The 144,179-nt window shown below is 48.7% G+C and overlaps 2 protein-coding genes across 5 annotated transcripts; one reads left to right on the top strand and one right to left on the bottom strand.

Moving 5' to 3' along the window:
* Positions 1-19,015: 19,015 nt before the first annotated feature.
* LOC138681428 (uncharacterized) lies at positions 19,016-21,456 on the bottom strand. The gene is made up of 2 exons (XM_069768935.1): positions 20,298-21,456; positions 19,016-19,816 (listed from the first exon to the last, which is right to left on the bottom strand). Exons 1-2 carry the CDS (start codon positions 20,739-20,741, stop codon positions 19,016-19,018), a joined length of 1,245 nt encoding a protein of 414 aa, XP_069625036.1. The 5' UTR covers positions 20,742-21,456.
* A 34,310-nt stretch (positions 21,457-55,766) lies between these two features.
* On the top strand, positions 55,767-133,808 carry TRIM46 (tripartite motif containing 46). 4 transcript variants are annotated; one of them, XM_069768924.1, is made up of 10 exons: positions 55,767-55,882; positions 88,390-88,633; positions 88,767-89,110; positions 110,960-111,103; positions 112,568-112,663; positions 113,348-113,601; positions 114,537-114,658; positions 115,229-115,528; positions 120,668-120,965; positions 132,379-133,808. In XM_069768924.1, the coding sequence occupies exons 1-10, from the start codon at positions 55,775-55,777 to the stop codon at positions 132,752-132,754; spliced, it is 2,286 nt and encodes a 761-aa protein (XP_069625025.1). In that variant the 5' UTR covers positions 55,767-55,774; the 3' UTR covers positions 132,755-133,808. The 4 variants fall into 4 exon arrangements, with proteins under 4 accessions (XP_069625025.1, XP_069625006.1, XP_069625016.1 ...); XM_069768905.1 differs by having other exon boundaries at positions 132,376-133,808; XM_069768915.1 differs by having other exon boundaries at positions 88,764-89,110.
* The last annotated feature ends 10,371 nt before the right edge of the window (positions 133,809-144,179 follow it).

The following is a 144,179-nucleotide window of genomic DNA, read 5'->3' as shown; positions in this document are numbered from 1 at the left end:
TGCCGATGTGCCCGACTCAATGAACGTCTAAGGGTGCAGAACCGCTGCAGTTCGGCACAAAAGAAGTGACATGCTGCGGGAAAAAAAAGCTGCGTTTAGGTGCGGCCTTTTCCGCAGCATGTGCACAACAAGTCTACGGCTCCCAAAGACTTACATTGGTTGTGCACTACACTGCGGATTTGATGCAATTCTGTGCAGCAAAAAACCCTGTGGATCTGCAACCAAATACGCAACGTGTGCACACAGTCTTAGCATTTAGTGAACCTAGCAAAAAATCCAAGCAAAGAACAAGTGTCGGATTGCACTTTTTTTGCAATTTCATCGCACTTTTTCTATTACACGACATGGGAAAACCAATGGTGTCGTTCAAAAGTAGAACTTGTCCCGCAAAATATAAGCCCCCACATGACCATATTGACGGAAAAATTATCTATCTATCCCATATCTATCTATCTATCTATCCCACATCTATCTATCTATCTATCTATCCCACATCTATCTATCTATCTATCTATCTATCTATCTATCTATCTATCTCACATCTATCTATCTATCTATCTATCCCACATCTATCTATCTATCTATCTATCTATCTATCTATCTATCCCACATCTATCTATCTATCTATCTCATATCTATCTATCTATCTATCTATCTATCTATCTATCTATCTATGTGTAATGGAGTGTGCGTTGGACAAATGTAAAAGAGGAGTTGGACAGAAATGACATCACAGATTGAAGATAGAGGAGGGAGGGGTTTGGGTGTGTTTTGGAGTGGGTGTGGTAAGTTCGGGCTTGTGGCAGTGCAAAGCATCATGGAACTTGTAGTATTAGAGCACAATAACTCAGGAAAGAGGAAGTTGTCAATTAACCCCATGAGAGCTGGATCCAGCACTGAAGATGTGCTGCTGCAGCATGATAAAAGGTAATATTGCTAAAATAAACACAGTGGATGTTTTCAGTGGCACATAATAGCAAGATTTATGAAAAAAAAAATTATTGTAGTGGACAACTTCTTTAAATCCTTTTTTCCTTTCAGGTCGGGCTTAAGACTCAAGAGTTGTCTAGACCCATAACTATAATTACTATTGATTCTGCACCTTTGAGCCAGTGGTCAGCTGGGATCAGTCGTATACAGGGGCGGATTATCAGAGGGTCAATATGGGCGGTAGCCCAGGGCCCATAGGTCTGGGGGGGGCCCTGGGCTACCGCACAGATTAACCCTCTGAAAATCATCTGTGAATGCCCGCCGGGCGGCGTTTATGTGCCACCGGACCCGGTGGGCAGAGAGAGGGGGCCTTCTCATCTGCTCACCGGGCCCCTTCCGGCGCTGCGGCGGTTTCCTATTGATGTGCGGGCGCGCGCCCGCACGTCAATAGTTAACAACAACAGCCGCCAGTCGGCGGCTGAAGTCGGCCGCGCGCACACGTCGCCGGCGTCTGACACCATTGTCAGTCGCCGGCGAGTGTGCGCTGCAGAAGGGAGCTCGTCGCCGGGAGCGTGGACAGGTGAGGAGACTGTTTTTTTTTTTTTTGATCAGTTAAACGGTGGACTGTGGACACACTGGGGGGCAATGCTGGAGGGAGGACACACTGGGGGGCAATGCTGGAGGACACACTGGGGGGCAATGCTGGAGGACACACTGGGGGGCAATGCTGGACACACTGGGGCAGGTTGGAGGACACACTGATGGCAATGCTGGAGGACACACTGGGGCAGATTGCTGGAGGACACACTGGGGGCAATGCTGGAGACAGTGGGGCAGATTGCTGGAGACAGTGGGGCAGATTGCTGGAGACAGTGGGGCAATGCTGGAGACAGTGGGGCAATGCTGGAGACAGTGGGGCAATGCTGGAGACAGTGGGGCAGATTGCTGGAGGACACACTGGGGGCAATGCTGGAGACAGTGGGGCAGATTGCTGGGGGGCAATGCTGGAGGACACACTGGGGGGAAATGCTGGAGACACTGGGGCAGATTGGAGGACACACTGGGGGCAGATTGCTGGAGACAGTGGGGCAGATTGCTGGAGACAGTGGGGCAATGCTGGAGACAGTGGGGCAATGCTGGAGACAGTGGGGCAATGCTGGAGGACACACTGGGGGGAAATGCTGGAGACACTAGGGCAGATTGGAGGACACACTGGGGGCAGATTGCTGGAGACAGTGGGGCAGATTGCTGGAGACAGTGGGGCAATGCTGGAGACAGTGGGGCAATGCTGGAGACAGTGGGGCAATGCTGGAGACAGTGGGGCAATGCTGGAGACTGGGGCAATGCTGGAGACTGTGGGGCAATGCTGGAGACTGTGGGGCAGATTGCTGGAGACAGTGGGGCAGATTGCTGGACACACTGGGGGCAGGACTGGAGGCATGGGCAGAATGTAGACACGGGGCATGATTGGAGACATGGGGTAGAATGAAAGACATGGGGCAGGATTGGATCATGGGGCAGGATGGATACGATGGAGACAGATGGGGCAGGATGGGGAGAGCATATGGGGCAGGATGGATACTCATGAGTGCAGGATGGGAGAACATATGGCTGGAGCGAGGAATGAGATACATGGGGTGGGGAATAGTATTACCATAGGGGCTAATTAAGGGATATTATTACTGCAGTGATGTATTTATTTTATTTTTTGAGTATACTGTTTTAAATGGGGGGGGCGGTCCTGTTACTGTGCAGAGTGACACTATATTGCCTTTTTCTCTTCATGTGGTGTAATGTAGAAGTTGTGAAAAATTAAGTAATGTGTTCTACAAGTGGAGCTCGAGATAACTGTATTATTTCCTGCAGAAACGAGTCCTGGCTGGAAGAAATGATGGCGGTCTGTGCTGGATGAAAGATGAAGGACTTCACCTAGAGACGTCACTGGTGAGTCAGTGTTACCTATACACTGACACTATACACTGTATACTATATACAGAGGTCCTGTGTACAATGTCACCAATGATCTCTGTATTACCTCTACACAGACACTGCATACTAAGTACAGATCTCCTGTGAATACTGGCACTTATAGTGATAGTATTGTGTTTTTTTTTTGTTTTTTTTTTACTGATCAGTATTGTAGTATTCAGTCACTATGTGGTGGTAATATGTGGTCTGGAAATGGTGTTGTGGTATTTGTCCCTTGTATGTGCTATTTGGTCACCAAGTGGTAATATGTGGTCTTGACATGGTGCGGTGGTATTTGTTCCTTGTATGTGATATTATTCGATCACTGTGGTTGTAATTTGTAGTCTGGTCATGGTACGGTGGTATTTGTTCCTTGTATGTGATATTATTGGTCAAGATATACCTAAATTGTATTGCAGATTTTAACAAATATTGAATAGGTTACAGTAGAGTGGTGCTCGGCCATTTTTCTGGAATAATCTGGTTCGGGTATATCATGACCCCCGTCACATGACCCCCGTCACATGACCCCCGTCACATGACCCCCGTCACATGACCCCCGTCACATGACCCCCGTCACATGACCGGGGGGGCCCACAGTGTGTGAACAGCCCGGGGCCCTGGCTACCCTTAATCCACCCCTGGTCGTATAGCTGGAGTGAGTTTTGTCAGGAACATTGCCTGGGCACTCGGTTGGCCGGGTTGAGTTGCGCTCTGGGCCTCGTTCACACACAGTGAACAGAAGCTCTTCTCCTATATTCTGACCTGGCTGCTTTGCTGGTTGTACTCCCTTGGTTGAGTTCTCAGGTTCTGCCAGAGTTCTCTCTGACCGCAAACATACATTAAGCTGAGAGAACTCTGGCAGAACGAAAAAACACAACCCGGTCATAGATTGGCGGTCAAGGGAAGTGGGACTTAGGGCTCGAAAAAACTCCTCCACAGTCCGTAACGGCAAAGCGTCAGCGGGAAGTGAAAATGCCCTAAGAGTGAGAGCAATAATCCTGTTCAGGAGAAGAGAGATTGTGATGAGTAGTCCTGTTCAGTAGGAGGAAGAATGAGAGCAGTAGTCCTGTGCAGGAGGAGAAAGAATGAGAGCAGTAATCATGTGCAGGAGGAGAAGAGTGAGAGCAGTAGTCTTGTGCAGGAGGAGGGAGAGTGAGAGCAGTTGTCCTGTGCAGGAGGAGAAGAGTGTGAGCAGTAATCCTGTGCAAGAGGTGAGAGAGTGTGAGTAGTCCTGTGCAGGAGGAGAAAGAATGAGAGCAGTAGTCCTGTGTAAGAGGAGGAAGAATGAGAGCAGTAGTCCTGTGCAGGAGGAGAAGAGTGAGAGCAGTAGTCTTGTGCAGGAGGAGGAAGAATGAGAGCGGTAGTCCTGTGCAGGAGGAGAGGAGTTAGAGCGGTAATCCTGTGCAGGAGGAGAAGAGTGAGAGCAGTAGTCTTGTGCAGGAGGAGGAAGAATGAGAGCGGTAGTCCTGTGCAGGAGGAGAGGAGTTAGAGCGGTAATCCTGTGCAGGAGAAGAGTGAGTGCAGTAGGCCTGTGCAACAGGAGAATAGTGAGAGCATTAGTCCTGTGCAGGAGGAGGAAGAGTGTCATAGTAATGTAAAAATGCCATGATGTGAGTTTAGTTCTAGAAGGTACCATGGCACAGACACCTGCTGCAGATGCAACCTTCTTTTCTTTGCCTGTTAACAAGGCTGGAGTTCTAAGCCACCCATCCCTCCCCCAGTGCTATATAAAGTAATGTGAGCCCAATGTGCTAGCAAACCTCACTAGAATCACTGAAGAAGTTTTATGGCTTTTAGCTGCAGCAGATATGTCTTCCTACCCTATTCATTCCCCCCTGCCATCTGGTACTGGTTGAAGCTGGTATATAGAAACCATGAGCTTCTATTGTTCTATTAAAGCGATATATAGGGGCAATGATCTGGGCTAGAGATATAAGAATTATATACTCCGGATGTCCCTTGATATATCTATCACTCACTGAAACCGCTAGCAGCAAAATGCAACAAGTGCAAAGTGCGGGTTCCTCCGAAGCGGTTCAGGTAATTAATGGGGTGTGCTCATTCTTCCTCCTCCTGCACAAGACTACCGCTCTCACTCTTCTCCTCCTGCACAGGATTACCGCTCTAACTCCTCTCCTCCTGCACAGGACTACCGCTCTCATTCTTCCTCCTCCTGCACAAGACTACTGCTCTCACTCTTCTCCTCCTGCACAGGACTACTGCTCTCATTCTTCCTCCTCCTACACAGGACTACTGCTCTCATTCTTTCTCCTCCTGCACAGGACTACTCACACTCTCTCACCTCTTGCACAGGATTACTGCTCACACTCTTCTCCTCCTGCACAGGACAACTGCTCTCACTCTCCCTCCTCCTGCACAAGACTACTGCTCTCACTCTTCTCCTCCTGCACATGATTACTGCTCTCATTCTTTCTCCTCCTGCACAGGACTACTGCTCTCATTCTTCCTCCTACTGAACAGGACTACTCATCACAATCTCTCTTCTCCTGAACAGGATTATTGCTCTCACTCTTAGGGCATTTTCACTTCCCGCTGATGCTTTGCCGTTACGGATTGTGTATTTCGTATACGAGATTCATACAGCGAGCTAGGCATAAAAATAGTTTTCATAATGCTTAGTAAATGGGAGGTTTCAGCCTCTAATTAAGGTCACCACAGAGGAAGGCTTTGGTTTTAGGCTAGGAATAACTGTGTGAAGCAGGAGTCTTGAGTGTCTTTTTGTCCGTGGTCTAACTGCTATACAGAGGGGTGCTATGCATCTGGATATATGCTGCTCGCCCTTCCCCCTTTCACACGGCCAGCCATGATGATGCAATGATATAATGACCTGTAAGTGTTCTTTTCAATTTTAATCCCATTTTATTTGTAATTGTATTGTACATATGAGTTGTCTTTATAATATCTTTTATACTTTGTAAACACTGCCTACTTTTTTTTGAGTAAAATATATAATTACTAGCTTGTCTCCCGTGCTCTATAACGAATTATCGCATCCTCTGAGGTGAATTACGCTACTTATTTGGGTTGGCTCCGGACCTGTTAACAATTAAGAGAATCGGAGCTGGTGGCAGCATACTTTGTCCTGTGCAATTGGGTGTCTTTGCAGCGACCAGCTGCATTGATAATGATTGTTCCCGCCTGTGTGGGAGTAGTTATATCGCTCTCGCTGCAGCGTGCCTAATAATAATAATAATAATAATCTTTATTTTTATATAGCGCTAACATATTCCGCAGCGCTTTACAGTTTGCACACATTATCATGTACTGGCCTAATAGCCAGTACATAACAGGCAGCCTTTCTCTTTCTGGTGACTATTTACCCTAGGTGCAGTACCCTGACTGACCTGAGGGTAAGGGGACGCCAGAGAGCTGCAAGTTCCAAACCGAAACTGGGAAGTGGGATATAGATAAATCCCCTTCAGAAGGAACCAAAGGCAACCAAACCACCCCGGTTTGTGACAAATTGGTGTGATGTAGTCCTGTGCAGTAAGAAAGGAATGTGAGCAGTAGTCCTGTGCAGGAGGAGGGAGAGCAAGAGCAGTAGTCCTTTGCTGGAAGAGAAGATAGGGAGCAGTAGTCCTGTGCAGGAGGAGAAGAGTGAGAGCAGTAATCCTGTGTAGGAGGAGGAAGAATGAAAACAGTAGTCCTGTACAGGAGGAGGAAGTGTGGCGCCCCAGGGTCCTGGTCATCACAGTAACTTTGCTTTCCTCACGGGGAGAGTCATGTTACGTTTGGAAGCGATGAAGGATAACTCTTATCAGGTAACCACCATACACACAACATGTTCACACTCCAGGCCACAAGGGGGAGCTTGTGATCCTATTTGATAGGTGACTCCCCTATATATATTGTGGTTTGGAGGGAAGGGGAGATTATGGTCAGAGAGACAGAAGAGAGCAGTCTATAGGACTGGAGGGGCTGTTCAGCCAGAAAGTGCTGAAGCTCCTGGACAGAGATTATACCGACAGCAGAACATCGTTGAGTGAGCGTGCAGGAGAGTGAAGCACAGGAGAGTAACATTAGGGGAGACCAGCGAAGAGCAGGCTGCCTCCCTGTTATGACCTGGTAGTGAGGACAATAATGAACCTGGTGGTTAAGAGCACACGGAATGACCTGATAGTTACTAATAATACAGGACAAGCTCTGAGATGTGGGAACTCTGCTGACCGCAATCCCTAATCCTATCACACACACTAGAAATAGCCGTGGATTGCTCCTAACGCTCCCTATGCAACTCGTCACAGCCTAAGGAACTAGCTAGCCCTAAAGATAGAAAAATAAAGCCTACCTTGCCTCAGAGAAATTCCCCAAGGAACAGGCAGCCCCCCACATATAATGACTGTGAGTTAAGATGAAAATTACAAACACAGAGATGAAATAGATTTAGCAAAGTGAGGCCCGACTTACTGAACAGACAGAGGATAGGAAAGGTAACTTTGCGGTCAGCACAAAAAACTACAAAAAGACCACGCGGAGGGCGCAAAAAGACCCTCCGCACCGACTCACGGTGCGGAGGCGCTCCCTCTGCGTCCCAGAGCTTCCAGCAAGCAAGACAAAAATCAAAATAGCAAGCTGGAAAGAAAAAAATAGCAAACAGAGAAAAACAAGCAGGAACTTAGCTTCTGCTGGGAAGACAGGTCACAAGAACGATCCAGGAGCGAACTAGACCAATACTGGAACATTGACAGGTGGCATGGAGCAATGATCTAGGTGGAGTTAAATAGAGCAGCCAGCTAACGAATTAACCTTGTCACCTGTGGAAGGAACCTCAGAAGCCGCAGCCCCACTCACAACTACCAGAGGAAGCCCATGGACAGAACCAGCCGAAGTACCATTCATGACCACAGGAGGGAGCTTAACAACAGAATTCACAACAGAGCCCCCAGGCCGACCAGGACGAGCCAAATGAAAGGCACGAACCAGATCGGCAGCATGAACATCAGAGGCAAAGACCCAGGAATTATTTTCCTGACCATAACCCTTCCACTTGACCAGGTGCTGGAGTTTCCGTCTCGAAATACGAGAATCCAAAATCTTCTCCACCACATACTCCAACTCCCCCTCAACCAACACTGGGGCAGGAGGATCAACGGATGGAACCACAGGCGCCACGTATCTCCGCAACAACGACCTATGGAATACATTATGGATGGCAAAAGAAGCTGGAAGGGTCAAACGAAATGACACAGGATTGAGAACCTCAGAAATCTTATACGGACCAATGAAACGAGGCTTAAACTTAGGAGAGGAAACCTTCATAGGAACATAACGAGACAACAACCAAACCAAATCCCCAACACGAAGTCGGGGACCCACACAGCGCCGGCGGTTAGCGAAACGTTGAGCCTTCTCCTGGGACAATGTCAAATTGTCCACCACATGAGTCCAAATCTGCTGCAACCTATCCACCACAGTATCTACACCAGGACAGTCCGAAGACTCAACCTGCCCTGAAGAGAAACGAGGATGGAAACCAGAATTGCAGAAAAACGGCGAAACCAAAGTAGCCGAGCTGGCCCGATTATTAAGGGCGAACTCAACCAAAGGCAAAAAGGACACCCAATCATCCTGATCAGCAGAAACAAAGCATCTCAGATATGTTTCCAAAGTCTGATTAGTACGTTCGGTTTGGCCATTTGTCTGAGGATGGAAAGCCGAGGAAAAAGACAAATCAATGCCCATCCTAGCACAAAAGGATCGCCAAAACCTCGAAACAAACTGGGAACCTCTGTCCAAAACGATGTTCTCCGGAATGCCATGTAAACGAACCACATGCTGGAAAAACAACGGCACCAAATCAGAGGAGGAAGGCAATTTAGACAAGAGTACCAAATGGACCATCTTAGAGAAGCGATCACAAACCACCCGAATGACCGACATCTTTTGAGAGACAGGGAGATCCAAAATAAAATCCATAGAAATATGCGTCCAGGGCCTCTTCGGGAGCGGCAAGGGCAAAAGCAACCCACTGGCACGAGAACAGCAGGGCTTAGCCCGAGCACAAGTCCCACAGGACTGCACAAAAGAACGCACATCCCGCGACAAAGACGGCCACCAAAAGGATCTAGCCACCAAATCTCTGGTACCAAAGATTCCAGGATGACCAGCCAACACCGAACAATGAACCTCAGAGATAACTCTACTAGTCCATTTATCAGGGACAAACAGTTTCTCCGCTGGGCAACGGTCAGGTCTATCAGCCTGAAATTTTTGCAGCACCCGCCGCAAATCAGGGGAGATGGCAGACAAAATTACCCCCTCTTTGAGAATACCCGCCGGCTCAGAAACACCCGGAGAGTCGGGCACAAAACACCTTGACAGGGCATCAGCCTTCACATTCTTAGAGCCCGGAAGGTACGAAACCACAAAATCAAAATGGGAGAAAAATAGCGACCAACGAGCCTGTCTAGGATTCAACCGTTCGGCAGACTCGAGATAAGTCAAATTCTTGTGATCCGTCAAGACCACCACGCGATGCTTGGCTCCTTCAAGCCAATGACGCCACTCCTCGAATGCCCACTTCATGGCCAACAACTCTCGATTGCCAACATCATAATTGCGCTCAGCAGGCGAAAACTTTCTAGAAAAGAAGGCACATGGTTTCATCACCGAGCCATCAGAACTTCTTTGCGACAAAACAGCTCCTGCTCCAATCTCAGAAGCATCAACCTCGACCTGAAACGGGAGCGAAACATCTGGCTGGCACAACACAGGGGCAGAAGAAAAACGACGCTTCATCTCCTGAAAAGCTTCCACAGCCGCAGAAGACCAATTGACCACATCAGCACCCTTCTTGGTCAAATCAGTCAACGGTTTAGCAACACTAGAAAAATTACTGATGAAGCGACGATAAAAATTAGCAAAGCCCAGGAACTTTTGCAGAGTCTTCACAGATGTCGGCTGAGTCCAATCATAAATGGCCTGGACTTTAACAGGGTCCATTTCGATAGTAGAAGGGGAAAAAATGAAACACAAAAATGAAACCTTCTGAACTCCAAAGAGACACTTAGACCCCTTCACAAACAAAGAATTAGCACGAAGGACCTGGAACACCATTCTGACCTGCTTCACGTGAGACTCCCAATCATCCGAGAAGACCAAAATATCATCCAAATATACAATCAGGAATTTATCCAGGTACTCTCTGAAGATGTCATGCATAAAGGACTGAAATACTGATGGAGCATTGGAAAGCCCGAATGGCATAACCAGGTACTCAAAATGGCCCTCGGGCGTATTAAATGCTGTTTTCCATTCATCGCCCTGTTTAATACGCACAAGATTATACGCACCACGAAGATCTATCTTGGTGAACCAACTAGCCCCCTTAATCCGAGCAAATAAATCAGACAGCAGCGGCAAAGGGTACTGAAATTTGACTGTGATCTTATTAAGAAGGCGGTAATCAATACAAGGTCTCAAAGAACCATCCTTCTTGGCCACAAAAAGAACCCTGCTCCCAATGGTGACGACGATGGGCGAATATAACCCTTCTCCAAGGATTCCTTTATATAACTCCGCATAGCGGCGTGTTCTGGCACAGATAAATTGAACAGTCGGCCCTTAGGAAACTTACTACCAGGAATCAAATTGATAGCACAATTGCAATCCCTATGAGGAGGTAGGGCACTGGATTTGGGCTCATCAAATACATCCCGGTAATCCGACAAAAACTCCGGGACTTCAGAAGGGGTGGATGACGAAATAGACAAAAATGGAACATCACCATGTACCCCCTGACAACCCCAGCTGGACACAGACATAGATTTCCAATCCAGTACTGGATTATGGACCTGTAGCCATGGCAACCCCAAAACGACCACATCATGCAGATTATGCAACACCAAAAAGCGAATATCCTCCTGATGTGCAGGAGCCATGCACATGGTCAATTGGGTCCAGTACTGGGGCTTATTCTTGGCCAAAGGCGTAGCATCAATTCCTCTCAATGCAATAGGATACAGCAAGGGCTCCAAGAAAAAACCACAGCGCCTAGCAAACTCCAAGTCCATCAAATTCAGGGCAGCGCCTGAATCCACAAATGCCATAACAGAATAGGATGACAAAGAGCAAATCAGAGTAACGGACAAAAGAAATTTCGACTGTACCGTACCAATGGTGGCAGACCTATCGAAACGCTTAGTGCGCTTAGGACAATCGGAGATAGCATGAGTGGAATCACCACAGTAAAAACACAGCCCATTCCGACGTCTGTGTTCTTGCCGTTCAGCTCTGGTCAAAGTCCTATCACATTGCATAGGCTCAGGTCTATGCTCAGATAATACCGCCAAATGGTGCACAACTTTACGCTCACGCAATCGTCGATCGATCTGAATGGCCAAAGACATAGACTCATTCAGACCAGCAGGCATGGGAAATCCCACCATGACATCCTTAAGGGCTTCAGAGAGACCCTTTCTGAAAATTGCTGCCAGCGCACATTCATTCCACTGAGTGAGCACAGACCACTTCCTAAACTTCTGACAATATATCTCTACCTCATCCTGACCCTGACACAGAGCCAGCAAGATTTTCTCTGCCTGATCCACTGAATTTGGTTCATCATAAAGCAATCCAAGCGCCAGAAAAAACGCATCAACATCACGCAATGCCGGATCTCCTGGCGCAAGGGAAAATGCCCAGTCTTGAGGGTCGCCACGTAACAAAGAAATAATGATTTTCATTTGTTGAACAGGGTCACCTGAGGAGCGAGGTTTCAAAGCAAGAAACAATTTACAATTATTTTTGAAATTCAGAAACTTAGATCTATCCCCAAAAAACAAATCAGGAATTGGAATCCTAGGCTCTAACATTGGATTCTGAACCACAAAATCTTGAATGTTTTGTGCCCTTGCAGTGAGATTATCCATACAAGAGGACAGACCTTGAATGTCCATATCTACACCTGTATCCTGAACCACCCAGAGGTAAAGGGGAAAAGAAAGACAAAACACACTGCAAAGAAAAAAAAATGGTCTCAGAACTTCTCTTATCCCTCTATTGAGATGCATTAATACTTCTGGCCACCTGTACTGTTATGACCTGGTGGTGAGGACAATAATGGACCTGGTGGTTAAGAGCACACGGAATGACCTGATAGTTACTAATAATATAGGGCAAGTTCTGAGACGTGGGAACTCTGCTGACCGCAATCCCTAATCCTATCAGACACACTAGAAATAGCCGTGGATTGTTCCTAACGCTCCCTATGCAACTCGTCACAGCCTAAGGAACTAGCTAGCCCTAAAGATAGAAAAATAAAGCCTACCTTGCCTCAGAGAAATTCCCCAAGGAACAGGCAGCCCCCCACATATAATGACTGTGAGTTAAGATGAAAATTACAAACACAGAGATGAAATAGATTTAGCAAAGTGAGGCCCGACTTACTGAACAGACAGAGGATAGGAAAGGTAACTTTGCGGTCAGCACAAAAAACTACAAAAAGACCACGCAGATGGCGCAAAAAGACCCTCCGCACCGACTCACAGTGCGGAGGCGCTCCCTCTGCGTCCCAGAGCTTCCAGCAAGCAAGACAAAAATCAAAATAGCAAGCTGGACAGAAAAAATAGCAAACAGAGAAAAGTAAGCAGGAACTTAGCTTCTGCTGGGAAGACAGGTCACAAGAACGATCCAGGAGCGAACTAGACCAATACTGGAACATTGACAGGTGGCATGGAGCAATGATCTAAGTGGAGTTAAATAGAGCAGCCAGCTAACGAATTAACCTCGTCACCTGTGGAAGGAAACTCAGAAGCCGCAGCCCCACTCACAACCACCAGAGGAAGCCCATGGACAGAACCAGCCGAAGTACCATTCATGACCACAGGAGGGAGCTTATCAGCAGAATTCACAACACTCCATCTGAGGCACAGATAACCGGTTGCCGGACCACCGAGGTTGTAAGGACTCTACGACTTACTTCAGAAACCGGCAGGACAGCCGAACTGCAAGTTACCTGTCCGCCTTAATCCCCAGGAGCAGTAGCGAAGCTACTGGGGGGCAGAGGGGGTCATCGCCCCGGGCCCTGTCACTTGAAGGGGCCCACTGGGAGCCGGCACTGCCACTTCCGTGATGAGGCACAATACAGCACAGGAGGAGAGCAGTAAAATGCCTGCTTCCCTGTCTGACGGAGATTCTGCAGGCTGGGAGCACAGTGGACAGTTGCAGAATCTCTCTCCTGCACTGTATTGTGCTGACCTCAGGAGCTTCTCCCAGGCTGCAGGTTTCTTCCCTCTGTGCATGCTGGGATTGGCTCAGGGCAGCACGCTGGGTCCTAGTGCCCACCTACATTTCACTCAGATACTTCCTGGTCCTGCTGCACAAGTCATTGGTAAGTGGGGATAAAATGCATTAAATTGATAGGCATGTCATAGTCCCTGGGGGGTAAATGTGAGAGGATGGCGGTGTTGTGGGGGCTTAGGTGGGGGAGGGGGACAGGGCACTGGGGGGTGAATGTGAGAAGACAAGGGTATTGTGAGGTCTAAGGTGGGTGAGGGGCAACAACACTGAGGGGCTGATTATTATACGGTTTTGTTAAGAGACTATACGCACTCCATCACATGTAATAGTTGTTCTCTGGGAAGGGGAGGTAGGGGGCATATTATACTTACCAGCTGGGTAAGCCATTAGCTGCATTACATTTAAAGCATCACTGCAGCATTTTTTGTTATTTCACCGCAGGAGTGGCAATTTAAGGCACACGGTGCGGATTTTGCTGCAGATCCGCAGTAGTTTTCCATGAGTTTACAGTTCAATGTAAACCTATGGGAAACCGAAAAAGCTGTGCACATGCTGCGGAAAAAAACGCGCGGAAACGCAGCGGTTTACAATCCACAGCATGTCACTTCTTCGCGGCGATTCTGCACACATAGGAATGCATTGATCCGCTGTGCCCACCATGCGGGAAGTAAGCGGATCGGATCATGTGCGGATAGTACCCGGGGTGGAGGAGAGGAGACTCACCTCCAGGCCCTGGGAGCCGTATTTGTGTAAAAAAAAAAAGAATTAAAATAAAAAATAATGATAAACTCACCTCCCAGCGCTGCACGCGGCCGTCCGGTCACAGGGTTGCTGTGCGAGCAGGTCCTTCTCGCACAGCATCTTTGGAACCAGACCGCCGTGTGCAGCGCCGAGGAGATCGGGATGTCAGAGGGTAAGTATATAACCATTTTTTAATTATTTTTAACATTACTATTGATGCTGCATATTGCTGCATATTCAGCATCAATAGTAGGAGTTGTTGGCATATGCAACAGATTGGGACTTATTATAAGTGAAAGGAGGACTTTATACTAACCAGACAGCAGATGGCGATAGTGTGTAAAGTTATATACTTGCTGTAATGTGGGGAGGGAAGCTCTCAGTGGTTGGTTGTTTTCTTACTTTCGGTTTTGCTTTTCTTCATGAATGTGTTGTCTTCAGTGCACGGACTGTGTGACACTGAATTGTATCTCATGTTTATCCAGTATGAAGTAAATACTGTTTACTCAAGATATCTTGCTGATTGAAGCTTTCCTAAGTACAGCGGTGACTGCAAGAAGACGCACTCTGCAACAGGTTATGGGCCCAGGCACCCCAGATAACCCCAGATAATCCCAGGCACTCCAGATAACTCCAGGCACCCCAGACACTACAGGTCTGCACTACAAGCTCAGGCAGAAGGATCCTGATTTATAGCCCAGATAATGGAGCACACAGATAAGCTCTGTAAACAGAAGGAACTAAATCCAGATACAGAGTGACAGAGGAATTCAGCATCCCAGGAGCTGGATATAATTGCAGAGAATTCACAGGACATACAGGAGAATATCTTCAGTACAACTCTCTAAACAAGTAAGACTATATAAAGATGATGAGTAACACAGAACTGAAATTTACAGTAGCTAAACTGAATAGTGAAAATTATCAGTTATGGAAATTCAAAGTAGAGATGTTGTTATCTAAGGATGATCTATGGGAAGTAATTGTTACAGCAAGACCAGATCAAGATAATCAGACATGGGATAAGAAGGATATAAAAGCTAGAGCCACCATTAGCTTATTAGTGGATGATGCTCAATTAATACATATAAGAAATGAAGAAACAGCTAAGGGAATGTGGGAAGCATTAAGAAAACTGTATGAAAGACCTAGCTTGAATCACAAGTTGTTTTTATTAAGAAAGCTGTACAGTATGAGATTGAGTGCAAATGACGATATGCAGAAGCACATATTCTCAATGATGGAAGTGATATCACAGCTAAGATCTATTGGTGAAGATATTAAAGAAAGTCATGTAGCAGCTATATTGTTGTGCAGTTTACCAGATTCGTATACAGCCTTGATAAATGCCCTTGAGACGAGACCAGAAACTGACATTACATTAGATTTTGTGAAAACAAGACTAATAGATGAATATCAGAGAAGAAAAGAACAAAGAAATGATTCTTCTACTGAAAAGGACAGTGAAAACGCTCTTAAAGCTACAGAATTCAAAAAACCCTATAATAAAGAGACAAGAGAATGCTTCAGATGTAAGAAAAAAGGTCATTTAAAGAAAGACTGTACCATATGGAAAGCAGAACAACAAAAATTACAACATAAAAAGCATACAGAGAAAGTAAAAAACACAATTTCCGATTCATGTGAGAATAATTGGAATGGCACATTTAAAGTAACAGACAAGAAATCATCACTTGGTTGGTTTATTGATTCAGGAGCAACGAGTCATATGACAAGTGACAAGAATTTCTTTACTGATCTTGATTTAGATAAGAAAGAAGCCATTTATCTCGCAGATGGAAGCAAAATAACCGCAGAAGGTATCGGACAAGGTATGCTAAATTGTTCAAACAAGTTCGGACAAGATTCAAAGATACTTGTACAAGATGTGTTGTATGTTCCAAAATTGGAAGGCGGATTATTATCTGTGAAACGTTTAACAGCAAAAGGACTTAAAACGTTCATACTGCCCCATAGCTGTGGCACATAGTGGCTCTGCAACGTTCAAACTGTCCCATAGCTGTGCCTCATAGTGGCTCTGCAACGTTCATACTGCCCCATAGCTGTGCCACATAGTGGCTCTGCAACGTTCAAACTGTCCCATAGCTGTGCCACATAGTGGCTCTGCAACGTTCAAGCTGTGGCACATAGTGGCTCTGCAACGTTCATACTGCCCCATAGCTGTGGCACATAGTGGCTCTGCAACGTTCAAACTGTCCCATAGCTGTGCCTCATAGTGGCTCTGCAACGTTCATACTGCCCCATAGCTGTGGCACATAGTGGCTCTGCAACGTTCAAACTGTCCCATAGCTGTGCCACATAGTGGCTCTGCAACGTTCAAACTGTCCCATAGCTGTGCCACATAGTGGCTCTGCAACGTTCAAACTGTCCCATAGCTGTGCCACATAGTGGCTCTGCAACGTTCAAACTGCCCCATAGCTGTGCCACATACTTTTGGGTACCTGCGTACTGACCTCTGCGAATCTCCTTGCGAAGCTCCTGCAGGCGCTCTGGGCTTTTGGACTTGAGATCGCCCCATTTTTTCACAATCTGGGCCTTGCTGCGAGTTATCCCAAACCGCTTCCTGAGGCCCTCAGACACCACACGGACAACTTCATCCTTGTGCTGGTTGCGGTGCAGCACCAGCCCAGTTGTCTCGTACTGCATCCGATCCATTGTTCCAATAAGGAACTTGAGCTCTGGGATGCCCATAGGAGGATCACGGCGACTGGCAGCCATTATCAGGATGTCAGGGAACCAAAACAAGCTAGCGCAGGCACGCCGGAACGCTGTAACGTCATCACGCCGTCATAGACCACGAGCGTACATTACGTGACGCTCCGGCGTTAAATAACCATCCTTCGAACGGCATTTACTATGTGCGTTCATTCCGTACCGCTCAGCCGTCACAAATGTGACGCTGTCCATAAACGGCAACGCTATTGCGATGCCGATCTGGCGGCAGGACGGCGGAGTACAGCTCCTCCTCTGGGCGTTGCTGTTCAGGGTCATTCCATCTAAAATGGCGGCGAGAATGCGTTCTGCTCCTCTGGGGCAGCCAGAGCTCCTTTTTTTTATTAGACAGATGGATGCCCTGGATTATGAGGGTCTGGAGAGCCGCCCTGCCCACCCACACATCCACAAGCGGGAAGTGCTTGGCCACATAGCCAGAATGATGGAGAGGAGGTTTGGCGTCTGCCGCAGTCAGCTTCAGCTGCGTAAAAAATGGGCTGACCTCCGCTATAAAACGCCACAAATGTTTGCTGAGTTGCGTGCGGAGGCAAGGCGAGGCAAGTACTAGTATTGGGGGATTGGGAGATGCACGCTGTCAGGAGGGGGGGGGGGTTTGGGAGGGAGGCTTGCGCTCATGGTCGCCAACGTGACCTCAAATGCATTAAAACACATGCCCCGTTTTTGTAAAATTTAGTTATTTTCCAAGCAGAATATGCGTTGTCCGTGAGAAAACTTGTCGGGTTCCCTAATCTCAACCACCATCTTGAAATTATTATGATGTCCATTAGTTTTAGTTTCTCAATTTCCCAAAAATATTAACGGAGGAGGTTGGCCTACTGATGAAATAATACGTTTTCCAAAGACAGGAAGACCATTGAACACCAGAGCCCACATACATGTCTGAGTATCGCACCCCTGTAAAGTGTGATCTCTATTTTATGTTTGAGTATATTGTAAGCTTTGATCTGCAGCACTCAACATTTGTGTGTAAACATTGTGATTCTTTACTTTAGGTGTAGAGAGACAGCGGCGGCAAGTGAGACCCACCATTGCCACCAGTACCCCATCTTCACAAACCAGTGGGAGCCCACAGTCCGGGACATCACGTAAGTTCACAATCATTGATTGCATTTTTTTTAACATCACACGAGACATAACAGGGTAGCTGAAATATTTGAAGACATTACAGACGCAATAATGACCCAGCGGCCTACCACGCCTCCACCATCTGTTGCGACCATGCACCCTCGCACCCCTGTGAAGTGTGATATAAATTTTATGTTTCAGTATATTGTTAGCTTTGATCTGCAGCACTCTACATGTGTTTTTAAAGATTGCGTTTGTTAACTTTATGTGTAGAGAGACAGCGACGGCAACAGGTACCTGCCATTGCCAGCAGCACCACAGCATCCACCACCAGCGGGAGCCCACAGTCCATGACGTCACGTAAGTTAACAATCATAGATTACAGTTTTTCAACTGCATACGGGACATAAGAGGGTAGCGGAAATATTTGAATACATTACAGACGCAGTAATGACCCAGCGGCCTACCACGCCACCACCAGACAGCAGACGGCCTCGCACCCCTACACCACCCTCAACACCTCCCTTCCGACACTCCTCTTCCTCCCCCGGGTCGGCGGCATTCTCCCCAGAACATAACATACGTAAGTGACCAAAACAGCGAGCGCTTCCCAACGGCGTGTTCCATAGTTAACCAGATCTGTTATTATTTCCTTTAAGGTGCTGCAGCAGTGGCCAGATCGCTGGGGTGGGAAATTAGCAGCTCTGGTTCTGGCAATGAGGAACCGGCGTCCCTTCTCCGTAAGTATCAAGATAATACGAGTGGTTTTCTGCTGGATGTCACAATAGACAACTAAAACTGTAAAATTTAATAAAATTTACATCGCCCTGTGGTGCCAGACCAAATAGAAATTTACAACACACAAAATTTGGTCCTGCCCCAGAGGTCGAGATGTATTTTCAGCGGAATCAACGTTGGTTCTCCAACCTCTTCTATCCACAGAACCGCCCACCGTAAGAGAGCTCCTGGCGAGACAATTGCGCCTGGAGCGGACAGCAGCGCTCCTGCAGCAGACAGCAGCGCTCCTCCAGACTCAAGTAGAGCAGCAGGGCGTGACGCTGCGACACCTCTTGGGCCGTGGAAGGAGATAATTTTTTTTGGGGGGGGTTTATGTTATATTTTGTTGTTTAATAATTTAAAACCAAGAAATTGTTACAAAAAAAACCAAAAATCTTCGCATTCTTTCTTTAATGTTTACCAAGCTATAAGGGTTAACAGCACCATTTTATAGGCATCACATTTAAAGTTATTTAGAGAGGTTTATATGACAGCAAAGCAAAAAAAATATATTTTTTTATACGGCGCGATCCTGCCAGGGTACAGCTCCAGAACCATTAAAGTACTGACAGTATTTTTCGCGACAGTCCCTTGCATCGTCTGCCTGTCTGCCAGATCCAAGTGCTTGAAGAGCTGTAAAATTATCAGGTTGTGTACGCCATTCCCCGGGCACAATATCTCCGGTTCTTGCGTCCACTGCATCAATAAACGAAGGAGGAGAATAGGAGCTCGTATCATGACGTCTCAGGAAATTATGGAGCACACAGCATGCCAAAACCACAAAGTCTATAGACGGCAGCTTCAAGTTGATAGCTGTGTGGAACACTCTAAACCGATTTGCCATAATCCCAAAGGCATTTTCAACCACACGACGGGCCCTCGACAACCGGTAATTAAAGATTCTGCGCTCCGGTGTGAGTGTTCTCTGTGCAAATGGCTTCAGCAAATGTGGATGAAGAGGGAAAGCTTCATCAGCGATGAAGACAAAATTTAGGTTTGCTTTTGTGTCTTCATTTAGTGGCAACAGCAGTTCATTGTTCCTCAAGCTTTCCCCAAATGAAGTGTGTTCAAAAACACCACCGTCGGAGACTCGACCATTCATGCCAACATCCACATCGACAAACTCATAGTTCGCATTGACAAGGGCCATGAGGATCACACTGAAATATCCTTTGTAGTTGAAAAAAAAGGATCCAGAGTTGGCTGGTTGCGTGATGCGCACATACTTTCCATCTAATGCACCACCGCAGTTTGGAAACTGCCACAGCTCATCAAAATCGGAAGCAATCCTCTTCCAGTCATCCGCCGTCTTGGGAAACTGCAAGATGAGAAGGAAACATGTACAAATTAGGTCAAATATATTATGCACATACACTCTCATGTGGACATCCTACAGTGATTGAGGCGCAGTATGGATTAGTATAACAAAGTCAACAACCCTGAGTATGCAGGCAGCCATTTTTTCAGATGGCTTCGGTGACTCAGAGGGGGTGCTAAACAATATATCTAAATTATATAATCAATAAAATTACGTTGGGAGCAGCAAATAAAAGAAGGGTGGCGCAGGGTTGGAGCAGCACATATCAGAATGGAGACGCAAAATGGTAGCAGCACATGTCAGAATGGAGGCGCAGGATCACAGCAGCACATGTCTGAATGGGGGCGCAGGATGGGAGCAGCACATGATAGGATGTAGAACATATACCAATAGAAATGCTCGCCATCAGGGCGTAGAACGGGTTCAATAGCTAGTATAATATATCGACATAACACAGCAGCCAAAAAAAATATAGTAGTACCTCCATATAATGCCTTAAGCTCTGCACAATGGCCTCGCATGTCTCCGGAATCACAACGCTCAGGAAAGGTCTGGAAACAGCGGCGGAAAACTGCAAATCCTGAAGAGACCTTCCTGTTGCCAGGAACCGCAGTGTCACCGCCAACCTTTCCTCCATGGGCACGGCTGCACGCATCGGCGTATCACACCTTTGTATGAGTGGCGTAACAGCAGACAGTATTATTTTGAAGGATTCCTCGGACATCCGAAGGTAGTTTCGGAAATCATGAGGGTTATTGTCACGTAACTCTCTTATGAGACCCATGTGTGACAATGTGGATCTTTTCTGCAGCCAGCTCCGGGTCCACATGCGACGTTTTCGTTTAGGACGTCTCTCCTCTTGGAGACGTGCTGCCTCAAACACCAGGGCAGCAGCAACAACAGAACTCTCATCGGAAGTGAGCATAGTTCCTAAAAAGAAAACAAACGTACAATAAATACACGTGCTTAAAAAACAATGTTCTGACCATTGATCTAATAACTATATATGTTACTACTGGTATTAAATGGGGCAGTCAACCATCTCGATCTGTAAAAGGATTAATTAATTGGGCCACGCTACAGCTGTGTACCTGAGGTTCTCAGGCCTACCCTACTCAAAGGAACAATCGACCACACTCCAGCGTTTATCCCCGTTGAAGCGCAACATATGCTACGCTGTAGCGTTATACATACCTTTTGCGGTAAAAGTCTAGTAGTTAAAAGTCCAGGGAATCCAGCGAATTTAGGAGTTCTGTTTACAGCACGTGCTACAGAGAGAAATGAATAGCGCGCTCGAGAGCTCCGGTTTTATCCGCTGGGAACAATAGTCCTTTGTCGAATGAGCGCACAGTATTGTACCGCCCAATCAGCACACGGGAGGTGGAGAATTCAGCGCTCCTACGTAGCCAGCTCCTCCGCCCTTTACATCGTATACAATATCGTGCACACCTTTGTTACACCATGCGATCATGCCGCCACAGCGGGACACTAGACGACGAAAGAAAGTTTCAAACGATGTGCTACGACGTACGATTCACAGCGGGGTCCCTGATCGCAGGAGCGTGTCACACACTGCGATATCGTACCTATATCGCTCGAACGTCACAAATCGTGCCGTCGTAGCGATCAAAATTGCACTGTGTGACGGTACCCTTACAGTGAAATTCAAAGACAATGAGTGTGCAATTATTGCAGGAAAAAAGGTGATAACCAAAGTCAAGGCAGATGAACAATTATATCATTTTGACACACCAAAGGAACAGATGAAGGTATGTACACATGATCACAAAAACTGTATTCACATGTGGCATAGACGTCTAGGACATAGACACCCTGACAGTATAAGGGAACTACAGAGAAAAAAATTGACAAAAGATTTAACGATATCAGATTGCTCAATTACCATAAGATGTGATTGTTGTATAAAATCCAAAGCCACAAGGATATCTATTCCAAAAGAAAGTGAGATGAAAAGCGAAAGACCACTTGATTTGGTGCATACTGACGTATGTGGACCCATGAAAGTGACTACATCAGGAGGCAATAGATACATGTTGACTTTTATAGACGATTACTCAAGATACACAGTCACATACTTAATTAAAAACAAAAGTGAAGTTTTTGATAAACTTGTAGACTATGTAACAAGATCAAATAACAAATTTCAAAGGAAGCCAATTGTCATCAGAAGTGATAATGGAGGTGAATTTACAAGTCACAGAATAGAAGACTACTTAAGACAAAATGGGATAGAACACCAGAAAACTGTTCCATACACACCTGAACAAAATGGAGTAGCAGAAAGGAAAAACAGAACTCTAACAGAGATGATAAGATGTATGCTGACAGATTCCAAACTACCAGAGAAATATTGGGGTGAGGCAGCAATGACAACTACTTATCTACAGAACAGACTTTTTTCCAGAAAACTGACGAAAACTCCATATGAACTGTGGCAAGGTATGAAACCAAGTGTCAATCATTTAAAAGTTTTTGGATGTAAAGTTTTCATATTCATTCCAACAGAAAAACGTTCCAAACTTCAAAACAGATCCATGGAAGGAATATTTGTTGGATATAGTGAAAATTGCAAAGGATACAGAATCCTAGATCCCAAAACAGACAGAGTTACGGTGAGTAACAGTGTGACATTCATTGAAGATTTGAATGAAGACATTATGATTTCAGTTGAAACAAAAAATGAGAAAACCAATAATGACACAACTGAAGAAATATCTGATGAGAAAGAAGTAGAAGTTAATGAAGAACAAAATACTGAAAGTGAAGAATCACAACTACAAACAGACACAGAACCAAGACGTTCAATGAGAGAGAACAAAGGAAAACCACCAAAACGTCTCTCATACAAGACAAGCACAAGAAAAATCTATGAGCCTACTGTTATGAAAGGCAATTCAGTACTACAATGGACATAGCGGTCAGAGCACATACAGTGATCTGACAATAACCCAAAATCAGAACGAGCTCTGAGACGTGGGAACTCTGCAGACCGCAATCCCTAATCCTCTCCAAACAACACTAGAGGCAGCCGTGGATTGCGCCTAACTCTGCCTATGCAACTCGGCACAGCCTGAGAAACTAACTAGCCTGAAGATAGAAAATAAGCCTACCTTGCCTCAGAGAAATACCCCAAAGGAAAAGGCAGCCCTCCACATATAATGACTGTGAGTTAAGATGAAAAGACAAACGTATGTAGAGATGAAATAGATTCAGCAAAGTGAGGCCCGACTTTCTTAACAGATAGAGGATAGAAAAGGTAACTTTGCGGTCTACACAAAACCCTAAAGAACACCACGCAAAGGGGGCAAAAAGACCCTCCGTACCGAACTAACGGCACGGAGGTACACCCTTTGCGTCCCAGAGCTTCCAGCAACAAATTAGACAAGCTGGACAGAAAAAATAGCAAACAAATAGCAAAGAAGAACTTAGCTATGCAGAGCAGCAGGCCACAGGAATGATCCAGGGAAAAGCAAGTCCAACACTGGAACATTGACAGGAAGCCAGGATCAAAGCATTAGGTGGAGTTAAGTAGAGAAGCACCTAACGACCTCATCAGATCACCTGAGGGAGGAAACTCAGAAGCCGCAGTACCACTTCCCTCCACCAACAGAAGCTCACAGAGAGAATCAGCCGAAGTACCACTTGTGACCACAGGAGGGAGCTCTGCCACAGAATTCACAACAGTACCCCCCCCCCCTTGAGAAGGGGTCACCGAACCCTCACCAGAGCCCCCAGGCCGACCAGGATGAGCCACATGAAAGGCACGTACAAGATCGGGAGCATGGACATCAGAGGCAAAAACCCAGGAATTATCTTCCTGAGCATAACCCTTCCATTTAACCAGATACTGGAGTTTCCGTCTAGAAACACGAGAATCCAAAATCTTTTCCACAATATACTCCAATTCCCCCTCCACCAAAACCGGGGCAGGAGGATCAACAGATGGAACCATAGGTGCCACGTATCTCCGCAACAATGACCTATGGAATACGTTATGTATGGAAAAAGAATCTGGAAGGGTCAGACGAAAAGACACAGGATTAAGAACCTCAGAAATCCTATACGGACCAATGAAACGAGGTTTAAACTTAGGAGAGGAAACCTTCATAGGAATATGACGAGAAGATAACCAAACCAGATCCCCAACACGAAGTCGGGGACCCACACGGCGTCTGCGATTAGCGAAACGTTGAGCCTTCTCCTGGGACAAGGTCAAATTGTCCACTACATGAGTCCAAATCTGCTGCAACCTGTCCACCACAGTATCCACACCAGGACAGTCCGAAGACTCAACCTGTCCTGACGAGAAACGAGGATGGAACCCAGAATTGCAGAAAAATGGTGAAACCAAGGTAGCCGAGCTGGCCCGATTATTAAGGGCGAACTCAGCCAAAGGCAAAAAGGACACCCAGTCATCCTGATCGGCAGAAACAAAGCATCTCAGATATGTTTCCAAGGTCTGATTGGTTCGTTCGGTCTGGCCATTAGTCTGAGGATGGAAAGCCGAGGAAAAAGACAAGTCAATGCCCATCCTACCACAAAAGGCTCGCCAAAACCTTGAAACAAACTGGGAACCTCTGTCAGAAACGATATTCTCTGGAATGCCATGTAAACGAACCACATGCTGGAAGAACAATGGCACCAAATCAGAGGAGGAAGGCAATTTAGACAAGGGTACCAGATGGACCATCTTAGAAAAGCGATCACAGACCACCCAAATGACTGACATCTTTTGAGAAACGGGAAGATCAGAAATAAAATCCATAGAGATATGTGTCCAAGGCCTCTTCGGGACCGGCAAGGGCAAAAGCAACCCACTGGCACGAGAACAGCAGGGCTTAGCCCGAGCACAAATCCCACAGGACTGCACAAAAACACGCACATCCCGCGACAGAGATGGCCACCAAAAGGATCTAGCCACCAACTCTCTGGTACCAAAGATTCAAGGATGACCAGCCAACACCGAACAATGAACCTCAGAGATAACTTTATTGGTCCACCTATCAGGGACAAACAGTCTCTCCGCTGGACAACGATCAGGTTTATTAGCCTGAAATTTTTGCAGCACCCGCCGCAAATCAGGGGAGATGGCAGACACAATTACTCCTTCCTTGAGGATACCCGCCGGCTCAGACAAACCCGGAGAGTCGGGCACAAAACTCCTAGACAGAGCATCCGCCTTCACATTTTTAGAGCCCGGAAGGTACGAAATCACAAAGTCAAAACGGGCAAAAAACAGCGACCAACGAGCCTGTCTAGGATTCAACCGCTTAGCAGACTCAAGATAAGTCAAGTTCTTATGATCAGTCAATACCACCACGTGATGCTTAGCTCCTTCAAGCCAATGACGCCACTCCTCGAATGCCCACTTCATGGCCAGCAACTCTCGGTTGCCCACATCATAATTTCGCTCAGCAGGCGAAAACTTCCTGGAAAAAAAAGCGCATGGTTTCATCACTGAGCAATCAGAACCTCTCTGCGACAAAACAGCCCCTGCTCCAATCTCAGAAGCATCAACCTCGACCTGGAACGGAAGAGAAACATCTGGTTGACACAACACAGGGGCAGAAGAAAAACGACGCTTCAAGTCTTGAAAAGCTTCCACAGCAGCAGAAGACCAATTGACCAAATCAGCACCCTTCTTGGTCAAATCGGTCAATGGTTTGGCAATACTAGAAAAATTGCAGATGAAGCGACGATAAAAATTAGCAAAGCCCAGGAACTTTTGCAGACTTTTCAGAGATGTCGGCTGAGTCCAATCATTGATGGCTTGGACCTTAACAGGATCCATCTCGATAGTAGAAGGGGAAAAGATGAACCCCAAAAATGAAACCTTCTGCACACCAAAGAGACACTTTGATCCCTTCACAAACAAAGAATTAGCACGCAGGACCTGAAAAACTGTTCTGACCTGCTTCACATGAGACTCCCAATCATCCGAGAAGATCAAAATGTCATCCAAGTACACAATCAGGAATTTATCCAGGTACTCTCGGAAGATGTCATGCATAAAGGACTGAAACACTGATGGAGCATTGGCAAGTCCGAATGGCATCACTAGATACTCAAAATGACCCTCGGGCGTATTAAATGCAGTTTTCCATTCATCTCCTCGCCTGATTCGCACCAGATTATACGCACCACGAAGATCTATCTTGGTGAACCAACTAGCCCCCTTAATCCGAGCAAACAAATCAGATAACAATGGCAAGGGGTACTGAAATTTAACCGTGATCTTATTTAGAAGGCGGTAATCTATACAAGGTCTCAGCGAACCATCCTTCTTGGCTACAAAAAAGAACCCTGGTCCTAGGGATTCAAGCTTCAGGAGGCTAATTTGCATATTCCAGGTGCCTTCTGGGAGAAGCGAAGTCTCCCTAAGCTAGAAGATCGTTGGGTACAGCCAGACCAGCTGCTTCGAAAGCATCACCAAACCAGGGATTCAAGCTTCAGGAGGCTAATTTGCATATTCCAGGTGCCTTCTGGGAGAAGCGAAGTCTCCCTAAGCTAGAAGATCGTTGGGTACAGCCGGGACCAGCTGCTTCGAAAGCATCACCAAACCAGGGATTCAAGCTTCAGGAGGCTAATTTGCATATTCCAGGTGCCTTTTGGGAGAAGCGAAGTCTCCCTAAGCTAGAAGATCGTTGGGTACAGCCGGGACCAGCTGCTTCGAAAGCATCACCAAACCAGGGATTCAAGCTTCAGGAGGCTAATTTGCATATTCCAGGTGCCTTCTGGGAGAAGCGAAGTCTCCCTAAGCTAGAAGATCGTTGGGTACAGCCGGGACCAGCTGCTTCGAAAGCATCACCAAACCAGGGATTCAAGCTTCAGGAGGCTAATTTGCATATTCCAGGTGCCTTCTGGGAGAAGCGAAGTCTCCCTAAGCTAGAAGATCGTTGGGTACAGCCGGGACCAGCTGCTTCGAAAGCATCACCAAACCAGGGATTCAAGCTTCAGGAGGCTAATTTGCATATTCCAGGTGCCTTCTGGGAGAAGCGAAGTCTCCCTAAGCTAGAAGATCGTTGGGTACAGCCGGGACCAGCTGCTTCGAAAGCATCACCAAACCAGGGATTCAAGCTTCAGGAGGCTAATTTGCATATTCCAGGTGCCTTCTGGGAGAAGCGAAGTCTCCCTAAGCTAGAAGATCGTTGGGTACAGCCGGGACCAGCTGCTTCGAAAGCATCACCAAACCAGGGATTCAAGCTTCAGGAGGCTAATTTGCATATTCCAGGTGCCTTCCGGGAGAAGCGAAGTCTCCCTAAGCTAGAAGATCGTTGGGTACACCCGGGACCAGCTGCTTCGAAAGCATCACCAAACCGCGCGCCGTAAGAATTTTTGCCTGTAGGACATTATTGCAAGAGAGCTTGGCTGAGTAGATTACACAAGAAGGAAAACACACAGCAAGTCAGCAGGATCTAGGAGCAACATGGCAGATGTGACAACCTACATGGTGAGCTGCAGCATGTGCTACATGTTCACAGATCGACCAGAAGAAGAATCCAATTTCACCTGTCAGAAGTGTAGACTAGTGGCCCTTTTAGAAGAAAAGGTGCGGGGTCTGGAAGAAAGAATAGCAACTTTGAAACTCATCAAAGAGAATGAAGACTTTCTAGACAGAACAGAAGCATCTCTACTGGTCACAGAAGGTGCAAAAAGTGTCAGAGAACCTCCAAAAGCAGATGAGTGGAAGCATGTGACCAAAAGAAGCAAGAAGACCATGGAGAAATCACCAACCACACAACTGAAGAACCGATATCAAATCTTTGTAGAGGATGAAGATGGCACACCTAAGAATGAAGCAATACCAGCAAGCAAAAAAGAAAAGGGCACACAGCAACAAGTGACAGCAAAAAGTACAGCCAAGAAGCAACGAAGAGTGGTGGTGGTGGGAGACTCACTATTGAGAGTCACAGAAGCAGCCATCTGCAGACCGGACATAACTGCAAGAGAAGTATGCTGCCTTCCAGGTGCGATGATCAAGGATGTGACCGATAGGATACCAAAGCTCTTCAGCTCCAAGGACGTCCACCCATTTCTTCTGATACATGTTGGCACCAATGACACGGCAAGGAAGGACCTACCGACAATCTGCAAGGACTTTGAAGAGTTGGGGAAGAAAGTAAAGGAACTGGATGCACAGGTAGTTTTTTCTTCTATCCTTCCAGTAGATGGGCATGGCACCAGGAGATGGAACAGGATCCTTGATGCAAACAACTGGCTAAGACGATGGTGCAGACAACAAGGATTTGGATTCCTGGACCACGGTGTGAATTACTGGTATGATGGACTCCTCGCCAGAGACGGACTACACCTCAACAAACCTGGGAAACACACATTCGCCAGAAGACTCGCTACACTCATCAGGAGGGCGTTAAACTAGAAGAAGAGGGGACGGGAAGAAAAACATTAGACTCGAACAAAGACGACCCAGGAAAACATACTCAGAAGGGAGGTAAGAACATTTCTAAAACAATCCACAGTGAGGAGATTGGAACAAAACAAAATCCTCTAAACTGCATGCTCGCAAACGCCAGAAGCCTGACAAACAAGATGGAAGAACTAGAAGCAGAAATATCTACAGGTAACTTTGACATAGTGGGAATAACCGAGACATGGTTAGATGAAAGCTATGACTGGGCAGTCAACTTACAGGGTTACAGTCTGTTTAGAAAGGATCGTAAAAATCGGAGAGGAGGAGGGGTTTGTCTCTATGTAAAGTCTTGTCTAAAGTCCACTTTAAGGGAGGATATTAGCGAAGGAAATGAGGATGTCGAGTCCATATGGGTTGAAATTCATGGAGGGAAAAATGGTAACAAAATTCTCATTGGGGTCTGTTACAAACCCCCAAATATAACAGAAAGCATGGAAAGTCTACTTCTAAAGCAGATGGATGAAGCTGCAACCCATAATGAGGTCCTGGTTATGGGGGACTTTAACTACCCGGATATTAACTGGGAAACAGAAACCTGTGAAACCCATAAAGGCAACAGGTTTCTGCTAATAACCAAGAAAAATTATCTTTCACAATTGGTGCAGAATCCAACCAGAGGAGCAGCACTTTTAGACCTAATACTATCTAATAGACCTGACAGAATAACAAATCTGCAGGTGGTTGGGCATTTAGGAAATAGCGACCACAATATTGTGCAGTTTCACCTGTCTTTCACTAGGGGGACTTGTCAGGGAGTCACAAAAACATTGAACTTTAGGAAGGCAAAGTTTGAACAGCTTAGAGATGCCCTTAATCTGGTAGACTGGGACAATATCCTCAGAAATGAGAATACAGATAATAAATGGGAAATGTTTAAGAACATCCTAAATAGGCAGTGTAAGCGGTTTATACCTTGTGGGAATAAAAGGACTAGAAATAGGAAAAACCCAATGTGGCTAAACAAAGAAGTAAGACAGGCAATTAACAGTAAAAAGAAAGCATTTGCACTACTAAAGCAGGATGGCACCATTGAAGCTCTAAAAAACTATAGGGAGAAAAATACTTTATCTAAAAAACTAATTAAAGCTGCCAAAAAGGAAACAGAGAAGCACATTGCTAAGGAGAGTAAAACTAATCCCAAACTGTTCTTCAACTATATCAATAGTAAAAGAATAAAAACTGAAAATGTAGGCCCCTTAAAAAATAGTGAGGAAAGAATGGTTGTAGATGACGAGGAAAAAGCTAACATATTAAACACCTTCTTCTCCACGGTATTCACGGTGGAAAATGAAATGCTAGGTGAAATCCCAAGAAACAATGAAAACCCTATATTAAGAGTCACCAATCTAACCCAAGAAGAGGTGCGAAACCGGCTAAATAAGATTAAAATAGATAAATCTCCGGGTCCGGATGGCATACACCCACGAGTACTAAGAGAACTAAGTAATGTAATAGATAAACCATTATTTCTTATTTTTAGTGACTCTATAGCAACAGGGTCTGTTCCGCAGGACTGGCGCATAGCAAATGTGGTGCCAATATTCAAAAAGGGCTCTAAAAGTGAACCTGGAAATTATAGGCCAGTAAGTCTAACCTCTATTGTTGGTAAAATATTTGAAGGGTTTCTGAGGGATGTTATTCTGGATTATCTCAATGAGAATAACTGTTTAACTCCATATCAGCATGGGTTTATGAGAAATCGCTCCTGTCAAACCAATCTAATCAGTTTTTATGAAGAGGTAAGCTATAGACTGGACCACGGTGAGTCATTGGACGTGGTATATCTCGATTTTTCCAAAGCGTTTGATACCGTGCCGCACAAGAGGTTGGTACACAAAATGAGAATGCTTGGTCTGGGGGAAAATGTGTGTAAATGGGTTAGTAACTGGCTTAGTGATAGAAAGCAGAGGGTGGTTATAAATGGTATAGTCTCTAACTGGGTCGCTGTGACCAGTGGGGTACCGCAGGGGTCAGTATTGGGACCTGTTCTCTTCAACATATTCATTAATGATCTGGTAGAAGGTTTACACAGTAAAATATCGATATTTGCAGATGATACAAAACTATGTAAAGCAGTTAATACAAGAGAAGATAGTATTCTGCTACAGATGGATCTGGATAAGTTGGAAACTTGGGCTGAAAGGTGGCAGATGAGGTTTAACAATGATAAATGTAAGGTTATACACATGGGAAGAGGGAATCAATATCACCATTACACACTGAACGGGAAACCACTGGGTAAATCTGACAGGGAGAAGGACTTGGGGATCCTAGTTAATGATAAACTTACCTGGAGCAGCCAGTGCCAGGCAGCAGCTGCCAAGGCAAACAGGATCATGGGGTGCATTAAAAGAGGTCTGGATACACATGATGAGAGCATTATACTGCCTCTGTACAAATCCCTAGTTAGACCGCACATGGAGTACTGTGTCCAGTTTTGGGCACCGGTGCTCAGGAAGGATATAATGGAACTAGAGAGAGTACAAAGGAGGGCAACAAAATTAATAAAGGGGATGGGAGAACTACAATACCCAGATAGATTAGCGAAATTAGGATTATTTAGTCTAGAAAAAAGACGACTGAGGGGCGATCTAATAACCATGTATAAGTATATAAGGGGACAATACAAATATCTCGCTGAGGATCTGTTTATACCAAGGAAGGTGACGGGCACAAGGGGGCATTCTTTGCGTCTGGAGGAGAGAAGGTTTTTCCACCAACATAGAAGAGGATTCTTTACTGTTAGGGCAGTGAGAATCTGGAATTGCTTGCCTGAGGAGGTGGTGATGGCGAACTCAGTCGAGGGGTTCAAGAGAGGCCTGGATGTCTTCTTGGAGCAGAACAATATTGTATCATACAATTATTAGGTTCTGTAGAAGGACGTAGATCTGGGGATTTATTATGATGGAATATAGGCTGAACTGGATGGACAAATGTCTTTTTTCGGCCTTACTAACTATGTTACTATGTTACTATGTTAATGGTGACGATGACGGGCGAATATGCCCCTTCTCCAGGGATTCCTTCACATAACTGCGCATAGCGGCGTGCTCAGGCACGGATAAATTAAACAGTCGACCTTTTGGGAATTTACTACCAGGAATCAAATTGATAGCACAATCACAATCCCTATGCGGAGGTAGGGCATCGGACTTGGGCTCATCAAATACATCCCGGTAATCAGACAAGAACTCTGGAATCTCAGAAGGGGTGGATGACGAAATTGACAGAAATGGAACATCACCATGTACCCCCTGACAACCCCAGCTGGACACCGACATGGATTTCCAATCTAATACTGGATTATGGGCTTGTAGCCATGGCAACCCCAACACGACCACATCATGCAGATTATGCAACACCAGAAAGCGAATAACCTCCTGATGTGCAGGAGCCATGCACATGGTCAGCTGGGTCCAGTATTGAGGCTTATTCTTGGCCAAAGGCGTGGCATCAATTCCTCTCAATGGAATAGGACACTGCAAGGGCTCTAAGAGAAACCCACAACGCTTAGCATACTCCAAGTCCATCAAATTCAGGGCAGCGCCTGAATCCACAAATGCCATGACAGAATACGATGACAAAGAGCAGATCAAGGTAACGGACAGAAGAAATTTTGACTGTACCGTACCAATGGTGGCAGACCTAGCGAACCGCTTAGTGCGCTTAGGACAATCGGAGATAGCATGAGTGGAATCACCACAGTAGAAACACAGCCCATTCAGACGTCTGTGTTCTTGCCGTTCAACTCTGGTCAAAGTCCTATCGCACTGCATAGGCTCAGGTTTAAGCTCAGGTACCGCCAAATGGTGCACAGATTTACGCTCACGCAAGCGTCGACCGATCTAAATGGCCAAAGACATAGACTCATTCAAACCAGCAGGCATAGGAAATCCCACCAAGACATCCTTAAGGGCTTCAGAGAGACCCTTTCAGAACACAGCTGCCAGCGCACATTCATTCCATTGAGTGAGCACGGACCACTTTCTAAATTTCTGACAATATACCTCTATCTCATCCTGACCCTGACAAAGAGCCAGCAAATTTTTCTCTGCCTGATCCACTGAATTAGGTTCATCGTACAGCAATCCGAGCGCCAGGAAAAACGCATCGATATTGCTCAATGCAGGATCTCCTGGCGCAAGAGAAAATGCCCAGTCCTGAGGGTCGCCGCGCAAAAAAGAAATAACAATCAAAACCTGTTGAACTGGATCACCAGAGGAGCGAGGTTTCATGGCCAGAAATAATTTACAATTATTTTTGAAACTCAGAAACTTAGTTCTATCTCTAAAAAACAAATCAGGAATAGGAATTCTTGGTCCCAACATAGCTTTCTGATCAATAGTGTCTTGAATCTTTTGTACTCTTGCCGAGAGCTGATCCACAAATGAAGACAGACTTCTAATGTCCATCGCTACACCTGTGTACTGAACCACCCAAATGTCTAGGGGAAAAAAAAGGCAAAACACACTGCAAAGAAAAAAAAATGGTCTCAGAACTTCTTTTTTCCCTCTATTGAGAATCATTAGTACTTTTGGCTTCCTGTACTGTTATGAAAGGCAATTCAGTACTACAATGGACATAGCGGTCAGAGCACATACAGTGATCTGACAATAACCCAAAATCATAGAACGAGCTCTGAGACGTGGGAACTCTGCAGACCGCAATCCCTAATCCTCTCCAAACAACACTAGAGGCAGCCGTGGATTGCGCCTAACTCTGCCTATGCAACTCGGCACAGCCTGAGAAACTAACTAGCCTGAAGATAGAAAATAAGCCTACCTTGCCTCAGAGAAATACCCCAAAGGAAAAGGCAGCCCCCCACATATAATGACTGTGAGTTAAGATGAAAAGACAAACGTAGAGATGAAATAGATTCAGCAAAGTGAGGCCCGACTTTCTTAACAGATAGAGGATAGAAAAGGTAACTTTGCGGTCTACACAAAACCCTAAAGAACACCACGCAAAGGGGGCAAAAAGACCCTCCGTACCGAACTAACGGCACGGAGGTACACCCTTTGCATCCCAGAGCTTCCAGCAACAAATTAGACAAGCTGGACAGAAAAAATAGCAAACAAATAGCAAAGAAGAACTTAGCTATGCAGAGCAGCAGGCCACAGGAATGATCCAGGGAAAAGCAAGTCCAACACTGGAACATTGACAGGAAGCCAGGATCAAAGCATTAGGTGGAGTTAAGTAGAGAAGCACCTAACGACCTCACCAGATCACCTGAGGGAGGAAACTCAGAAGCCGCAGTACCACTTCCCTCCACCAACAGAAGCTCACAGAGAGAATCAGCCGAAGTACCACTTGTGACCACAGGAGGGAGCTCTGCCACAGAATTCACAACAGCCTACTTCTTGGGAAGAAATATCTAAACTGCCTGTTGGAGAAGGCTATGATGAAACATTTGCTCCAGTTGTCAAACACACTACAATAAGAACTTTACTTACAGTTGCAGCAAGGAAACACATGCAACTGAGACATCTGGATGTAAAGACAGCTTTTCTGAATGGAGATTTAACAGAAGACATTTATATGGAACAACCTCCAGGATTCAAAGATGAAAGAAATCCAAACAAAGTTTGTAAACTACAGAAAAGCATATATGGTTTAAAGCAAGCAGCTAAAGCGTGGAATGACAAAATCACGGAAGTACTTACAAATGAAAAATTTCAAAGAAGCAAAGCTGATCCATGCTTATACACAAAAAGGCTGATTAATAGATGGATTGACATACTCATATATGTAGACGACATTTTGATTTGTTTTCAACAAGAAAGGGATAACGAAAACATTCTAAAAATCTTGAAGCAACATTTCGAAATCAAAGACTTGGGAAATGTAAAACAATACCTAGGAATACAAGTAGAAAGAGAAGAAGATGGAAGTTTCCTACTGAATCAAAATCACATGATTCAAGACATAACAGAAAAATTTGGATTAAAAGATGCAAAAACAGTAAAGTCTCCAATGGAAACTAATTATCTCAAAGAGATGAACAGTGAACAAAATATGCTACCAAATAATGAAGAATACAGAACAGCAATAGGAAAACTACTGTATCTAGCAACCGTTAGGGTATGTGTCCACTTTCAGGATGGCCGGCGGTATCGTCGGAGCGGCTTAGCCGCTCTGCGCTAAGCCCCGCCCCTTTCTGGGACGCGATGATGCCGGATGTGTTCATAGCACACATCCGGGATCATCGCTCCCCACCATAGCGCCCTGTGTTATATCTTGCGGCGACGCTGCGTCGCCGCAAGATATACGGACATACTGCGATCTGAAAAGACGCGCAGCATGTCCGGAGTCGCAGGGCCGCCGCGTGCGTGTTACCACGCATAGTGGAGACGGGATTTCATTAAATCCCCTCCACTATGCTGTAACATCTGGACGCTGCGTGTCTGACGCTGCGACTCTATGCAGCGTCAGACACGCAGCGTTTCCTGCACGTGGACACATACCCTAACAAGACCAGACATCGCAGCAGCAGTAGGAATCCTGAGTAGAAAGGTATCAAAACCAAATAAAGCTGATTGGAATGCCGTGAAGAGAGTAATGCGTTATTTGAAAGGAACTAGCAATGTTAAGCTGAAATTACCCACAAGCAATGATTGCATTTTAACAGGATATGTTGATGCAGATTGGGCTGGAGATCCAACTGACAGAAGATCTACCAGTGGACATATTTTTTTCTTCTCAGGTGGACCAATAAGTTGGACAAGTAAGAAACAGTCAATTGTGACACTATCTTCAACAGAAGCAGAATATGTTGCAGCAGCACATGCGAGTCAAGAAGTACTGTGGTTAAGACAATTGTTGACAGAATTAGGACAACCACAGTTGGCACCAACAAAACTAAAAGAGGACAATCAAGGATGTCTTGTTCTTGCTCAGATGGAAAGAGTCAATCCAAGAACCAAGCATATTGATGTGAAATATCATTTCTTGAGAGATCATCAGGAACAAGGAGTCTTGAAGTTAGAGTACTGTCCTACTGAAGAAATGACAGCAGACATTTTCACGAAGGCGTTGAATGCTGATAAACATCAGAGACTAATAAAAAAGTTGGGTTTGATTGAATAAGTCCTTACTGTTGAGAAAGGGTGTTGGCATATGCAACAGATTGGGACTTATTATAAGTGAAAGGAGGACTTTATACTAACCAGACAGCAGATGGCGATAGTGTGTAAAGTTATATACTTGCTGTAATGTGGGGAGGGAAGCTCTCAGTGGTTGGTTGTTTTCTTACTTTCGGTTTTGCTTTTCTTCATGAATGTGTTGTCTTCAGTGCACGGACTGTGTGGCACTGAATTGTATCTCATGTTTATCCAGTATGAAGTAAATACTGTTTACTCAAGATATCTTGCTGATTGAAGCTTTCCTAAGTACAGCGGTGACTGCAAGAAGACGCACTCTGCAACAGGAGTAAACCCGCAGCGGAAACCGCAAGACAAACCACGATAAATCTGCAGGGATAACCGCAGCTGTTTTGCCCTGCAGATTTATCAAATCCGCTGCGGGAGAACCCGAAGGGACCCTTCCTACTTGTGCATCCACCAGGTTTACAGTACCATGTAAACCTATGGAAGACAAAATCCGCAGTGCACATGCTGCGGAAAATACAGCGCAGAAACGCTGCGTTGTATTTTTCGCAGCATATCAATTCCGCAGGTGTAAAAACACAGGCGAAATCTGCACAAAATCCGCAGTAAATCCGCTTGGAATCCGCAGGTAAAACGCAGGGTGTTTTTACCTGCGGATTTTGCAGAATCCGAACGGAAAAGTCCGCAATGTTATCCGCCACGTGTGCACATACCCTAAGAGGCGCAGTTACATCTGCTGTGACTGAAACCGTATCGGCGCCGCTCCCTAGGCTGCAGTGAGGAATGAAGTTAATTTCCTCCTGGCATCATGACTCTCAGTGCAGGCGACGCACGGTGTCAGAACACTATTAACTATTATGCTGTGTTTTGTATAAGGGAGCTGTGGGGGCATTATACTATGTATAGGGAAGCTGTGGGATCATAATATTGTCTATAGGGTAGCTGTGGGGGCATTATACTGTGTACAGGGAAGCTGTGGAATCGTCATACTGTGTAGAGGGGAGCTGTGTGCTCATTATACTGTGTATAGGGGAGCAGTGGGGACATCATACTGTGCATAGGGAAGCTGTGGAATCATCATATTGTGTATAGGGGAGCTTTAGGGGCATTATACTGTGTATAGGAAAGCTGTGGGCCCACCATACTGTGTATAGTCAAGCTGTACATGGAGGCTACTTAGGGGACATTATTAAATGTTAAGTTAAATGTTAAGTGGGCACTTAAACATTATTGTTATTGGGGCACTCAGAGCACTGAGACCATAAAATTTTCATATGTGGTATCATTACTTTTTAGGGACAAAATGTGGAGGGCACTAGCACAGGGCATTAATGTTTTATAGGGGTGAATTTTATCTATAGAGCACAAAGGAGTCATTATTACTATGTAAGGGGCTCAGTGGTGGCATTATTATGTGGGGCGGCACCATTGTACTACACAGCAGGTGCAGTGATAGGGACACATACGGCAGCAGTGGCTCAGTATTGGGGTATCAGGGGCAGTAATAGGGACACATACGGCAGCAGTGGCTCAGTATTGGGGTATCAGGGGCAGTAATAGGGACACATACAGCAGCAACTGATCAGTATTGGGGTATCAGGTGCAGTAATAGGGACACATACGGCAGCAGTGGCTCAGTATTGGGATATCAGGTGTAGTAATAGGGACACATACGGCAGCAGCGGCTCAGTATTGGGGTATCAGGTGCAGTAATAGGGACACATACAGCAGCAGCTGATCAGTATTGGGGTATCAGGTGCAGTAATAGGGACACATACGGCAGCAGTGGCTCAGTATTGGGGTATCAGAGGCAGTAATAGGGACACATACGGCAGCAGCGGCTCAGTATTGGAGTATCAGGTGCAGTAACAGGGACACATACAGCAGCAGAGGCTCAGTATTGGGGTATCAGGTGCAGTAATAGGGTCACGTACGGCAGCAGCGGCTCAGTATTGGGGTATCAGGTGCAGTAATAGGGACACATACAGCAGCAGAGGCTCAGTATTGGGGTATCAGGTGCAGTAATAGGGACACATACGGCAGCAGTGGCTCAGTATTGGGATATCAGTTGTAGTAATAGGGACACATACAGCAGCAGCTGATCAGTATTGGGGTATCAGGGGCAGTAATAGGGACACATACGGCAGCAGTGGCTCAGTATTGGGATATCAGGTCCAGTAATAGGGACACATACGGCAGCAGCGGCTCAGTATTGGGGTATCAGGTGCAGTAATATGGGCACATATGGCAGCAGTGGCTCAGTATTGGGATATCAGGTCCAGTAATAGGGACACATACGGCAGCAGCGGCTCCGTGTATTGCGGTATCAGCAGAATGATTAGCTTATGCAGGTTGGGAATAGATATGGATGGTGCTGGAAATGTGAGACGTATGATGTGTCTTTGTTGTAATCTCTGCAAACAAGTCCTGGCTGGAGAAGTTCTTAAGTTGCTCTGGGCCAGATGGAAAAGATGGGAAAAGTGAACAACTCCATAAGAAAGACCATCAGCTGTAAGTCACCATCTAAAACTGTCCAGTGATCTTTTATAAGGTCTGCAAGACTGGTATCTACCACTATATAGTCTCCATATAGTAATATCAGTGTTCGTTTTTGTCTATAGATGTTTTTTCAGTCAGAGTGCGGTCATCTGCTGATGTTCCTCTATGCTCACAATTAGGGTGCGCCACATAACTGTAGTCAGGGGTACCTTGTTAGGGGCCCAATCAGATTTTTTGCCCCCCCCCCTAAGCTAAAACCCTAGCTACGCCTCTGCGCAGGAGACATGGTGACATCTAGAGCCCGGGGCATGTTAGAGTCCCTGTAAAAAGGCTCAAGTCACCAGTCATATGGGTTATGTCCTATCCTATATGGGGGACAGAGAGAAGAACTGTGAGGACCTCATGTGAAGCCACAGGCAGTAAGGGACTACAACACCACCGCGCTTTGAGGAAGGCCTTTAACTCTCACCTGGTAAAGGGGACTCTGGATTCGTTTCCAAACCGGCCGGACCCTGCCTACCCTGTGTTCTGGTACCCTGGACTGTGAGTGCCTGAAGTCTTCAGTAAAAAAGGGAAAGAGACTGCAAACCTTTGTCCTTTTTCTTTACTGCACCATTCACCATCTTCCATCTACACACCAGGAGCCCTGGGGATATACTTCACCTGTGGGAAGGTATACCATCTAGCTGCCATAACATCACCCCAGAGGACCCATTAAAGCATCTTCGGTCCCCAGTGAACGAATACCACAGGTGGCATCACAAACATAAACTCTATTCACTAAATCCCTTTAAAGACTTTCCCCTTTTACATGGGCGCCCAGGGATACGGACCGGGTCGCCACCGTGACATCCCCCTGTGAACACCGGACCTGGTACCGAGTACCCCATGGCCCCGGCGGGCGACTCAGAAGAATGAGAGCAGTAGTCTTGTGCAGGAGGAGGAAGAGTGAGAGCAGTAATCGTGCTGGAGGAGGAAGTGTGAGAGGAGAAGTCCTGTGCAGGAGGAGTCAGAGGAATAGTCCTGTGCAGGAGGATGAGTAAGATGAGTAGTCCTGTGCAGGACGAGTGACAGGTGTCATGGTTCATGGGGAGGATACCTTTATCATCCCCACCACTCACATCAATTTGTCATGACCCTGGGTTGTTTGGTTGCCCCTGGCTCTTCCTGAAGGGGATTTATCTATATCCCACTTCCCAGTTCTGGTTTGGAACTTGCAGCTCTCTGGCCCCCCTTACTCTCAGGTCAGACACAGCACTGCACCTAGGATAATTAGTTGCCAGAAAGGCAGCCTTACTTTGTACTGGCTAATGGGCACACTGCTGTGAGGGCGATATAACTACTCCCACTCAGGCGGGAACAATAATTATCAATGCCGCCGGTCGCCACAAAGCCTCCCAAATGCACAGGACAAATTCTGCTGCCACCAGCTCTGATTTCTTAATTATTAACAGGTCCCGAACCAACCCAGATTAGTAGCGTAAATCACTTCAGAGGACGTGACAGTTCGTTATAGAGCAAGGAGAGACAAGCTAGTAATTTTATATTTTACTCCAAAAAAGGTAGGCAGTGTTTACAGAAGTATAAAAAGATATTATAAAGAAGACAAATATCATATTTACAGTACAATTACAAATAAAATGGGATTAAAGTTGAAAAGAACACTTACATTTTCGTTATGTCATCTTATTACATGGCTGACCGTATGCTGTGGGGGAAGGGTGAGCATATGTCCAGATGCATCATCCCTGTATAGCAGCTAGACCCCAGACAAAAGACACGTGAAGACTGCTACTTCACTCACTTATTTCCTAGCCTAAAACCAAGGCACTCCCCCGGTGGTGACCTCACTTAGAGGCTAAATCCTCCCCTTTTCTTAGAGTTATGGCACCCATTTTTATGCCTAGCTCACTGTGCGAACCTCATATATGAAAGACACAATGATCAGAAGGTGCACCACGTCGGGGCGATTCTTTTAAGTGTAAACATGTCGTAGTTACATGACCCGCTTACGGGGAAACCCACTCCTTGCACTCGGGTTTAGCTTCTAGCGATTTCAGGGGGTTATAGATCTCTCAATGGACATCCGGAATATATATATATATATATAATCCTTATAACTCTAGCCCTGATTGGTGCCAATATATATAATCTTAAAAGCACAATAGAAGCCCATGCTTTCTGAACCAGTTTTAACCAGTACCAGGTGGGAGGGGGAATGAGTAGGGTAGGGAGACTTGTCTGCTGCAGCACGTAGCCATATAAATTCTTGAGGGAGGGGGAAAATGAGGGGTTTAGGATTACACACACAGGTAGAAGGAGAAAGAGTGGCTCAGAATTCCAGCCTTGTGTTGGCAGGCAGAGGAAACTACAGCTGAGAGCTCTGTATGTGTAAGTAAAGTAATCAGAATTTTCCTATTTCCTGACAACAGGAATAGACCTATACAGGACAAGGAGGGATCCTGTCCATAAGTGAGAGTCATAGTCCTGTGCAGGATTAGGAGTGAGAGGAGCAGTCCTATGCAGGAGAAAGAGGAATGAGAGTAGTTCTGTGCAGGAAAAGGAGAGAGAGTAGTTCTCTGCAGAAGGAGGATTGGTGAGAGAAGTAGTCCTGTGTAGAAGGAGGAGGAAAACAGGAGTAGTTCTGTGCAGGAGGATGAATAAAAGGAGTAGTCCTGTGCAGAAGGAGGAGGAGTAAGAGGAGTAGTCCAGTGCAGGAAGAGGAGTAGTCCTGTGCAGGAGGAGAAGTGAGAGCAGTACTGTGCAGGAAGAGGAGTGAGATGAGTATTTTTTTTGCAGGAGGAGCTGTCAGGAAATAGGAAGAAGTTCTTATTACTTCAGTTACACATACAGAGCTCCCAGCTGCAGTTTCCTCTGCCTGCCAGCACAGGCTGGAATTCTAAGCCACTCTTCCTCCTTCCCCCCTGCTATATAGCTGTAATGTGAGACCAGCGTGCCAACAACATCCACTGAGGAATTTTTATGTCTTTGTGCTGGGAAAGCCAGTCATCTGTCTAAACCCCTCCTCCCGTCTGATACCAGCTATAACTGGTAAAGCAACTTTCAAACCGCATCGGTCTCTTTTGTTCTTGAAAAGCTATGTATAATGGCACCGATCAGGGATAGAGATATAAGGGTTACAGATTCCGAATGTCAACTGAGAAATCTATAACTCACTGAAATCGCTAGGATCTAAACCCAAAAAAGTGCAAGGAACGGGTTTCTCCGTAAGCGGGTCATATGTCTATGCCATGTGTTTACTTAAAAGAACCCCCATTACGGTGTAAGCATCATGATCATTGTGTTGTACTTCTACGAGGTCCATACAGCAAGTTATGTATAGAAATGGCTTGTCATAACTCTAAGAAAGGGGAGTATTCAGCCTCTGAGTGAGGTCACCACAGGGGGAGTGCCTTGGTTTTGGGCGTTGAGATAAGTGAGTGAGACATCAGTCTTCATGTGTCTTTTGTCTAAGGAATGAGCTGAGAGTCACATCTGCGATGCACTGGGATATATGCCCATTCCCCACAGCACTGGGGAAGTGGGATATAGATAAATCTCCTTCAGAAAGAACTGTGCAACCAAGCAACCCCGGGTCATGACATATTAGTGTGAGCGGTGGGGATGATAAAGCTATCCTCCCTGGGATCCGTGACAGGAGCATTGTGAGGAGTAGTCCTGTGCAGGAGGAGGGGTGAGAATAGTTTTCCTGTGCAGGAGGAGAATGACTGAGAGAAGTGGTCATGTGCAGGAGGAGGACAAGTGAGACCATTAATCATTTTGCAAGAGGATGAGGATTACCTCGAGTAGTCAAGTGCATAAGGAGCATGAGTGAGACGAGTCGTCCTGTGCATAGAGAGAAGTCATGTGTAGGAGGAAGATTGATAGGAGTAGTCCTGTGCTGGAAAAGAAGGAGGAAAAGTAAGAGCAGCGGCCCTGTGCAGTAGGAGGTGGAGTGTCTCTCCTATGCAGGAGGAGGAGGAGTGAGAGGAGTATTCTTATGCAGGATGAGTAAGAGTGAGAGTAGTCCTGTGCAGTATGAGGACACAAAAGAGAATAGTAAGACCAAAAACACTCAGTTTGAAAAAATGTTGCAGTAATCCGCAAGTGCTAGTAAAAGATGTAAAAAACAGGGTATTTGGTTGATACGTTTTTTGCAAAAAATGTATACTAAGCTGCTCTACCAATCTTCACGGTATACCCTTATCAGAGCAGTCCTAACTAATGTATGCAATCCCTATCTGATGTATTTAAAAACCTGATCATCTGTATATAACCTGTGTGAACAGGGTTCAGAGAGGAAAAATCACAGGGTAGAACAGCTTTTGTGCAGATAGCCCAAGAGGAGTGGTGGAACTCCCCAGTCTTGTAGACACAAGAGAACAATTATGGAAACAGGAACACATGGGCTACTTGCACAGTGAACAAGTCTGTATGATCATGTTCACACACCACCAAGAAACCTGAAGACACAAAAGAGAATAGTAAAACCAAAAACACTCAGTTTGAAAAAATGTTGCAGTAATCCGCAAGTGCTAGTAAAAGATGTAAAAAACAGGGTATTTGGTTGATACGTTTTTTGCAAAAAATGTATACTAAGCTGCTCTACCAATCTTCACGGTATACCCTTATCAGAGCAGTCCTAACTAATGTATGCAATCCCTATCTGATGTATTTAAAAACCTGATCATCTGTATATAACCTGTGTGAACAGGGTTCAGAGAGGAAAAATCCATGTGTGCATACAGGGTAGAACAGCTTTTGTGCAGATAGCCCAAGAGGAGAGGTGGAACTCCCCAGTCTTGTAGACACAAGAGAACAATTATGGAAACAGGAACACATGGGCTACTTGCACAGTGAACAAGTCTGTATGATCATGTTCACACACCACCAAGAAACCTGAAGACACAAAAGAGAATAGTAAAACCAAAAACACTCAGTTTGAAAAAATGTTGCAGTAATCCGCAAGTGCTAGTAAAAGATGTAAAAAACAGGGTATTTGGTTGATACGTTTTTTGCAAAAAATGTATACTAAGCTGCTCTACCAATCTTCACGGTATACCCTTATCAGAGCAGTCCTAACTAATGTATGCAATCCCTATCTGATGTATTTAAAAACCTGATCATCTGTATATAACCTGTGTGAACAGGGTTCAGAGAGGAAAAATCCATGTGTGCATACAGGGTAGAACAGCTTTTGTGCAGATAGCCCAAGAGGAGTGGTGGAACTCCCCAGTCTTGTAGACACAAGAGAACAATTATGGAAACAGGAACACATGGGCTACTTGCACAGTGAACAAGTCTGTATGATCATGTTCACACACCACCAAGAAACCTGAAGACACAAAAGAGAATAGTAAAACCAAAAACACTCAGTTTGAAAAAATGTTGCAGTAATCCGCAAGTGCTAGTAAAAGATGTAAAAAACAGGGTATTTGGTTGATACGTTTTTTGCAAAAAATGTATACTAAGCTGCTCTACCAATCTTCACGGTATACCCTTATCAGAGCAGTCCTAACTAATGTATGCAATCCCTATCTGATGTATTTAAAAACCTGATCATCTGTATATAACCTGTGTGAACAGGGTTCAGAGAGGAAAAATCCATGTGTGCATACAGGGTAGAACAGCTTTTGTGCAGATAGCCCAAGAGGAGTGGTGGAACTCCCCAGTCTTGTAGACACAAGAGAACAATTATGGAAACAGGAACACATGGGCTACTTGCACAGTGAACAAGTCTGTATGATCATGTTCACACACCACCAAGAAACCTGAAGACACAAAAGAGAATAGTAAAACCAAAAACACTCAGTTTGAAAAAATGTTGCAGTAATCCGCAAGTGCTAGTAAAAGATGTAAAAAACAGGGTATTTGGTTGATACGTTTTTTGCAAAAAATGTATACTAAGCTGCTCTACCAATCTTCACGGTATACCCTTATCAGAGCAGTCCTAACTAATGTATGCAATCCCTATCTGATGTATTTAAAAACCTGATCATCTGTATATAACCTGTGTGAACAGGGTTCAGAGAGGAAAAATCCATGTGTGCATACAGGGTAGAACAGCTTTTGTGCAGATAGCCCAAGAGGAGTGGTGGAACTCCCCAGTCTTGTAGACACAAGAGAACAATTATGGAAACAGGAACACATGGGCTACTTGCACAGTGAACAAGTCTGTATGATCATGTTCACACACCACCAAGAAACCTGAAGACACAAAAGAGAATAGTAAAACCAAAAACACTCAGTTTGAAAAAATGTTGCAGTAATCCGCAAGTGCTAGTAAAAGATGTAAAAAACAGGGTATTTGGTTGATACGTTTTTTGCAAAAAATGTATACTAAGCTGCTCTACCAATCTTCACGGTATACCCTTATCAGAGCAGTCCTAACTAATGTATGCAATCCCTATCTGATGTATTTAAAAACCTGATCATCTGTATATAACCTGTGTGAACAGGGTTCAGAGAGGTAAAATCCATGTGTGCATACAGGGTAGAACAGCTTTTGTGCAGATAGCCCAAGAGGAGTGGTGGAACTCCCCAGTCTTGTAGACACAAGAGAACAATTATGGAAACAGGAACACATGGGCTACTTGCACAGTGAACAAGTCTGTATGATCATGTTCACACACCACCAAGAAACCTGAAGACACAAAAGAGAATAGTAAAACCAAAAACACTCAGTTTGAAAAAATGTTGCAGTAATCCGCAAGTGCTAGTAAAAGATGTAAAAAACAGGGTATTTGGTTGATACGTTTTTTGCAAAAAATGTATACTAAGCTGCTCTACCAATCTTCACGGTATACCCTTATCAGAGCAGTCCTAACTAATGTATGCAATCCCTATCTGATGTATTTAAAAACCTGATCATCTGTATATAACCTGTGTGAACAGGGTTCAGAGAGGAAAAATCCATGTGTGCATACAGGGTAGAACAGCTTTTGTGCAGATAGCCCAAGAGGAGTGGTGGAACTCCCCAGTCTTGTAGACACAAGAGAACAATTATGGAAACAGGAACACATGGGCTACTTGCACAGTGAACAAGTCTGTATGATCATGTTCACACACCACCAAGAAACCTGAAGACACAAAAGAGAATAGTAAAACCAAAAACACTCAGTTTGAAAAAATGTTGCAGTAATCCGCAAGTGCTAGTAAAAGATGTAAAAAACAGGGTATTTGGTTGATACGTATCACAAGTAGCCCATGTGTTCCTGTTTCCATAATTGTTCTCTTGTGTCTACAAGACTCGGGAGTTCCACCACTCCTCTTGGGCTATCTGCACAAAAGCTGTTCTACCCTGTATGCACACATGGATTTTTCCTCTCTGAACCCTGTTCACACAGGTTACATACAGATGATCAGGTTTTTAAATACATCAGATAGGGATTGCATACATTAGTTAGGACTGCTCTGATAAGGGTATACCGTGAAGATTGGTAGAGCAGCTTAGTATACATTTTTTGCAAAAAACGTATCAACCAAATACCCTGTTTTTTACATCTTTTACTAGCACTTGCGGATTACTGCAACATTTTTTCAAACTGAGTGTTTTTGGTTTTACTATTCTCTTTTGTGTCTTCAGGTTTCTTGGTGGTGTGTGAACATGATCATACAGACTTGTTCACTGTGCAAGTAGCCCATGTGTTCCTGTTTCCATAATTGTTCTCTTGTGTCTACAAGACTGGGGAGTTCCACCACTCCTCTTGGGCTATCTGCACAAAAGCTGTTCTACCCTGTATGCACACATGGATTTTTCCTCTCTGAACCCTGTTCACACAGGTTATATACAGATGATCAGGTTTTTAAATACATCAGATAGGGATTGCATACATTAGTTAGGACTGCTCTGGTAAGGGTATACCGTGAAGATTGGTAGAGCAGCTTAGTATACATTTTTTGCAAAAAACGTATGAACCAAATACCCTGTTTTTTACATCTTTTACTAGCACTTGCGGATTACTGCAACATTTTTTCAAACTGAGTGTTTTTGGTTTTACTATTCTCTTTTGTGTCTTCAGGTTTCTTGGTGGTGTGTGAACATGATCATACAGACTTGTTCACTGTGCAAGTAGCCCATGTGTTCCTGTTTCCATAATTGTTCTCTTGTGTCTACAAGACTGGGGAGTTCCACCACTCCTCTTGGGCTATCTGCACAAAAGCTGTTCTACCCTGTATGCACACATGGATTTTTCCTCTCTGAACCCTGTTCACACAGGTTATATACAGATGATCAGGTTTTTAAATACATCAGATAGGGATTGCATACATTAGTTAGGACTGCTCTGATAAGGGTATACCGTGAAGATTGGTAGAGCAGCTTAGTATACATTTTTTGCAAAAAACGTATCAACCAAATACCCTGTTTTTTACATCTTTTACTAGCACTTGCGGATTACTGCAACATTTTTTCAAACTGAGTGTTTTTGGTTTTACTATTCTCTTTTGTTTCTTCAGGTTTCTTGGTGGTGTGTGAACATGATCATACAGACTTGTTCACTGTGCAAGTAGCCCATGTGTTCCTGTTTCCATAATTGTTCTCTTGTGTCTACAAGACTGGGGAGTTCCACCACTCCTCTTGGGCTATCTGCACAAAAGCTGTTCTACCCTGTATGCACACATGAATTTTTCCTCTCTGAACCCTGTTCACACAGGTTATATACAGATGATCAGGTTTTTAAATACATCAGATAGGGATTGCATACATTAGTTAGGACTGCTCTGATAAGGGTATACCGTGAAGATTGGTAGAGCAGCTTAGTATACATTTTTTGCAAAAAACGTATCAACCAAATACCCTGTTTTTTACATCTTTTACTAGCACTTGCTGATTACTGCAACATTTTTTCAAACTGAGTGTTTTTGGTTTTACTATTCTCTTTTGTGTCTTCAGGTTTCTTGGTGGTGTGTGAACATGATCATACAGACTTGTTCACTGTGCAAGTAGCCCATGTGTTCCTGTTTCCATAATTGTTCTCTTGTGTCTACAAGACTGGGGAGTTCCACCACTCCTCTTGGGCTATCTGCACAAAAGCTGTTCTACCCTGTATGCACACATGGATTTTTCCTCTCTGAACCCTGTTCACACAGGTTATATACAGATGATCAGGTTTTTAAATACATCAGATAGGGATTGCATACATTAGTTAGGACTGCTCTGATAAGGGTATACCGTGAAGATTGGTAGAGCAGCTTAGTATACATTTTTTGCAAAAAACGTATCAACCAAATACCCTGTTTTTTACATCTTTTACTAGCACTTGCGGATTACTGCAACATTTTTTCAAACTGAGTGTTTTTGGTTTTACTATTCTCTTTTGTGTCTTCAGGTTTCTTGGTGGTGTGTGAACACGATCATACAGACTTGTTCACTGTGCAAGTAGCCCATGTGTTCCTGTTTCCATAATTGTTCTCTTGTGTCTACAAGACTGGGGAGTTCCACCACTCCTCTTGGGCTATCTGCACAAAAGCTGTTCTACCCTGTATGCACACATGGATTTTTCCTCTCTGAACCCTGTTCACACAGGTTATATACAGATGATCAGGTTTTTAAATACATCAGATAGGGATTGCATACATTAGTTAGGACTGCTCTGATAAGGGTATACCGTGAAGGTTGGTAGAGCAGCTTAGTATACATTTTTTGCAAAAAACGTATCAACCAAATACCCTGTTTTTTACATCTTTTACTAGCACTTGCGGATTACTGCAACATTTTTTCAAACTGAGTGTTTTTGGTTTTACTATTCTCTTTTGTGTCTTCAGGTTTCTTGGTGGTGTGTGAACATGATCATACAGACTTGTTCACTGTGCAAGTAGCCCATGTGTTCCTGTTTCCATAATTGTTCTCTTGTGTCTACAAGACTGGGGAGTTCCACCACTCCTCTTGGGCTATCTGCACAAAAGCTGTTCTACCCTGTATGCACACATGGATTTTTCCTCTCTGAACCCTGTTCACACAGGTTATATACAGATGATCAGGTTTTTAAATACATCAGATAGGGATTGCATACATTAGTTAGGACTGCTCTGATAAGGGTATACCATGAAGATTGGTAGAGCAGCTTAGTATACATTTTTTGCAAAAAACGTATCAACCAAATACCCTGTTTTTTACATCTTTTACTAGCACTTGCGGATTACTGCAACATTTTTTCAAACTGAGTGTTTTTGGTTTTACTATTCTCTTTTGTGTCTTCAGGTTTCTTGGTGGTGTGTGAACATGATCATACAGACTTGTTCACTGTGCAAGTAGCCCATGTGTTCCTGTGCAGTATGAGGTGGAGTGAAAGAAGTCTTATGCAGCAGGAGGAGGAGTGAGAACAAAAATTAGTCCTGTTCAGGAGGAGGTGTAAGAGGTGTAGTCCTGTGCAGGAGGAGGAGTAAAAGGCGTAGTCCTGTGCAGGAGGAGGAGTGAGAGGAGTATGTTGTGAATTTGCTTTTTGGCTCCCTCTAGTGGTTACTAGTTTTTTGACTCTGGTTTTTCTGTCTTTCCTTTTATCCGCACCTGGGTCGTTAGTTAGGGGCGTTGCTTTATAAGCTCCCTGGACACTCAGTTCTATGCCTGGCAACGTAGTTATCAGAGCTATTCTGCTGTGCTCTTGTCTACTGATCCTGGTCCGGTTATTCAGCTAAGTCATTTACTTTGCTTTTTGCTATTTGTTTTTGGTTTTGTATTTTTGTCCAGCTTGTTCCTAATCTGTATCCTGACTTTTGCTGGAAGCTCTAGGGCGCTGGTGTTCTCCCCCCGGACCGTTAGACGGTTCGGGGGTTCTTGAATTTCCAGTGTGGATTTTTGATAGGGTTTTTTGTTGACCATATAAGTTACCTTTCTATATTCTGCTATTAGTTAGCGGGCCTCTCTGTGCTAAACCTGGTTCATTTCTGTGTTTGTCATTTCCTCTTACCTCACCGTTATTATTTGTGGGGGGCTTCTATCCTGCTTTGGGGTCCCTTTCTCTGGAGGCAAGAGAGGTCTTTGTTTTCCTCTACTAGGGGTAGTTAGATTCTCCGGCTGGAGCGAGTCATCTAGGATCAACGTAGGTATGACCCCCGGCTACTTCTAGTGTTGGCGTTAGGAGTAGATATATGGTCAACCCAGTTACCACTGCCCTATGAGCTGGATTTTTGTATCTTGCAGACTTCCACGTTCCTCTGAGACCCTCGCCATTGGGGTCACAACAGTTTGCCAGGCCTATATTAAATGTTTAATGCATTGCAAAAGAGGGATTATAAGAAAGAAGATTCTGAGTTTTTTTTTTTTTCCTCTCTCATTTTTTTTTTTTTTTTTTTTCTTCATCCCCTTTACCTCAGAGTGGCTTATGCTTGCTGCAGACATGAATGTCCAGACCTTGATTACAAGTGTGGACCAGCTGGCTACTCGTGTGCAGGGCATACAAGATTATGTTATCAGAAGTCCTGGGTCAGAACCTAAGATACCGATTCCTGAACTGTTTTCCGGAGACAGGTTTAAGTTTAGGAATTTCAAGAATAATTGTAAATTGTTTTTGTCCCTGAGACCCTGTTCATCTGGAGACTCCGCTCAGCAAGTAAAAATTGTTATTTCGTTCTTACGGGGTGACCCTCAAGATTGGGCTTTTTCGCTGGCGCCAGGAGATCCGGCATTGGCTGATATTGATGCGTTTTTTCTGGCGCTCGGTTTACTTTATGAGGAACCCAATCTTGAGATTCAGGCAGAAAAGGCCCTGCTGGCTATGTCTCAGGGGCAGGACGAGGCTGAAGTGTATTGCCAAAAATTTCGGAAATGGTCCGTGCTGACACATTGGAACGAGTGTGCACTGGCCGCAAATTTTAGAAATGGTCTTTCTGATGCCATTAAAGATGTTATGGTGGGTTTTCCCATTCCCACAGGTCTGAATGATGCTATGGCACTGGCTATTCAAATTGACCGGCGATTGCGGGAGCGCAAGACCGCAAATTCCCTCATGGTGTTGTCTGAACAGACACCTAATTCGGTGCAATGTGATAGAAAAACCGCAAATTCCCTCATGGTGTTGTCTGAACAGACACCTGATTTAATGCAATGTGATAGAATCCTGACCAGAAATGAGCGGAAAATTCATAGACGCCGGAATGGCTTGTGCTACTACTGTGGTGATTCTACACATGTTATCTCAGCATGCTCTAAACGTATAGCTAAGGTTGTTGGTCCGGTCACCGCTGGAAATTTGCAACCTAAATTTATTCTGTCTGTAACTTTGATTTGCTCACTGTCGTCTTATCCTGTCATGGCGTTTGTAGATTCAGGTGCTGCCCTGAGTCTTATGGATCTGTCATTTGCTAAGCGCTGTGGTTTTACTCTTGAACCATTAGAAAATCCTATTCCTCTTAGGGGTATTGATGCTACGCCATTGGCAGCAAATAAACCGCAGTATTGGACACAGGTTACCATGTGCATGACTCCTGAACACCGCGAGGTGATACGTTTTCTTGTTTTACATAAAATGCATGATTTGGTTGTTTTAGGGCTGCCATGGTTACAGACCCATAATCCCGTCCTGGACTGGAAGGCTATGTCAGTTTCTAGTTGGGGCTGTCGTGGTATTCATGGGGATACCCTGCCTGTGTCTATTGCTTCTTCTACGCCTTCGGAAGTTCCGGAGTATTTGTCTGATTATCAGGATGTCTTTAGTGAGTCCAGGTCCAGTGCATTGCCTCCTCATAGGGACTGTGACTGTGCTATAGATTTGATTCCAGGCAGTAAATTTCCTAAGGGAAGACTCTTTAATCTGTCGGTACCTGAACATACCGCTATGCGTTCGTATATCAAGGAGTCTTTGGAGAAAGGACATATTCGTCCGTCTTCTTCCCCTCTTGGTGCAGGATTCTTTTTTGTGGCTAAAAAGGACGGATCTTTGAGGCCTTGTATTGATTATCGGCTTTTAAATAAGATCACTGTCAAATTTCAGTATCCTCTGCCGCTGTTGTCTGACTTGTTTGCCCGAATTAAAGGTGCCAAGTGGTTCACCAAGATAGATCTTCGTGGTGCGTACAACCTTGTGCGCATTAAGCAAGGTGATGAATGGAAAACTGCATTCAATACGCCCGAAGGTCATTTTGAGTACTTGGTGATGCCTTTTGGGCTCTCCAATGCGCCTTCAGTTTTTCAGTCCTTTATGCATGACATTTTCCGGAAGTATCTGGATAAATTTTTGATCGTTTATCTGGATGATATTTTGGTTTTTTCTGATGATTGGGACTCGCATGTGGAGCAGGTCAGGTTGGTCTTTAAAATTTTGCGTGAAAATTCTTTGTTTGTCAAAGGCTCAAAGTGTCTCTTTGGTGTACAGAAGGTTCCCTTTTTGGGGTTTATTTTTTCCCCTTCTGCTGTGGAGATGGACCCGGTCAAGGTCCGAGCTATTCTTGATTGGACTCAGCCCTCGTCAGTTAAGAGTCTTCAGAAGTTCTTGGGTTTCGCTAACTTCTACCGTCGTTTTATCGCTAATTTTTCTAGCATTGTGAAACCTTTGACGGATATGACCAAGAAGGGCTCCGATGTAGCTAACTGGGCTCCTGCTGCCGTGGAGGCTTTCCAGGAGTTGAAACGCCGGTTTACTTCGGCGCCTGTTTTGTGCCAGCCCGATGTCTCACTTCCCTTTCAGGTTGAGGTGGATGCTTCGGAGATTGGAGCAGGGGCCGTTTTGTCGCAGAGAGGCCCTGGTTGCTCTGTTATGAAACCTTGTGCCTTTTTCTCTAGGAAGTTTTCGCCTGCCGAGCGAAATTATGATGTGGGCAATCGGGAGTTGTTGGCCATGAAGTGGGCATTTGAGGAGTGGCGTCATTGGCTCGAGGGTGCTAAGCATCGTGTGGTGGTCTTGACTGATCACAAAAATCTGATGTATCTCGAGTCTGCTAAACGCCTTAATCCGAGACAGGCCCGCTGGTCATTGTTTTTCTCCCGCTTTGATTTTGTTGTCTCGTATTTACCAGGTTCAAAGAATGTGAAGGCCGATGCTCTTTCTAGGAGCTTTGTGCCTGATGCTCCTGGAGTCGCTGATCCTGTTGGTATTCTTAAGGATGGAGTTATCTTATCAGCTATTTCTCCGGATCTGCGACGTGTGTTGCAGAGATTTCAAGCTGATAGGCCTGAGTCTTGTCCACCTGACAGACTGTTTGTTCCGGATAAGTGGACCAGCAGAGTCATTTCCGAGGTTCATTCCTCGGTGTTGGCAGGTCACCCGGGAATTTTTGGCACCAGAGATCTGGTGGCCAGGTCCTTTTGGTGGCCTTCTTTGTCAAGGGATGTGCGGTCATTTGTGCAGTCCTGTGGGACTTGTGCTAGAGCTAAGCCTTGCTGTTCTCGTGCCAGCGGGTTGCTCTTGCCCTTGCCTGTCCCGAAGAGACCTTGGACACATATCTCCATGGATTTCATTTCTGATCTTCCGCTATCTCAGGGCATGTCTGTTATCTGGGTGATATGTGATCGCTTCTCCAAGATGGTCCATTTGGTTCCTTTGCCTAAGCTGCCTTCCTCTTCCGATCTGGTTCCTGTGTTTTTCCAGAACGTGGTTCGTTTGCACGGCATCCCTGAGAATATTGTGTCAGATAGAGGACCCCAGTTCGTTTCCAGGTTCTGGCGATCCTTTTGTAGTAGGATGGGCATTGATTTGTCGTTTTCGTCTGCTTTCCATCCTCAGACTAATGGACAGACGGAGCGAACCAATCAGACTTTGGAGGCTTATTTGAGGTGTTTTGTCTCTGCTGATCAGGACGATTGGGTGACATTCTTGCCGTTGGCTGAGTTTGCCCTTAATAATCGGGCTAGTTCCGCCACCTTGGTTTCGCCTTTTTTCTGCAACTCTGGTTTCCATCCTCGCTTTTCTTCAGGTCATGTGGAGTCTTCTGACTGTCCTGGGGTGGATTCTGTGGTGGATAGGTTGCAGCGGATCTGGAATCATGTGGTGGACAACTTGAAGTTGTCACAGGAGAGGGCTCAGCGCTTTGCCAACCGCCGCCGCGGTGTGGGTCCCCGACTACGCGTTGGGGATTTGGTATGGCTTTCTTCCCGCTTTGTTCCTATGAAGGTCTCCTCTCCCAAATTTAAACCTCGTTTTATTGGTCCTTACAAGATATTGGAAATTCTTAATCCTGTATCTTTTCGTCTGGATCTTCCTGTGTCGTTTGCTATTCACAATGTATTTCATAGGTCCTTGTTGCGGCGGTACGTTGTGCCTGTAGTTCCTTCTGCTGAGCCTCCTGCTCCGGTGTTGGTTGAGGGCGAGTTGGAGTACGTGGTGGAGAAGATCTTGGATTCTCGCCTCTCCAGGCGAAGACTTCAGTACCTGGTCAAGTGGAAGGGCTATGGTCAGGAGGATAATTCCTGGGTGGTCGCCTCTGATGTTCATGCGGCCGATTTAGTTCGTGCCTTTCATGCCGCTCATCCTGATCGCCCTGGTGGTCGTGGTGAGGGTTCGGTGACCCCTCACTAAGGGGGGGGTACTGTTGTGAATTTGCTTTTTGGCTCCCTCTAGTGGTTACTAGTTTTTTGACTCTGGTTTTTCTGTCTTTCCTTTTATCCGCACCTGGGTCGTTAGTTAGGGGCGTTGCTTTATAAGCTCCCTGGACACTCAGTTCTATGCCTGGCAACGTAGTTATCAGAGCTATTCTGCTGTGCTCTTGTCTACTGATCCTGGTCCGGTTATTCAGCTAAGTCATTTACTTTGCTTTTTGCTATTTGTTTTTGGTTTTGTATTTTTGTCCAGCTTGTTCCTAATCTGTATCCTGACTTTTGCTGGAAGCTCTAGGGCGCTGGTGTTCTCCCCCCGGACCGTTAGACGGTTCGGGGGTTCTTGAATTTCCAGTGTGGATTTTTGATAGGGTTTTTTGTTGACCATATAAGTTACCTTTCTATATTCTGCTATTAGTTAGCGGGCCTCTCTGTGCTAAACCTGGTTCATTTCTGTGTTTGTCATTTCCTCTTACCTCACCGTTATTATTTGTGGGGGGCTTCTATCCTGCTTTGGGGTCCCTTTCTCTGGAGGCAAGAGAGGTCTTTGTTTTCCTCTACTAGGGGTAGTTAGATTCTCCGGCTGGAGCGAGTCATCTAGGATCAACGTAGGTATGACCCCCGGCTACTTCTAGTGTTGGCGTTAGGAGTAGATATATGGTCAACCCAGTTACCACTGCCCTATGAGCTGGATTTTTGTATCTTGCAGACTTCCACGTTCCTCTGAGACCCTCGCCATTGGGGTCACAACAGGAGTAATCCTAAGCAAGTGGAAGATAAGTGATAGGAACAGTCTTGTGCTGGAAGTGGTGATGATGGGGGTGGTAGTAGTAGATGTCTGATGATGGGGGTAGTAGTAGTAGATGTGTCTGGTGATGATGATGGGGTGGTAATAGTACCTAGATACTGTATGTCTGGTGATGATGTTAGTGGTAGTAGATGTGTCTGATGATTATGGGGTGATAGTAGTAGATGTGTCTGATGGAGGTGGTAATACTAGTAGTATGTGTCTGCTTATGATGATGGGGTGGTAGTAATACATGTGTCTGGTGATGGGTGGTAGTAGTAGATATGTCTGGTGATGGGGTGGTAGTAGTAGATGCTTGTGGTGATGATGACGGGATGGTAGATGTTTCTGGTTATGATTATGGGGTGATAGTAATAGATGTGTCTGATGGGGGTGGTAGTATGTGTCTGCTTATGATGATGGGGTGGTAGTAGTAGATGTGTCTGGTGATGGGGTGGTAGTAGTAGATGCATCTGGTGATAATGATGGGGTGGTAGAAGGTGTTTATGGTTATAATGATGGGGTGGTAGTAGTAGATGTGTCTGGTGATGATGGAATAATAGTACGTGTGTCTGGGGATGATGATGGGTGGTAGTAATAGATGTGTCTGTTGATTATGATGGGGTGGTGGTAGCGGATGTGTCTGATGATGGGGTGGTAGTAGTAGATGTGTCTGGTGATGATGAAGGGGTGGTAGTAGATGTATCTGGTGATGATGATGGGGTGGTAGCAGTAAATATGTCTGATGATGATGGGGTAATAGTAGTAGATGTGACTGATGGGGGTGGTAGTAGTACGTGTCTGCTTATGATGATGGGGAGGTAGTAGTAGATGTATCTGGTGATGGGGTGGTAGCAGTAGATATGTCTGGTGATGGGGTGGTAGTAGTAGATGGTTCTGGTGATGATGATGGGGTGGTAGAAGATGTTTCTGGTTATGATGATGGGGTGGTAGTAGTAAATGTGTCTGGTGATGATGGAATAATAGTACGTGTGTCTGGTGATGATGATGGTGTTGGTAGTAGAAGATATGTCTGGGGATGATGATGGGGTGGTAGTAATAGATGTTTCTGTTGATTATGATGGGGTGGTGGTAGCAGATGTGTCTGATAATGGGGTGGTGGTAGTAGATGTGTCTGGTGATGATGATGGGGGTGGTAGTAGTAGTAGATGTGTCTGGTGATGTTGATGGGGGTGGTAGTAGATGTATCTGATGATCATGGAGTAGGAGTGAGAGGAGTAGTCCTTTGTAAGAGCCTCACTTGTGATGATGATGATGTGGGTAGTAGTGGTAGATGTGTCTGGTCATGATGAATGGGGGTGGTAGTAGTAGATGTGTCTGGTTATGATGAATGGGGGTGGTAGTAGTAGATGTTTCTGATAATGGTGGTGGCAATAGCAGATACACCTGGTGATGATGGTGGTGGTAGTAGTAGATGTGTCTGGTGATGATGGCGGTGGTAGTAATAGATGTATCTAGTGATGATGATGATAAGAGTGGTGGTAGTAGATGTGTCTGGTGATGATGATGGGGTGGTGGTAGAAGATGTGTCTGGTCATGATGAAGGTGATGGGGGTGGTAGTAGTATTAGCTGTCACTGCTGATGATGATGGGGGTGGTCTCTCCCCTCCCCTACTCCACACTGCTCATGCTCTCCTTGTCCTTCGTCTTCCTCCTCCAGCAGGCGAGCAGTATGGCAGAAGGGGATGAGCTGCAGGCTTTCACCTCCATCATGGACGCTCTGGTGCGGATCAGTGTAAGTGCAGACTGTGGATGATGGGGTAGTACTTGTGATTTTGTCAGGTTTCTCAGTTGGAGGAGATGTGTGAGGGGATATATGGAGCGAAGGCTGCAGCACTGTCTGCTGTCACCATAGTAACTGCATCCTCCATCTTCCTGCAGCCAGAATCCCCAACCGTTACCGATGCGACATGGCTGACAGGAAGGGTAGTGCCGGCTTAAGTCCCAAACATGTGTACCCAGAGGGCAGGGAATGTATACATCTCCACCATACACAGTACAGAGGGATGTATACACCTCCATCATACACAGTACAGAGGGATGTATACACTTCCATCATACACAAAAGAGAGGGATGTATACACCTCCATCATACACAAAACGGGGATGTATACACCTCCATCATACACAGTACAGAGGGATGTATACACCTCCATCATACACAGTACAGAGGGATGTATACACTTCCATCGTACACAAAAGAGAGGGATGTATACACCTCCATCATACACAAAACAGGGGGATGTATACACCTCCATCATACACAGTACAGAGGGATGTATACACCTCTATCATACACAAAAGAGAGGGATGTATACACCTCCATCATACACAGTACAGGGGGATGTATACACCTCCATCATACACAGTACAGAGGGATGTATGCACCTCTATAATACACAGTACAAGGGGATGTATACACCTCCATTATACACAGTACAGAGGGATTTATACACCTCCATCATACACAGTACAGGGGGATGTATACACCTCCATCATACACAGTACAGAGGGATGTATACACCTCCATCATACACAGTACAGGGGGATGTATACACCTCCATCATACACAGTACAGAGGGATGTATGCACCTCTATAATACACAGTACAAGGGGATGTATACACCTCCATTATACACAGTACAGAGGGATTTATACACCTCCATCATACACAGTACATGGGTTTATATACCTCCATCATACACAGTACAGGGGGATGTATACACCTCCATCATACACAGTACAGGGGGATATATACACCTCCATCATACACAGTACAGAGGGATGTATACACCTCCTTCATACACAGTACATGGGTATATATATATCTCCATCATACACAGTACAGAGGGATGTATACACCTCCACCATACACAGTACAGGGCAATGTAGCCACCTTTTGCTTTGATGACTGCTTTGCACACTCTTGGCATTCTCTTGATGAGCTTCAAGAGGTAGTCACTGGGAATGGTCTTCCAACAATCTTGAAGGAGTTCCCAGAGATGCTTAGCACTTGTTGGCCTTTTTGCCTTCACTCTGTGGTCCAGCTCACCCCAAAGCATCTCGATTGGGTTCAGGTCTGGTGACTGTGGAGGCCAGGTCATCTGGCGTAGCACCCCATCACCCTCCTTCTTGGTCAAATAGCCCTTACACAGCCTGGAGGTGTGTTTGGAGGTCATTGACCTGTTGAAAAATAAATGATGGTACAACTAAACGCAAACCGGATGGAATAGCATGCCGCTGCAAGATGCTGTGGTCGCCATGCTGGTTCAGTATGCCTTCAATTTTGAATAAATCCCCAACAGTGTCACCAGCAAAGCACCCCCACACCATCACACCTCCTCCTCCATGCTTCACGGTGGGAACCAGGCATGTAGAGTCCATCCATTCACCTTTTCTGCGTCGCGCAAAGAAAGTGGGGTTGGAACCAAAGATCTTAAATTTGGACTCATCAGACCAAAGCACAGACTTTCAAAGTTTTCCCAATTTTTCAGACTGACTGCTCTTCATTTCTTAAAGTAATGATGGCCACTCGTTTTCTTTACTTAGCTGTTTTTTTCTTGCCATAATGCAAATTCTAATAGTCTATTCAGTAGGACTATCAGCTGTGTATCCACCAGACTTCTGCTCAACACAACTGATGGTCCCAACCCCATTTATAAAGCAAGAAATCCCACTTATTAAACCTGACAGGGCACACCTGTGAAGTGAAAACCATTTCCGGTGACTACCTCTTGAAGCTCATCAACAGAATGCCAAGAGTGTGCAAAGCAATCATCAAAGCAAAAGGTGGCTACCTTGAATCACCTAGAATATAAGACATATTTTCAGTTGTTTCACATTTTTTTGTTAAGTATATAATTCCACATGTGTTACTTCATAGTTTTGATGCCTTCAGTGTGAATGTACAATTTCCATAGTCATGAAGATACAGAAAAATCTTTAAATGAGAAGGTGTGTCCAAACTTTTGGCCACACCGAAGGAAAAGAAAAAAAAGCACGTCCGCACAGCTGCCGAATCATAAAGCCTTAACTATGCTGCCGGTCCCTGCTGACTAGTTGGTGGTGCGGTGTCCTGTAAGATAGCAATAAATGTCCATATACAGGGTGGAGCGCGGTAATTTGCTTTTTTGCACTGCATGCTGTGGCGGCACTGTTGGTCGAAGAGAGGGGAGAGTGGGTGTGGCTTACAGTGGCTGATGGGAGATTTGTATTCCTCTGCCTTTCAGTTGCCATCATGCAGTGGACACGTGAGGAGAGGTCATTTTGTGTTGAAGCGTATTTTTCAAATGCCCACTCGATCATTGCAGTGCAGCGTGCTTTTCGTTTACAATTCGCTGTTCCTCCACGCGGACGTGTTCCTGGACGGCAATCAATTGTAAATTGGGTGAATGCATTCAGAACAGCAGGGAATGTGTCATGTGTACGAAGGGGACCTGAGAGAAGGATTACAACACCACAAAACATCGAGAGAGTTAGAGCAGCAGTACTGCAATCTCCGAAACGCTCTGCTCGGAAGCAATCATTTGCTCTTGGCATTTCAAGACGTTCTCTCCACCGGATTCTTCATGATGAACTGAATTTTCACCCGTATAAAATGTGCGTGGTCCAACATTTGTCAGCATGGGACTATTTGACACGACCGTCCCAACACCTTGGAAGACCTAAGGAACAATATTGAAGCTGAAATTGGCAGAATACCAGTGGACATGCTTGTTAGAGTTCATGAAAACTTCAGAAAATGTATGCAGCAGTGTGTGGATAGCGAAGGTCGACATTTGCCAGATACACTATTTAAAACCATGTAATTTAAAAATTCCATTACTGTTCAGTATAATTAAAATATAAAATAATTTTTTCTAATGATCATAATTTTTTTATTTCATTCCCAAATCAGCAAATTACCGCGCTCCACCCTGTATAAGAAGAAAAATAGGAGCGCACTCACCAAACTTGTAAAATCCAGTCCTTTAACCCCTATCTGACCTTGGACGGGATAGTACGTCCGAGGTCAGATCCCCTGCTTTGATGCAGGGCTCCGCAGTGAGCCCGCATCAAAGCCGGGACATGTCAGCTGTTTTGAACAGCTGACATGTGCCCGTAATAGGCGCGGGCAGAATCGCGATCTGCCCGCACCTATTAACTAGTTAAATGCCGCTGTCAAACGCAGACAGCGGCATTTAACTACCGCATCTGGCCGGGCGGCCGGAAATGACGTCATCGCCGACCCCCGTCACATGATCGGGGGTCGGCGATGCGTCTCCATTGTAACCATAGAGGTCCTTGAGACCTCTATGGTTACTGATCGCCGGTGGCTGTGAGCGCCACCCTGTGGTCGGCGCTCACAGCACACCTCCATTTCTGCTACATAGCAGCGATCAGCAGATCGCTGCTATGTAGCAGAGCCGATCGCGTTGTGCCTGCTTCTAGCCTCCCATGGAGGCTATTGAAGCATGGCAAAAGTTAAAAAAAAAAGTAAAAAAAAATGTGAAAAAAATAAAAAAAATATAAAAGTTTAAATCACCCCCCTTTTGCCCCAATCAAAATAAATCAATAAAAAAAAATCAAATCTACACATATTTGGTATCGCCGCGCTCAGAATCGCCCGATCTATCAATTAAAAAAAAGCATTAACCTGATCGCTAAACGGCGTAGCGAGAAAAAAATTTGAAACGCCAGAATGCCCCATATATGCTCTGCACTGTTCATATTGTCCCATATCTGTGCCCCATATAGTGCTCTGCACCGTTCATATTGTCCCATATCTGTGCCCCATATAGTGCTCTGCACCGTTCATATTTCCCCATAGAGCTGCACATATATCTGTGCCATTGCTGCTGCTGCTGCTGCTGCAATAAAAAAAAAAAAAAAACATACTCACCTTTCTTGCTTGCAGCTCCCAGCATCCGGTCCCGGCGTCTCTCTGCTCTGACTGATCAGGCAGAGGGCGCCGCGCACACTATATGCGTCATCGCGCCCTCTGACCTGAACAGTCAGAGCAAGAGGACGCGAAGACAGAGCGGCGCCGGGAAGATGGAGCGGCGCCCGGCGGCTGGAATGCGGACAGGTGAATATTACATACTTACCTGGTCCCAGCGTCCGGCTCCCTCTGCCTGTCACAGCTGTCTTTGGTGCCGCAGCCTCTTCCTCTATCAGCGGTCACCGGCACCGCTGATTAGAGAAATGAATAGGCGGCTGGGAGGTGGAGCCGCTTATTCATTTCTCTAATGAGCGGTCCCACGTGACCGCTGAAGAGGGGAAGTCACTCTGCTCTGCGTATCCATGGCGACGGTTTGTGGGCGGCTCTCCAGCAGCTGCAGTGCAAAACTCCCAGAGCTCCGTGCTGCCTCCTCTCTTCTAGCGTGCACCTCGTACTGCAGATTCCTGCCTCAGGGGCCGCATGCGTGCAGCCTGCCCCTAATGCCGGCCCTGAATGGGCCCCCCTGTCTCGCCAGGGCCCCGGCACTTGCACGGGTACGACGGGTTGTATTCGATGAGCCCAAGTCCAATGCCCTACCTCCGCATAGGGATTGTGATTGTGCTATCGATTTGATTCCTGGTAGTAAGTTTCCTAAGGGTCGACTGTTAAATTTATCTGTACCTGAGCACGCCGCTATGCGGAGTTACGTGAAGGAGTCTTTGGAGAAGGGTCATATTCGCCCGTCATCGTCGCCATTGGGAGCGGGGTTCTTTTTTGTGGCCAAGAAGGATGGTTCACTGAGACCTTGTATTGATTACCGCCTTCTAAATAAAATTACGGTCAAATTTCAGTACCCCTTGCCGCTGCTGTCTGATTTGTTTGCTCGGATTAAGGGGGCTAGTTGGTTTACCAAGATAGATCTTCGTGGTGCATATAATCTTGTGCGTATTAAACGGGGCGATGAATGGAAAACAGCATTTAATACGCCCGAAGGCCATTTTGAGTACCTGGTTATGCCATTCGGACTTTCTATTGCTCCATCAGTGTTTCAGTCCTTTATGCATGATATCTTCCGAGAGTACCTGGATAAATTCCTGATTGTATACTTGGATTTGGTCTTCTCGGATGATTGGGAGTCTCATGTGAAGCAGGTCAGAATGGTGTTCCAGGTCCTGCGTGCTAATTCTTTGTTTGTGAAGGGGTCAAAGTGTCTCTTTGGTGTTCAGAAGATTTCATTTTTGGGGTTCATTTTTTCTCCTTCTACTATCGAGATGGACCCTGTTAAAGTTCAGGCTATTTATGATTGGACTCAGCCAACATCTCTGAAGAGTCTGCAGAAGTTCCTGGGCTTTGCTAATTTTTATCATCGCTTCATCGCTAATTTTTCTAGCATTGCTAAACCGTTGACTGATTTAACCAAGAAGGGTGCTGATGTGGTCAATTGGTCTTCTGCTGCTGTGGAAGCTTTTCAGGAGTTGAAGCGTCGTTTTTCTTCTGCCCCTGTGTTGTGCCAACCAGATGTTTCGCTTCCGTTCCAGGTCGAGGTTGATGCTTCCGAAATTGGAGCAGGGGCTGTTTTGTCGCAGAGAAGTTCTGATTGCTCGGTGATGAAACCATGCGCCTTCTTTTCCAGGAAATTTTCGCCTGCTGAGCGAAATTATGATGTTGGCAATTGAGAGTTGCTAGCCATGGAGTGGGCATTCGAGGAGTGGCGTCATTGGCTTGAAGGAGCTAAGCATCGCGTGGTGGTCTTGACTGATCACAAAAACTTAACTTATCTCGAGGGTGCCAAACGGTTGAATCCTAGACAGGCTTGTTGGTCGCTGTTTTTCTCCCGTTTTGACTTTGTGGTTTCGTACCTTCCGGGCTCTAAAAATGTGAAGGCGGATGCCCTGTCTAGGAGTTTTGTGCCCGATTCTCCGGGTTTGCCTGAGCCGGCGGGTATTCTCAAAGAGGGGGTAATTTTGCCTGCCATCTCCCCTGATTTGCGGCGGGTGCTGCAAAAATTTCAGGCTAATAGACCTGACCGTTGCCCAGCGGAGAAACTGTTTGTCCCTGATAGGTGGACGAATAAAGTTATCTCTGAGGTTCATTGTTCGGTGTTGGCTGGTCATCCTGGAATCTTTGGTACCAGAGATTTGGTGGCTAGATCCTTTTGGTGGCCGTCTCTGTCGCGGGATGTGCGTTCTTTTGTGCAGTCCTGTGGGATTTGTGCTCGGGCTAAGCCCTGCTGTTCTCGTGCCAGTGGGTTGCTTTTGCCCTTGCCGGTCCCGAAGAGGCCTTGGACACATATCTCTATGGATTTTATTTAGGATCTCCCCGTCTCTCAAAGAATGTCGGTCATTTGGGTGGTTTGTGATCGCTTCTCTAAGATGGTCCATTTGGTGCCCTTGTCTAAATTGCCTTCCTCCTCTGATTTGGTGCCGTTGTTTTTCCAGCATGTGGTTCGTTTACATGGCATTCCAGAGAACATCGTTTCTGACAGAGGTTCCCAGTTTGTTTCGAGGTTTTGGCGAGCCTTTTGTGCTAGGATGGGCATTGATTTGTCTTTTTCCTCGGCTTTCCATCCTCAGACAAATGGCCAGACTGAACGAACCAATCAGACCTTGGAAACATATCTGAGATGTTTTGTTTCTGCTGATCAGGATGATTGGGTGTCCTTTTTGCCTTTGGCTGAGTTCGCCCTTAATAATCGGGCCAGCTCGGCTACTTTGGTTTCGCCGTTTTTCTGCAATTCTGGGTTCCACCCTCGTTTCTCTTCAGGGCAGGTTGAGTCTTCGGACTGTCCTGGTGTGGATACTGTGGTGGATAGGTTGCAGCAGATTTGGACTCATGTAGTGGACAATCTGACTTTGTCCCAGGAGAAGGCTCAACGTTTCGCTAACCGCAGGCGCTGTGTGGGTCCCCGACTTCGTGTTGGGGATTTGGTTTGGTTGTCATCTCGTTATATTCCTATGAAGGTTTCCTCTCCTAAATTTAAGCCTCGTTTCATTGGTCCATATAGGATTTCTGAGGTTCTTAATCCTGTGTCTTTTCGTTTGACTCTTCCAGCTTCTTTTTCCATCCATAATGTGTTCCATAGGTCATTGTTGCGGAGATACGTGGCACCTGTGGTTCCATCTATTGATCCTCCTGCTCCGGTTTTGGTTGAAGGGGAATTGGAGTATATAGTGGAGAAGATTTTGGATTCTCGTGTTTCGAGACGGAAACTCCAGTATCTGGTTAAGTGGAAAGGTTATGGTCAGGAAGATAATTCCTGGGTCTTTGCCTCTGATGTCCATGCTGCCGATCTGGTTCGTGCCTTTCATGTGGGTCATCCTGGTCGGCCTGGGGGCTCTGGTGAGGGTTCGGTGACCCCTCCTCAAGGGGGGGGTACTGTTGTGAATTCTGTGGCCAAGCTCCCTCCTGTGGATGAGAGTGGTACTGCGGCTTCTGAGTTTCCTTCTTCAGGTGATGAGGTTAAGTCGTTAGGTGCTGCTCTATTTAACTCCACCTGGTGCTTTGATCCTGGCCTCCAGTCAATGTTCTAGTATTGGTCTTGCTTCCTCCTGGATCGTTCCTGTGGCCTGTCTATCCTGCATAAGCTAAGTTTTGCTTGTGTTGTTTTTTGTTTGCTATTTTTTCTGCCCAGCTTGCTATATTGGTTTTTCTTGCTTGCTGGAAGCTCTGAGACGCAGAGGGAGCACCTCCGTACCGTTAGTCGGTGCGGAGGGTCTTTTTGCCCCTCTGCGTGGTTGTTTGTAGGTTTTTGTGTTGACCGCAAAGCTATCTTTCCTATCCTCGGTCTATTCAGTAAGTCGGGCCTCACTTTGCTAAATCTATTTCATCTCTGTGTTTGTATTTCATCTTTACTCACAGTCATTATATGTGGGGGGCTGCCTTTTCCTTTGGGGAATTTCTCTGAGGCAAGGTAGGCTTATTTTTCTTTCTTCAGGGCTAGTTAGTTTCTCAGGCTGTGCCGAGTTGCATAGGGAGCGTTAGGCGCAATCCACGGCTACCTCTAGTGTGGTGTGATAGGATTAGGGATTGCGGTCAGCAGAGTTTCCACGTCTCAGAGCTCGTCCTATGTTTTTGGTAAATGTCAGGTCACTTTGTGTGCTCTGAACTTCAATGTCCATTGTGGTTCTGAATTACCTGTTCACAACAGCCGGCCCTGGCTAGACCCCAAGGCAACTGTATGAATAAGTGATGAGATGATGATGGTTGTGGTAGGCCGGGCAGGTGTTGTAGAAATAATGCAAGGACACAGTGAGGTGCAGTTTCCACTTTTACTCACAGTTCTCCAGTCCACAAATGCCTGCTGGCTGCTGAGTTCTCCGGATCAATGGCCCAGCAATCTTCCAGGTAGATTGGGATGCACCTTTCCAGGACTGCTTTCGTATGCCTTTTTCTGGCTGTCTCACAACACTGGCTTCCACTTCTCTTGCCCAGCGCCTTACGCACAGTGTCCCAAGCCACAGTCAGGAACCTGGTTGGGCGACGTCTTCTTAGTCCCCTGTATTCTATATGGCTGCCTTTTTGGTGAAGTATGGATGTGGCTGTGACTCTTGCAAAACCACAGTGTCACGATTCCCCTGACCGCTGTCACCAATTGGTCAGGATTCACACCGTGACCGTCACCCCTACGTCACGGATTGAGGTGACTTTAGACCAACAGACGGCTGTCACATGTGCAGGGGGGCTTATCTTAGTTATCCCACCGCTGCCACCAATTGTCACGATTCCCCTGACCGCTGTCACCAATGGGTCAGGATTCACATCGTGACCGTCACCCCTACGTCACGGATTGAGGTGACTTTAGGCCAACAGACGGCTATCACATGTGCAGGGGGCTTATCTTAGTTATCCCTCCACTCCACGATGTGATGTAAAACCACACACAAGGCTATTGACCTCTTAGTTTACAGCAGGGGCTTATAATAGGTATCCCACTGCTTTCAATATACCACGAACTGCAGGGATTTATGTATATCCCGCTTACAGTTCCACTTAACACTTGCAGCTCTCTGGCGCCCCCCTTACTCTCAGGTCAGATTAGGTACTGCACCCTGGGTAATTAGTCGCCAGAAAGGCTGCCTGCTATGTACTGGCTATTGGGCACGCTGCAGCGACGCGATAACTACTCCCACACAGGCAGGAACAATAATTATTAACCCCGCAGTCGCTTCAGCATCGCTCAACAGTCAGCGCACGTTCGCTGCCACCAGCTTCGATTAACGGGTCCGAAGCTAACCCAACACAACAGTAACAGTAGCGTATTTCCCTTCAGAGACTTAGGGTACGGTTTAGAACAGGAGAACGAACTAATATATAATAGTATATCCCATTAAAATTAATTAGGCAGTGCTTTATGAAAAATATTTTATAAAGAAGTTACAAATGAGACAATTGCAAATATGTACATGGGTAATTATAACATAAAGGGAATAAATGAGAAAAAAGCAACACTTACATGTTCAAAGCATGACAGGCAACCAGGCTAGGGCAGTTTCCATATATCCCAGTCCATGGGATGCTGCTGGCTTCAGGAGAGGACAAGAAGTCAGGAAGAAATCTAGCAGAGCGACAGCTGGGGATGTGTGCAGCCAGTTATACTTTCAAGGCTGTGACATCACAGAAAGGCTGGCTTATCCAGACCCTCCTCTCTCTACATTCTGCCTAAACTTTAAACTATTCTCTCTGATTTCTATAACTTCACTACAAAACATGTCAGCGTCCTAAAAAGCTCATCATTCATCTCAGATTAACGTGAGCATTCTAATGAGATCAAATATGTCCTAACTGGGATACATATTTACAGAGAAATCCCTACTTCTTTACCAGATGGAGTTAGAAACCCGAGTTTAAAGGGATGGGTACCTACACCGAGTGAGACTACGAATATATATTTTCGTATTTCTAGCTTAAATCGTTTGCCTAATATCTAACAAAAACTAAACAAAGAATCTTTCATGAATTTTTGGAGCCACTTTTCCTTATAGCTGAACAAGAGCTTACACAGGAAATGCTAGTCGTAAATTCCATTCGGCAATAAAACCTCTCTTCCCCCATACTCTCAGAGAAGGAAAGCCAGGAATTTGCAGCTCAAACTGTGCTCCAAGAAGGGGGGGCTTAGCCCACTCAGGCTAGCAAGAGAACTACTTATGATATTTCATACCATATTGTAACACCTCCCCCTTTTGGTGTGCGCTAGGGAGGCAGTACCCCACGGTATGCCTCCATGGGCACCTCGGTAGGTTCACCCTGGCGGGAGAGTCCATCTGCATTCCCATGCGCTTTGCCCGTTTTATGTTCAATGGTGAAGTCAAACTGCTGAAGGGCAAGGCTCCAGCGTAGCAACCTGCCGTTGGTTCCACACATGGCGTTTAGCCAGCGCAGAGGGTTGTGGTCGGTCACCACAGTGAAGGTGTGACCGTACAAGTAGGGCTGCAAGCGCTGCAGGGCCCAGACTATGGCCAGGCACTCCTTCTCGATGGTGGAGTAGGCCACTTCCCTCGGCAAAAGTTTCCGGCTCAGGTATAACACGGGGTGCTCTTGGTCCTCCGAGTCAACCTGGCTGAGCACAGCACCAAGGCCAAACTCGCTGGCGTCGGTCTGCACCAAGAACGGTCGACTGCTGTCGACTGCTTTCAACACAGGGGCGTTGCACAGTGCAGTTTTCAACGCCTGGAAGGCCCCCTCACAGCCATCTGTCCAGTTGACAATGTGAGGTAGCTTCTTCCTGGTGAGGTCCGTCAAAGGTTTTGCCAGGCTACTATAGTGCTTTACGAAGCGCCTATAGTACCCTGCAGTGCCCAAGAAGGACATCACCTGTTTCTTGGTCACGGGAGTGGGCCAGTTCACGATCACTCCCACTTTGTCAGGCTCTGGCTTCAGGGTGTTCCCGCCTACCCGATGCCCCAGGTAGTGAACCTCCCTCATGCCCATCTGACACTTTCCCGGCTTGATAGTCAGTCCTGCTTGGTGAATTCGCCTGAGCACCTCCTCAAGATGCTGCAGGTGTTCCTTCCAGGAGGGACTGAAGATGGCAATGTCATCCAAGTACGCCACGGCGTACGTCTCCAGTCCCTGAAGCAGGAGGTTGACCATCCGCTGGAAAGTGGCAGGGGCATTCTTCATGCCGAAGGGCATGACCGTGGACTCGTACAGTCCAAAGGGTGTGATAAAGGTGGACTTCTCCTGCGCCTCGGGGCTCAGGGGAATCTGCCAGTATCCTCGACTCAGATCCATTATTGTTAGGTAATTTGCGCCAGCTAACTTCTCAAGCAGCTCCTCGATGCGCGGCATTGGGTGCGCGTCAGAGGCTGTAATGGCGTTGAGCCCCCTGTAGTCCACGCAGAACCGGGTGGTCCGGTCCTTCTTTGGCACGAGAACTACAGGTGATGCCCACGCGCTCTTTGACCGTCGAATCACCCCCAGCTGTAACATCTCATCGATCTCTTGGCGCATAGTCTGCTGCACCTGGTCAGAGATTCGATAGGGTGTTCGCCGTAGTGGGGCGTGATTCCCGGTGTCCACCTCGTGGACTGCTAACTCAGTCCTCCCAGGTCGGTTGGAGAACACGACCCGGAAAGGTTCCAGTGTGGTTTGCAACTGCACCCGCTGGGGTTCAGTTAACGAGGCGCTTACCTCCACATCCTCGATGGACCCATTGGCCTTGGCTTGGGCCAGCAAGTCCAGGAGGGTGTCTTCCTCACCGTCTTCGGGCAAGCTGCAGACCGGTAGGACGAAAGGTTCACGTTCGTGATGAGCCTTCATCATGTTGACGTGAAAGGCCTTTCGCCTACCCCGAGCGTGGTCAAGCGTGACCACGTAAGTGACCGGGTTGAGCTGTTGGTGGACGACGTACGGGCCCTCCCAGGCTGCCTGAAGCTTATCCGTTGGTACGGGGACCAGCACCCACACCTTTTGACCCACGTGGTAGGTCCGCTCCCGGGCGTTCTGGTCGTAGCAGTGCTTCTGATCAGCCTGAGCCTGCGTCATGTTGTCATGCACCAACTGCGTCAAGGTCTGCATCTTGTCACGGAAGCGCATGACATACTCCACTATGGACACTTCAGAAGGGTTCGGCTCCTCTTCCCAGGATTCTCTTACCAACCCAAGGGGTCCCCGGACTCGCCTGCCGTACAGGAGCTCGAAGGGGGAGAACCCCGTCGAGGCCTGCGGAACCTCTCGGTAAGCGAACAGCAGGTGTGGGAGGTACCGCTCCCAGTCGCGCCCTTGGGTCTCAACCAGCATGCGTAGCATCTGTTTGAGGGTACCATTGAAGCGTTCACACAAGCCATTGGTCTGTGGGTGATACGCACTCGATACCAGGTGCTTCACCTGCATTCTCTTACAGAGAGCCTCCATTAGGCGAGACATAAATTGGGTCCCTTGATCAGTAAGCATTTCCCTGGGAAATCCTACACGTGAAAAGATGGCCAACAGGGCATCCGCCACCTTATCTGCCCTAGTTGAGGACAGAGCTACTGCCTCTGGGTACCGGGTAGCGTAGTCTACCACAGTAAGGATGTATTGCTTTCCAGAGCTGCTGGGGACGGCCAGCGGGCCCACAATGTCCACCGCGATCCTCTGGAAAGGCTCCTCTATCACTGGCAAAGGGATCAGGGGAGCCTTAAGAGCAGGCCCCGCTTTCCCCACCCTTTGACAGGTGACACAGTAGCGGCAGTAGTTTGACACATCTGTCCCCATCTTAGGCCAATAGAAGTGTTGAGACAGCCGGGCCTTAGTTTTGCTGATTCCCAAGTGTCCAGCTAGCGGGATCTCATGGGCAATCCGCAACAACTCACCCCGGAATTGCTGTGGGACGACCAGCTGTCTTTCCCTCAACCACTCCTTTTGTGATTCTCCGGGTACTGTCTCCCGGTACAACCTACCTTGTTCCCAGAACACCTTCTCCTTATCGGTCTCGGAGAAGCGCGTCCCGGCGAGTTGTCTCAAACTCTCTAGGCTCACATCTGTGTGCAGAGCGGCCTGAAACTCCTGGCTAGGGGAAGCCAAAAGCGACGTCAGGGTCCCTTCCCCACGGGAACCCTCTTGGACCTGCTCTGGGTCCACCTCTGGTTCAGTCACAGTGATGACTGAAGAGGGTCCGGAAGGCAGACAGTTATCTGCGTTCCGGGCACTCTGACTGCGGGTGACAGCAGCTACGTAGGCTGTCTCCCCGGGGGTTTCTACAGACCCATCAGTCGACGCTGCTATGGGCTCTACCTCCCCATCCACCCCCAACACTCCAGGGGCAGTGCTACTTATGGGCCAGTTACCTTCCTCGGTGGCACTGGTCACTTTCATGGCATCACCTTCCTCACGGTTCCCATGCATCTCCCCATCTCCTGTAGCACCGACACTTGCACCTGTTAGGGGTTCCTCAGCCGTCTCACTCCGCAGAGCGACGTGGCTGGGCACGCCTGTACCTATGGACACATTAACCTTCACAAAAAAATCATTATCAGGTTCAGCTGGCACAGGTACAACATTTTCACCATCAATCCTAGGGAAAAAATGGTTATTAGATGCATCATTACAAGATAAAGCATGGTCAGGTAACACATGCGATTTCCCATCATCATCATCATCATCAGGGTTAACTTTACCCTTATTAGTAGATTGGGGAGGGGTGTCAGGGACGTAGTATGCAACCATCCTCCCCAAATCAGTCCCCAACAAAACATCAGTGGGCAAATTATCAGACAGCCCCACTTCCTTCACCCCGCTCCCGGCACCCCAATCAATAAAAACCCGGGCCATCGGTAAGGGACAGCTGATGCCCCCAATCCCAGTGACAGTTAGGGTTTTCCCCGGAATGATTTCTTCAGGGGCCGCCAGTTCGGGTCGGATGAGGGTTCGTTCAGCCCCGGTGTCTTTGAGGCCTGTAGCAACATGGCCCCCCACAGTAACGGGCTGTACGTTGTCACACACCCTCCCAACCACACCACCCACCAAAAGAACTGCTGCATTAGGCCCTGGGGCCTTGGCTAGGGGGTTCTTCTGCTTGGCTGGGCAGTAGGTACTGATGTGACCAGTCTGATTGCAGTGGTAACACGTGCGAGGTTCGGTGGTAGGTCTGGTGTTGTTGGCCACAGGGACAGGACCTCTGGTGTGTTGGCTGGCAGGGGTACGGGCGTTGGTTGCAGGCTTACCCCCTCTCCAGCTGGTGGTGACTGGCTTCCGCACTTCCGATCTACGGTTGGCCTCATAGGCATCGGCAATCTGCGCTGCTTTCGTCACGTCTTTGGGTTCTCTGTCCATCACGAACTCTCGCACCTCAGCTGGGCAAATATGAAAGAACTGGTCTTTGATCATCAGGTCTCGCAGCTGTGCAAAGGTGGTCACTGACAGTCCTTGGGTCCACTGGTCAAAGTGGGTCCCCAGTCCATGCACCACATCACTGTAACTGTCGTGTGGGCCACGTTGGAGGGTCCGGAACTTTCTACGGTACACCTCGGGTGTAACCTGGTACTTGGCTATCAAAGCCTTTTTGATGGCCTCATAGTCACCATCTTGTTCTTGAGGGAGGGCAGCAAACGCCTCCAGAGCTTTACCTCTCAGCCCTGGTGTCAGGTATCGGGCCCATTCATCTGTAGGCAGCTGGTACTGCCTGCAGGCTTTCTCAAAGGCCCGCAGAAAAGTGTCCAAGTCCCCGTCCTTCTCCATAACAGGGAAGTGATCGGGCCGGGGCTTAGGTATCTGAGCGCTGCTGGGCTCACGTCTCTGGGCGGTGGAGGGCATCCCCCCCTGCCGGAGCATCTCCAGTTCATGTTCTCGCTGGGCTTGGCGCTCGGCTCGCTGGGCCTGGGCCTCTCGCTCAGCTCGGGCCTCTTGCCGGTATTGCTGAATCAGCTGCCGACGTCCCTCAAGGTCGTCAGTGGGGAATTCTTTCAAGGCCGCCTGCAGGTGTGGGTCCAATTCGCCCGGATCGCTAACAGGGCCAGCATTCAGTGGTTGGACCTCTGCTGCAGCACCATGTTCGCTGGTGCTGGCTTCTGCGGCCTCTGAGCTCTGAGATTGGTCTCGAGCGGCTTCCCATTGCACCAGTTCTGCGACCAGTTGGGCTTTATTTTTGCTTGCAAAGTCAATGTGCTGTGACTTGCATAAGGCGACAAGGGTGTCTCTGGTCTGCTGCTCATAGAAGGTTTCTCCCAGCACAACCATGGCTGCCAAATAAAAGATAGGATAGAAAAACGAAGAGAAAGGGAAGGGATAATTACCAGTACACAATTGTCTCACAACTAAAAAGCACTGAGTTCGTTCTCCAAACTTATTTGCGCAGAGTCCTCGCAAGAACTTTCTGCAAGTTTTTAGTGAGAGGAATGATTACTCAAACCAAATCACTAATGCTCTAAGATATCCCACCGCCTTGCCACCAATTGTCACGATTCCCCTGACCGCTGTCACCAATTGGTCAGGATTCACACCGTGATCGTCACCCCTACGTCACGGATTGAGGTGACTTTAGACCAACAGACGGCTGTCACATGTGCAGGGGGCTTATCTTAGTTATCCCACCGCTGCCACCAATTGTCACGATTCCCCTGACCGCTGTCACCAATGGGTCAGGATTCACATAGTGACCGTCACCCCTACGTCACGGATTGAGGTGACTTTAGGCCAACAGACGGCTATCACATGTGCAGGGGGCTTATCTTAGTTATCCCTCCACTCCACGATGTGATGTAAAACCACACACAAGGCTATTGACCTCTTAGTTTACAGCAGGGGCTTATAATAGGTATCCCACTGCTTTCAATATACCACAAACTGCAGGGATTTATGTATATCCCGCTTACAGTTCCACTTAACACTTGCAGCTCTCTGGCGCCCCCCTTACTCTCAGGTCAGATTAGGTACTGCACCCTGGGTAATTAGTCACCAGAAAGGCTGCCTGCTATGTACTGGCTATTGGGCACGCTGCAGCGATGCGATAACTACTCCCACACAGGCAGGAACAATAATTATTAACCCCGCAGTCGCTTCAGCATCGCTCAACAGTCAGCGCACGTTCGCTGCCACCAGCTTCGATTAACGGGTCCGAAGCTAACCCAACACAACAGTAACAGTAGCGTATTTCCCTTCAGAGACTTAGGGTACGGTTTAGAACAGGAGAACGAACTAATATATAATAGTATATCCCATTAAAATTAATTAGGCAGTGCTTTATGAAAAATATTTTATAAAGAAGTTACAAATGAGACAATTGCAAATATGTACATGGGTAATTATAACATAAAGGGAATAAATGAGAAAAAAGCAACACTTACATGTTCAAAGCATGACAGGCAACCAGGCTAGGGCAGTTTCCATATATCCCAGTCCATGGGATGCTGCTGGCTTCAGGAGAGGACAAGAAGTCAGGAAGAAATCTAGCAGAGCGACAGCTGGGGATGTGTGCAGCCAGTTATACTTTCAAGGCTGTGACATCACAGAAAGGCTGGCTTATCCAGACCCTCCTCTCTCTACATTCTGCCTAAACTTTAAACTATTCTCTCTGATTTCTATAACTTCACTACAAAACATGTCAGTGTCCTAAAAAGCTCATCATTCATCTCAGATTAACGTGAGCATTCTAATGAGATCAAATATGTCCTAACTGGGATACATATTTACAGAGAAATCCCTACTTCTTTACCAGATGGAGTTAGAAACCCGAGTTTAAAGGGATGGGTACCTACACCGAGTGAGACTACGAATATATATTTTCGTATTTCTAGCTTAAATCGTTTGCCTAATATCTAACAAAAACTAAACAAAGAATCTTTCATGAATTTTTGGAGCCACTTTTCCTTATAGCTGAACATGAGCTTACACAGGAAATGCTAGTCGTAAATTCCATTCGGCAATAAAACCTCTCTTCCCCCATACTCTCAGAGAAGGAAAGCCAGGAATTTGCAGCTCAAACTGTGCTCCAAGAAGGGGGGGCTTAGCCCACTCAGGCTAGCAAGAGAACTACTTATGATATTTCATACCATATCGTGACACACAGCCTCTGGTTTCTTAGCTGAACTTGAAGATTTCCATTAGGTTGGGGCCGGTCCCCTGACTGCGACCTGGTCCTTCCACTTGTGGATGCGGGCCCCTAGGGTGGTTTCTGCACTACCTGTACCTCTAGGACCCCTTCTTCCTCTCTATTCTGCAATCTCTCTCTAGCTCCTTTTCAGCACATCTCGCTACATCCCCTTCCTCTCACAATCTCCCTAACTTTCCCTCCTAATTAGCTCCTCTCCTACTCTACCTACCCCACCCACTCCCACCACCCCATCCAATCCAGCCTGGGATGAGGCTTTCCTCCCTAAGGGTATGCCCAGGCGCCCCGACTGAACTGGTGTGTGTTGGATGTGAGAGTTAAGAGTCCTGGGTAGTGCTCCCGCCTTACCTGAAAGTGGGATACCACACCTCTGGGTGAAGTGCAGTACCTCTGTGGCAACTGGACCCCTGGGGCACCACAATTGGTCACTCAGGATTTTATTTAGGGGCATCAGAGTACAGGGGGCTGAATACTAACGCACCTCACTATTCTCAGATTTATATTCTTGCAACAATTAGAAAACCTCATGTCATATAATTTACACTTCACAAATACCTATGTAAACCGCACTCCTGCTGTGTAGAATGTACGATTCCGTCTGGTGGGCACAATGTGCTTGCTCTTTGTATAGTCACCAGCCATGATCTGGACTGTTCAGTCTGGAGTCTGTGCAGTTCCAGAATCGGCCACGATTAATGAGGTGTCACGATAATGTAAAAATGTGGATATTGTGAGTTTATTTTCAGAATGGTTACTTAGCTTTCCAGACACGCTGTAGGCCATTCCGACGCCCCCCCCCCCCTCTCTCTCTCTGCCTGCTGCTTGTGTGTGTGAATCCTAAACCCCTCCCTGAATAATTTTTATGGTTCTATGCTGCAGGCAGAGCAGTCTTCCTAAAACTACTCATTCCCCCTCCCACATGGTACTAGTTGAAACTGGTGTAGCCACCCTGAGATTCTTTTTTCTATTAAAGTGACATATTCTCGCACCAATCTGGGCTAGAGATATAAGAATTGTATATTCTGGATGTACATCGATAGATCTCTCACTCTCTGAAACTGCTAGCAGCTACATGCAACAAGGGCAAAGCGTGGATTTCTCAGTAAACAGTTCTGGTAATTGCTCCGTGCTTGCACATATAAGAATCACCCCGACGTGGTGCACCTCGAGAACCTGGTGTATTTCGTATATGAGATTCATACAGCGAGATATGAGTAAAAATAGTTTTCATATTCTAAGTAAAGGGGAGGTGTCAGCCTCTAAGTGATGTCACCACAGGGGGAGTGCCTGGGTTTTAGGCTAAGAAACAAGTAGTGAAGCGAGCAGTCTTATGAAGTCTTTTTGCCACCCGTGGTCCAGCTGCTCTATAGGTGTGACTTGCATCTTGATGTACAGTATCTCCTGAGCACATGGGCAAACAGGAGATGAAATGATCTGAACGCTGTGTAAGTGTTTTTTCAATTTTAATCCTTTTATTTGTAATTGTAATGTACACATGATTTTGTCTTCTTTATAACATGTTTTTTTATACCTTGTAAACACTGCCTACCTTTTTTTGGAGTAAAATATAAAATTGCTAGCTTGTCTCTCCATGCTCTAAACAAACTGTTGCGTCTCTGAAGTGAACTACGCTACTGATTGGGTTGGCTCCGGACCCATCAATACTTTGAAAAATCAGAGCTAGTGGCAGCATACTTTGTTCTGTGCGTTTGGGAGGTTTTGTAGCGACTACGGCGTTAATAATTATTGCTCCTGCCTGAGTGGGAGTAGCTATATTGCCCTCGCTGCAGCAAGCACAATAGCCAGTACATAGCAAGCAGCCTTTCTGGTGACTAATTACCCTAGGTGCAGCAACTTGACTAACCTGAGGGTAAGGGGGCGCCAGAGAGCTGCAAGTTCCAAACCGGAGCTGGGAAGTGGGATATAGATAAATCCCTTTCAGAAGGAACCAGGGGCAACCAAACAACCCCTGTTCGTGACAAACTGGTGTGAGTGGTGGGGATGATAAAGGTATGTTCCTCGTGAACTGTGACATAGTGGTGGGATCCCTGACATATCCGGTGGGAACTGTGACATATTGTGGCAGCACGGTGGGATCCGTGACATATTGGTGGCAGAGCGGTGGTATAATAGAGCATTAGTGATCGGGTTTGAGCAATCATTCCTCTCACTAAAAACTTGCACAGTTCTTGCGAGGACTTGGCGGAAAAAAGTTTTGGAGAACAAGCTCAGTGTTTACTAGTCCCTAGACAATAGTGTGTACTTGCGATTACCCCCTACCCTTCTCCTCATTTTTCTATCCTATCTATTATTTGGCAATGATGGCAGCAAAAGGAGAAGCCTGGTACACCCAGCAGAAAAGGACACTCTTGTTGGAGTATGCACGTACCATGGCCTGGACCCTCAGGGCAAATCCAAGGCTCAAATACATAGTAACATAGTTATTAAGGTTGAAGGAAGACTTTAAGTCCATCTAGTTCAACCCATAGCCTAACCTAACATGCCCTAATAATCGATGCGTTAGAATCGGGCCACCATCTAGTAATAATCTTTATATTCCGCAGCGCTTTACAGGTTGCACACATTATCATCACTGTCCCTGTTGGGGCTCACAATCTAAATTCCTATCGGTATGTGTTTGGAATGTGGGAGGAAACCGGAGTACCCGGAGGAAACCCACGCAAACACGGAGAGAACATACAAACTCTTTGCAGATGTTGTCCTTGCTGGGGTTTGAACCCAAGACTCCAGTGCTGCAAGGCTGCTGTGCTAACCACTGCGCCACCGTGCTGCCCTGCCCTAACATGTTGAGCCAGAGGAAGGCAAAAAAAACCATGTGGCAAAGAGTAAGCTCCACAGTGCCGGGGTCATCCCAATCCAGCGGTGAGCCCAACAACGCTCAGACCCCTAAACCCCGGCCAAAGTGCTTTCCTGTGATGGAAAAGGACTGGGGACTTGGACACTTTTCTTCGGGCATTTGAGAAAGCCTGCAGACAGTACCGGCTGCCTGGGGACCAATGGGCCCGATACCTGACCCCAGAGCTAAGAGGCAAAGCTCTGGAGGCGTTTGCTGCTCTCCCTCAAGATCAAGATGGTGACTATGAGGCCATCAAGCATTCCCTGATAACCAAGTACCAGCTTACAGCTGAGGTTTTCCATAGAAAGTTCCGGAACCTCCAACGTGGCCCACACGAGAGCTTCGGCAATGTGATGCATGGACTCAGGACCCACTTTAACCAGACCAATTTTTACATGTTTGCCCAGCTGAGGTGCGACAGTTCGTGATGGACAGAGAGCCCAAAGAGGTGACTAAAGCAGCACAGATTGCCGATGCCTATGAGGCCAACCGTAGATCTGAAGTACGGAAGCCAGTAACTGCCAGCTGGAGATGGTATAAGCCTGCAACCAACGTTAGTGCCCCTGCCAGCACACACACAAGAGGCCTTGTGTTATGAACAGGTAATTCAGAACCACAATGGACATTGAAGTTCAGAGCACACAAAGTGACCTGACAAATACCAAAAACAAAGGACGAGCTCTGAGACGTGGGAACTCTGCTGACCGCAATCCCTAATCCTAACACACCACACTAGAGGTAGCCGTGGATTGCGCCTAACGCTCCCTATGCAACTCGGCACAGCCTGAGAAACTAACTAGCCCTGAAGAGAGAAAAATAAGCCTACCTTGCCTCAGAGAAATTCCCCAAAGGAAAAGGCAGCCCCCCACATATAATGACTGTGAGTAAGATGAAAATACAAACACAGAGATGAAATACATTTAGCAAAGTGAGGCCCGACTTACTGAATAGACCGAGGATAGGAAAGATAGCTTTGCGGTCAACACAAAAACCTACAAACAACCACGCAGAGGGGCAAAAAGACCCTCCGCACCGACTAACAGTAAGGAGGTGCTCCCTCTGCGTCTCAGAGCTTCCAGCAAGCAAGAAAAACCAATATAGCAAGCTGGACAGAAAAAATAGCAAACAAAAATAACACAAGAAAAACTTAGCTTATGCAGGATAGACAGGCCACAGGAACGATCCAGGAGGAAGCAAGAACAATACTAGAACATTGACTGGAGGCCAGGATCAAAGCACCAGGTGGAGTTAAATAGAGCAGCACCTAACGACTTAACCTCATCACCTGAGGAAGGAAACTCAGAAGCCGCAGTACCACTCTCATCCACAGGAGGGCGTTTGGCCACAGAATTCACAACAGTACCCCCCCCCCCTTGAGGAGGGGTCACCGAACCCTCACCAGAGCCCCCAGGCCGACCAGGATGAGCCACATGAAAGGCACGAACCAGATCGGCAGCATGGACATCAGAGGCAAAGACCCAGGAATTATCTTCCTGACCATAACCTTTCCACTTAACCAGATACTGGAGTTTCCGTCTCGAAACACGAGAATCCAAAATCTTCTCCACTATATACTCCAATTCCCCTTCAACCAAAACCGGAGCAGGAGGATCAATAGATGGAACCACAGGTGCCACGTATCTCCGCAACAATGACCTATGGAACACGTTATGGATGGAAAAAGAAGCTGGAAGAGTCAAACGAAAAGACACAGGATTAAGAACCTCAGAAATCCTATATGGACCAATGAAACGAGGCTTAAATTTAGGAGAGGAAACCTTCATAGGAATATAACGAGATGACAACCAAACCAAATCCCCAACACGAAGTCGGGGACCCACACAGCGCCTGCGGTTAGCGAAACGTTGAGCCTTCTCCTGGGACAAAGTCAGATTGTCCACTACATGAGTCCAAATCTGCTGCAACCTATCCACCACAGTATCCACACCAGGACAGTCCGAAGACTCAACCTGCCCTGAAGAGAAACGAGGGTGGAACCCAGAATTGCAGAAAAACGGCGAAACCAAAGTAGCCGAGCTGGCCCGATTATTAAGGGCGAACTCAGCCAAAGGCAAAAAGGACACCCAATCATCCTGATCAGCAGAAACAAAACATCTTAGATATGTTTCCAAGGTCTGATTGGTTCGTTTAGTCTGGCCATTTGTCTGAGGATGGAAAGCCGAGGAAAAAGACAAATCAATGCCCATCCTAGCACAAAAGGCTCGCCAAAACCTCGAAACAAACTGGGAACCTCTGTCAGAAACGATGTTCTCTGGAATGCCATGTAAACGAACCACATGCTGGAAAAACAACGGCACCAAATCAGAGGAGGAAGGCAATTTAGACAAGGGCACCAAATGGACCATCTTAGAGAAGCGATCACAAACCACCCAAATGACCGACATTCTTTGAGAGACGGGGAGATCCGAAATAAAATCCATAGAGATATGTGACCAAGGCCTCTTCGGGACCGGCAAGGGCAAAAGCAACCCACTGGCACGAGAACAGCAGGGCTTAGCCCGAGCACAAATCCCACAGGACTGCACAAAAGAACGCACATCCCGCGACAGAGATGGCCACCAAAAGGATCTAGCCACCAAATCTCTGGTACCAAAGATTCCAGGATGACCAGCCAACACCGAACAATGAACCTCAGAGATAACTTTATTCGTCCACCTATCAGGGACAAACAGTTTCTCCGCTGCGCAACGGTCAGGTTTATTAGCCTGAAATTTTTGCAGCACCCGCCGCAAATCAGGGGAGATGGCAGACAAAATTACCCCCTCTTTGAGAATACCCGCCGGCTCAGGCAAACCCGGAGAATCGGGCACAAAACTCCTAGACAGGGCATCCGCCTTCACATTTTTAGAGCCTGGAAGGTACGAAACCACAAAGTCAAAACGGGAGAAAAACAGCGACCAACGAGCCTGTCTAGGATTCAACCGTTTGGCAGACTCGAGATAAGTCAAGTTTTTGTGATCAGTCAAGACCACCACGCGATGCTTAGCTCCTTCAAGCCAATGACGCCACTCCTCGAATGCCCACTCCATGGCTAGCAACTCTCGATTGCCAACATCATAATTTCGCTCAGCAGGCGAAAATTTCCTGGAAAAGAAGGCGCATGGTTTCATCACCGAGCAATCAGAACTTCTCTGCGACAAAACAGCCCCTGCTCCAATTTCGGAAGCATCAACCTCGACCTGGAACGGAAGCGAAACATCTGGTTGGCACAACACAGGGGCAGAAGAAAAACGACGCTTCAACTCCTGAAAAGCTTCCACAGCAGCAGAAGACCAATTGACCACATCAGCACCCTTCTTGGTCAAATCAGTCAACGATTTAGCAATGCTAGAAAAATTAGCGATGAAACGACGATAAAAATTAGCAAAGCCCAGGAACTTCTGCAGACTCTTCAGAGATGTTGGCTGAGTCCAATCATAAATAGCCTGAACTTTAACAGGGTCCATCTCGATAGTAGAAGGAGAGAAAATGAACCCCAAAAATGAAATCTTCTGAACACCAAAGAGACACTTTGACCCCTTCACAAACAAAGAATTAGCACGCAGGACCTGGAACACCATTCTGACCTGCTTCACATGAGACTCCCAATCATCCCAGAAGACCAAAATATCATCCAAGTATACAATCAGGAATTTATCCAGGTACTCTCGGAAGATGTCATGCATAAAGGACTGAAACACTGATGGAGCATTAGAAAGTCCGAATGGCATAACCAGGTACTCAAAATGGCCTTCGGGCGTATTAAATGCTGTTTTCCATTCATCGCCCCGTTTAATACCCACACGATTATACGCACCACGAAGATCTATCTTGGTGAACCAACTAGCCCCCTTAATCCGAGCAAACAAATCAGACAGCAGCGGCAAGGGGTACTGAAATTTGACCGTAATTTTATTTAGAAGGCGGTAATCAATACAAGGTCTCAGCGAACCATCCTTCTTGGCCACAAAAAAGAACCCCGCTCCCAATGGCGACGACGACGGGCGAATATGACCCTTCTCCAAAGACTCCTTCACGTAACTCCGCATAGCGGCGTGCTCAGGTACAGATAAATTAAACAGTCGACCCTTAGGAAACTTACTACCAGGAATCAAATTGATAGCACAATCACAATCCCTATGCGGAGGTAGGGCATTGGACTTGGGCTCATCGAATACATCCCGGTAATCAGACAAGAACTCTGGGACCTCAGAAGGGGTGGATGATGAGATAGACCGAAATGGAACATCACCATGTACCCCCTGACAACCCCAGCTGGACACAGACATTGATTTCCAATCTAATACTGGGTTATGGACTTGTAGCCATGGCAACCCCAACACGACCACATCATGCAGATTATGCAACACCAGAAAGCGAATATCCTCCTGGTGCGCAGGAGCCATGCACATGGTCAGCTGGGTCCAATACTGAGGCTTATTCTTGGCCAAAGGCGTAGCATCAATTCCTCTCAATGGAATAGGACACTGCAAGGGCTCCAAGACAAACCCACAGCGCCTAGCAAACTCCAAGTCTATCAAATTCAGCGCCTGAATCCACAAATGCCATGACAGAATAGGAAGACAAAGAGCAGATCAGAGTAATGGACAAAAGAAATTTCGACTGTACCGTACCAATGGTGGCAGACCTAGCGAACCGCTTAGTGCGCTTAGGACAATCGGAGATAGCATGACTGGAATCACCACAGTAGAAACACAGCCCATTCTGACGTCTGTGTTCCTGCCTTTCAGCTCTGGTCAAAGTCCTATCGCACTGCATAGGCTCAGGTTCATGCTCAGATAATACCGCCAAATGGTGCACAGATTTACGCTCGCGCAAGCGTCGACCGATCTGAATGGCCAAAGACATAGACTCATTCAGACCAGCAGGCATAGGAAATCCCACCATGACATCCTTAAGGGCTTCAGAGAGACCCTTTCTGAGAATAGCTGCCAGCGCACATTCATTCCATTGAGTGAGCACGGACCACTTTCTAAACTTCTGACAATAAATCTCTATCTCATCCTGACCCTGACACAGAGCCAGCAAATTTTTCTCTGCCTGATCCACTGAATTTGGTTCGTCGTACAGCAATCCGAGCGCCAGAAAAAACGCATCAATATTACATAATGCAGGATCTCCTGGCGCAAGGGAAAATGCCCAGTCTTGAGGGTCGCCACGTAATAAAGAAATAATGATCTTAACTTGTTGAACTGGGTCACCAGAGGAGCGGGGTTTCAAAGCCAGAAATAGTTTACAATTATTTTTAAAATTCAAAAACTTAGCTCTATCTCCAGAAAATAACTCAAGAATAGGAATTTTAGGTTCTAACATAGGATTCTGAACCACTAAATCTTGAATATTCTGTACATTTATAGCGAGATTATCCATCAAAGAGAACAGACCTTGAATGTCCATGTCCACACCTGTGTTCTGAACCACCCTGATGTAAAGGGGAAAAGAAAGACAGAACACAGTGCAAAGAAAAAAAAATGGTCTCAGAACTTCTCTTTTCCCTCTATTGAGAAGCATTAGTACTTTGGGCCTCCAGTACTGTTATGAACAGGTAATTCAGAACCACAATGGACATTGAAGTTCAGAGCACACAAAGTGACCTGACAAATTCCAAAAACAAAGGACGAGCTCTGAGACGTGGGAACTCTGCTGACCGCAATCCCTAATCCTAACACACCACACTAGAGGTAGCCGTGGATTGCGCCTAACGCTCCCTATGCAACTCGGCACAGCCTGAGAAACTAACTAGCCCTGAAGAGAGAAAAATAAGCCTACCTTGCCTCAGAGAAATTCCCCAAAGGAAAAGGCAGCCCCCCACATATAATGACTGTGAGTAAGATGAAAATACAAACACAGAGATGAAATACATTTAGCAAAGTGAGGCCCGACTTACTGAATAGACCGAGGATAGGAAAGATAGCTTTGCGGTCAACACAAAAACCTACAAACAACCACGCAGAGGGGCAAAAAGACCCTCCGCACCGACTAACGGTACGGAGGTGCTCCCTCTGCGTCTCAGAGCTTCCAGCAAGCAAGAAAAACCAATATAGCAAGCTGGACAGAAAAAATAGCAAACAAAAATAACACAAGCAAAACTTAGCTTATGCAGGATAGACAGGCCACAGGAACGATCCAGGAGGAAGCAAGACCAATACTAGAACATTGACTGGAGGCCAGGATCAAAGCACCAGGTGGAGTTAAATAGAGCAGCACCTAATGACTTAACCTCATTACCTGAGGAAGGAAACTCAGAAGCCGCAGTACCACTCTCATCCACAGGAGGGAGCTTGGCCACAGAATTCACAACAGCCTTGTCCCCATTGCCAACAGCATCAGACCAACCACCGACCCTCGCCAGGGCCTAATGCAGCAGTTCTTTTGGTGGGTGGGGCGGTTGAGAGGGAGTGTGACAAGTGCAGCACGTCACCATGGGGGGCCATGTCGCTACAGGCCTCAAGGACACCGGGGCTGAACGAACCCTCATCCGACCCGAACTGGCGGCCCCTAAAGAGATTTTTTCTGGGGGAAACCCTGACTGTCACCGGGATTGGGGGCATCCACTGTCCCCTGCCAATGGCCCGGGTGTATATAGATAGGGGTTCCGGGAGAGGGGTGAAGGAAGTGGGGCTGACCGATAACTTGCCCACTGATGTTTTGTTGGGGACTGAATGCTGATAATAGCAATGGGAAATTGCATGTGTTACCTGACAATGCTTTACTCTTTAATGATGTACCTGAAAATTATTTTTCTGAAAATGCAGAGGGTAATACAGATAATGCTAATGGTGAAAATGTGCATGTGTTACCTGATAACCATTTGTGTCCTAAGGATGATGTAATTCACAGGTGCAGGAGTGCTCAGCCACGTCACTCTGTGGGGTGGGATGGCTGAGGAACCCCTAACAGGTGCTAAGGGAAATGGGGAGATGCATGGGAACCATGAGGAAGGTGATGCCATGCAACTGACCAGTGCCACAGAGGAAGGTAACTGCCCTATAAGTAGCACTGCTCCTGGGATGTTGGGGGTGGATGGGGATGTAGTACCCATAGCAGCGCCAGCTGATGGGTCTGTGGAAATCCCCGGGGAGACAGCCTATGTAGCTGCTGTCACCCGCAGTCAGAGTGCCCGAAAAGCAGATAACATTCTGCCTTCTGGACGCTCCTCAGTCACGGACGTGACTGAACCAGTGATGGACCCGGAGCAGGTCCCAGAGGGTTCCCGTGGGAAAGGGACGTCGCTTCTGGCTGCTCCTAGCCAGGAGTTCCAGGTCGCTCTGCACTCAGATGCGAGCCTGGAGAATTTGAGACACCTTGCCGAGATGCCCACTTCCGTGACTGATAAGGAGAGGGTGTTCTGGGAACGAGGGAGGTTGTACCAGGAGACAGTACCCGGAAAATCACAAAAGGAGTGGTAGAGGGAAAGACAGCTGGTTGTCCCGCACCAATTCAGGAGTGAGTTGCTGCGGATTGCCCATGAGATCCCGCTCGCTGGACACTTGGGGATCAGCAAAACTAAGGCCCCGCTGTCTCAACACTTCTATTGGCCCAAGATGGGGACAGATGAGACAAACTACTGCCGCTCGGCTATCACCTGCCAAAAAGTGGGGAAGGTGGGGCCAGCTCTTAAGGCTCCCCTGATTCCTTTGCCAGTGATAGAGGAGCCTTTCCAGAGGATCACGGTAGACATTGTGGGCCCGCTGGCCATCCCCAGCAGCTCTGGAAAGCAATTCGCCCTCATTGTTTTAGACTACGCTACCTGTTACCCAGAGGTAGTGGCTCTGTCCTCAACTAGGGCAGATAAGGTGGCAGATGCACTGTTGGCTATCTTTTCACGGGTAGGATTTCACATGGAGATGCCTACCGATCAAGGGACCCAATTCATTTCTCGCCTACTGGAGGCTCTTTGTAAGAAAAGCAGGTGAAGCGTATGGTATCGAGTGCATATCACCACACACCAATGGCTTGTGTGAGCGCTTCAATGGTACCCTCAAACAGATGCTATGCATGCTGTTTTTGGACACAAGGGTGTGACTGGGAGCGGTACCTCCCACACCTGCTATTTGCTTACCGAGAGGTTCCGCAGGCCTAGACGGGGCTCTCTCCCTTCAAGCTCCTGTACGGCAGGCGAGTCCGGGGACCCCTTGGGTTGGTAAGGGAATCCTGGGAAGAGGAGCCGAACCCTTCTGAAGTGTCCATAGTGGAGTATGTCATGGTATGACCAGAACGCCCGGGAGCGGGCCTACCACGTGGGTCAAAAGGTGTGGATGCTGGTTCCCGCAACAAAGGATAAGCTTCAGGCAGCCTGGGAAGGCCCGTACGTCTTCCACCAACAGCTTAACCCAGTCCCCTACGTGGTCACGCTTGACCATGCTTGGGGTAAGCGAAAAGCCTTTCACGTCAACATGATGAAGGCGCATCACAAATATGAACCTTAAGTCCTACCAGTCTGCAGCCTTCCCGAAGACGGGGAGGAAGACCTCTCCTGCACATGCTGGCCCAAGCCAAAGCCGGGCTCATTGAGGACATGGAGGTAAGGGCCTTGTTAACCAAACCTCAGCGGTCGCAGTTGCGGACGACGATGGAACCCTTCCAGGTCGTGTTCTCCAACCGACCTGGAAGGACTATGTTAGCAGTCCGTGAGGTGGACACCAGGAATCATGCCCCACTACGGCGAACACCCTATCGGATCTCTGACGAGGTGCAGCAGGTTATGTGCCAGGAGAGCGATGAGATGTTACAGCTGGGAGTGATTCAACGGTCAAAGAGCGTGTGGGCCTCACCTGTAGTTCTCATGCCAAAGAAGGATCGGACCACCCGGTTCTGCATGGACTACAGGGGGCTCAACGCCATCACAGCCTCTGACATGCACCCAATGCTGCTCATCGAGGAGCTTCTTGAGCGGGTTAGCTGGTGCAAAATATCTCACCATAATGGATCTGAGTCGAGGATACTGGCAGATTCACCTGAGCCCCAAGGCGCAGGAGAAGTCCACTTTTATCACACCCTTCGGACTGTACGAGTCCACGGTCATGCCCTTCGGCATGAAGAATGCCCCTGCCACTTTCCAGCAGATGGTCAATCACCTGCTTCAGGGTCTGGAGAGGTACCTGGTGGTGTACCTGGATGACATTGCCATCTTCAGTTCCTCCTGGGATGAACACCTGCAGCCTCTTCAGGAGGTACTCAGGCGAATTCACCAAGCCCGTCTGACCATCAAGCTGGGAAAGTGCCAGATGGGCATGAGAGAGGTCCACTACCTGGGGCACCGGGTAGGTGGTAAGTCCATAAAGTCAGACCCTGGGAAAGTGGACATGATCGCATCTTGGCCCACCCCCAGGACCAAAATCAGGTGATGTCCTTCCTGGGCACTGCAGTGTACTATAGGCATTTCATACAGAACTATAGTAGCCTGGCAAAACCCTTGACAGATCTCACCAGGAAGAAGCTACCCCACATAGTCGACTGGACCGACGGCTGTGATGGGGCCTTCCAGGCGTTGAAAACAGCCCTGTGCAATGCTCCTGTTTTGAAAGCAGTCGACAGCAGTCAAACATTCTTGGTGCAGACCAAAGCCAGCGAGTTTGGCTTTGGTGCTGTGCTCAGCGAGGTCAACTCGGGAACCATGAGCACCCCATGTTGTACCTGAGCCAGAAGCTTCTGCCAAGGGAAGTGGCCTATTTAACCATCGAGAAGGAGTGCCTGGCCAAAGTCTGGGCCCTGCAACGTTTGCAGCCCTACCTGTATGGTCGCACCTTCACTGTGGTGATGGACCACCACCCTCTGCGCTTGCAACAAGCCATGTGTGGAACCAACGGAAGGTTGCTACGCTGGAGCCTTGCCCTCCAGCAGTACGACTTTATCATCAAGCACAAAACGGGCAGGGAGCATGGCAATGCAGATAGGTTGTCCTGCCAGGGTGAACCTGCTGAGATGTGCACATAGGAGTACTGGGAGGTTCTGCCTCCGTAGCCCAGTCCAAAAAAGGGAGGTGTCATGATAATGTAAAAATGTCATATTGTGAGTTTAGTTTCAGAAGGTTACATGGCTTTCCAGACATGTTGTGGGCTATTCCAACCCCCCTCTTCTCTTTCTGCCTGCTGCTTCTGTGTGAATCCTAAACCCCTCCCTGAAGAATTTTTATGGTTCTATGCTGCAGGCACAGCAGTCTCCCTAAAACTACTCATTCCCCCTCCCACATGGTACTAGTTGAAACTGGTGTAACCACTATGAGATTCTTTGTTCTATTAAGGTGACATATTCTGGCACTGATCCGGACTAGAGATGTAAGAATTGTATATTCCAGATGTCCATCGATAGATCTATCACTCCCTGAAACTGCTAGCAGCTAAACGCAATGAGACCAAAGTGTGGATTTCTCAGAAAATGGTTCAGGTAATTACTCCATGGTTAAACTTAAAAGAATCGCCCCGACGTGGCGGACCTCCAGAACCTGGTGTATTTTGTATATGAGATTCATACAGCGAGAATTGCGTAAAAATAGTTTTTATATTCTAAGTAAAGGGGAGGTGTCAGCCTCTAAGTGATGTCACCACAGGGGGAGTGCCTGGGTTTTAGGCTAAGAAACAAATAGTTCTAATTCCGTCCATTACACTATCAAATCCCACAGGAAGTGAACAGAAAAACACAGATTTAAAATCATATAATTAAAATCATCCTTTATTAAATAATTTGAGATCTAAACTAACTACAATTAACCAGAAAAAAACCTATAACCTCAGATGTGAGGGACTACTAGGCTACTAGTCTCATTAAACACACTCTATCAATGCAATAAAGAGAAAACTAAATGGCTCACAATCACTGTCAAAACTCATTAGCAGTTTGACTATAAATAATTCCCAATAATTATAACTGACAAAAAACGATTCTCAGAGGAATATGAAAACATCTAATACAAATACATGATCCATTCAATTGGATTTCTCATGTTCTAATATATATTCATAACTGAAGAAGTGTGGACGAAACGCGCGTCGGGATGGAGGGACACGGCTCTTGCCTCACACGCTGTAAGTAGCACTCTCCTCTGTTTGGCATCACATGTTTAGAACTTGTGGCAGATAGGGTTCTATAAGGGAGTTATGAATATATATTAGAACATGAGAAATTTAATTGAATGGATCATGTATTTGTATTAGATGTTTTCCTATTCCTCTGAGAATCAGTTTTTGTCACTTATAATTATTGGGAATTATTTATAGTCAAAATGCTAATGAGTTTTGACAGTGATTGTGAGCCATTTAGTTTTCTCTTTATTGCATTGATAGAGTGTGTTTTATGAGGCTAGTAGCCTAGTAGTCCCTCACATCTGAGGTTATAGGTTTTTTATGGTTAATTGTAGTTAGTTTACATCTCAAATTATAAAATAAAAGATGATTTTAATTATATGATTTTGAATCTGTGTTTTTCTGTTCACTTCCTGTGGGATTTGATAGTGTAATGGACGGAATTAGATGTAATATGATGCACAGTAGTATTGCTGGATCAGTTTTGTGATAAGTAAGAAACAAGAAGTGAAGAGAGCAGTCTTCTGAAGTCTTTTTGCCCAGGGTCCAGCTGCTCTATAGATGTGACATGCATCTTGATGTATCTCCTGAGCACATGGGCAAACAGGAGATGAAATGATCTGAATGCTATGTGTTTTTTAAATTGTAATCCTTCTTTTATTTGTAATTGTAATGTACACATGATTTTGTCTTCTTTTTAATATCTTTTTTATACCTTGTAAACATTGCCTACCTTTTTTTTCGAGTAAAATTTAAAATTACTAGCTTGTTTCTCCATGCTCTAAACGAACTGTCGCATCCTCTGAAGTGAATTATGCTACTGATTGGGTTGGCTCCAGACCCGTCAATACTTTGAAAAATCGGAGCTGGTGGCAGCATACTTTGCTTTGTGTGTTTGGGAGGCTTTGTAGCGACGGCGGCCTTGATAATTATTGTTCCCGCCAGAGTGGGAGTAGTTATATCACCCTCGCTGCAGCGAGCCCAATAGCCAGTACATAGCAAGCAGCCTTTCTGGCGACTAATTACCCTAGGTGCAGTACCCTGACTGACATGAGGGAAAGGGGGGCGCCAGAGAGCTGCAAGTTCCAAGCCGGAGCTTGGAAGTGGGATATAGATAAATCCCTTTCAGAAGGAACCAGGGGCAACCAAACAACCCTGGTTCGTGACAAATTGGTGTGAGTGGTGGGGATGATAAAGGTATCTTCCCCGTGAACCATGACATAGTGGTGGGATACCTGACATATCCTGTGGGATCTGTGACATATTGGTAGTAGCATGGTGGGATCCGTGGCAGGAGGTGAGCAAGGAACCCTCACACTGTCCAACTTCTGGTATTATGGTACAGGGGACCACATGTGGGGTACCGGTTATATGACTCTTCTCCTTTCTGTCGTTACAGACCAGTATGAAGAACATGGAGCGTGAGCTCTTGTGTCCAGTGTGTAAGGAGATGTACAAGCACCCAGTCATCCTGCCGTGTAAGCACAATGTGTGCCAGGTGTGTGCCAGCGAGATCTTGCTGCAGAGGGGCTACGTGTGTGACCCCAACTCCGAGCCCAACTCCCCCGCATCCTCGCCCTCCACCCGGAGCCCAAGGCAGGGCCGGAGAGTGGTCCTCAAGCAGGAGCGGCTGATGAAGTCAGGTAACCCAAGCATATATTGTGCCTCCCTACAAGTCAGATGCGGAGGCTTAGCCAGCTCCAGATCTATGTGGGGGCGATATGGTGCATTGTTACTCTCAGGACAAGTTCGGTCACTGTGCCATCTCTTCAGCAGGTTTTGGTACGTACCCAGGGAGAAAGCGGTGCAGCGGGCACACACAGAGCGTGCTTTTCCCATGTCCATCCTGCCAGCATGATGTGGACCTCGGTGAAAGGGGTCTGGGAAATCTTTTCCGAAACCTGACCCTGGAGCGTGTGGTAGAGCGGTACCGTCAGACAGTGAACATCAGCACCGCCATCATGTGCCAGTTCTGTAAACCACCACAACAGGAGGCCAGTAAAGGCTGCATCGAGTGTCGGGCCAGCTTCTGCAATGAGTGCTTCAAGCTCTACCATCCCTGGGGCACTCAGAAGGCCCAGCACGAGCCCACGCCTCCCACCATGACCTTCAAGCCAAAGGTGAAGCCATTGGCATATAGGAAAGCGCTGAGCTCCTAACTTATGAGTAGACCCTGCTCGAGAGGAAGACTGAGAGACCCTGACTGATGGGGAGACCCTGCGATTCTTATAGATAAGGAGAATCTAACTGACGGGGAGACCTTGATTGACTCATACTGACTGGGAGACCCTGATATTCTTACTGATGGGAAGACCCTGACTGACTGGGGGACCCTGAGACTCTTGCGGATGGTGAGACCCTGAGTAATCAGGAGAACCTGATACTCTTTTAATAAAGTAACTTTATTGAAGTTTTCCATTGATTTTTACAAGACCATATTATCCGATGGGACATGGAAAGGGAAAGACCAAATTAAATTAAAAACAAAAGTTCCCATTTACAAAATAAAGGACAAAATATATAGTCATCACCACTGTAATGCCTAGAAAGAAAACATCTCCTTTTGGAGCTTCTAGCCGTGCAATCATTATTATTGCTCATGGGAAAAACATGAATCATATCTCTCTTTATTAAATCAAGCCCAATCTATATCTCACTAATTCCATTGATGGGACCCCTGGTTCATCCATCCAGACAGCCCAAAGCTGTTCAAATATATTAATATTGCCTCTTTTCTTTTTGTACACAAAGAACCTGAGACTCTTATGATAGGGAGACCCTGAGGGAGACACTGATAGGGAGACCCTCAGTAATGGGATGACCCAGAGACCTTACTGATGGGAAGACCCTGACTAATGCCGGAGTCAGACGCAACGTATGAAAAATTGGCCCAGAGTCGCACAAATGTTCTCCGTATGATTATCTGTGTGTAATGCGTTTGCAATATGATGATGAGATTTCCTCGCATCTATGTATCTCAGTGGTCCCCAACTCCAGGCCTCGAGGGCCGCCAACAGTGCAGGTTTTCAGGATTTCCTTAGTATTGCACAGGGGTTGGAATCATCACCTGTGCAGATGATCACATTACCACCGATGCAATACTAAAGAAATCCTGAAAACCTGCACCGTTGGCGGCCCTCGAGGCCTGGAGTTGGGGACCCCTGATGTATCTGACATCGGTATGACATGTGTATGGCTTTACATTTCTCACTGCTTTTCCCCAATGAATTTAATGGTTCAATGGGCTGAAATGAGGAAAATGGTTGCGTATTTCTCGCAAGTCACACTGATGGTCCGTGTGGTGTCCGTTTTTTTTCTCACACCCATAGACTTACATTGGCGAGACTCGGCCGATATACGCGTAAAATCACAGCATGCTGAGATTTCACTTGCATGTAGAATACGCCCGAGAAAACAAATGGCGATGTGAGCTTCCCCATAGATTAACACTGGTCCGAGTGCTATGTGATATTTTCTCGCATAGCACTTGTCTATATTGTACTCTAGTGTGACTCCGGCCTAATGGGGAGAACCTAAGACTCTTACTGATGGGGAGACCCTGAGACTCCTACTGACTGGGAGACCCTGAGACTCCTACTGATTGGGAGGCCCTGAGACTCTTACTGTTGGGGAGACTCTGGCTGATGGGGAGACTCTGAGATTCTTACTGATCGGGAGACCCTGATTGACTCTTACTAATTAGGCAACCGTGATACTTTTACTGATGGGGAGACCCTTACTTACAGGGAGACCCTGAGACTCTTAATGATGGGTTAACCCTGACTAATGGGGAGACCCTGAGAATCTTACTGATGGGAAGACCCTGAGACTCTAACTGATGGGGAGACCCTGGTTGACTCTTACTGACTGGGAGACCTTAAGACTCTTACTGATGGGGAGACCCTGAGTAATGGGGAGACTCTTACTGATGGGGAGACCCCGACTGACTGGGAGACCTTGAGACTTTTACTAATGGTGAGACACTGATTGACTCTTATTGACTGGGAGACCCCGAGACTCTTACTGATGGGGAGACCCTGAGGAATGGGGAGAACCTGAGACTCTTACTTGATGGGGAGATGCTGGCTAACTGGGAGACTTTCATGCTCTTACTGATGGAGAGACATTGAGTAATGGGGAGTCCCTGAGACGCTTACTGAGGGATAAGGAGACCTTGGCCGACAGGGAGACCCTAAGACTCTTTCAGATGGGGAGAACTCTTACTGACTGGGAGACCTTGAGACTCTTACTGATGGGAAGACCCTGAGACTCTTACTGATGGGAAGACCCTGGCTGACTCTTACTTGAAGACCATGAGACTCTTACTGATGGGGAGACTCTTACTGACTGCTAGACACTGATTGACTCTTACCGACTGGGAGACTCTGAGACTCTTACTGATGGGGAGACCCTGACTGACTGGGAGACCATGAGACTCATACTGATGGGGAGACCCTGAATGATGGGGAGACCTTGAGACTCTTACTGATGGGAAGACTCTGGCTGACTCTTACTGACTTGGAGACCCTGAGACTCTTACTGATAGGAAGACTCTGGCTGACTCTTTTTGACTGGCAGACCATGAGACGCTTACTGATGGGGAGACTCTTACTGATGGGGAGACCCCGACTGATTTGGAGACCTTGAGACTCTTACTGATGCGGAGACTCTTACTGACTGGGAGACCCTGATTGACTTTTACTGACTCGGAGACCCTGAGACTCTTACTGATGGGCAGACCGTGACTGACTGGGAGACCATGAGACTCTTACTGATGGGGAGACCCTGAGTAATGGGGAGACCCTGAGACTCTTACTGATGGGGAGACCCTGGATGACTCTTACTGACTGTGAGACATTGAGACTCTTACTGATGAGCAGACCCTGGCTGACTATTACTGACTGGGAGACTCTGATTCACTCTTACTTACTGGGAGACGCTAAGACTTTTACTGATGGGGAGACCCTGAGACTCTTACTGATGGGAAGACCCTGACTGGGAGACCTTGAGAATCTTACTGACTCGGAGACCCTGAGACTCTTACTGATGGCTATGCCCTAGCTGAATCTTACTGACTCTTACTGATGAGGAGACCCTGAGACCCTTACTGATGGCTATACCCTGGATAACTCTTACTGACTCGGAGACCCAGAGACTCTTACTGATTGGGAGACCCTTACTGACTGGGAGACCCTGAGACACTTACTGATGGGAAGACCCTGGCTGACTCTTACTTGAAGACCATGAGACTCTTACTGATGGGGAGACTCTTACTGACTGCTAGACACTGATTGACTCTTACTGTCTGGGAGACTCTGAGACTCTTACTGATGGGGAGACCCTGAGACTCTTACTGATGGGGAGACCCTGACTGACTGGGAGACCATGAGACTCATACTGATGGGGAGACCCTGAATGATGGGGAGACCTTGAGACTTTTACTGATGGGAAGACTCTGGCTGACTCTTACTGACCATGAGACACTTACTGATGGGAAGACCCTGACTAACTGGGAGACCCTGAGACTCTTACTGATAGGAAGACTCTGGCTGACTCTTTTTGACTGTGAGACCATGAGACGCTTACTGATGGGGAGACTCTTACTGATGCGGAGACTCTTACTGACTGGGAGACCCTGATTGACTTTTACTGACTCGGAGACCCTGAGACTCTTACTGATGGGCAGACCGTGACTGACTGGGAGACCATGAGACTGTTACTGATGGGGAGACCCTGAGTAATGGGGAGAACCTGAGACTCTTACTGATGGGGAGACCCTGGATGACTCTTACTGACTGTGAGACATTGAGACTCTTATTGATGAGCAGACCCTGGCTGACTATTACTGACTGGGAGACTCTGATTCACTCTTACTTACTGGGAGACGCTAAGACTTTTACTGATGGGGAGACCCTGAGACTCTTACTGATGGGAAGACCCTGACTGGGAGACCTTGAGAATCTTACTGACTCGGAGACCCTGAGACTCTTACTGATGGCTATGCCCTAGCTGAATCTTACTGACTCAGAGACCCTGAGACTCTTACTGATGGGGAGACCCTGACTGACTGGGAGACCATGAGACTCTTACTGGTGGGGAGACCCTGAGACTCTTACTGATGGCTATACCCTTGCTGACTCTTACTGACTCGGAGACCCTGAGACTCTTACTGATGGGGAGACCCTGACTGACTGGGAGACCTTGAGAATCTTACTGACTCGGAGACCCTGAGACTCTTACTGATGGCTATGCCCTAGCTGAATCTTACTACCTCAGAGACCCTGAGACTCTTACTGATGGGGAGACCCTGACTGACTGGGAGACCATGAGACTCTTACTGATGGGGAGACCCTGAGACTCTTACTGATGGGGAGACCCTGACTGACTGGGAGACCATGAGACTCTTACTGGTGGAGAGACCCTGAGACTCTTACTGATGGCTATGCCCTGGCTGACTCTTACTGACTCGGAGACCCTGAGACTCTTACTGATTTGGAGACCCTGACTGACTTGGAGACCATGAGACTCTTACTGATGGGGAGACCCTGAGACTCTTACTGATGGGGAGACCCTGACTGACTGGGAGACCATGAGACTCTTACTGGTGGGGAGACCCTGAGACTCTTACTGATGGCTATACCCTGGCTGACTCTTACTGACTTGGAGACCCTGAGACTCTTACTGATGGGGAGACCCTGACTGACTTGGAGACCATAAGACTCTTACTGATGGGGAGACCCTGAGACTCTTACTGGTGGGGAGACCCTGAGACTCTTACTGATGGCTATACCCTGGCTGACTCTTACTGACTCGGAGACCCTGAGACTCTTACTGATGGGGAGACCCTGACTGACTTGGAGACCCTGAGACTCTTACTGATGGGGAGACCCTGACTGACTGGGAGACCTTGAGAATCTTAATGACTCGGAGACCCTGAGACTCTTACTGATGGCTATGCCCTAGCTGAATCTTACTGACTCGTAGACCCTGAGACTCTTACTGATGGGGAGACTCTGACTGACTGGGAGACCATGAGACTCTTACTGATGGGGAGACCCTGAGACTCTTACTGATGGCTATACCCTGGCTGACTCTTACTGACTCGGAGACCCTGAGACTCTTACTGATGGGGAGACCCTGACTGACTTGGAGACCATAAGACTCTTACTGATGGGGAGACCCTGAGACTCTTACTGATGGGGAGACCCTGACTGACTGGGAGACCATGAGACTCTTACTGGTGGAGAGACCCTGAGACTCTTACTGATGGCTATGCCCTGGCTGACTCTTACTGACTCGGAGACCCTGAGACTCTTACTGATTTGGAGACCCTGACTGACTTGGAGACCATGAGACTCTTACTGATGGGGAGACCCTGAGACTCTTACTGATGGGGAGACCCTGACTGACTGGGAGACCATGAGACTCTTACTGGTGGGGAGACCCTGAGACTCTTACTGATGGCTATACCCTGGCTGACTCTTACTGACTCGGAGACCCTGAGACTCTTACTGATGGGGAGACCCTGACTGACTTGGAGACCATAAGACTCTTACTGATGGGGAGACCCTGAGACTCTTACTGGTGGGGAGACCCTGAGACTCTTACTGATGGCTATACCCTGGCTGACTCTTACTGACTCGGAGACCCTGAGACTCTTACTGATGGGGAGACCCTGACTGACTTGGAGACCCTGAGACTCTTACTGATGGGGAGACCCTGACTGACTGGGAGACCTTGAGAATCTTAATGACTCGGAGACCCTGAGACTCTTACTGATGGCTATGCCCTAGCTGAATCTTACTGACTCGTAGACCCTGAGACTCTTACTGATGGGGAGACTCTGACTGACTGGGAGACCATGAGACTCTTACTGATGGGGAGACCCTGAGACTCTTACTGATGGCTATACCCTGGCTGACTCTTACTGACTCGGAGACCCTGAGACTCTTACTGATGGGGAGACCCTGACTGACTGGGAGACCTTGAGAATCTTACTGACTCGGAGACCCTGAGACTCTTACTGATGGCTATGTCCTAGCTGAATCTTACTACCTCAGAGACCCTGAGACTCTTACTGATGGGGAGACCCTGACTGACTGGGAGACCATGAGACTCTTACTGATGGGGAGACCCTGAGACTCTTACTGATGGGGAGACCCTGACTGACTGGGAGACCATGAGACTCTTACTGGTGGAGAGACCCTGAGACTCTTACTGATGGCTATGCCCTGGCTGACTCTTACTGACTCGGAGACCCTGAGACTCTTACTGATTTGGAGACCCTGACTGACTTGGAGACCATGAGACTCTTACTGATGGGGAGACCCTGAGACTCTTACTGATGGGGAGACCCTGACTGACTGGGAGACCATGAGACTCTTACTGGTGGGGAGACCCTGAGACTCTTACTGATGGCTATACCCTGGCTGACTCTTACTGACTCGGAGACCCTGAGACTCTTACTGATGGGGAGACCCTGACTGACTTGGAGACCATAAGACTCTTACTGATGGGGAGACCCTGAGACTCTTACTGATGGGGAGACCCTGACTGACTGGGAGACCTTGAGAATCTTACTGACTCGGAGACCCTGAGACTCTTACTGATGGCTATGCCCTAGCTGAATCTTACTACCTCAGAGACCCTGAGACTCTTACTGATGGGGTGACCCTGACTGACTGGGAGACCATGAGACTCTTACTGATGGGGAGACCCTGAGACTCTTACTGATGGGGAGACCCTGACTGACTGGGAGACCATGAGACTCTTACTGGTGGAGAGACCCTGAGACTCTTACTGATGGCTATGCCCTGGCTGACTCTTACTGACTCGGAGACCCTGAGACTCTTACTGATTTGGAGACCCTGACTGACTTGGAGACCATGAGACTCTTACTGATGGGGAGACCCTGAGACTCTTACTGATGGGGAGACCCTGACTGACTGGGAGACCATGAGACTCTTACTGGTGGGGAGACCCTGAGACTCTTACTGATGGCTATACCCTGGCTGACTCTTACTGACTCGGAGACCCTGAGACTCTTACTGATGGGGAGACCCTGACTGACTTGGAGATCATAAGACTCTTACTGATGGGGAGACCCTGAGACTCTTACTGATGGGGAGACCCTGACTGACTGGGAGACCTTGAGAATCTTACTGACTCGGAGACCCTGAGACTCTTACTGATGGCTATGCCCTAGCTGAATCTTACTACCTCAGAGACCCTGAGACTCTTACTGATGGGGAGACCCTGACTGACTGGGAGACCATGAGACTCTTACTGATGGGGAGACCCTGAGACTCTTACTGATGGGGAGACCCTGACTGACTGGGAGACCATGAGACTCTTACTGGTGGAGAGACCCTGAGACTCTTACTGATGGCTATGCCCTGGCTGACTCTTACTGACTCGGAGACCCTGGGACTCTTACTGATTTGGAGACCCTGACTGACTTGGAGACCATGAGACTCTTACTGATGGGGAGACCCTGAGACTCTTACTGATGGGGAGACCCTGACTGACTGGGAGACCATGAGACTCTTACTGGTGGGGAGACCCTGAGACTCTTACTGATGGCTATACCCTGGCTGACTCTTACTGACTCGGAGACCCTGAGACTCTTACTGATGGGGAGACCCTGACTGACTTGGAGACCATAAGACTCTTACTGATGGGGAGAACCTGAGACTCTTACTGATGGGGAGACCCTGGCTGACTCTTACTGACTGTGAGACCTTGAGACTCTTACTGATGAGTAGACCCTGGCTGACTCTTACTGACTGGGAGACCCTGATTCACTCTTACTGACTGGGAGACCCTGAGACTTTTACTGATGGGGAAACCCTGAGACTCTTACTGATTTGGAGACCCTGACTGACTGGGAGACCTTGAGAATCTTACTGATGAGGAGACCCTGAGACTCTTACTGATGGCTATACCCTGGATAACTCTTACTGACTCGGAGACCCAGAGACTCTCACTGATTGGGAGACCCTGACTGACTGGGAGACCCTGAGACACTTACTGATGGAGAGACCCTGGCTGACTCTTACTGACTCTGAGACCTTGAGACTCTTACTGATGAGTAGACCCTGGCTGACTCTTACTGACTGGGAGACCCTGATTCACTCTTACTAACTGGGAGACCCTGAGACTTTTACTGATGGGGAAACCCTGAGACTCTTACTGATGGGGAGACCCTGGCTGACTCTTACTGACTCGGAGACCCAGAGACTCTTACTGATGGGGAGACCTTGAGTAATGGGGAGACCCTGAGACTCTTACTGATGTGGAGACCCTGATTCACTCTTACTGACTTTGAGACCTGGAGAATCTTACTGATGAGGAGACCCTGAGACTCTTACTGATGGCTATACCCTGGCTGACTCTTACTGACTCGGAGACCCAGAGATTCTTACTGATGGGGAGACCTTGAGTAATGGGGAGACCCTGAGACTCTTACTGATGTGGAGACCCTGACTGACGGAGAGACCCTGACTGAAGTGGAGACCCTGAGACTCTTACTGATAGGTAGAACCTAGCTGACTTCTACTGACTGGGAGACCCTGATTCACTCTTACTGTCTGGGAGACCCTGAGACTTTTACTGATGGGAAGACCCAGAAACTCTTACCGATGAGAGAACCTGAGTAATGGGGAGACCCTGAGACTCTTACTGATGGTGAGACCCTGCCTGACGGGGAGACCTTGAGAATCTTACTGATGGGGAGACCCTGATTAATGGGGAGACCCTGAGACTTTCCTGATGGGGAGACTCTTACTGACAGGGAGACCCTGAGACTCTTACTGATGGGGAGACTCTGACAGGCAGACCCTGAGACACTTACTGATGGGGAGACCCTGACTGACTGGGAGACCATGAGACTCTTACTGGTGGAGAGACCCTGAGACTCTTACTGATGGCTATGCCTTGGCTGACTCTTACTGACTCGGAGACCCTGAGACTCTTACTGATTTGGAGACCCTGACTGACTTGGAGACCCTGAGACTCTTACTGATGGGGAGACCCTGAGACTCTTACTGATGGGGAGACCCTGACTGACTGGGAGACCATGAGACTCTTACTGGTGGGGAGACCCTGAGACTCTTACTGATGGCTATACCCTGGCTGACTCTTACTGACTCGGAGACCCTGAGACTCTTACTGATGGGGAGACCCTGACTGACTTGGAGACCATAAGACTCTTACTGATGGGGAGACCCTGAGACTCTTACTGATGGGGAGACCCTGACTGACTGGGAGACCTTGAGAATCTTACTGACTCGGAGACCCTGAGACTCTTACTGATGGCTATGCCCTAGCTGAATCTTACTACCTCAGAGACCCTGAGACTCTTACTGATGGGGAGACCCTGACTGACTGGGAGACCATGAGACTCTTACTGATGGGGAGACCCTGAGACTCTTACTGGTGGGGAGACCCTGACTGACTGGGAGACCATGAGACTCTTACTGGTGGAGAGACCCTGAGACTCTTACTGATGGCTATGCCCTGGCTGACTCTTACTGACTCGGAGACCCTGAGACTCTTACTGATTTGGAGACCCTGACTGACTTGGAGACCATGAGACTCTTACTGATTGGGAGACCCTGAGACTCTTACTGATGGGGAGACCCTGACTGACTGGGAGACCATGAGACTCTTACTGGTGGGGAGACCCTGAGACTCTTACTGATGGCTATACCCTGGCTGACTCTTACTGACTCGGAGACCCTGAGACTCTTACTGATGGGGAGACCCTGACTGACTTGGAGACCATAAGACTCTTACTGATGGGGAGAACCTGAGACTCTTACTGATGGGGAGACCCTGGCTGACTCTTACTGACTGTGAGACCTTGAGACTCTTACTGATGAGTAGACCCTGGCTGACTCTTACTGACTGGGAGACCCTGATTCACTCTTACTGACTGGGAGACCCTGAGACTTTTACTGATGGGGAAACCCTGAGACTCTTACTGATTTGGAGACCCTGACTGACTGGGAGACCTTGAGAATCTTACTGATGAGGAGACCCTGAGACTCTTACTGATGGCTATACCCTGGATAACTCTTACTGACTCGGAGACCCAGAGACTCTCACTGATTGGGAGACCCTGACTGACTGGGAGACCCTGAGACACTTACTGATGGAGAGACCCTGGCTGACTCTTACTGACTCTGAGACCTTGAGACTCTTACTGATGAGTAGACCCTGGCTGACTCTTACTGACTGGGAGACCCTGATTCACTCTTACTAACTGGGAGACCCTGAGACTTTTACTGATGGGGAAACCCTGAGACTCTTACTGATGGGGAGACCCTGGCTGACTCTTACTGACTCGGAGACCCAGAGACTCTTACTGATGGGGAGACCTTGAGTAATGGGGAGACCCTGAGACTCTTACTGATGTGGAGACCCTGATTCACTCTTACTGACTTTGAGACCTGGAGAATCTTACTGATGAGGAGACCCTGAGACTCTTACTGATGGCTATACCCTGGCTGACTCTTACTGACTCGGAGACCCAGAGATTCTTACTGATGGGGAGACCTTGAGTAATGGGGAGACCCTGAGACTCTTACTGATGTGGAGACCCTGACTGACGGAGAGACCCTGACTGAAGTGGAGACCCTGAGACTCTTACTGATAGGTAGAACCTAGCTGACTTCTACTGACTGGGAGACCCTGATTCACTCTTACTGTCTGGGAGACCCTGAGACTTTTACTGATGGGAAGACCCAGAAACTCTTACCGATGAGAGAACCTGAGTAATGGGGAGACCCTGAGACTCTTACTGATGGTGAGACCCTGCCTGACGGGGAGACCTTGAGAATCTTACTGATGGGGAGACCCTGATTAATGGGGAGACCCTGAGACTTTCCTGATGGGGAGACTCTTACTGACAGGGAGACCCTGAGACTCTTACTGATGGGGAGACTCTGACAGGCAGACCCTGAGACACTTACTGATGGGGAGACCCTGACTGACTGGGAGACCATGAGACTCTTACTGGTGGAGAGACCCTGAGACTCTTACTGATGGCTATGCCCTGGCTGACTCTTACTGACTCGGAGACCCTGAGACTCTTACTGATTTGGAGACCCTGACTGACTTGGAGACCATGAGACTCTTACTGATGGGGAGACCCTGAGACTCTTACTGATGGGGAGACCCTGACTGACTGGGAGACCATGAGACTCTTACTGGTGGGGAGACCCTGAGACTCTTACTGATGGCTATACCCTGGCTGACTCTTACTGACTCGGAGACCCTGAGACTCTTACTGATGGGGAGACCCTGACTGACTTGGAGACCATAAGACTCTTACTGATGGGGAGACCCTGAGACTCTTACTGATGGGGAGACCCTGACTGACTGGGAGACCTTGAGAATCTTACTGACTCGGAGACCCTGAGACTCTTACTGATGGCTATGCCCTAGCTGAATCTTACTACCTCAGAGACCCTGAGACTCTTACTGATGGGGAGACCCTGACTGACGGAGAGACCCTGACTGAAGTGGAGACCCTGAGACTCTTACTGATAGGTAGAACCTAGCTGACTTCTACTGACTGGGAGACCCTGATTCACTCTTACTGTCTGGGAGACCCTGAGACTTTTACTGATGGGAAGACCCAGAAACTCTTACCGATGAGAGAACCTAAGTAATGGGGAGACCCTGAGACTCTTACTGATGGTGAGACCCTGCCTGACGGGGAGACCTTGAGAATCTTACTGATGGGGAGACCCTGATTAATGGGGAGACCCTGAGACTTTCCTGATGGGGAGACTCTTACTGACAGGGAGACCCTGAGACTCTTACTGATGGGGAGACTCTGACAGGCAGACCCTGAGACACTTACTGATGGGGAAACCCTGACTGACGGGGAGACCTTGAGACTCTTATTGATGGGTCAACCCTGACTAACGGGGAGACCCTGAGAATCGTACTGATGAAGACCATGGCTGACTCTTACCGACTGTGAGACTCTGAGACTCTTAGGCTAGGTTCACATTGCGTTAATGGGTTAACGCTAACGGACAGCGTTGCACGGCGAAAATGTCGCAATTAACGCTGTGCAACGGGTCCGTTAGCGCACCCATTGACAGCAATGTTATTTCTGCCTGTAGCGCATCGCTAGCGCGTGCCATTTTCCGTTCTTTTGTGACGGACCTCGAACACTGCTTGCAGTGTCCGAGGCGCGTCCGAGGTCCGTCCCTCGCTACCGCAGATCGGGGAATGCGGCCACAAAATAAACATTGCGTTAGAGCAATCCGCTAGTGCTATGCGCTTAACGGATTGCCCTAACGCAATGTGAACCTAGCCTTACTGATGGGGAGACCCTGACTGACCAGGAGACCTTGAGACTTTTACTTATGGGGAGACCCTGACTGATGAGGAGAACCTGAGACTTACTGATGGGGAGACCCTGGCTCCCTGTTACTGTATTATTTTTGCCCCAAAAGATGCCTTAGGGCTTATTTTCAGGGGATGTCTTATTTTATTTCAAGAACAACAATCCACATTTATTCCTAACAAAAAAGTCAAGGTTTATTCAAATATAATTGTGTCCTCATATTGCATTGCATCATCATAGCTCTCCAAACCCTGATTTCCATCATGAATTTCTTGTTGCCTTTAGAATCATTGACCCGAATTTCTCATGTCCAGTATTATCGCTTTCCTTAAATGAGCGCCTCTTGTCCATGTAGACTGCTTCTAGCACATTGGCCACACAACTGTCAGACATTTTCTTGCTTGTCTTCACCCAAGTCACAACCTCTTGCTGTCTAGTTTTCATAAAGTTGGACTGCTGATGACTGTCCATTCTATTTTCAGTGTAGTCAATAATTTCCAAGTGTAAATGGTCCTTGAAGGGCTTGTTTATTGCAATATGAGGATCTGGAGATGGGCAATCATCCCTGCGGGAATCATTATTTCATCTATTTTTCTCGCATGAAGGATGTCCCCAAAAGAAAGCAGGCACCCCCAAAAGAAAGCAGACACCCTCAAATGAAAGTAGGCACCCCCAAAAGAAAGCAGACACCCTCAAATGAAAGCAGGCACCACCAAAAGAACGACAGCACCCCTAAAAAAAAGCAGACATCTCAAAAGAAAGAAGGCACTCCCAAAAGAAAGCAGGGCCTCCGTCCTGTATAATATAGGAGAGATCTCCGTCCTGTGTAATATAGGAGAGGTCTCTGTCCAGTGTAATATAGGAGAGGTCTCTGTCCTGTGTAATATAGGAGAGGTCTCCATCCTGTGTAATAAAGGAATGGCCTCCATCCCATGTAATATAGGAGAGGTCTCCATCCCGTGTAATATAGGAGAGGTATCCGTCCTGTGTAATATAGGAGAGGCCTCTATTCCGTGTAATATAGGTGAGGCCTCCATCCTGTGTAATGTACCATGGGCCCCATGTAATGCTCCTCCATAGAGTATATAAATGGGCCCCATAGAATTCTCCTCCATACAATATATCATAAGCCCGATAGAATGCTCCTCCATACAGTATATCATGGGCCACAGAGAATGCTCCTCCATACAGTATGTCATAAGCCCCATAGAATACTCCTCCATACAGTATATCATGGGCCCCAGAGAATGTTCCTCCATACAGTATATCATGGGCCCCAGAGAATGTTCAATACATTATATCATGGGCCCCATAGAATGCTCTTCCATACAGTATGTCATAAGCCCCATAGAATGCTCCTCCATACAGTATATCATGGGCCCCAGAGAACGTTCCTCCATACAGTATATCATGGGCCCCAGAGAATGTTCAATACATTATATCATGGGCCCCATAGAATGCTCTTCCATACAGTATATTATGGGCCCCATAGAATGCTCCTCCATGCAGTATATCATGGGTCCCATAGAATGCTCCTCCATACCGTATAACATGGGCTCTACTGTATATAATACTCATCCATACAGTATATCATGGGCCCCATAAAATTCTCCTCCATACAGCATATAACAGGCCCCATATAATGCTCCTCCATACAGTAAATCATGGGCCCCATATAATGCTCCTCCATAAAGTATATAATGCGCTCCATATAATGCTCCTCCATGCAGTATATCATGGGCCCCTAGAATGCTCCTCCATACAGTATAGCATGGGCCCCATAGCATACTCCTCCATACAGTATATCATGGGCCCCATATAATGCTTCTTCATACAGTATATCATGGGCCCCATATAATACTCCTCCATACAGTATGTCATGGGCCCCATTGAATGCTCCTGCATACAGTATATCATGGGCTCCATATAATACTCCTCCATACAGTATATATTGGATGCAATAGAATGCTCCTCCATACAGTATATCGTGAGCCCAGTAGAATGCTCCTCTATACCATATGTCATGGGCCCCCTTAGAATGCTCCTCCATACAGTATATCATGGGCCCAGTAGAATGCTCCTCTATACCATATATCATGGGCCCCATAGAATGCTCCTGCAAACAGTATATCATGGGCCCCATAGAATACTCCTCCATACAGTATATCATGGGCCCCATAGAATACTCCTCCATGCAGTATATCATGGGCCCCATAGAATGCTCCTCCATACAGTATGTCATTGGCCCCATTGAATGCTCCTGCATACTGTATATCATGGGCCCAGTAGAATGCTCCTCTATACCATATATCATGGGCCCCATAGAATGCTTCTACATACAATATATCATGGGCCTTATAGAATGCTTCTCTATACAATATATCTTGGGCCGCATAGAATGCTCCTGCCTACTGTATATCATAGGCTCCATAGAATGCTCCTCCATACAGTATATCATGGGCCCCATAGAATACTCCTCCATACAGTATATCATGGCCCCCATAGAATGCTATTCCATTCAGTATATCAGGAGCCCCATAGAATGCTCCTGCATACAATATATCATGGGCCCCATGTAATATTCCTCCATACAGTATATCGTGGGCCCCATTGAATGCTCCTGCATACAGTTTTTCATGGGCCCCATATAATGCCCCTACATATAGTATATAATGGGCCCCATAGAATTCTCCTCCATACAGTATATTGTGAGCCCCATAGAATGCTCCTGCATACAGTATATCATGGCCCCCATATAATACTCCTCCATACAGTATGTCATGGTCACATAGAATGCTCCTCCCTGCCTTATATCATGGGCTCCTAGAAACCTCCTCCATACAGTATAGCATGGGCCCCATAGAATGCTCCTCCAAATGTTATGTAATGGGCCCCATAGAATGCTCCTCCATACAGTATATCATGGACCCCATAGAATGCTATTTCATTCAGTATATCAGGAGCCCCATAGAATGCTCCTCCATACAATATACGGTATATATATATATATCATGGGCCCCATAGAATGGTCCTCCATACATTATATAATGGGCCCCATAGAATACTCCTCCATACAGTATATCATGGGCCCAATAGAATGCTTCATCATGCATTTTGTAATGGGCCCCATATAATGCTACTCCTTACAGTATTTCATGGGCTCCATATAATACTCCTTCATACAGTATATCATGGGCCCCGTAGAATGCTCTCCCATACAGTACATCATGGGCCCTATATAATGCACTTCCATACAGTATATCATGAGCCCCATAGAATGCTTCTCCAAGCAGTATATATCATGGGCCCCATAGAATGCTCCTGCATACAGTATATCATGGGCCCCATAGAATGCTTCTGCATATAGTATATCATGGGCCCCATAGAATGCTCTCCCATACAGTATATCATGGGCCCCATAGAATGCTCTCCCATACAGTATATCATGGGCCCCATAGAATGCTCTCCCATACAGTATATCATGGGCCCCATAGAATGCTCTCCCATACAGTATATCATGGGCCTCACATAATGCTCCCCCATGCAGTATATCATAGGCCCCATAGAATGCTCCTCCATACAATATATTGTGGGCCACATAGTGCTCAGAACAGAGAGGCTGAGCACGCCATGACAGCATTGCGCCCTCTGCCCTGAAACATCTGTTGCAGAGTCAGAAGGCTGTGAAGACACTGCAGCTGCCTGGCATGAGGACAGGTGAGTATTTGAGGGGGAGTAGGTGCCCGGTGCCAGTGCTGGCAACGGACTCACCCGACTCACGGACCCAATAGGATGTGTTCCCCCCTTTTCCCATTCGCCCTGGGCACTAGAACTTACCTGTGTTCGCCGGTTGGTGCCGCTGGCCCTGATTGTAGTGGTGGGTCAGGTGTTCATGCGCATGCCCATGCACGTCTCTGTCTCCTGCTCTGTTAAATGGCCCGCGTCCCTAAATTTATTTTTTCTTCCTCCTCTCTGTGGTACCCACTGGGCATTTCGCAGCCCAGTACGGATCCCAGCGGTCCCCATATCTCCCAGTGCAGATCTTTGTGGTCCCAATTGCTCCCTGTGCAAATCCCTGTGGTCACCACTGCTCCCAGTACAGATCCTTGTTGTCCCCACTGCTCCCAGTACAGATCCTTGTTGTCCGAAGTGCTCCCAGTACAGATCCTTGTGGTCCCCACTTTTCCCAATACAGATCCCTTTGTTCCCCACTAGAGATGAGTGAGTGTGCAGCCTGAACACATGCAGGGATTGCCTGTTTGTTAGGGAATCTCCACATGTATTCAGGCTGTTTAGCAGCAGCAAATCATGCAGCTGCGGAGACACAAACATAATCTACGAGCACGCCCAAAATACTCGGAGAACACCCACGAATGCTTGGAAAACCTGAGTAACGAGCACACTCGCTCATCACTAGTCCCCACTACTCCTGGTACAGATCCTTGTGGTCCCTATTGCTCCCAGTACATATCCCTGTGGTCTACGCTCCTCCCAGTACAGATTCCTGTGGTCCCCACTGCTCCCAGTACAGATTCCTGTGTTCCCTACTGTTCCCAGTACAGATCCCTGTGACCCCCACTTCTCCCAGTACATATCCATGCGGTATAGTTTCCCCTAGTCTCAACTGTAGGAGACTCAGTATAAGGCTGTTACGTGGTACAGTGATGGGGTGACTCTGACTGGGAGACCCTTGCAACTCTTACTGACATGGAGATACTAACTGACGGGGGGACTATAAATGACTGGGAGACTTTGACTGGCGGGAAAACTGTGACTGATGGGGAGACTGTGACCGACAGGGAGACTGACTGATGGGGAGACTCTTACTGATGGAGAGACTGACTGACGGAGATACCCCAACTGACGGGGAGACTATGACTGACGATGAGACCCTGACTGACTGGAGACCCTGACTGACTGGAGACCCTGACTGACGGGGAGACCCTGACTGACGGTGAGACTATGACTGAGAGACTGTGACTGACGAGGAGAACCTGACTGACGGGTAGATCCTGACTGACGGGGATACACTTACTGACAGGGAGACTGTGACTGTGGAGGAGACTGTGACTGACGGGTAGAACCTGACTGACGGGTAGACCCTGACTGAGGTGGAGACCGTGACTGATGGGGAGACTGTGACTGACGGGGAGAACCGTGACTGACAGGGAGAACCGTGACTGACGAGGAGAACCGTGACTGACGGGGAGACTGTGTCTGATGGGGAGACTGTGACTGAGGGGAAGACTGTGACTGACGTGGATACACTTACTGACAGGGATACACTTACTGACGGGAAGACTGTGACTGACGAGGAGACTGTGACTGATGGGGAGACTGTGACTGACGGGTAGAACCTGACTGACAGGTAGAACTTGACTGATGGGGAGACCGTGACTGATGGGGAGACCGTGACTGACGGGGAGACCGTGACTGACGGGGAGACCATGATTGAAGGGAGACTGTGACTGACCGGGAGACTGTGACTGATGGGGGGGACTGTGACAGATAGAACCTGACTGATGGGGAGACCGTGACCGACCGGGAGACTGTGACTGACCAGGAGACTGTGAGTGATGGGGGGACTGTGACTGACCGATAGAACCTGACTGACGGGGAGAACAGTGACTGACGGGGAGACTGTGTCTGATGGGGAGACTGTGACTGACGGGGAGACCGTCACTGACGTGGATACACTTACTGACAGGGATACACTTACTGACGGGGAGACTGTGACTGATGAGGAGACTGTGACTGACGGGTAGAACCTGACTGGTGGGGAGACCGTGACTGACGGGGAGACCTTGACTGACAGGGAGACCGTGACTGATGAGGAGACTGTGACTGACGGGGAGACTGTGACTGACAGGGAGACTCTGACTGACGAGGACAACCGTGATTGACTGGGAGAACCGTGACTGATGGGGAGACCCTAACTGACAGTGAGACACTGACTGAAGATGAGACCCTGACTGACGATGAGACCCTGACTGACGGGAGACTCTTACTGACAGGAGACTCTTACTGATGGGGAGACTCTTACTGACGGGGAGACTGCAACTGACGAGGAGACCATGACTGATGAGGAGACCGTGACTGACAATGAGACCGTGACTCATGGGTAGAACCTGACTGATGGGTAGAACCTGACTGATTGGTAGAACTTGACTGATGGAGAGACCGTGACAGATGGGGAGACCGTGACTGATGGGGAGATCGTGACTGATGGGGAGACCGTGATTGACGGGAGACTGTGACTGACCGGAAGACTGTGACTGACTGTGACTGACGGGTAGAACCTGACTCATGGGGAGACCGTGACTGATGGGGAGACCGTGACTGACCGGGAGACTGTGACTGACGGGGAGAACCATGACTGATGGGGAGAACCGTAACTGATAGGGAGACTGTGACTGACGGGGAGACTGTGACTGAAGGGGAGACTCTTAGGGATGGGGGAACTCTTGGTGACGTGGAGACCCTGACTGACGGGGAGACCGTGACTGATGTGGATACACTTACTGACAGGGATACACTTACTGACGGGGAGACTGTGACTGATGAGGAGACTGTGACTGACGGGGAGACTATGACTGACTGGTAGAACCTGACTGATGGGGAGACCGTGACTGACGGGGAGACCATGACTGACAGGGAGACCGTGACTGACGAGGAGACTGTGACTGACGGGGAGACTGTGACTGACGGGGAGACTCTTAGTGATGGGGAAACTCTTAGTGATGTGGAGACCCTGACTGACAGGGAGACTGTGACTGATGGGGTGACTGTGACTGACGGGTAGAACCTGACTGACGGGTAGAACCTGACTGATGGGTAGAACCTGACTGATGGGATGACTGTGACTGATGGGGAGACCGTGACTGACAGGGAGACCGTGACTGGCGTGGATACACTTACTGATGGGGAGACTGTGACTGACGAGAAGACTGTGACTGATGGGAAGACCCTGACTGACGGGTGGACCCTGACTGACAGGTAGACCCTGACTGACGGGGAGACCCTGACTGACGGGTAGACCGGGACTGACGGGGAAACCCTGACTGACGGTGAGACCCTGACAGTGAGACACTGACTGAAGATGAGACTGTGACTGATGAGGTGACTGTGACTGACGGGTAGAACCTGACTTATGGGGAGACTGTGACTGATGGGGAGACCGTGACTGACAGGAGACTGTGACTGATGGGGAGACTGTGACTGACAGGGAGACTGTGACTGACGGGGAGACCGTGACTGACAGGAGACTGTGACTGATGGGGAGACCGTGACTGACAGGGAGACTGTGACTGACGGGGAGACTGTGACTAATGGGGAGACTGTGACTGACGTGGATACACTTACTGGTGGGGATACACTTACTGACGGGGATGCACTTACTGACAGGGAGACTGTGACTGACGAGGAGACTGTGACTGATGGGAAGAGCCTGACTGATGGGTAGACCCAGATTGATGGCTGGACCTTGAATGACAGGTAGACCCTGACTGACGGGGAGACCCTGACTGATGGGTACATAAGAAGAAGGGGGGCTGACAGCACTCACTTATTGGGGCGCCCGTTCCAAATCCAGGGAACCTTCCTGGATAATCCAAACAGTCAAATACAGGTCCTTCTCAAAAAATTAGCATTTAGTGTTAAATTTCATTATTTACCATAATGTAATGATTACAATTAAACTTTCATATATTATAGATTCATTATCCACCAACTGAAATTTGTCAGGTCTTTTATTGTTTAAATACTGATGATTTTGGCATACAACTCCTGATAACCCAAAAAACCTGTCTCAAAAAATTAGCATATCAAGAAAAGGTTCTCTAAACGACCTAATACCCTAATCTTCTGAATCAACTAATTAACTCTAAACACATGCAAAAGATACCTGAGGCTTTTATAAACTCCCTGCCTGGTTCATTACTCAAAACCCCCATCATGGGTAAGACTAGCGACCTGACAGATGTCAAGAAGGCCATCATTGACACCCTCAAGCAAGAGGGTAAGACCCAGAAAGAAATTTCTCAACAAATAGGCTGTTCCCAGAGTGCTGTATCAAGGCACCTCAATGGTAAGTCTGTTGGAAGGAAACAATGTGGCAGAAAACGCTGTACAACGAGAAGAGGAGACCGGACCCTGAGGAAGATTGTGGAGAAGGACCGATTCCAGACCTTGGGGAACCTGAGGAAGCAGTGGACTGAGTCTGGTGTGGAAACATCCAGAGCCACCGTGCACAGGCGTGTGCAGGAAATGGGCTACAGGTGCCGCATTCCCCAGGTAAAGCCACTTTTGAACCATAAACAGCGGCAGAGGCGCCTGACCTGGGCTACTGAGAAGCAGCACTGGACTGTTGCTAAGTGGTCCCAAGTACTTTTTTCTGATGAAAGCAAATTTTGCATGTCATTCGGAAATCAAGGTGCCAGAGTCTGGAGGAAGACTGGGGAGAAGGAAATGCCAAAATGCCTGAAGTCCAGTGTCAAGTACCCACTGTCAGTGATGGTGTGGGGTGCCATGTCAGCTGCTGGTGTTGGTCCACTGTGTTTCATCAAGGGCAGGGTCAATGCAGCTAGCTATCAGGAGATTTTGGAGCACTTCATGCTTCCATCGGCTGCTCACAGTGCCAAAACCACTGGTAAATGGTTTACTGACCATGGTATTACTGTGCTCAATTGGCCTGCCAACTCTCCTGACCTGAACCCCATAGAGAATCTGTGGGATATTGTGAAGAGAAAGTTGAGAGACGCAAGACCCAACACTCTGGATGAGCTTAAGGCCGCTATTGAAGCATCCTGGGCCTCCATAACATCTCAGCAGTGTCACAGGCTGATTGCCTCCATGCCACGCCGCATTGAAGCAGTCATTTCTGCCAAAGGATTCCCGACCAAGTATTGAGTGCATAACTGAACATTATTATTTGATGGTTTTTTTGTTTGTTATTAAAAAACACTTTTATTTGATTGGATGGGTGAAATATGCTAATTTTTTGAGACAGGTTTTTTGGATTATCAGGAGTTGTATGCCAAAATCATCAGTATTTAAACAATAAAAGACCTGACAAATTTCAGTTGGTGGATAATGAATCTATAATATATGAAAGTTTAATTGTAATCATTACATTATGGTAAATAATGAAATTTAACACTATATGCTAATTTTTTGAGAAGGACCTGTAGTAGAACAGCGCTCCATTACTACACCTGGATGGAGAGCTAATTCTTCTAGCATTTGCCTGGCTGACGGGTACACCGTGACTGACGGGGAAACCCTGACTGACGGTGAGACACTGACTGAAGATGAGACCCTGACTGACGATGAGACCCTGACTGACGGGAGACTCTTACTGATGGGGAGATTCCTACTGACGAGGAGACCGTGACTGACGAGGAGACCGTGTTTGACGAGGAGACCGTGACTGACGAGGAGACCGTGACTGACGAGGAGACCGTGATTGACAAGGAGACCCTGACTGACTGGGACGCCCAGTGACCCTGACTAACGGGGGGGGGGGGGTGTCTCTGACTGATGGAGGGGCCCTGTGACCCTGACTGATGACCCACGAGGAGACCCTGATTTGTTCCTTTCTTTATAGGGTCTGATGTGTCCGGACCACAAGGAGGAGGTGATGCTTTACTGTAAGACGTGTCAGCGGTTGGTGTGTCAGATCTGCCGGGTGCGGCGGACGCACAGCGGGCACAAGATCACTCCCATCATCAGTGCCTACCAGGCTTTGAAGGTGAGGGGACCACGTGTAGTGTGAATGTAATCTTGGAGTGTCACTGGTGTTAGAGGTCTGCGCTTGTCAGGTGGTGGTGCTCTCTGACCGCAGAGCATTCCAGTTAGTACTGTGATATACAGATGACCAGCAGAGGGAGACACAGCCCATACATAGATAAACACAGAGCAGATAAGTCTACACACCCCTGAAAAATCCCACCTTTTTGACATGTAAATAATCTTATCAAGAAGAATTATTTCTGAACCTTTTCCACCTTTATCTTCTCCCAGATTCATTTAGCAACAAACTGTTTTTTTTCCACCAGAAAAAAATGTCATTGAGCATAATCTGGTTGCATAAATCTGCACTCCCTGACATACTTTGTTGCAGTCCCCTGTGACTTTCCGGCAGTGCTCAGTCTTTTTTGGTTGTAGTCTATCAGCTCGGCACATCTAGAATTGTCGATCTTTGCCAGTTCCTCTTTGCAGCAGCTCCACATCTGTCAGATTGCAGGAACATCAGCTGTACAGCACCCTCTTCAGTTCACCACAGATTGTCCCTCAGATTCAGGCCTGGGCTCAGCCCTTCCATCTTCTCCTGGTGAAGCCGTTCTTTTGGGGATTTGGGGGTCTCCTGGTGTTGCTGAATATCAGCTTTGCAAAAAAGATCACTGTCTCATCACAGACAGAACACGTTTTCTGCTTCTGGCCGACGTGATGGAGGTTCTGGTAGAACATCGTAGGCCTGGAGGTTTTTTTTTGTAAGAACACACACAGGCTGGAGATAAGAAGAATACCGGAGATTATGGTTAGATGCAGAACACAACCAGGACTGCCCAGAAATTCCTGCAGCTGCTTTAATATTGCAGTCAGCCTCTTGCAGCCTCCTGCAGCCTCCGGTACTGATGTTCTTCTAAACTTCTGAGGGACGTCCAAATCTCGGTAATGTCACTGTTGTGCCGAATTTCAACCCCTTCTTGATGATGTTTTCAGTGTCCATGGTCGATCTAATGCCTGGGAAATGTTTTTGTCCCCTTCTCCTGACTGACAACTTTCCACAGTGAGATCTTTTGCTGTGTTGTCAACTGTTTACAGAAAATGTCAGGCAGGAAAATCCTCCTAGAGCAGCAACACTTTCTCTGGGGTTAATCAGAATGGCTGTAAATGACGGCGGCCGAGCACTGACCACTATGCAACATGAGGGGAAATGTGATCAGCTGATTCTGAACACAACCGAAATAATAGGAGTGTGCTCACACACTTATGCAACCACATTATTGTAGTTTATTTTTATGTTCCCCTCAAAATGATTTCAATTTGTCGCTCACTGTATTATAGTGATAAAGGTGATGGTTAAAAATAGAAGTTCTGCAATGTTTCTTCTTGTAGGATAATTTACAAGATAAAGACCTGGCATTGCATAGGGGTGTGTAGACTTTCTTATATAGAAGTGCTGTGTGTGTATAATCTATATGTGTTGCAGGATAAACTGGGTAAGACGCTGGCGTACATCTTGGGCAGTCAGCACATTGTGCAGGGACAGATCAGTGAGCTGGAGGACAGCATGAAGCAGACGGAGGTGAGAGGACCCAGTTCACAACCCTCCTGACTGGTCATACCATAGCCCCGCCCCTTCTAACTATAACTCTGTCCCTTCTAACCATAGCCCCACCCCTTGTAGCCATAATCCTGCCCCCTTCTAACCATAGCCCCACCCCTTCTAGCCATAACCCTGCCCCTTCTAACCATAGCCCCACCCCTTCTAGCCATAATCCTGCCCCTTCTAACCATAGCCCCACCCCTTCTAGCCATAATCCTGCCCCTTCTAACCATAGCCCCACCCCTTCTAACCATAGCCCCACCCCTTCTAGCCATAATCCTGCCCCTTCTAACCATAGCCCCACCCCTTCTAGCCATAATCCTGCCCCTTCTAACCATAGCCCCACCCCTTCTAGCCATAATCCTGCCCCTTCTAACCATAGCCCCACCCCTTCTAGCCATAATCCTGCCCCTTCTAACCATAGCCCCACCCCTTCTAGCCATAATCCTGCCCCTTCTAACCATAGCCCCACCCCTTCTAGCCATAATCCTGCCCCTTCTAACCATAGCCCCACTCCTAACCATAACCCTGCCCATCACCTCTAACATGGCTCCTATCTCCTGCCTGCTCATTTGCCTTCCTACCAGATTTTTCTTGCCTTGGGCTCCACCCTTTCATCACACACTGATTCTGCCCACTCATGACCCAGAATCCTCTTCACAGTTGCATGGAGCCAAAGCTCAGGAGGAAGTGGTGCAGCTGGTCGGCGCTCTTCGCTCTGCCCTGGATGAGAAGCAGGCAGCGCTGACGCGGGACATCACAGAGCGACAACGGGAGCGGCGCTGCCTTCTGGAGGCCCAGGTGTGGGAGCGCCAGTCCCTACTGGAAAACTCCGGCCTGGTGAGCTATGCCCACGAGGTGATGAAGGAGACCGAGCAGCCCTGTTTTGTCCTGGCAGCCAAGCAGCTGCATGAGCGGTATGTACCTCGGGGGCGGGGCAGAGTGATTACAAAGTGGGGGGTGTAGTGCAGGGCTTCTCAGGAGCAGGGCAGAGTAACTACCAAGGGGGTGGGTGTAGTGCAAGGCATCTGGGGGTGGGGCAGAGTGATTACTGAAGGGATGGGTGTAGTGCAAGGCATCTGAGGGTGGGGCAGAGTGATTACCGAGGTGGTGGACGTAGTGCAAGGCATCTGAGGGTGGGGTAGAGTGATTACCGAGGTGGTGGACGTAGTGCAAGGCATCTGAGGGTGGGGCAGAGTGATTACCGAGGTGGTGGACGTAGTGTAAGGCATCTGAGGGTGGGGCAGAGTGATTACCGAGGTGGTGGACGTAGTGTAAGGCATCTGAGGGTGGGGTAGAGTGATTACCGAGGTGGTGGACGTAGTGCAAGGCATCTGAGGGTGGGGTAGAGTGATTACCGAGGTGGTGGACGTAGTGCAAGGCATCTGAGGGTGGGGCAGAGTTATTACCGAGGTGGTGGACGTAGTGTAAGGCATCTGAGGGTGGGGTAGAGTGATTACCGAGGTGGTGGACGTAGTGCAAGGCATCTGAGGGTGGGGCAGAGTGATTACCGAGGTGGTGGACGTAGTGCAAGGCATCTGAGGGTGGGGTAGAGTGATTACCGAGGTGGTGGACGTAGTGCAAGGCATCTGAGGGTGGGGTAGAGTGATTACCGAGGTGGTGGACGTAGTGTAAGGCATCTGAGGGTGGGGTAGAGTGATTACCGAGGTGGAGGACGTAGTGCAAGGCATTTGAGGGTGGGGTAGAGTGATTACCGAGGTGGTGGACGTAGTGTAAGGCATCTGAGGGGCGGGGTAGAGTGATTACTGAGGGGGTTGGCACAGTGCAGGACACCTCTGTGGTGGGTGTTGCAGGCAGAGGACATGTCAGTAACCATCTCATTCCTCGCCAGGATCGCCCGAGCTCTAGAATCCGTCCAGAGTTTCCGCCCTGCAGCCTGTGCCCCTTTGCCACCCATCAAACTGGACGTGAGCCGCGAGTTGAAGCTGCTGACAGAGCTGAACTTCGTTAGAGGTAAACGCCACATATGCCGTGACGTCTGCTGGGTCAGCCTCCTCCATGATAACCCCCTGTCTCCACAGGATAATCCTGAGCAGCGCCCGGGGTCACCCAGGCAGGGTCATCTCTGCCGCATGTGCTGGATGTTAACGCTTTGTCATTCACTTCCATTCATTTGAAGGTGTCACCGCGCGGAACCTCCATGTCTGTTCTCCCTGGTGATAGTGGGGAGCTGGCGACTTCCCGGAGGGCCCCCGCCCGCCCATCCGTGGCCCTCCTCACACCCACATGTCCCTCTCTCTGTTTGTAGGGCTCTCAGGGTGATGTCCAGTCCAGGAGATAGCAGAGGCAAGTGACCACCACAATCTCCTGCCCTCACCTCCCCCTTACTGCTGCCAGTCTCCGTCCTGTGCGGGGATAACTCCCATCCTCTTCCTTCATCCTTCCATCCTCCTGCTCGATCTCTGGTCTACAGTTTCGGGGGTCTTTCTTCCCTCTCTTAGCATGGAATGCTCCCTGCGTCCCTCCTGTCGTTCCTCCTGACTCTGCCCTCTATCTCACTCAATGTCGCTGCTTCTCTTGCAGCTCCACATGCGCCGGTCATTGACACGCAGCGGACATACGCCTACGACCAGATCTACCTGAGCTGGCGACTCCCACAGGACTCTGCCCCCGCCTGGCATTACACCATAGAGTATCGGAAGATTGACCCGAAACACAAGACCCTAAAGCTGTGGCAGAGACGGGAGGAGGTGTGGAGCCTCAGCACTGTGTTGGAGAGCCCAGATATCGCCAGCGTGTACGTGCTGCGGGTGCGTGGCTACAACAAGGCGGGATATGGGGAATACAGCGAGGACATCTATCTGCACACCCCCCCTGCGCCAGGTACGTGTCCACCGGGGAGGCTCGTCGCTTCTGGAGCTGTGCAAGGGAGTGGCAGCCATTGCTTTTTATGTGTTAGTGATTCACAGTTGATGATCCGCTGTAATGATGACGTCTGCCATAAATTCACATGTAATCACTGCTAGGCTAGTAAAGTCCTAGCCAATCAGAGTTAGTGTACAGGCCCACAGAGCGCGCCTCGTCTGGTGTGCGACCCCAGAGAGCGCGCTTCTTCCTGTGTGCAGCCCCAGGGAGCATGCCTCGTCCAGTGTGCAGCCCCGAGGGTCTGGTGTGCGACCCCAGAGAGCGAGCCTTGGCCAGTGTTTGGCCCCAGGGAGCACGCCTCGTCCAGCGTGTGGCCCCGAGAGTCTAGTGTGCGACCCCAGGGAGTGTGCGCCTCGCCTCGTCTCGTCCCGGGACAGACAATAGCACACAGTTCCTCAACGTTCAGACTCTCTGTGCTTGGGGGTTCCCTCAGCCTTTTAGCACCGATCTGAGGGCATCAGCCCCATGCGATGATCTGCCACATGCTGAGCGACCTGCTCTTCGTTACTGACTGCTCCTGCAGCTCCAATTCTTACTAACGCTGTCACTGCTGCTGTTCTGTTACTGATCTGGCCAGCTGGCCCTGGATGGCTGGGCTTCCCTCTTAACATTACATGGTCACTGTGCGGTTCTGGGCATTAAGCCCGTCAGGACTATCTGGGCATTCAGGCTCTCCTGAGCTGTTCAGCTCCCAAGCTCCTCTGACTCTCGACCAGGAAACCCTCCAATCTTATTCTACAGTAGCCCCCCATATTAACTATGTACAGGGTACTGGCTGCTAAACCATAAGGTGCTCCCTCTAGTGACCCTGTTAGATAACTACGCTTTCCCTAGCCAGACAATATACAAAAAAAAATATATATATATATATATATATATATATATATATATATATATATATATATATATTGTGTAAGAGAATTAGAGCAATACACATAAAATATGCAATACAACAGTAAGAACTTGTATTACAATAAAACATGACGGTATGAGTGTGTGGGGGGGAACAGCACTGCCTTTGGACCCCCTTACATTCCCCCTTCCTTTAATTATGGTCGTCCCTGACCATATAGTGCTTCAAACTTTAATATGTACAGATAATACTCCGTGCAGGGAGACCAACATCCAAACGAGGTAGGTGTAGTAGTTCAACGTGAGCCAAGTCCATTTGAAATGAATGTCCACCTCCTTTAAATCGACTGAATGGCACATAGTCCTCCAGGTGACACCCGCAGTATGAAAATCAACGTATTTTACAAGCATATGACCTTTTCTATAAAGCCAACTATTTTTTTCTTCTTATGGGAGGTGTCCCCCTTCCTTTGAACTGAGTACTGCCCTTAGGCCGGGATCACAGATACGCGAGATACGGCCGAGTCTCGCAGGTGAAAACCCAGCTCTGGCGCCGGCACTCCAGAGCGGAGCGTGCAGCCGCACAGCAATACATGGAGCTGCGTATTTGTGATCCCGGCCTTAAATGTTAGGTGCACTGCCTGTCCCTGGTACAGTCTGTTGCTGCAGTTACACGTAGTCCCAGGGGAGTATTCCTGCTTTCCAATAGAAGGGGCGCAACATAAACAAGCACAAATTTAACGTTGACTTCTGGCCATCCGGCCACATCACACCCGGCTCTGGGGGTGCTTCAGGGATTCTCTGTCCGCCAGGACGCGTAACAGTCCTGTAATTACTCTGGTGCAACGAGCACAACGTCCTTTCATCCAGCACATAGTCATAGTTCAACGGCACGTGTCCCGTGCCACTCCACCACAACTGTTCCATGCCCGCATAGGGGCTGTAAAGGACTCTGCGGCTGCAGAGTCCGTAGGCTGCCAGGTTGCAGCAGCGGCAGTACTGGAGGTGGAGAGATGAAGCACGGGGTACCAACCGTTCAAGCCTCGGGCCCGCGTACAGATCTGGGTCATCATCCTCAGTACACAGTGTCACTGCCACAGCAAAATAGCCCCTGGGGCACTCCTCTTTGAAGAAGGGGACCCAGTCCCCTTCTATTGGGGGTCTCCCAAACTTGATAGAGGCGACATTGACATAAACCTTATCGTTAGTCCCTGCCTCTCGTATGAAGCTGTATCCTTCAATGTTGGTGTGGACCAACTGCCCGCGAGAGCGGTGCCTGGCCATAGCGCCTGTAACGGGGAACGGGGTCTACCAAGCTGGGGTACCTCTTTCAGTACCACCCCGTTTTTCAGGAGGTCCACTCTGCTTTGGCTGGAGTCTGAAAGAAGGATGCTGGCTGGAATTGCTTGGTTACGTGGGCGCATATAAAAGATCACTGCTTCTCCACGTATTTCCAGTCTGACAACACTTTACTCAGAGGACACAGAATATATCACACAGATACAGAGGGCAGGCCAATAGAAAAGTGGCAGGCCAGACATACATTACAATAGCCGCAGGTGGCCGGAGCCTGGCTGCCGATATTTACTGTGGGAATTAAAAAGGTGGGGGGGCGGACAAAAGGGGAATATCGTGTCCCCTCTGCCCAGGGGCGCAGCCTGTGGGCTGATGCATTAGGGACATGCATCTCACATGGAACCTATTATACATATATAAAACAGCACAACATATTCTGGGTGCTGAGTGGTTCCGTGACACGTACCAGCGCCTTCTCCGTGTTGGTGCAGCTGGGCCTAGATTTCCTTCTCCTGCTGTTTCTTTTCTGCAGTAATGCCTGTAATCCAAGTGGACTGACCGGGAGATGGGAAAGGGCCCTCCACGGTCTTGTGGAAATGGGAAGTGCCCAGGGCTGAGCATGTGTCAGACGTGGGCCTGGTCTCCCGCTTCCCATGGCTGCGGGACGGATCAAGAGATTCGTGCCCCGAAACAGGAAGTTGAGGGATAGTCTGGCCTGGCGGAGTAGAAGGCCACTGTGAGGACCAACCTTCTGGGGTCAAGGGCCAAGGTGCACTCACCGCTGTTTTCCTTAGTGGTCCGGCCGCGCCCATCCCGCGATTGGGGGATTCTTCCATGGATGCCGCTGTGCACTCTGGCGTCCGATGATGAAGTCCCGACTGGACCATCACTTCCGGCGCGTGTTCCTCCGGGGCGGTCGATGTTTCCGGTCCATCGGCCTCTAGTTCCCAATGATGTTGTTCTGGGTCCCGGCAAAGAAGTATCATCTCCTGGCAAGGAAGCTCAGTCTCCCGGCGACACTCCGTCTCTGGTAGTCGGTGGCTTTGCTCTTGGGGAAGCTGTGGAAAGCGGTCAGTCCAAAACTCATCCGACACTCCCCTCTCTCATCCGGGTCGGGTCCTCTCATCTTCCTGCCGCCATTTTAACTCCACGCTGCCTACTCCCCCCGCAGTGACGAGCGCAGGAGTGGTGCATCACTGCCAGTGATGTGCCTCATAATGGCACCGCGCAGCAGCACGCAGGTTTTTCTTGCGGGCCCCACCCATTCCAGGGTGGAGTCAATTCTGGCCACTCCACCCATTTCCTAGTAGCATGTGTAAGAGGACGAGGCCTTCTCCTCCTGAGGTGCACCCTCCATTGGTGGGACAGATTTTCCCACCATACCTGCGCTGTTACGCTCACGAAGGAGGCTATCGAGGTTGTTGTTTTCCTTTTTGGTGCCAACCTCCGCCATCTTTTCTATCACCATGTCAGTCACTTTCGAGGTTTGAGACCAGTCCAGTATATCAGTCACATTAAGTATTTCAGTAACATCCGCAATATCTTCACCTTTACTCTTTCTGGTCACATCATCTTCCACGGCATTCCCACATGGCACGGTTTCGGGATCCTGCCGCACTATGCCAAGTGTGAGGGGCAGAGGCAATGCCATAGTCATGGCAGTGAGCATATGGTCTCCCTTCACATACATATAGTGTCCCCACTGCAGCAAACCTTCCACTTCACCTACTGTACCATCAAGGTCCCATCGGGCTGGCTGAAGTTCTACTGCTGCTGTTGTTCCATTTAAAGACACTGAGTCCGTTTCAAACTTCAAAGGCAAAACTTTACTTTCATGTTTTCGCAGCACATTCTTTTCCATAACAACATCAACAACAGATATCACATTACACGCTTCTTCCTCTTTCCCTGTACTCTTCTTGTCACACAGCAAGTTCCTGGGATGGACCGTATCATACGGTTCCTCAGCGTCCTCCCTGTTCAGACTTTCTGTGCTTGGGGTTCCCTCAACCGTTTAGCTCCGATCCCAGGGCATTAGCCCATGTGATGATCTGCCACATGCTGAGCGACCTGTCTTTCATTACTGCTGTAACTGCTCCTGCAGCTCCAGTTCTTACTAACGCTGTCACGGCTGCTGTTCTGCTGCTGATCTGTCCAGCTGGCCCTAGATGGCTGGGCTTCCCCCTTAATGTTATGTGGTCACTGTGCGGTCCCAGGCATTAAGCCTGTCGAGACTATCTGGGCACTCAGGCCCTACTGAGCTGTTCAGCTCCCAGGCTCCTCTGATGCTCAACCAGGAAACACTGCTATCTAATTCCACAGTGGCTCCTCCTATATTAACTATGTACAGGGTACTGGCTGCTAAACTATAAGGTGCTGCCTCTAGTGAACCTGTTAGATATGGTTACGCTTTCCATAGCCAGACAACATACAAATATATATACACTGTGCAAGAGCATTAGAACAATATACATAAAATACGCAATACAACAGTAAAAGACCTTCAATTACAATAAAACATGACGGTACGAGTGGGGGGGAAATAGTACTGGCTTTGGACCCCCTGACACCTCATCCAGTATGTGGATCCAGATAGCGTAGCTCATCCGGTGTGCAGCACCAGAGAGCGTGTGTCATCCAGTGTGCAGTCTCAGGGAGCACGTCTCATCCAGTATGCGGACCCTGGGAGCGTGCCTCATCCAATATGCAGCCCCAGGTAGTGTGCTACATCCAGGGTGTAGCCCTAGAGAGCGTGTCTCATCCAGCATGCAGTCCCAGGGAGCGTGTTATGTCCAGTGTGTGGCCCCAGGGAGCGCGGCTCGTCTGATGTGCATCCACAAGGAGCACGCCTCATCCAGTTTGCGGCCTCAGGAACTGCCTTGTCCCATGTACGAATCCACGTCTCGTCATCATCCCATGGTCTCATGGATTGTCATTTTCTCTCTCTAGTGCTGAACTTCTTCCTGGACAGCAGCTGTGGATTTCCGCGTGATCGGCTGGTGGTCAGTAAGGATCGCAGGGCAGTGCGCAGTGTACCAGGGGTGCCCATGCTATTTGCTGCAGAGCGATTAATGACAAGCTGCCACGTGTCCATGGAGCTGGTTCTGGGAGATGTGGCTGTCACACAGGGGAGATATTACTGGGAGTGTTCTGTGGACCCCAGCTCTTACGTGGTCAAAGTGGGTGTGGGACAAGAGAGCAAACTGCAGGAGCTATTCCAGATGCCCCAGGATGTGGTCAGTCCTAGGTGAGACAGGTCTGGGGGAAGGGAACCCTGCTTTGTGTCCTACCTGTGGTGGGACCTATCATTGTGCATCCTGTGCTGCTGTGGCGAGGGTTGTCTGTTTGCGTCCTGTGCTGCTGTGGTGAGGGCTGTCTGTGGCCGTCCTGTGCTGCTGTGGTGAGGGCTGTCTGTGGCCGCCCTGTGCTGCTGTGGTGAGGGCTGTCTGTGGCCGTCCTGTGCTGCTGTGGTGAGGGCTGTCTGTGGCCGTCCTGTGCTGCTGTGGTGAGGGCTGTCTGTGGGTGTCCTGTGCTGCCGCAGTGAGGGCTGTCTGTGGCCGTCCTGTGCTGCTGCGGTGAGGGCTGTCTGTGGGTGTCCTGTGCTGTTATGGTGGTGGCTGTTTGTGGGTGTCCTGTGTTGCTGTGGTGGGGGCTGTTTTTGGGTGTCCTGTGCTGGAGAGGTGGGGGCTGTCTGTGTGTGTGTCCTGTTTTGCTGCGGTGGGGGCTTTCTGTGGGCATCCTGTGCTGCTGCGGTGAGGGCTGTCTGTGGGTGTCCTGTGCTGCAGCGGTGGGGGCTGTCTGTGGGTGTCCTGTGCTGCAGCGGTGGGGGCTGTCTGTGGGCGTCCTGTGCTGTGGCAGTGGGGGCTGTCTGTGGGCGTCCTGTGCTGTGGCGGTGGGGGCTTTCTGTGGGCATCCTGTGCTGCTGCGGTGAGGGCTGTCTGTGGGTGTCCTGTGCTGCAGCGGTGGGGGCTGTCTGTGGGTGTCCTGTGCTGCAGCGGTGGGGGCTGTCTGTGGCCGCCCTGTGCTACTGTGGTGAGGGCTGTCTGTGGGTGTCCTGTGCTGCCGCAGTGAGGGCTGTCTGTGGCCGTCCTGTGCTGCTGCGGTGAGGGCTGTCTGTGGGTGTCCTGTGCTGTTATGGTGGTGGCTGTTTGTGGGTGTCCTGTGTTGCTGTGGTGGGGGCTGTTTTTGGGTGTCCTGTGCTGGAGAGGTGGGGGCTGTCTGTGTGTGTGTCCTGTTTTGCTGCGGTGGGGGCTTTCTGTGGGCATCCTGTGCTGCTGCGGTGAGGGCTGTCTGTGGGTGTCCTGTGCTGCAGCGGTGGGGGCTGTCTGTGGGTGCCCTGTGCTGCAGCGGTGGGGGCTGTCTGTGGGCGTCCTGTGCTGTGGCAGTGGGGGCTGTCAGTGGGCGTCCTGTGCTGTGGTGGTGGGGGCTGTTCGTGGGTGTCCTGTGCTGTGGAGGTGGGGGCTGTCTGTGTGTGTCTTGTTTTGCTGCAGTGAGGGCTGTCTGTGGGCATCCTATGCTGGAGAGCTGGGGGCTGTCTGTGTGTGTGTCCTGTTTTGCTGTGGTGGGGGCTTTCTGTGGGCATCCTGTGCTGCTGCGGTGAGGGCTGTCTGTGGGCGTCCTGTGCTGTGGCAGTGGGGGCTGTCTGTGGGCGTCCTGTGCTGTGGTGGTGGAGGCTGTCTGTGTGCGTCCTGTTTTGCTGCGGTGAGGGCTGTCTGTGGGCGTCCTGTGGTGCAGCAGTGGGGGCTGTCTGGGCGTCCTGTGTTGTGGCGGTGGGGGCTGTCTGTGGGCGTCCTGGGCTGCAGCGGTGGGGGCTGTCGGTGGACATCCTGTGCTGTGCTGGTGGGGCTGTTTGTGGGTGTCCTGTGCTGTGGAGGTGGGGGCTGTCTGTGTGCGTCCTGTTTTGCTGCAGTGAGGGCTGTCTGTGGGTATCCTGTGGTGCAGCAGTGGGGGTTGTCTGGGCGTCCTGTGTTGTGGCGGTGGGGGCTGTCTGTGGGCGTCCTGTGCTGTGGTGGTGGGGGCGGTTTGTGGGTGTCCTGTGCTGTGGAGGTGGGGGCTGTCTGTGTGCATCCTGTTTTGCTGCAGTGAGGGCTGTCTGTGGGCGTCCTGTGCTGTGTCAGTGGGGGCTGTCTGTGGGTGTCCTGTGCTGTGGCAGTGGGGGCTGTCTGTGGGCGTCCTGTGCTGTGGTGGTGGAGGCTGTCTGTGGGTATCCTGTGCTGTGGTGGTGGGGGCTGTTTGTGGGTTTCCTGTGCTGTGGAGGTGTGGGCTGTCTGTGGGCGTCCTGGGCTGCAGCGGTGGGGGCTGTCTGTGGACATCCTGTGCTGTGCTGGTGGGGCTGTTTGTGGGTGTCCTGTGCTGTGGAGGTGGGGGCTGTCTGTGTGTGTCCTGTTTTGCTGCGGTGAGGGCTGTCTGTGGGCATCCTGTGGTGCAGCAGTGGGGGTTGTCTGGGCGTCCTGTGTTGTGGCGGTGGGGGCTGTCTGTGGGCGTCCTGTGCTGTGGTGGTGGGGGCGGTTTGTGGGTGTCCTGTGCTGTGGAGGTGGGGGCTGTCTGTGTGCGTCCTGTTTTGCTGCGGTGGGGGCTTTCTGTGGGCATCCTGTGCTGGAGAGGTGGGGGCTGTCTGTGTGTGTGTCCTGTTTTGCTGCGGTGGGGGCTTTCTGTGGGCATCCTGTGCTGCTGCGGTGAGGGCTGTCTGTGGGCGTCCTGTGCTGCAGCGGTGGGGGTTGTCTGTGGGCGTCCTGTGCTGTGGCAGTGGGGGCTGTCTGTGGGTGTCCTGTGCTGTGGCAGTGGGGGCTGTCTGTGGGCGTCCTGTGCTGCAGCAGTGGGGGCTGTCTGTGGGCATCCTGTGCTGTGCTGGTGGGGCTGTTTGTGGGTGTCCTGTGCTGTGGAGGTGGGGGCTGTCTGTGTGCATCCTGTTTTGCTGCGGTGAGGGCTGTCTGTGGGCGTCCTGTGCTGTGTCAGTGGGGGCTGTCTGTGGGTGTCCTGTGCTGTGGCAGTGGGGGCTGTCTGTGGGCGTCCTGTGCTGCAGCGGTGGGGGCTGTCTGTGGGCGTCCTCTGCTGTGGTGGTGGGGGCTGTTCGTGGGTGTCCTGTGCTGTGGAGGTGGGGGCTGTCTGTGTGTGTCTTGTTTTGCTGCAGTGAGGGCTGTCTGTGGGCATCCTATGCTGGAGAGCTGGGGGCTGTCTGTGTGTGTGTCCTGTTTTGCTGTGGTGGGGGCTTTCTGTGGGCATCCTGTGCTGCTGCGGTGAGGGCTGTCTGTGGGCGTCCTGTGCTGCAGCGGTGGGGGCTGTCTGTGGGCGTCCTGTGCTGTGGCAGTGGGGGCTGTCTGTGGGCGTCCTGTGCTGTGGTGGTGGAGGCTGTCTGTGGGTATCCTGTGCTGTGGTGGTGGGGGCTGTTTGTGGGTTTCCTGTGCTGTGGAGGTGTGGGCTGTCTGTGGGCGTCCTGGGCTGCAGCGGTGGGGGCTGTCTGTGGACATCCTGTGCTGTGCTGGTGGGGCTGTTTGTGGGTGTCCTGTGCTGTGGAGGTGGGGGCTGTCTGTGTGTGTCCCGTTTTGCTGCGGTGAGGGCTGTCTGTGGGCATCCTGTGGTGCAGCAGTGGGGGTTGTCTGGGCGTCCTGTGTTGTGGCGGTGGGGGCTGTCTGTGGGCGTCCTGTGCTGTGGTGGTGGGGGCGGTTTGTGGGTGTCCTGTGCTGTGGAGGTGGGGGCTGTCTGTGTGCGTCCTGTTTTGCTGCGGTGGGGGCTTTCTGTGGGCATCCTGTGCTGGATAGGTGGGGGCTGTCTGTGTGTGTGTCCTGTTTTGCTGTGGTGGGGGCTTTCTGTGGGCATCCTGTGCTGCTGCGGTGAGGGCTGTCTGTGGGCGTCCTGTGCTGTGGCAGTGGGGGCTGTCTGTGGGTATCCTGTGCTGTGGTGGTGGGGGCTGTTTGTGGGTTTCCTTTGCTGTGGAGGTGTGGGCTGTCTGTGTGTGTCCTGTTTTGCTGCGGTGAGGGCTGTCTGTGGGCCTCCTGTGGTGCAGCAGTGGGGGCTGTCTGGGCGTCCTGTGCTGTGGCGGTGGGGGCTGTCTGTGGGCGTCCTGTGCTGTGGTGGTGGGGGCTGTTTGTGGGTGTCCTGTGCTGTGGAGGTGGGGGCTGTCTGTGTGCGTCCTGTTTTGCTGCGGTGAGGGCTGTCTGTGGGCGTCCTGTGGTGCAGCAGTGGGGGCTGTCTGGGCGTCCTGTGTTGTGGCGGTGGGGGCTGTCTGTGGGCGTCCTGGGCTGCAGCGGTGGGGGCTGTCGGTGGACATCCTGTGCTGTGCTGGTGGGGCTGTTTGTGGGTGTCCTGTGCTGTGGAGGTGGGGGCTGTCTGTGTGCGTCCTGTTTTGCTGCAGTGAGGGCTGTCTGTGGGTATCCTGTGGTGCAGCAGTGGGGGTTGTCTGGGCGTCCTGTGTTGTGGCGGTGGGGGCTGTCTGTGGGCGTCCTGTGCTGTGGTGGTGGGGGCGGTTTGTGGGTGTCCTGTGCTGTGGAGGTGGGGGCTGTCTGTGTGCATCCTGTTTTGCTGCGGTGAGGGCTGTCTGTGGGCGTCCTGTGCTGTGTCAGTGGGGGCTGTCTGTGGGTGTCCTGTGCTGTGGCAGTGGGGGCTGTCTGTGGGCGTCCTGTGCTGCAGCGGTGGGGGCTGTCTGTGGGCGTCCTCTGCTGTGGTGGTGGGGGCTGTTCGTGGGTGTCCTGTGCTGTGGAGGTGGGGGCTGTCTGTGTGTGTCTTGTTTTGCTGCAGTGAGGGCTGTCTGTGGGCATCCTATGCTGGAGAGCTGGGGGCTGTCTGTGTGTGTGTCCTGTTTTGCTGTGGTGGGGGCTTTCTGTGGGCATCCTGTGCTGCTGCGGTGAGGGCTGTCTGTGGGCGTCCTGTGCTGCAGCGGTGGGGGCTGTCTGTGGGCGTCCTGTGCTGTGGCAGTGGGGGCTGTCTGTGGGCGTCCTGTGCTGTGGTGGTGGAGGCTGTCTGTGGGTATCCTGTGCTGTGGTGGTGGGGGCTGTTTGTGGGTTTCCTGTGCTGTGGAGGTGTGGGCTGTCTGTGGGCGTCCTGGGCTGCAGCGGTGGGGGCTGTCTGTGGACATCCTGTGCTGTGCTGGTGGGGCTGTTTGTGGGTGTCCTGTGCTGTGGAGGTGGGGGCTGTCTGTGTGTGTCCTGTTTTGCTGCGGTGAGGGCTGTCTGTGGGCATCCTGTGGTGCAGCAGTGGGGGTTGTCTGGGCGTCCTGTGTTGTGGCGGTGGGGGCTGTCTGTGGGCGTCCTGTGCTGTGGTGGTGGGGGCGGTTTGTGGGTGTCCTGTGCTGTGGAGGTGGGGGCTGTCTGTGTGCGTCCTGTTTTGCTGCGGTGGGGGCTTTCTGTGGGCATCCTGTGCTGGAGAGGTGGGGGCTGTCTATGTGTGTGTCCTGTTTTGCTGCGGTGGGGGCTTTCTGTGGGCATCCTGTGCTGCTGCGGTGAGTGCTGTCTGTGGGCGTCCTGTGCTGCAGCGGTGGGGGTTGTCTGTGGGCGTCCTGTGCTGTGGCAGTGGGGGCTGTCTGTGGGTGTCCTGTGCTGTGGCAGTGGGGGCTGTCTGTGGGCGTCCTGTGCTGCAGCGGTGGGGGCTGTCTGTGGGCATCCTGTGCTGTGCTGGTGGGGGCTGTTTGTGGGTGTCCTGTGCTGTGGAGGTGGGGGCTGTCTGTGTGCGTCCTGTTTTGCTGCGGTGAGGGCTGTCTGTGGGGGTCCTGTGCTGTGGTGGTGGGGGCTGTTCGTGGGTGTCCTGTGCTGTGGAGGTGGGGGCTGTCTGTGTGCGTCCTGTTTTGCTGCGGTGAGGGCTGTCTGTGGGCGTCCTGTGGTGCAGCAGTGGGGGCTGTCTGGGCGTCCTGTGTTGTGGCGGTGGGGGCTGTCTGTGGGCGTCCTGTGCTGTGGTGGTGGAGGCGGCTTGTGGGTGTCCTATGCTGTAGAGGTGGGGGCTGTCTGTGTGCATCCTGTTTTGCTGCGGTGAGGGCTGTCTGTGGGCGTCCTGTGCTGTGTCAGTGGGGGCTGTCTGTGGGTGTCCTGTGCCGTGGCAGTGGGGGCTGTCTGTGGGCGTCCTGTGCTGCAGCGGTGGGGGCTGTCTGTGGGCGTCCTGTGCTGTGGTGGTGGGGGCTGTTCGTGGGTGTCCTGTGCTGTGGAGGTGGGGGCTGTCTGTGTGTGTCTTGTTTTGCTGCAGTGAGGGCTGTCTGTGGGCATCCTATGCTGGAGAGCTGGGGGCTGTCTGTGTGTGTGTCCTGTTTTGCTGTGGTGGGGGCTGTCTGTGGGCGTCCTGTGCTGTGGCAGTGGGGGCTGTCTGTGGGCGTCCTGTGCTGTGGTGGTGGAAGCTGTCTGTGGGTATCCTGTGCTGTGGTGGTGGGGGCTGTTTGTGGGTTTCCTGTGCTGTGGAGGTGTGGGCTGTCTGTGTGTGTCCTGTTTTGCTGCGGTGAGGGCTGTCTGTGGGCCTCCTGTGGTGCAGCAGTGGGGGCTGTCTGGGCGTCCTGTGCTGTGGTGGTGGGAGCTGTCTGTGGGCGTCCTGTGCTGTGGTGGTGGGGGCTGTTTGTGGGTGTCCTGTGCTGTGGAGGTGGGGGCTGTCTGTGTGCGTCCTGTTTTGCTGCGGTGAGGGCTGTCTGTGGCATCCTGTGCTGTGGCGGTGTGGGCTGTCTGTGTGCGTCGTGTATTGCTGAGGTGGGGGCTGTCTGTGTGTGTCCTGTATTGCTGAGGTGGGGGCTGTCTGTGTGCGTCATGTATTGCTGAGGTGGGGGCTGTCTGTGTGTGTCCTGTATTGCTGAGGTGGGGGCTGTCTGTGTGTGTCATGTATTGCTGAGGTGGGGGCTGTCTGTGTGTGTCATGTGTTGCTGAGGTGGGGGCTGTCTGTGTGTGTCATGTATTGCTGAGGTGGGGGCTGTCTGTGTGCGTCATGTATTGCTGAGGTGGGGGCTGTCTGTGTGTGTCATGTATTGCTGAGGTGGGGGCTGTCTGTGTGTGTCATGTATTGCTGTGGTGGGGGCTGTCTGTGTGTGTCATGTATTGCTGAGGTGGGGGCTGTCTGTGTGCGTCCTGTTTTGCTGCGGTGAGGGCTGTCTGTGGGCATCCTGTGGTGCAGCAGTGGGGGTTGTCTGGGCGTCCTGTGTTGTGGCGATGGGGGCTGTCTGTGGGCATCCTGTGCTGTGGTGGTGGGGGCGGTTTGTGGGTGTCCTGTGCAGTGGAGGTGGGGGCTGTCTGTGTGCGTCCTGTTTTGCTGCTGTGGGGGCTTTCTGTGGGCATCCTGTGCTGGAGAGGTGGGGGCTGTCTGTGTGTGTGTCCTGTTTTGCTGCGGTGGGGGCTTTCTGTGGGCATCCTGTGCTGCTGCGGTGAGGGCTGTCTGTGGGCGTCCTGTGCTGCAGCGGTGGGGGTTGTCTGTGGGCGTCCTGTGCTGTGGCAGTGGGGGCTGTCTGTGGGTGTCCTGTGCTGTGGCAGTGGGGGCTGTCTGTGGGCGTCCTGTGCTGCAGCGGTGGGGGCTGTCGGTGGGCATCCTGTGCTGTGCTGGTGGGGGCTGTTTGTGGGTGTCCTGTGCTGTGGAGGTGGGGGCTGTCTGTGTGCGTCCTGTTTTGCTGCGGTGAGGGTTGTCTGTGGGCGTCCTGTGCTGTGGTGGTGGGGGCTGTTCGTGGGTGTCCTGTGCTGTGGAGGTGGGGGCTGTCTGTGTGTGTCCTGTTTTGCTGCGGTGAGGGCTGTCTGTGGGCATCCTATGCTGGAGAGCTGGGGGCTGTCTGTGTGTGTGTCCTGTTTTGCTGCGGTGGGGGCTTTCTGTGGGCATCTTGTGCTGCTGCGGTGAGGGCTGTCTGTGGGCGTCCTGTGCTGCAGCGGTGGGGGCTGTCTGTGGGCGTCCTGTGCTGTGGCAGTGGGGGCTGTCTGTGGGCATCCTGTGCTGTGGTGGTGGAGGCTGTCTGTGGGTATCCTGTGCTGTGGTGGTGGGGGCTGTTTGTGGGTTTCCTGTGCTGTGGAGGTGTGGGCTGTCTGTGTGTGTCCTGTTTTGCTGCGGTGAGGGCTGTCTGTGGGCGTCCTGTGGTGCAGCAGTGGGGGCTGTCTGGGCGTCCTGTGCTGTGGCGGTGGGGGCTGTCTGTGGGCGTCCTGTGCTGTGGTGGTGGGGGCTGTTTGTGGGTGTCCTGTGCTGTGGAGGTGGGGGCTGTCTGTGTGCGTCCTGTTTTGCTGCGGTGAGGGCTGTCTGTGGCATCCTGTGCTGTGGCGGTGGGGGCTGTCTGTGTGCGTCGTGTATTGCTGAGGTGGGGGCTGTCTGTGTGTGTCCTGTATTGCTGAGGTGGGGGCTGTCTGTGTGTGTCATGTATTGCTGAGGTGGGGGCTGTCTATGTGTGTCCTGTATTGCTGAGGTGGGGGCTGTCTGTGTGTGTCATGTATTGCTGAGGTGGGGGCTGTCTGTGTGTGTCATGTATTGCTGAGGTGGGGGCTGTCTGTGTGCGTCATGTATTGCTGAGGTGGGGGCTGTCTGTGTGCGTCATGTATTGCTGAGGTGGGGGCTGTCTGTGTGTGTCATGTATTGCTGAGGTGGGGGCTGTCTGTGTGTGTCATGTATTGCTGTGGTGGGGGCTGTCTGTGTGTGTCATGTATTGCTGAGGTGGGGGCTGTCTGTGTGTGTCCTGTATTGCTGAGGTGGGGGCTGTCTGTGTGTGTCATGTATTGCTGAGGTGGGGGCTGTCTGTGTGTGTCATGTATTGCTGAGGTGGGGGCTGTCTGTGTGCGTCATGTATTGCTGAGGTGGGGGCTGTCTGTGTGCGTCATGTATTGCTGAGGTGGGGGCTGTCTGTGTGTGTCATGTATTGCTGAGGTGGGGGCTGTCTGTGTGTGTCATGTATTGCTGTGGTGGGGGCTGTCTGTGTGTGTCATGTATTGCTGAGGTGGGGGCTGTCTGTGTGTGTCCTGTATTGCTGAGGTGGGGGCTGTCTGTGTGTGTCATGTATTGCTGAGGTGGGGGCTGTCTGTGTGCGTCATGTATTGCTGAGGTGGGGGCTGTCTGTGTGCGTCATGTATTGCTGAGGTGGGGGCTGTCTGTGTGCGTCATGTATTGCTGAGGTGGGGGCTGTCTGTGTGCGTCATGTATTGCTGAGGTGGGGGCTGTCTGTGTGTGTCATGTATTGCTGTGGTGGGGGCTGTCTGTGTGTGTCATGTATTGCTGAGGTGGGGGCTGTCTGTGTGTGTCATGTATTGCTGAGGTGGGGGCTGTCTGTGTGTGTCATGTATTGCTGAGGTGGGGGCTGTCTGTGTGTGTCATGTATTGCTGAGGTGGGGGCTGTCTGTGTGTGTCCTGTATTGCTGAGGTGGGGGCTGTCTGTGTGTGTCCTGTATTGCTGAGGTGGGGGCTGTCTGTGTGCGTCATGTATTGCTGAGGTGGGGGCTGTCTGTGTGCGTCATGTATTGCTGAGGTGGGGGCTGTCTGTGTGTGTCATGTATTGCTGAGGTGGGGGCTGTCTGTGTGTGTCATGTATTGCTGAGGTGGGGGCTGTCTGTGTGTGTCATGTATTGCTGAGGTGGGGGCTGTCTGTGTGTGTCCTGTATTGCTGAGGTGGGGGCTTTCTGTGTGTGTCAGGTATTGCTGAGGTGGGGGCTGTCTGTGTGTGTCATGTATTGCTGAGGTGGGGGCTGTCTGTGTGTGTCATGTATTGCTGAGGTGGGGGCTGTCTGTGTGTGTCATGTATTGCTGAGGTGGGGGCTTTCTGTGTGTGTCATGTATTGCTGAGGTGGGGGCTGTCAGTGTGTGTCATGTATTGCTGAGTTGGGGGCTGTCAGTGTGTGTCATGTATTGCTGAGGTGGGGGCTCTCTGTGTGTGTCATGTATTGCTGAGGTGGGGGCTGTCTGTGTGTGTCATGTATTGCTGAGGTGGGGGCTCTCTGTGTGTGTCATGTATTGCTGAGGTGGGGGCTGTCTGTGTGTGTCATGTATTGCTGAGGTGGGGGCTGTCAGTGTGTGTCATGTATTGCTGAGGTGGGGGCTGTCTGTGTGTGTCATGTATTGCTGAGGTGGGGGCTGTCTGTGTGTGTCATGTATTGCTGAGGTGGGGGCTGTCTGTGTGTGTCATGTATTGCTGAGGTGGGGGCTGTCTGTGTGTGTCATGTATTGCTGAGGTGGGGGCTGTCTGTGTCCTGTATTGCTGAGGTGGGGGCTGTCTGTGTGTGTCATGTATTGCTGAGGTGGGGGCTGTCTGTGTGCGTCATGTATTGCTGAGGTGGGGGCTTTCTGTGTGTGTCATGTATTGTTGAGGTGGGGGCTGTCTGTGTGTGTCATGTATTGCTGAGGTGGGGGCTTTCTGTGGGCGTCATGTATTGCTGAGGTGGGGGCTGTCTGTGTGTGTCATGTATTGCTGAGGTGGGGGCTGTCTGTGTGCGTCATGTATTGCTGAGGTGGGGGCTTTCTGTGGGCGTCATGTATTGCTGAGGTGGGGGCTGTCTGTGTGTGTCATGTATTGCTGAGGTGGGGGCTGTCTGTGTGTGTCATGTATTGCTGAGGTGGGGGCTTTCTGTGGGCGTCATGTATTGCTGAGGTGGGGGCTGTCTGTGTGTGTCATGTATTGCTGAGGTGGGGGCTATCTGTGTGCGTCATGTATTGCTGAGGTGGGGGCTTTCTGTGGGCGTCATGTATTGCTGAGGTGGGGGCTGTCTGTGTGTGTCATGTATTGCTGAGGTGGGGGCTATCTGTGTGCGTCATGTATTGCTGAGGTGGGGGCTTTCTGTGGGCGTCATGTATTGCTGAGGTGGGGGATGTCTGTGTGTCATGTATTGCTGAGGTGGGGGCTGTCTGTGTGTGTCATGTATTGCTGAGGTGGGGGCTGTCTGTGTGTGTCATGTATTGCTGAGGTGGGGGCTGTCTGTGTGTGTCCTGTATTGCTGAGGTGGGGGCTGTCTGTGTGTGTCATGTATTGCTGAGGTGGGGGCTGTCTGTGTGCGTCATGTATTGCTGAGGTGGGGGCTTTCTGTGTGTGTCATGTATTGCTGAGGTGGGGGCTGTCTGTGTGTGTCATGTATTGCTGAGGTGGGGGCTTTCTGTGGGCGTCATGTATTGCTGAGGTGGGGGCTGTCTGTGTGTGTCATGTATTGCTGAGGTGGGGGCTGTCTGTGTGCGTCATGTATTGCTGAGGTGGGGGCTTTCTGTGGGCGTCATGTATTGCTGAGGTGGGGGCTGTCTGTGTGTGTCATGTATTGCTGAGGTGGGGGCTGTCTGTGTGTGTCCTGTATTGCTGAGGTGGGGGCTTTCTGTGGGCGTCATGTATTGCTGAGGTGGGGGCTGTCTGTGTGTGTCATGTATTGCTGAGGTGGGGGCTATCTGTGTGCGTCATGTATTGCTGAGGTGGGGGCTTTCTGTGGGCGTCATGTATTGCTGAGGTGGGGGATGTCTGTGTGTCATGTATTGCTGAGGTGGGGGCTGTCTGTGTGTGTCATGTATTGCTGAGGTGGGGGCTGTCTGTGTGTGTCATGTATTGCTGAGGTGGGGGCTGTCTGTGTGTGTCATGTATTGCTGAGGTGGGGGCTGTCTGTGTGTGTCATGTATTGCTGAGGTGGGGGCTGTCTGTGTGTGTCATGTATTGCTGAGGTGGGGGCTTTCTGTGGGCATCCTGTGCTGCTGTGGTGGGGACTGTCGATGTTTGTGTTGTGCTGCAGTGGTACCAGTTAGCGTTCAGCGCTCCTCTCTTTTGTCTCCAGTAGGTATGATCCAGACAGTGGCCATGACTCAGGGGCAGAAGATGCGACCATGGACACTTCTCCTTCCTTCTGTTTCCTGACCATTGGGATGGGGAAAATCCTGCAGTCTCATGGCACCACCCCTACCTCCCGTGACCCATCAGGCTGCACTGTTCCTCTACCTCCGCGGCTGGGTGTCTGCTTGGACTATGAGAAGGGCTGTGTGGGGTTCTTTGATGCTGTTTCGCACCGCAGTCTGTGGGAGGGCAGCGTGGATTGCTCCAACCCTGTGTGTCCAGCATTCTGTTTTATCGGAGGGGGCGCCCTTCAATTACAGGAGCTGGTGTCCATTAAACACGAGCGCAGGGTGACTATCGGAGGGTTCACCAAAGCAGAATGAAGGTGTGCACAATAGTGTGTCTGTGGCCAGGCCTGGATGTAGCGGAATTAGGTGCGCACCACAGTGAGGCTGTAGCTTGGCTGGGGTATAGCAAAACAAGGGTGTGCACCACATTGCAGCTGTAGCCAGGCTTGGACATGGTGGACTGAGTGTGCACACCACAGTACTGCTGTGGCCGGGCCTGGACATGTGAGAAGGAGTGTGTGCACCACAGTACTGCTGTGGTCGGGCCTGGACATGTGAGAAGGAGTGTGCGCACCACAGTTCAGCTGTAGTGGAGCTGGCATGTAGCAGAACGAGGGTGCACAACATAGTACAGCTATGGCCTGAATTGGACAGTTATGTGGCCCCTGTGACCAGTGTCCTTGTCTCTTCATTCTTTTTTCCAATCGGGCTGGACCCACCGTCTTCCCCACACCCTCCTGTCAGTGCACACTCACCACTTTTTATGCACTTTTCTGTCCGTGGAGGCTGAGCTCCCGTCTTACCTTTTTCTACACATGGATGGACCTCAGAAAATGACTCATGATGTGCAGAGAACAAGCATGAACACATGCATGTACATAGAGACAACGGGGCCCCTGCATGCTCCTGTCTGCGAAGGGGTTAACCATCCCTCCATCCCGCAGGTTAACCCTTCACAAACAAATGAAAGCGTGTGATGGAGATGACGCACTGCTGATGGGGAGGGGGTGATGGCGCACCCGCTGATGGGGGGTGATGTCGCACCTGCTTGATGGGGTGGTGATGGCGCACCCGCTGATACAGAGGGGTGATGGCACACCCGTTGATCGAGGGGGTGATGGCGCACCCGCTGATTGTGGGGGTGATGGAGCACCCGCTGATCGGTGGGAGTAATGATACACCCACTGATCGGGGGTGGGGGGTTTGATGACGCACTCGCTGATCGGGGGACTGATGGTGCACTCACTGACTCGGAAGGGTGTGATGGCGCACCCGCTGATTGGGGGGTGGCGTACCTGCTGATGGCACACTCCCTGAGTGTCGGAGAGGCACAACATTCACTAAATGTTTAATAAAGAGGTTCTACAGCAGCCTGGTTATTCCCTGCACCAGTTTGGAACCCTTGGACACAGGGCAGGCAGTGTCAGAATTTCAGCTACCTAAGGTTAGTCATTGCAAGGGGTGATGTGTCATCAGCCACTCCTGGGATTAGGGTGATCATGGTGTAATAACAAGGGATAATCCGACACCAGGAAACATTTTTCTATCACTATTGTATGTAAATCCTCCCAACTGGAGCATAACTAGAGCCACCCCTGCCCAGGGCAAAGCCAAAAAAGTCACCAACTGTACACTGGAGGGCCTCCGACACCCATCCCGGTTTCCACCCTGTATGCGTTATATATGCTTCAGTGATGTCATATAAGTTTACACACACCGTCCACCATGGTTGTCTGCAACTGTGACCGTTGAAGGCATCCTCAAAAAGTAGTATAGGTGTTGGGCCCTCTGAGGTGCTGAATTACCAGCTCTTATTATTAATGGCCTTAGAAACCACAACAAACATTCTCTATGGGGGCCGTAGCTTCTCAAAGATATGGGGACCCCAGCATCTCAAGGGGGCCAAGAACTACAAAGAGTGGATGTTCGTTCGAGCCTGAAGTCACTATTTGTGGTTGTCTGACCCCCTCTTGTGCAAGCTTCGTAGGGATTACTATTTGTTGGTGTACAGCTTTCTGAAGTGCTGTCCCCAAGAGTCACCATTTTTGTTTTGACGCCCACAACCCCCTGAAATGCTGGGTTCCTAGTCATTATTGGTGGATTTTGGTTGGGCCCACTGAGGTGCTGGTCCCCAATGGGTCACTAACACTCAGAAATAGGGACCTCTGGGGAGCCAGCATCTGAGGCCCCAACATCCAGTATTGGGCCCCAGGGGTCACTATTGGTAGGTATTAGTGAACCCACAGGACCCAACATCCACTAAGACCCACCAATAGTTAGCTTGGTAATACAATCACCCCAAGCTCCAACATCCACTAATTAGGCATCTGAATTACTTGGTGTGGAGACACAAGCCATCAGTAGGTGCTCTCGTCCACTGGCCCAATACCACGTGAACCAGGGCTCATCTCACTGAACGCCCACTCTTATTTCCATTGGGCATAATACCACTTAGACAATACAATGTGAGGGTAAAACAATGTGGCAAAACTTTATTGAACCACCAACAGGCAATAAAATATAGCACAGTCCCAGCAAAATACTCAAGATGGTGTAAAATACAAAGTCTTACCCTTACAGGTTTAGAGCAGCTGCAACTTTGGGGCTTCTGGGGCCGACTACCTCACCTGTGGCACCCCCCCTTTTAGCAGGCACCCATAGAGAGGAGGTAATGACAGGCTTAGGAAACTGACAGTCCACTGGGATACATGGCCAGGTGACCTCATTGTCGCAACCTGGATTCTCCAAACGTCATTGAGGTCTTAAGGTACCTTCACACATAACGATATTGTTAACGATATCGTTGCATTTTGTGACGTAGCAACGATATCGTTAATGAAATCGTTATGTGTGACAGCGACCAACGATCAGGCCCCTGCTGGGAGATCATTGGTCGCTGAATAAAGTCCAGAACTTTATTTAGTCGCTGGACTCCTCCTGACATCGCTGGATCGGCGTGTGTGACACCGATCCAGCGATGTCTTCACTGGTAACCAGGGTAAACATCGGGTAACTAAGCGCAGGGCCGCGCTTAGTAACCCGATGTTTACCCTGGTTACCATCCTAAAAGTAAAAAAAAACAAACGCTACATACTTACCTACAGCCGTCTGTCCTCCAGCGCTGTGCTCTGCACTCCTCCTGTACTGGCTGTGAGCGTCGGTCAGCCGGAAAGCAGAGCGGTGACGTCACCGCTCTGCTTTCCGGCCGCTGTGCTCACAGTCAGTGCACGAGGAGAGCAGAGCACAGCGCTGGAGGACAGACGGCTGTAGGTAAGTATGTACTGTTTGGTTTTTTTTACGTTTAGGATGGTAACCAGGGTAAACATCGGGTTACTAAGCGCGGCCCTGCGCTTAGTTACCCGATGTTTACCCTGGTTACCGGCATCGTTGGTCGCTGGAGAGCTGTCTGTGTGACAGCTCTCCAGCGACCAAACAGCGACGCTGCAGCGATCCGGATCGTTGTCGGTATCGCTGCAGCGTCGCTAAATGTGAAGGGGCCTTTACTGATTGTCAGTGGAGCAGTTCTGTATTCCTCCAGCCAGGGAAGTGGTCCCTTAAGCTGACATCCTGAATAATTGAACTGGGAACAGAGGCAGATCCTTCTTTTTTAGTTCACAACTGTCCATCCAGCATCAACCACAGGTCAGGGGGAGGTGGGATGAGAATAGCTCTCATTATTTGAGTATTTAAAGGGAACCTGTCACCTGGAATAACGCTGTTAACCTGCAGTTAAACAGTTAATCTGCAGGCTAACAGCTTTATTATGCTACCCGATGCCTGCACATAGTCAAATGCAGCGGTGAGAAAGTGACCTTTATTCTCCTTGATATCATTCAATATAATAAGTCATGGAGGCGGGGACAGTTCCAGTTCAGTCACGCTCTGAGTGGCCGCTGCACACGCGCCCCCGGCCCTGACTGACACTGGATCTACATTACAGCTGGCTTGCAGTCAGGGCCAGGAACGTGGTCACAGCAGCCGCTCTGTATACTCAGAGCGTGACTGAACCGGCACCGCCTCCATGACTTAATATTGAATGCTGTCGGGGAGAATAAAGATCATTTTCTCACTGCTGCATTCGGCTACCTGCAGGTGCTGGTCAGCATAACGCTATTAACCTGCAGATTAACCCCATATCTGCAGGTTAACAGTAGTATTCCTGGTGACAGGTTACCTTTAATCAATCTGCATAGTATGTCCTTCACTGTTTACAGGTCAACAAGCTACATGGATTTATACAATGGGTAATCAACATATTATCAAACATCGATTGTTCACTGATCCTGCATCACTGTCTTGCAAAGACAGCAGACAATAACCTGTAGGAGCTGATATAAGAGGCAACAGCAGCCATCCATCGATTCAGAAACAACAAAATAGTCTATGATTCTTCACCAACCAAAGAAAAGCGCATAAATTCAATAGTCAACATAATGTCACACTGCGACGGTCTTCAGTAAGGGAGAGGGGTCTCAAACTGACCCTGGAAATGGGACCCTAACTATCCCCGTCCCCGGGGTACTCTTGAACGTAGAGAGGCAAAAGTCTCTGACCTTACTATATTCCTGTTAAGCTCTGATCTGTCCCCTCTCCCACCCCAGGAGGCATGGGACAGAAATGTAATGTAAACAATACACAAAAGACAAAACAGGGATAACAGAAAACCTCTATCATACAGAAGCACAAACCAACAATAGGGAGGAATAATCTAAATGGTTATAGGGACCAGGAGATAAACACACACATAATACAGCAAACCACAGATCATTACTACAACAGCTCCACTCCAAATACTTAGCTTTAGCACACAGCACAGGAAGATGAATCTTTCACTGGTCGGGACAAGAAGGTCTGACCAGTTTATATAGGTAGAGGTAATGACCAGATCAGAAGCAACTGAAATGGATCTGCATTTTTCTGACCAGCTTACAATGGGTCGTAAACCTCTTCAGCACCAGAAGAAACTAAATCCATTTAATATGGGACACAAATCACCATCTCTAAAGAAGACCTTTGATTCATTACCCATCGTGACTGTCTAACTCCAGGTCTTCCAGAGGGACGTGACACCCTCATGACACGTACATATATTAGCCTATCTCTCCTGGCCTACTGAAGATAGACGTCTGGATAATTAAGATTAAATGCTGTGTCATCAAACTTGGCTCCCAGGGTCACAATTTGTGGAAGATAGTGACCACTGGGAACCAAGCACCTCAGATGGCCTTTTAGTAGGGGTTAGGACCGGTGGAGCCAACGGTGATTACTGGGTGTGCAGAATCTCAAGGCACCCAAGTACCATAAATAGAGAATGTTTGTTGGCCCCGTCTCGTGCTGGCTCGTTGTTTGTGGGTGTTGGATCCTCTAAGGTTTAGGTCCCAAATTATTAGTGGGTGTTTTAAGATTAATGCTGTGTCGTCACACTTGGCTCCCTGGGTCACTATTTGTGGGTGAGGTTGACCACTGGGAACCAAGCACCTTAACCCCTTACCGGCATCGGACGTACTATACCGTCCGATGCCGGCTCCCCTGCTTTGATGCAGGGCTCCGCGGTGAGCCCGCATCAAATCCGGGACATGTCAGCTGTTTTGAACAGCTGACATGTGACCGTAATAGGCGCGGGCAGAATCGCGATCTGCCCGCACCTATTAACTAGTTAAATGCCGCTGTCAAACGCAGACAGCGGCATTTAACTACCGCTTCTGGCCGGGCGGCCGGAAATTACGTCATCGCCGACCCCCGTCACATGATCGGGGGTCGGCGATGCTTGTATATTGTAACCATAGAGGTCCTTGAGACCTCTATGGTTACTGATGACCGGTGGCTGTGAGCGCCACCCTGTGGTCGGCGCTCACAGCACACCTCCATTTCTGCTACATAGCAGCGATCAGCAGATCGCTGCTATGTAGCAGAGCCGATCGCGTTGTGCCTGCTTCTAGCCTCCCATGGAGGCTATTGAAGCATGGCAAAAGTAAAAAAAAAAAGTTTAAAAAAATGTGAAAAAAATAAAAACATTTAGTTTAGTTTAAATCACCCCCCTTTCGCCCCAATCAAAATAAATCAATAAAAAAAATATCAAATCTAAGCATATTTGGTATCGCCGTGCTCAGAATCGCCCGCTCTATTAATTAAAAAAAAGTATTAACCTGATCGCTAAACAGCGTAGCGGGAAAAAAATTCGAAACGCCAGAATTAAGTTTTTTTGGTCGCCGCGACATTGCATTAAAATGCAATAACGGGCGATCAAAAGAACGTATCTGCACCGAAATGCTATCATTAAAAACGTCATCTCGGCACGCAAAAAATAAGCCCTCAACTGACCCCAGATCATGAAAAATGGAGACGCTACGAGTATCGGAAAATGGCGCAATTTTTTTTTTTTTTTTTTTAGCAAAGTTTGGAATTTTTTTTTCACCACTTAGATAAAAAATAACCTAGTCATGTTAGGTGTCTATGAACTCGTACTGACCTGGAGAATCATAATGGCAGGTCATTTTTAGCATTTAGTGAACCTAGCAAAAGAGCCAAACAAAAAACCAATGTGGGATTGCACTTTTTTTGCAATTTCACCGCACTTGGAATTTTTTTCCCGTTTTCTAGTACACGACATGCTAAAACCAATGATGTCGTTCAAAAGTACAACTCGTCCCGCCAAAAATAAGCCCTCACATGGCCAAATTGACGGAAAAATAAAAAAGTTATGGCTCTGGGAAGGAGGGGAGCGAAAAACGAACACGGAAAAACGAAAAATCCCCTGGTCATGAAGGGGTTAAAGGGCCTATTAGTCGGAGTTAGGACCCATGGAGCCAAGTACTTCAGAGGTCCCATTATTGGATGTTGGAACCTCAGATGTGCTGGTTCCCCAGAGGTCACTTTATGTGGGTGTGGAGCCTTCTATGATGCTGCCCACAAGAGTCCCAATTTCTGTTTAGTGCCCTCCTCCCCCAAGGGCTGTGTTCCTCGGAGTCACTATTGGTAGATTTTTGTTGGGCACTACGAGGTACTAGATTCCTGGGGTCACTATTTGTTCTGGTCCAAAATTATTAGTGGGTGTAAGTGACCCGTGGGGACCCAATACATAGGAGGACTCAATACCCATGAATAGGCCCTCTGAGGTGCTGGGTTCACATGAGTTACTATTTTTGTGTGTTGGGGCTTCTGAGGTGTATTGTGATTGCTAATCCCTTGATGGTGGTAGAATGATACTAGAGGTCCCTTTGTGTGGTTGTTGACACTTCCTCAGATGTTGAACCCCCAGTGATCACTATTAGTGGGTGTTAATGACCCCCTTAAGGCTCAGAATTTCATAGGCCCCAAGAACCTCTAGCAACCAGCAATAGTCACCCTGGGGGAACCAGCACCTGAAGCCCAAACACCCACTAACAAGGCCCCTGATGTTCTGGACTCCGATGGGTCACAGTATGTCAGACCAGCAAACAACCACTAACACTCAGCAATATTGAGTTCTGGGCTCCGATGGGCCACAGAATGTCAGACCACCAAACAACCACCAACACTCAGCAACAGTGACACTTGGGAACCAGCAACTGAGGCCACCAACACCCAGTCTGAAGTGCTGGGTCCCCAGGGTAACTATTTGTGGGTGTTACTGGAGCCCAGAAAATTAGAGTCCCTAACCAACACTCATTAACAGTGACATAACAATCTCCAACGAACACCCACTATTTGTGGCCCCCTTGAAGTACTAGGCCCCCAGTAGTCACTGTTGCTGGATGTTAGTCAGTACCCACTAAGAACCTTAGAGGAACCAACACAAACAAATAGTGACTCTTTGGAATCTAGCATCTCAGGGGGGCCATCACCTGCTAATGTGGGCCCTTCACCTCAAAGGACCCATTACTGGATTTTGAGGCCTCTGAAATGCTTGTTCATTTGGGGGGCCTTTTAGTGGGTGTTCAGCCCTCTGAGGTGCTGGGACCCACTAACCTTCTAATGTATCTTCTAAAGTGTTGGCTCTGAAATGGTCACTTTTTATTGTTACTGTGCCCCTGTGATACTGGGTTCACAAATGTCACTTTTAGGCTAAGTTCACATGGGCGTATGAAAATTGTCATCCAAGAAGACTTTTCATCCAAGAAATCCTTTGTTTTTTTAATTGAATTTATTTTATTTTGTGAATGTCATTCGGCACGGAATAGACTATCACTCGCTGATTAGACTAGTGAAAAGAGGGGGCTGATCTCCACTGCCCCATTGTATAATGTTGGTCCTAGTGCTGTCCAGTTTTTCATGAACATCACCCTAAAAATAACATTTAACTTGACCTCAGTGTGTGTTGGTCCCTCTGAGGTGAGGGGTCCTTAATTATTGGTTGTCAGGTCCTTTGAGGTAACGTGTTCCCAGGGGTCATTAATAGTGATGAGCGAGTGTCACGGATTCCAGGGAGTATAACTTTATCATCCCCACCGCTCACACCAGTAAGTCATGAACCGAGGTTGTTTGGTTGACCCGTTTTTTTTTGCTGAAGGGGTTTTACCTATATCCCGCTTCCCAACTTCGGTTTGGAACGTGCAGCTCTCTGGCGCCCCCTTTACCCTCAGGTCAGACAGGATACTGCACCTAGGATAATTAGTCACCAGAAAGGCTGCCTTACTTTGTACTGGCTAATGGGCACACTGCAGTGAGGGCGGGAACAATAATTATCAACGCCGTCCGTCACTACCAGGTCACTCAAACACAGGACAACTCTGCTGCCATCAACTCCAATTTCTTAATTAATAACGGGTCCGGAGCCAACCCAAATTAGTAGCGTAATTCACTTCAGAGGATGTGACAGTACGTTACAGAGCAAGGAGAAAGGAAGCTAGTAATTTTATATATTTTACTTCAAAAGATAGACAGTGTTTACAAAAGGGTATAAAAATATATTATAAAATGAGACGATTATGTATATACAGACGATTACAAATAAAAAGGGATTCAAGTTGAAAAAAACACAGTTTTCTCATATCATTTCAGATCATGGCAAACCATGTGGCTCGGGGAGGGGCAACATCAAAATGCATCAGAGCAGCTTGCAGAGCTGCTGTTAGCTCTCTTTCTGGGCAAAGACTCGCTCATAACTCAGCAAGGTTAAGATATGCCCTCTGGTTGTGACATCACTGATTGGGCGGAGCTATGGAAAGCACTCACCCTTTCTCAGAGGGACTCAGAGTTATGCAACATTCATATCCACCGTAGCTCCAGGATGCAACCTCGTATAGCGACGACGGAATTACCATTGATCTTGTTTTGCAGCTAGCATTCTATTAAGACCAAACATGACCTGGCTATGCACTGCGAGTAAGCAGTAATTCGTTTCTTGGATACCAGGGGTACAGTAAATTGGAAAACGCACTGGGTGATGACCCGGCCGATGCACATGCCAAATATATAACTTTCATATCTCTGTCACTAATTGGGGTCAAGTTATGCCTTACAATTAAGTTTGTACATGAACAAAAGAGCACATGGTTTCAGACAAAAGACTGGTTTTCTGCACATTCCTGCATTGGAGAGGGAGGGGGGACAGAGTCCCACACTGGTGTTTCAAGTTACAGCTGTATTGTCAGCAGGGAGCAAGGGCTGGAAGGAAGGGGGGTCGGAAAGCATGCAGCATGTGTCTGTGCTCAGCTTTAATGGATGTAGCAGAGCTCAGTGTGCGTGATCATAGACAATCAAATATATCATATTCCTGACAGCGGGTATGCTCGTTACTCGAGTTTCTCCGAGCATGCTCGGGTGGTCTCCGCGTATTTTGACGTGCTCAGAGATTTAGTTTATGTCAACTCAGCTGCATGATTTGCGACTGCTAGACAGCTTGAATAAATGTGGGGATTGCCTAACAAACAGGCAATCCCCACATGTATTCAAGCTGTCTAGCAGCCGCAAATCTTGCAGCTGCGTCGACATAAACTAAATCTTCGAGCACACCAAAATACTCGGAGACCACCCGAGCATGCTCGGAGAAACTCGAGTAACGAGCATACTCACTCATCACTAGTCATTAACACTACTAACCATGACTCCTGGGACTCAGCAACTCAGAGGGTCTATTAGTGGTCACAATTGATTCTGATTTGGACATTGTGGGGTTCTGGGCCATCAGGGGTTCATTGTTAGTTGTGATGGTGACCTCAGAAGTGCCATTAGTGTCTGTACACACTTGTCAGTCATACACTCAATACTAATTAAGCATTAATCGCCTCCCACCGCAGGCCAAATCTCATGAAAGTTGGTAAATTATTTCATAAGATTAGAGCAAGGGTCCCTAACCTGTAGCTTGGGAGCAACATGTGGCTCGCGGTCCCATGAATTGTCTCGCAGCTACCTGCCAGCTTGGTGCATTAGCTCCATGTCTAGCAAACAGGTATGAAGAGCACATCTGAAAATGGTGAATATTGTGAGCAGCTTTGCACAAAAGAGCACATTTGAATGCACATATATTTAGAGATAACTATGGTAAGCTGGAGACAGGATTATACTACCTATCAGATGAGACGCTTGAAGCTGGATGCGACAGTTTGTTGGGAGAATACTGAATGGGGGTATTGTGGGAATCCCTGGATCTTGGTATACTGCTACCAGTTGATTTCTGTGGAAAAGATTTGGTATCATTATACTGTACCTGTAATGGGGGCTTTGGTTGCCACTACTGTGAGGTGAGTAGGGGCTGGATGTGGCTCGCGACACTCTCAGAGCTGAACGTGGCTCTCAAGGTCAGTAAGGTACAGGACCACTGGTTTAGAGCATAAAGGACATTACTAGAAAAAGTGAGAAAAACCAGAACTGCATTTCCATTATGTATTTTTTTTATTTCTCCTTTTATTCATGATCTCGTACACACTGTTCTTATGCACCACCCTGACCCCTTCTTTGAACTCTTCCCAGCTGCTCGACCCCTCAGAAGCCAATGGTCCAGTTTCCGGGATGGCCTGGGGAATCAAATTTTCAGTATTTCATTTTCTTGACTCCCCTTTAATATTAGATATGTTGGCTGTTCCATTGCACACATGGTAACACATGACAATCTGCTCTGCTCATCCTTAGAGGTTTGGACCAGATTAAGGGGCCAGGAATGACACTTTCTGTACTCACAGAACTCTGGATTCCTGTTTGAAGATCTGAGGTTGAGGTTGCGGATTGTAGTAATCACCTAGGCAGGTTAATGATGCAACTATTCTTTATTCATTATGTCCATGGTTTTACAATGACTTTGGGTATATTATTATTATTTATTATTATAGCGCCATTTTTTCCATGGTGCTTTACATGTGAGGAGGGGTGTACATAATAAAAACAAGTACAATAATCTTGAACAATACAAGTCACAACTGGTACAGGAGGAGAGAGGACCCTGTCCGCGAAGGCTCACAATCTACAAGGGATGGGTGAGAATACAGTAGGTGAGGATAGAGCTGGTCATGCAGCGGTTTGGGTGATCAGTGGTTACTGCAGGTTGTAGGCTTGTTGGAAGAGGTAGGTCTTCAGGTTCTTTTTGAAGGTTTCAATGGTAGGCGAGAGTCTGATATGTTGTGGTAGAGAGTTCCAGAGTAGGGGGGATGCACGAGAGATATCTTGTATGCGATTGTGGGAAGAGGGGAGTAGAGAAGGAGATCTTGTGAGGATCGGAGGTTGCGTGCAGGAAAGTATATAGCCAAAAATACATTGCTGCCAGTCCACAAGATCCCCTCTCCGGGGCCAATACTCCCACTGCCCGCATATCTGGCAATACTCCCTG

Source organism: Ranitomeya imitator, chromosome 1 (assembly GCF_032444005.1).
Source record: "Ranitomeya imitator isolate aRanImi1 chromosome 1, aRanImi1.pri, whole genome shotgun sequence".
In the NCBI taxonomy this organism is placed as follows: domain Eukaryota; kingdom Metazoa; phylum Chordata; class Amphibia; order Anura; family Dendrobatidae; genus Ranitomeya; species Ranitomeya imitator.
Note: the sequence above shows the minus strand (reverse complement) of the source record. Positions and strands in the feature narration are given on the sequence as shown.

What these genes read in the sequence shown, in the direction of transcription:
- LOC138681428 (XM_069768935.1), bottom strand. Translation starts at nt 20,741, where the DNA reads ATGCTCACTTCCGATGAGAGTTCTGTTGTTGCTGCTGCCCTGGTGTTT. An exon ending in GCTTAAGGCATTATATGGAG is followed by an intron (nt 19,817 to 20,297) that starts GTACTACTATAT and finishes CTCATCTTGCAG; the next exon opens with TTTCCCAAGACGGCGGATGA.
- TRIM46 (XM_069768896.1), top strand. Translation starts at nt 55,775, where the DNA reads ATGCTCTCCTTGTCCTTCGTCTTCCTCCTCCAGCAGGCGAGCAGTATG. An exon ending in GGAGCGGCTGATGAAGTCAG is followed by an intron (nt 88,634 to 88,763) that starts GTAACCCAAGCA and finishes CCATCTCTTCAG; the next exon opens with CAGGTTTTGGTACGTACCCA. An exon ending in GCACACCCCCCCTGCGCCAG is followed by an intron (nt 115,529 to 120,667) that starts GTACGTGTCCAC and finishes TTCTCTCTCTAG; the next exon opens with TGCTGAACTTCTTCCTGGAC.